This window comes from Platalea leucorodia (genome assembly GCF_965183815.1).
Source record: "Platalea leucorodia genome assembly, chromosome: 1".
NCBI lineage: Eukaryota > Metazoa > Chordata > Aves > Pelecaniformes > Threskiornithidae > Platalea > Platalea leucorodia.
In genome coordinates this window covers 42,626,785-42,751,688 of record NC_138823.1, presented here as the reverse complement: position 1 = coordinate 42,751,688, position 124,904 = coordinate 42,626,785, and the positions used below count along the sequence as shown (strand labels likewise).

Below are 124,904 nucleotides of genomic sequence, written 5' to 3'. Positions count from 1 at the left end.
TGTCAGCTTTGCCAATACAGATCCTGCCGCAGGACTTCAAAGATTGGCGGAGCCTGTTTCTCTAGCATTTACCTCTAGGCAGCACGGGCTCTGCAGGCAGTTCCTGCAGAGTTTTCCTGGTGTTTTCTGCTCCTTTTGTTTTGCTTCTTTGGATGAGTAGGATGCAGCACAGATGCACCGAGGGAGGTTTCAGAGGTGCTCAGAACATGTGCAAGCAGAACTGGAGTGTTCTCCACCTTGAGAAGGGTTCTGGTGGTCCCCTCAGCAGACAAACCTAATGTCCCAAAGACATCTTCTGACCCTATGCCAACTCTAGGTCAGCTCAGCCAGAGAGTTTCAAAGTCATGACTCTGTAGCGAATCAGCGATGGAGATCTTCCCTGGTAACGAGACTTAGGACTATCAGGAGAAATTTGCCATCGCCATTCACAGGGAAGCAAACTTGGACCAGAGATGAATGAGAATGGGGAATTTGGGTTATCACCTGCCAGTGTGAAACAGATAGGCTTGGGAAGAACCAGATAAATAGGTGCTGATATGCATTGTAGGAATTGTTAACAAGTGAGAGTGCAAAGAGTTAGGGATGCCAGAGGGCCTCTCAATGGCCCTGGGTGGGACAGTCCCTGCAGATGGGACTGCCTGACAACACAAGGCTCCTCTTTCCTTGCCCCTCCCAGAAAGGACTCCAATACTACAAGAGGGCCCTGGACTGGACTCCTCTGGTGCTATCACACCCTGCGAGCTTTCTGTTGTAAAGCAGAAGCCAGCCAGGTAACACCCCGCTGCGGCCCTATCTGGCCTGAGGCACTGCTTCACCATCCGTTATGCAGTGGCACTTTGGGGCTGGGGGGAAGACCAAAGGAGCTTTAGTGTAGTTTTAAATATGCAGTGAAGCAAGCCATGGAGACAACAGGTGTTTTACACTCCTTTTCTCAGTGGCAGTGCGATTGTATGCTTCTATGTGAAAAAGTCGTCACTTCTAAGCTTTGCAGAGAATGTTTTCTAGGCAGGCAAGTTGTAATGGAAATGAAAAGCTGCAATAAGCAGCAACTGGAGAGAGAAAGGATTTTTTTAATGCTTATTTTCTGAGAGCCATTCGGGCTCTAATTTTGGCATGGACCTCTGTGCCATTTAGTATATAAATATTGTCTATTGTATATATAAATAGCATATAAAGATTGTCTCTCTGCTGTAAATTCTCCAACAACTTCATCCTTCTCCTGGGAGAAATGCACTGCTTACAACCTGTTTTCACCAGGTGAAGGTGACAGAGAAAGTTCAAAGGGAAAGTTGGTTGAGGAGGAGGAGTAGGTAGAAGGATGCGTGGATGAAGGGTCTGAGTCAAGCTGACAACTATAGGAGCATATACTGAGATTCTGAACGCTGCAGAACACAGTAGTAAAATCTATGTTCATAAAACAGAGGGTTAGGATTAGGGCTGCTCCCAAATTTCTTTGGTTGAAGTCTTGTCCGGAAGGATATAGCAGACCTTTCATACTATTTTTTTCAAACTCCATGCCCCCTCCCCATTCCTTCCAGTTGTCCCCTTTTCAGTGATTTTCCCGTTATCCTTCTCTGCTAGAAACCTTTCTGTTTTGCCCCTGTCATGGCAGCCATATTCTGTTGTTCTTGGGGAACACACTGAATTTTTGGACAGGAAGAGAGGCACATTTTGGGATCTAAACAGCCTTAATGTAACTTACTGTCTTGTCTCAAGCTGACTGCCGAGGTCTGGAGCAGGGGACATCCAGTTCAACGGGAACACAATTAAAGCAGATTTACAAGCAAGCAGGCTTTTATTCTTAATAAACATTATTTTCCTGCAATCTGGTTGATGACACGGCCCGGTGACTTCCCACGAGACACAACTGCTGTCAGATGCCGTCGCCACACTTCACAGCCCCCCGTTTAGCCCCAGCATGACCGCAGGTCGGAGGAGGGGGCCACAGCGTGGCCTGGGCAGCCATTTTCGGAGGGGGGCAGAGCTGCTGGGGACAAGCTGCACCTTCCCTCCCGGCCACCCTTCCCCAGGAGAACCCACAGCAGCCTCCAACCACCCTGTTCCCATGTCACTGCTGTTTCCACAAGGAAGAAGGAAGCTGTTTGAGCCAGAAGTCATCAGTAAAGAATATAACAGGAACTTTTACAAGTAACAAGAGGGAAACACACAGTCTGTGTTGTTCCAGGCTCGTATGTTGTATTTCTACAAGTAAAACATGCCTGTGCATCCCATGCTGCAACAGCTGCCCAACCTCATCTGTGCTTCCAGCTGAGAAGGAACACAGAATCAGTCTCGCTCAGTTCACTCGTTTATATTTCACTTGTCTACCAAGAATATAGAAACTCTTTGTTTGCCATTACTGTTCGTTACTACTGCTGTTCGTTGAGTTGCTGGACAGAAGGCGTCAGCCCCAATACCGAGGGCCTTAAAGTGCTGTGGATGTAACCTGCCACAGGAGAGGGCACATACCAAACCCCAGCGTTTGATTCTGATCAAGGTACAGCACTGCTGTGGTTCTTAACAGCCAAAGTTTTGACTAAACCAAGAAAAGGACAGAACTGGGGACTGGAACTGACTTCAGAGAGTTTAAGATTGTATAGTGATATTCTTCTCCACAATCATTACTTATTTCTTTGTGTATTTGTTTGGTGTACCATCTAACAAAGCCTTGAAGGCCTGGCTGTTCAGTGGCTTCGAAGAACTGCTTTACAGTATAGAGGTAGCATTGCGTTTCTACTAAATTACTTTATAATCTTGCTAAAGGAGTCAAATTTATCTCTGAAGTACTTAAATTACAGCCCTGCTCTCAAAGTAACACAGTTCCTTAGCCTGTGCCTTAGTGATTTCCGAGAGGTTTTCCTCCCAGTTTTAAATCAAAGTTTTCTCTTTTCTCCATTCACTGCCAGTCCCTGTGATCTCAGTTTAGGATTTGGTGATGAACCTATATTCTTCCTGACGCATATAGTGTTTCATGGTCCAAATGCAGCTTCCAGTCACACCTCAGCGATCTCAAATGATATTCAGAGCTGCCTGAAAGCAGTTCTGATATGATCAATCACACCGGTGTAAGCAGTATCATTATTTGAAGCCAGTCCATACACAGGCTTGCTCTGAAGATAGGCCCCTGAATAACCATTTTTTCAGCACAATCACAAGCCAGAAAAGAATCCAGTTCATGTTTTCAAGTTTGATTGTTTTGGTGAGACAAAGGACACCTTGGAATAGCAAATACAAGCAAGTTTTCATTAAAGCAGTCAGAGGTAAACCCAAATTCAAAGAATACATCTGCAAGAATTGTGATGCTATTTTACAGCTGATCTTTGGAACAGAGACATAATAATAATAAACATTTAAGAAGGTTAATCCCCGATTTATAAATAATAAGATCAAGTTTCAAACACACATTGCCAAACAGCTGCTTGATGCTTTTTTTCTTCTCAGTAAGGTTACTCCATGTGTTCAAGAGCATGAAGCAAAGGCTCTCCTTACCTGAACACATGGAGGTTTTAACTGGAGGCACTAGCATGGCACACCGGCTGTTGTGGATTAACATCACAATTGCAAAAAAGCACCTTGAAACAAGCTAAGACAATCTAAACTTAGGGATAAAAATGATAAAGTGTGAAATACAGGCTCTGACCCATAGCAACACTTTCTGGCTCTGCAAAGATGGGTACCTATCCTGGCAGGTTTACTGCGGTCATATGGCAGGCACCTCATGCAGTATTTTCACGTAAATTGTCCAAGTTTGGTTTTGCAGTCTTGCCCCTGGAGCAAAGCTGACTTTGCTGGGTCACAGGGAGATGACAAAAATAATGGTGGAATTTGAGACTCATAGCTTAAGGACTAAATAACAGCCCCAATGCTTTAATGAGAAAAATTAATCACCTACAGCAAAGGGCGCAGGAGGTAACATTACTGCTATTCTACTGCTTGGTGACAGCTGCTTTCCCAGGTACAGCAGATTTAATGCTGATGCCTAGGACTGAAGTATAAAAGGGGTCAGTCTCTCCCAGCAGCTCGTACAATCCCATTAACACAGATAACGCCCAGCTCCGTCACTCTGTGTTAAATACACTGTCGTAGCAAACGTGGGGGCTCCCTGCAAACACCACACCTTCGGGGAGTTGCAAAGAGGGGAAGAGGCAAGAGGATCAGATAAATTCAATGGCTCTGAAATGATGGCCTGGACGCTCTGGTGGGCCACAGCAAATTATCAGAGGTTGCCTGAAGTTACAGAGTATTAAACCCGCCTGATTAAAATGGGTCGTACAGCTCAAGTACGTTGTTACAAGGTTTGCATCAGTGAATAAGCAGAAGCTTCTCGTAAAAATACTGCTGAAGAAAAATATGCCTAAGCTGAACAGAGCGCGTGAACTACGGGGCAATCCTTCAATACTTTATTGGCATAAGGAGCCAGACACTGACAAAATAAGAGGAGACAATTTTTAGGTGAGGACAGACTTCAGTGAGTTTGGGCGTTTACTCTGTGTTTATTTGTCATTATTGTTTGATATTTGATATTCCTGTATTAGAGCTTGGATGGCATTTATGGCATGCCCCTTAACCATGCAGAGTCTGTATTTCATTTTCATTTTCAATGTAAGTACTTGTGAGGGAACTTAAGGATTTATCCATGACCATGTGTGTAACGATTTAACACAAAGGCAATAAGCCAGCGGTGAGCTTAATTTCAAAGGCACAGCCTACAGAACTTTTCTGCTGAAATTGTATCTAATACTACACAAGTACAGCTGACAAACACCTTCCTCGCAGGAGTCTGTGCGCCCCATAGATAAATTGCTGTCTCTCATAGATTAATCAAGTATATGGAAGAAACTCTTCCCACTTGCCTGGGAAACCACATGCTGTGTTAACTTTGCAAACTGCATGATTCATTTTGGACTTGTAAAATACAAAAACTGTAGACTTAAACTTTTTGAAGTAAACCAAAACAAAATGAAACTCATTTCTCAACTTCTCCAGGTTTGATTGCCCACCCACCCCCCCCCATGCATACAGACACATACACATCTACACGTACACACACACACACATACATATGTATATATACATATACATACAAAAGTTTAAGCAATGCACTGATTTTCAGAAACTGTGACTGTTGAGGTACTCTGCATTATTTTACCCGTGTCAAGCAGAGATCGGACCGATTTATATGAAAGTGACACTAAACCGTTCTTCTTTGTAGGCTGCAGCTCACTGCAACAGTGAAAATCAGTGCCATGGGCAAACTATCAAGGATCAATTCAAATGATTTCCAAACCAGCCACAGTGTGCATCATTATAGTCCTGGTTTCAGAGTGCTCAGCTGATAGCTGATGTCTCTTCAGTCCCCTCTGAGGCAAACTAGCTTTGTAGCTGGTGATTTCGTGACACAAACATCCCCGAAGGAGACAAGGTCATGGGATGACGATGACATTGAAGGACACAACTGTTAATTGTATTTTTTTAAATACTTGTTTCTCTGAAAACGTTCATTTCTTGAAGACACACAGACCATTGGAAGAAATAAATGTAATTATGTAAAAATAAAAATACTGGGCAAGATGTTACGCCTTTATTAGGAGTAGAGAAAGTTTATACTGAATTACCCGGGATAGAGCACGCAAGCACGAACTTGAAACTTCACGCTGCTGCTGGGGTCTGTCATTTTCAACACCACTATCTCCACTGTTGTTCAAAACACAGCAATACAGCATTGCTGGTTTTTTGCTAACAGCCCCAGCTAATAATGATAAGCAGCAGTTAATCCTCTAATACAGTTCTCAAACTTCTAAGCACAGACTAAATTTTGTAAGAGAGCTTATCTTGCTGTCCTACTTGCTGCCTGTTTGTGATGGCAAACCCTTGTTGTGCCAACTACAGCAACTTCCACTTTGGAACAGTTTAATTTCTATCCGATTTAATACAATGTTTTGATTTGCAAAGCAGGGAAGCCAACAGCATGTAGCTGCTCAGCTCTTGCTAGAGCAGCAGCAGCTCGGCATCACAGCTTTGGATTTCTCTGTCAAAAAACCCCATTCTTTATCCTAGGGCATGCTTATACATGGGAAGGTAAAGGAGAGTGAAGGAAGAAACTGGAGTAGTCTTTCTCTTCCACTTCTGGAGGACAGTGAGACCAGGTATAGAGAATACCGAAGGCCCATTTTTCTGTACTTACTTACATGAGTTTTGGAAAGGGGTGCTTACAGGAGAGAAGGGAAGATGCCTGTGGCTCTGAATTTAACAAGGAAAGGCCTGGAAGGACTACACCAGGAGATCTCTGGATATAACACAGATATCACCTGTGCAACCCTATTCCACTTATTACAGAGGCTGACGGAGCTTCTAGAGGTTGTCCGTTTGGAAGGAGGACATATTCATTCAGTAACGGAGGTGAGACCAGCTACGACAGCGAGACAGTGGGGAGGTTTCCTCTCAGGGCAGGAGGTGGGAATAAACGGTTTTGCAGAGTATTTCGTATCATAGAGCATCTGTAGAGCTTTTGACTCTCAATATAACAAGGCCAACCCCCTCAAGCAAGTTAGAGACTTGTGACACAGAAGTGATAAGTCAGCTCAGAGGAAAGGGGTAGGGATCACAAGAAAGGAAAAATGTCTGCGTACAGAGAAGGCGAAAGCTGACAACTCTCTGTAACAATCGTTTCTCTCAGACTGGGTTACAGCAAAAAACCTAAAAAGTCAAGACTTGGAAAAGAGAGGAACCCAAAAGCAGGAAAACACAGACAATGCTGAAGACGTTAACAAAATATCTTCCGAAAAGCAATGAAACACGAAATGCTAGTCTTTTACTTTCCTGGCAAACAGTCTACGCTAGGGAACAACCTTGTGGAACCAGCAGAGAGGCAACTTTCCGCAGCTGTGAGCAGGCTGCTCGTCTGGCTGCGGAGCACCTCTTCCCCCTGCATCAGTGAGACTTCTTCGGCAGCGTCACAGGCAGCGCCACGGCAGGTCTGTGGGATCAACGCAACGGAGCTCCTCCTGGAAATATTTCAGAGAGACAACCCAGATACTGTGTCCAGTGCCTGCCACACCTTAACAGTTCACCCTGCGACCTATAACGGTCTATGTAAATGACTTGCATTGATCTGAAGTGATGGAGAATCACTCACCTACATCTCCCAAACGAACGGTCCCACTACAGAAACCCCAAACTCACCTTCCAGTGTCTCACAGCGTTTCAAAGTGCAATTTGATGGCAAACTCAATTGCTTCCTTCAGTTCAGGTCTGTCTTGCCACAGACACAGTAGTATCATCCAATTTGTTCCTTGGTGAAATCATGAAACGCAGATACTTATGCTTTAAGATCTTCTGAAAAACTGACATTTTACCAGTCATAAATTAGAAAGACAGTTATACCTTTACAAACTCAGAATACCTACACCCAGCAAGACTGGATGTATTCTGTAATTGCTCATTGTAATCCCAAACATGCAGATCAAGAGTATCTATTGAAATGCCAGGCATAAGTTATTCATTAACTAAAACCATTCTGTAATTTTATTGATATATTTTGTGGAGTTCACATATTTTTGTACAGCAAACATAACACTGTAGGCCACAAGAAGCTGCAGCACTATTGTTTAATAGCAGCAAGGTATATTTTATAATCAGGGTATGTGGACAATAAATAGTCTGTTTCTTTGGATGTGAATGTTTAAAATGAAGTTCTGCTGCAGCTTCATAATGTGATTGCTATTTTACAGAGCTTATACACAAAAATATATATGCAATCTTTTTGTCTATATTTTATACAAATACAACAGTAGTTTGTGAATACATTTTAAAGTACATATACATGATAAGCAACTCGATTTCCCATATCACAGGATAGCAAATTTTAAATGCAAGAAACATATACAAATTCAGTCTGGAATGCAGGGTTTTCTGTGTTCTTTTTTTTCTCTACTTTTGACTCAAAACTTTTATCATTAAAACATTTTAGCATACAAGTCCAAACAATTTTTCCACTAGCTAAAAATAAAATTTCAGCAATCTAAGTCAGGTTTGGGTGTGTCACCATTCCCCAATATACTTTTCCCAGTTTTTGTCTAAATTCAAAGGCTTTTAGTAATATATAGCATGTTCTTCACTCCACACCATATAAAAAGCCCATATTTAATTTTAACTAGCAGTCACCTATTTTTGTGAACAAGAGCTGGGCTTGTCAGCGTTTAAATTTGCATGTCCAAAATTTTACTTTTGCAAGTGCTTATGAATACATTGTGGTGTTGCACAAAGTTCATTAATGACAAATTAAGTCACAGTATAAAAATATATCATACAACTATAGGTCTAGTATAGTCCTTTTTTCTATGGGTAAAAATACATCTGCATGAGACAGGGAGGTTTGTAGCACCATGAGAGGAGTTGTATCCCAAGTTACATTAGCAGCATGATCCAATATAACAATATTGCAGGAGTGTTTCTGAGGAGATAAACATTCACTCTGGTTCAACTGTACCACTGAAGCTTATACTGAAAAGTGTTTACATATGATTAGCAATAGTTCTGTGTCACTTCCAGGGCTAGATAACTGTTATCAAAAGACACTGCCTTCCAACAAAAGTAAGACACCCTTACTGCATGAAAGCTTTGGGACTATCCAAACACATTTTGAACTACTGTGGCGTTACTTGTACGTTGAGCGTGATGCTAAGTAGGCTGTGGTTGTAACTGTACACTGGGAGGATGCAGGGTGGGCAGCTAAGCCTATATGGTTTACTACATACCAGATAAGTACATTTATTTCAGAGGCTTATCTATAGACTGAGAAGAATACAGGATGAGCTGCTAAACCAGTGTATGAGACAGACATAACGAAGGATGCAATCCTGCTCCCCTCAGCCTTTACGGATGCAGGATCAGGCCCTAAGTTAACGTCAGACAGCAGCATAGCGATGATAGGGTATGATAAAAAAAATCTGTATCAAATACTGCATGTTAAACATTTTTGCCATAGTTTACCATCCAGAACTCCAGAGGACACAGTTTGCAATTGGTGAGGACAAACTCCTAAATTTTTTTTGACTGGTATTCAAAATGGCAGTAGAAGACAGTGTAGTTTGAAACATGTAAACCTAGTAAAAAACATTGTAAAACCCTTAAGAAAGACACACTGGTTCTGTGCAATATAGCAAATTGATAAGAAAACACTGTAAAAATGTACCTGTTTAAAATTACAATGTCTACCATTTTGTACACAAAGCATTATACCAAAGGCCTACATATATGTAATCTAATGGCACTTGAAACAAATTATAATAAAAGGTTTTATAATAAAAAGCATAACCTGTAAGAAATTTTCTTAAAAGGTTTAGGTTTTCTTTTTGAAAGTGCTATATCTTGTAATATGTGTAACATAGAGGTTGACCAAGCTTTATTTTAAAAAATATTGGCCTATAATACATGTTTAGCTCACTAGGCAAATGATCCTGAAAATATGTACTCTTAACATTCATTATTAGCTTAATAAAGCAATCAGCTCTGGCTCATGTTTCAGTCAGTATATGGTTTTTAAAAACCGCTACTGCCAAATTAACAATAAATCACTCTATTCCAAAATTTACTACTAAATAAAGCACAAGCAACAAGTACACAAAAATATATATATTTAAAAAAAAAAAAAACAACCTTACTAGAAGTTTAGAAGTTGCACAAAGAGTGGTGCATGATCAGCCAGCCCTCCCCCCTCCCACTGAGAATCCATCTGAAATCAAGAAAACAGGGTTTAAAAACTGACGTTTTAGTAGTGGCCAATATCGACTCTGCTGAAGCGATATTCAAAAGCACTCCGGTGGTGGTAGTATTGCTTACAGTGTCAGTCTGCTTCCACATTACCATACATCCTAGTTCAGCGGCCAACACACTCGGCGCAGCCACCCACTGAAACCCTGACTGAATGAGGTTCAATATCTTGTCTGAGGTCCCTATTTCTCAAGTGAAATGTACGTCTAACTCCAAAATGAAATGTCAATCCCTTTTCAGGAAGCTAAGGCACGAACAAAGTAGTAAGGATTCTGGCTATGCGCTAAGAAACGGGTGTTGGCAAAGCGTCTGTTGGGTTTTGTTTTTTTAATCAAGCCTAATCGGCAACTGAGACTGATAAACAGTCGCTACGGATTGGAAATCTTTGTGCCAGAGGCTGCCCAGGACGGGCAGCGCTGCCCGACCACGCTGCTGGGCCAGCCGCAGGACACCGAGTACTCGCTACTTTCCTCTGCTGCAGGGGGAGTTGCAGACACTCGGCTCCACGCGGGACATGGCCCACAGGAGGAATTAAGTCCGTTCATCTTCATCTCAGATCGACTGAAAGGATTGAGAGTAAACCCGAGTTCTTCCTAGATGCGTTATGGTTGCTGATGTAAACTAAAGTTACATTCGGTTGCATTCACCTTGTGCTCTGTTCATCTGTGTTTTTCTTTCCTTTAGAAAGGTGACGAGAAAAAAAGCAATATTGAACAAATCATTCAACTAAAGATGTAAGTAAGCGAGCAATCTGTTTCACAGAAACCAGAGGAAGCAGTCATGAAGCAGAGCTAAAAGCCCACTTTGAGATAACATGCTCCTAAACCCAAAATCTAGGAGTAGTTTGCAGAATTTCAAAAGGTATATTCCTTATTAATACATCCTTATTTTAATGCCTTTGGAACACAAACACATTTATAAAAATGTTATCTTTCAGTAATAAAATTTAAATACACATATGTATAAAATAGTAAAACTACACCTGCATATTGCTCCTAGAATTAAAAAAAAAAAAAGTAGGAGCTACTGATAAAACATCCGGAGCATGAGCTCCTTAAATGGGAGCAACTTTTGTTTCTGTGAAGTATATTTAGTTTAACCACTTAAAACCTTGTATGAATCCTCATTATTGTTTGAGAGATATTAATGTACGTGATTTCTATTTTTTAATTCCTTGTACAAAAATGACAAGGAAAAGAATGTTATTGTTGAACTACAGCAAATCTAGTTTGCTTTCATGCATCACAGGGTTGGGGTTTTTTTTTCCCTCTTTTGGTTATTAGGGGTTGGGGAATAGAATATATTGCATTAGGTAAAAGTGGTGTAAGCAATATGCTTTTACTTCACTCCTAAGAGTCCTGTCTTTAAATCTTGGCAATGGGCAAAAAGTCCCTAACCAAGTACCCAGGTGTAGAAAGTGTGATTAACATCTAACTTGTTGCTTAGGAGGACATAACACACCATGTAACACAACTGAAAAGATCATTCCAATAAAAAAACAAAAACAAAACCAAAAACTGGTATTTGCAAATTTACATTCACTCTCTGACTGCTCACTAGTATCGAACTGAAAATAGATACACACTTTCTGGCTGGACTTGATCCACCCTTTGGCGGTGGCAGCTGGGAGAAGACTGATGCCTACAAATGTGAATACACTATTGGAAGATTCCTATGCAGTACTCTTTCTATGCTACTAAAGAGAAAAAACAGCAAGTTAAGAATTAAAACAAAAACTGCGACAAAATATTCTGCATTCCTAAATTACAACACTTTTATATTTCAAGATCAGCCATTAATTTCGCCTGTTTCCCTCTACCAGAGTCATGAAAGCACAACAACACAGTTCCAAATTCAACTTGAAACATTTGTCATCTAGGCAAGCAGAGATTCTCTGTTGAAATTCCGTTCAGCCATGATTTTAGAGAATTAAACTAATTTTTTTTCTTCCATTATCCATAACAGGCCACAAAAATTTAAGCCAGAAAATGGCAAAATTCTTAACACCTTTTATAATGACTTCAATACAAGTCAAAATGCTATATATATGTACATGTGTATATATTGACTTCTATATATACACACACAAGTTTTCAGAAAAATCTGAATTCTATATTTATTTTAAAAATTTAGATTTGTCATTATAAAACAGATCAGATGCGTCACCATTTGGGAATAGGATTTGTTTGGAAAGGGACTGGAGAATTTTTTTCCCAAATCTTCAGGAACCTTTGTGATACATATTTTAACTGGATTCTTTGCAAGTACTAAAATATATTCAAAGGTAAAAGTGGTAGTTCTACCACTGACATCAATAAAACAGAATAGCTGGTATGGTTGAAAAAGTTTTAAAAAAGCGATGAGTGTTGAGAGTTTGCTTGGGATGACTTTCTACTGAACATTTTAAATGTGTCAGTTGGCAGTGAAAATGAAAACAATACAATGAGACTGTTTTTTAAAAAAAAACAAAGTAAACACAGCTGAGAATAAACACTTTCAAAACATTTTTAAAAAGTTAATTTAAATTTCTTACTGGCTTCATGAGATTGGTACTGTACAAAAGCGGAGAATTTATAATGTCTTATAGTAGGCACTAAGTTAAAAATGGTCACCTAAGGCATTTCTACAAATAGACAGTAACAAGCCAGCTTTGTACATCCTATTGGAAAGCTTGATGAAATCGTGGTAGGGTGGTGGTTGTGCTTAGACTGCTTGTGAAAGCTGCTGACAACGAGTGCAGAGACCCAAGACCTATACTATTGCTAGGATCTTGTGGATCCTGGGTTTGTGGTGGAAGTTGAGTCATAGAAGAATGTGCCTCCTCTTGCGTATAACTCATTCCGAGGTTTCCCACTGAAACAGAAGGATTATAGGGAGGGCCATTTACAGGTATGAAGTTGAACAGCTGAGAAAAGTCCAATGATGGGGTGTTTAGAGGTTCGCTAATAGGAACAGAGCCCTTGGAAAGGGAAACCTCCCCAGACCCATCATCTAGTGGCCCTACTTGTGGATCCAGCCCTAGTTTTGATGAAGATGCTTGAGAATCCTGGGATGAAGAAGGCATAGCACTTTGCAACTCCATTAAGTAACTTTCGATTTCCCCTTTCAATGGCTGTTCTTTTTCAGGCATAGAAATTGCGTATGAGGTAGTACCGAGCGGATATTTCAACGATAGCTGGTGAGAAGGGTGGACAGACTCCATATCTATTGGACAAGGCATTCCCAATGGTAACGATGTGGCAACCATTTGGTGTGCAGACGCAGAACTCTGCATGGACTGAATCTGAGTGTTGTAGAGATTTAATTGCAAAGTGTTTGTAAATGGCTTTGATGTCAGTTCACTGGAAGGTAAAGACATCACTGGAAGCAGCTCATCCTTAATAGGCACAGAAACATTGCAGGTAAAGGGATCTAGAAGGTCCATTGGCTCTGTTTTGACCTTCAAAAGTTCTTGGTTGTGACTTTTCTTCATGTGGCGTGTGAGGTGATCCTTCCGCCCAAATCTCTGTGCACAGTACTGACAGAGGAAGTCCTTTCTTCCAGTGTGCACTACCATGTGTCTACGGACATCCTTTCGGGTGTAGAACCGACGATCACAGTGTTCACACTGGTGTTTTTTCTCCTTCACTCCACCCGATGACTTGCCTGCGTGAGTTTTTAGGTGCTCCAGCAGCACTCCTGTGCTTTCAAAAGTCTGCAAACATACCTTACAGGTGAGGTCACCGCTTGTTGCAGCATGCAAAGCCAGGTGACGTTTGAACCCAAGCTTGGTATTGTAGTTCTTTCCACATTCTTCACACTTAAAGGCCTCTTTGTTGGGATTGTGTGTATGTAGGTGATTCTTTAGGTGATCTTTTCGGTGAAACATTTTCTCACAATAATTACACTTGTGGGTTTTCTCAGGAGAATGAGTAGCCATATGCCTTTAAACACAGATATATTCTGTAAGTAATTATTTTGATCAAAAAACACACGTGCTCATTTTTTAATGGCAGCTAAATACTACACTAAGGGCTTCTTTGCAACACAACCTTTTAACTGAAAGCATGACACTACAACGACAGTTTGACAAATTTAAATATAGCAAACCGCGAGCCATTTCTCTTAAATCGACACTTTAGTTTTGGTGGGTTTTAGCTACTGTAACAGGGGTATATGGGCAAGTATGAAAGTACTCGTGTAAAAGTCCATAGCCAAAAAATTTTCAGTCCATACTCTTTTTTCTTGTGACAATTCCTTATACAAATGAAAATTCTATGCTCATTAAAAAAAAAAAAAAAAAAAAAAACAACAACAAACAAACAAACAGAAAACAAAAGCAGAAAACAAATTAAGAAACAAAATCAAAGACATTAGCTTGCAAACTTAGGTAATTTAGAATTCTAGAAACAATCCAATGGCTACTTTAATTAACACATCCTCTCTGCAATCAGCTGAAGGCGTACACAAATATATACTTTTACACGGCTTAACACGGCCAACATAAAATAGATAATATAATCTGAAAGATAAATAGAGTTTAATACCTTAGTAATTTGTACTTAGAAACAAAGGCCTTGGTGCAGTCTTGTTGTGTGCACTTGTAGGGCCTCTCTCCTGTGTGAGAGTATGAGTGAACCTTTAATTTCTCAACACTGTTAAAGGCCTTGTCACACAGTTGGCAAGGAAAGTTTTTTCTTGGTTTGGTTTCACCACGCTTACGTTTCCCTGAAGGGACTTTCTGGGTATCTCTTACTTCTGACAAATCACCAGGAATGACAGTGGCCATCGCAGCCTAAACCAGGCCTTCTTGTTGGACACTTGGGAATTGCCCAACTCCACTAAATGATTTAGCTTTAGATGGCTTCTCAAGTTTCATGTGGTCGTAAAAGAAAGCAAAAGGGGACTGGAAAAAAAAAATAAGAAACAACTAGTTTGTAACTAAACTTAGATTTTGAAGTTTACTTGCTATGTGATGCTTCTGAATAAAACTTAAAAATAAAACTAGGTTCAGCTGGTCTAATGTAATACCTGTAGGTTTCTTTACACTATTTGCTGCAACTCTTAAAATGCATTGCTCAGGATGAACAGATCCACATATGCCCTGAAATCACACCTCACAACTTTCCCCTCAAGCGCTGATGGAGAACAGCAAAGTTTCTCTCAGATTCCGGGAGGCATCAGGCAAAGAGCCTACCTACCCAGACGGCTTTTTGGCAGCTTCGGATTTCAAAGGAATTAAAGCCATGCCTGTGGTGTTTGCACGGACACACGCACACATGCACGCATACACGCACACACACAGTTATCAAAGTGAAAACCTGTAAGCCTCGAAATGTTTGACAACCTGCGTGAAAAGCAGCAATACCCGTGCTGACAGTCTGGGGGGGCAAAGCTCATGTTCCGGGGCACACCTCCTCGACGTCATTACTGCACATCTAAGCATCTACTCTAGTAAAATGTACGCGTTGCCAATGATTGCTAATGCCAGGTGAAATTCTCCTGTAAACTTACCCTCTGCTAACAGCGACTTGACGTATTAACAACAGAAATCCCATGGATTAGGGATAGATGAGAGAGATTAGGGTTTTATCAGCCCAGTGCTAGAGACCCCCACCCTTTTCAGGCCATCCTGCAAGACGTAGGAGCTGTAAGTGTTGAGATTTAGGCTAGCTCAGGACAGAGGCTCTTAGTCCTGCTGGAGCATGGCAAACCGTGCATTAAACCAGAGGCCTTCAGCTAAAGGAGGTGCATGACGCTCACGTCTGTCTTGCGGGTGAACAGCTTTAAATTCATCATCTGGTAATGTATAGTAGCAACTGGGCGCCTGCCATTACAGGGCGCTCAACAGCCCTCCTTTGTCAGGGGTAGCCGACAGCTTTTTCTCATCATTGGAGCACAATTGCTACTTTAGATACCAAAATCCAGCGCTACTCGTTGCCGCAAGGGTCGAGCGTGAGGTCTGCGGCAGCGGGGGTGAGGAGGAGGACGGCGGGAGGACGGCGCTCAACGCAAGCATTGGGCAGGGCTGGAAAGCTCCAAAATTTGGCTTTTCTCCCTCAAAAGCAGCAACACCCGCCAGGCCCGGGTGTCGCGGCTCGCAGCTGCCGTCCGCTCCGGCCTCTGCTGGGGCAGCTGCGCGAAAGGCGGCTGGGCCGGGCGGCACCGAGGCCGGGGGCAGCGGCCAGGCCGGGGGCTTGTTGGCCGGCGGCCCCCGCGGCCCCCGGCAGCGGGGCAGGGGAAGCCAGCAGCTGCTGGGACAGGTGGAGCCAGGCGGCCGGGAGCCGGGCAGGGAGCACCAGGCCGCAGCTGCTCCAAGCGAACGCCACCTCCCCGATCAACAAAAGGGACTCTTCCCCGCTGGCAGCGAGGGGAGGCTGGATAGCTTGGAGGCAGCCTGGCCCCGGTCTCAGCTGTCCTCTCTCCCCAGCTGAGGCTCAGCAGAGACGGGAGCCAACCGCTCCAGAGGGGAGCAGAGAGCAGCGCCCAGGTGCAATGGGGGCAAAACTGAACGGTCCTTGCAAGAGCCCCAGCGTGGCCCTGGAAGAAAGCGGGGAGGAAGGAGAGCCTGTGTTTTTCTGAATGCACTGCAGGACAGGAGGGCGGGAGGGCAGGGAGGGGAGAAGGGGATGCGCCTCCTCAGTGTCTGCATTTTATGAAAGCTTCGGACTAAGATTTCCGTTTGAAACGTGTACATGGAGTACCTCTTTGTCTATGCCTCTTCCTCCCTCCTCCCCAAAACTTTTCCCTTGTCTTTACAAGATGAAACACTGGCACACCAAGATGGAAATCTGCTGCCTTTCAACCCTATAGTCCTTGAATGGCAGGTTAAACTATGCTACTTTATTTAAGCAGGAAGTTTTGTAAGACCACCTTTACTCCCCCAAATTTTATATGGAACCACTAACCTCTTTAAAGATACCCAGTAACAGAAAAGGTGTTTCTTTAAGGACTCTTATAATTTCAGATTTGTCCCTGACTCATTCCCACTCATGGAACGAAGCCTGGAGACATCAATTCCATGAGTGGGAACATGGACAGGTCTTCAAAGAATCAGCTTAATTTTATTTTCTGTCTTATAAGCGGCTTTCTAGCTCGTAAGTGAAAAAATGAAACAGTTGTTTGGAGACTTGAGACCAAAGTGTTTCTGCAATAAAAGTAAATGAAGACCAGTTCCAAAGACTTCAACGGAGCCACCAATGTAATCAAAAGGAGGGTCTGATTCACATCAAAGTTGTGATAAATTTGTGGATTGATTTTTCAATATATGCTTTAACTAGAATCTCAAAATAAAATTGTGCTTTCTTGTAAATGAACACACTGGTCTACTACGCATATTGGCCTGAATATAGAATGAAATCTTGGTTTAGCCTAATCTCTCCTCACAAATGAAATCCTGGGAGAGAAAAAAAATCCAACCCACTTTACGCTTACACAGGGTGTACCTATACCACATGGGCACCTATAGGAGACCCGCTGCACAGAGCCGACAGTGCACCAGCTGTGGCCCTCGCTGCATGGCTAAGGCACCTACGGTCTCAAGGGGTAAGAAAGGGCTACGGCCCCTTTCGCCTCCCTGCCAAATCCACACCTAGCCTGAGAGGGGCAGGCAGCATCAGCGACAAAGGGCAAAGAAACTACCTCCTCTGCAGTCTGCTGCAGGGGAGTGTGGTTAATTTGACCGTGCCGGGTCCAGAGCTCAGCAGCAAGCGGCCTCCGTGCCCAGCCGGTGACAAGGGAAGCAGGCACAGCTGGTGCGATGCGGGGAGGGAGGGCGAGCTGCCGTGGGGAGGGACAACGGACAGAACTAGGACGGGGCTGTGGGGCCAGGGAGGTGCAGGGAGCACTGCATGGGGGTCGGGAACATCTCAGGACACGAAGATAGGGGTAAGCTGGTAACGCTGGGGGCAGGCGGGGAGGAACTGAACGTGCATCAGGCTGGGGAGATGCAGGGTCTTAGGCCATGCAGAAGGGTGATACACAGGGTCTGATGGGAGGCCAAAAGCAGCGTTCGTTGTGGAACAGCATATGAGGCTTAACTGTTACATTAACAACTCTGACAACTTCTCACTCCTGTTCTCAATGCGAGGATCACACCTCAGGCTGGAGGCCATCCTATATTCAGGCCAATATAACATTACCGTTATCTTCTCCAAAACTTCAGGTAACCTAGTTGCTGTACCAGATGTAACTCAGAATGTTCTCATACATTAAGAATTCAGGTTTTGTTCCTCTATGAGCAAAACTAATTAAGCTGACTCTGAACTGTGTTTAAGTGTCCTTAAAAATGCATCATTAGAACAAATATAGTGTGGATCCAACCTTTAACAATGACAGTGTTTTATTAAAAAAACATGTACGCACTATTATCTCAGTACCATTTCTCAACAGATGAGGCAATTAAGAACTTCAGTATTGATCTCTGAATAGCAAATAACCACTTTCTTTTTTTTGTGGATATATAGACTGAGCAATGGAGATAGAACTTAAAGAAACACTGATCCTCAAATATTACACTTTCCAAAGACCAGCTGAAAGAATTTTATGAGTAATATTGCCTGTTTGTGTCTCAACATATTATCACTTAAAATCCTCATTCTTATTGGTGCTTTCACAACTGCAGGATGAATGATTATATGCAGTATCAAATATAACAAACACATTACACAAAAGCTCATATATAGTACTATTTTTAAAGAAGCATATACTTAAAGCAGGATTAAAGCAGCCTCTGTTCAATGCACACCTGATGTTTGCCCACTAAAGTCCTCAGATTTTGGTCTTAACCAGTTCCGCTGACTCTTCTTGGAGGAAACCAGAATCCAGTACTTCCCATTTTTACTGGTCTGAAAAACAAAAGGAAGAATGGACTAGACTCCAGCGAAACCAGTATATTCAGAAAGGCTGGGATGTGGCAAGACCAGGGGTTGGAAAGAATCGGAAAGGAAAAGTTAAAAGGGATAGATCCAACCCATGCACAGGACATTACGTACTGTTAATTATAAACTGTAGGAATCAATCGTTCTTGCATTATCAGTAGCAATTACGCACTTCAATTTGCAGTATACTTACATCATTTCAACTAACACTACGCTGGACAGTAACACATAGATAAAATTAGACAAAAGCAAAGGAATTTTCAATAAAGTTAAAAAACAAAAAAAATCCACAGACCACAAATAATTTAGAAATAACAGTGAAACATGTAAAATGCTGGGCCCAGACTTGAGGTTCTTACTCAGAAAGGACTGAATAAGAGAAGATTTCTGGATTAGGCCCAACTTTACTAGAACCTAATGCCTTCATTCTGCTTAATTATACAGGAAATAGCAGCTTAAAAGGTGACCTGTAAAGGAAAATAAAATTAATTTAAAAAAAATAATAAAGCCTCTTAATGATGTACATGCTACAGGTAAATCCCAATAGAGGGCAAGTCTAGGTGTGCCTGAGCAAATCCAGAGGGCCTTTCTGGAATTTCCCTTCTATCTCCCTTTTCCCTGCCACCATCCTTTTTGCAAATTTGCAGCATGTCTTCCTTTTCTTGCTAGAAGGCCTCCTGGATGACACAGGTACACGCGGAAAACATGTCCAGCGCCTCATTGTAACGGGGAGGTTTATCCCCTCCAACTCTTCCAGATACGTAAGGGCGAAGCCCTATACAGTACACATACCCCATGTGGCACAGCAGGCTGAAGGTATCTGGCAGGAGCCCCAGAGTAAGGTAACATTTCCCCCCGCACAAACCATTTTCCCTTCTCCCTTCCCATTCAGTCCAGTAAAGTATTCTTCCTTTTGGTACAGAGTTCAGCTTCGCACAGCCCCAGCCTCCTCAGCTGGTAAGCATGAACATGAGCAAACCGGCGTCCTTGAACACCTATTAAAGGCAAAAGTGCTTCAGAGCAACCGACTGAAGCTCTCTGACAGCTGAGGAGCATTTATTTGGGGCTTTGTACGTACAGGCAGGAGGTGGAAACAGCTCCAGTACTCAAAGAAAAAGTGAAAGCTTTGTTTTCAGCTAATGAGCAGGAGAGGGGGCACAACCCTCACCTCCTCTTTTGGAGGTCCCCAAATCACCTTGTTTCAGGGAGAAAATGCTGATGACTCCTCACTCCCTCTCCCAGCAAGACCCTTATAAATTAGTTACCCTGCGATGCCTATCTCAGCATCTTCCACTACTGCAGCAGAAAGGAAGAGCTTCATTATCCAGGTGTTTCTACTAACGTAGCTCACAATACATAGACAATATTTAAGACTAAGTCCTCATGGACTTAGTCCCTCCACTATTGGTATTTACAGACTATTTCCTGTTTGGAATATAAAACCCAAATTCTATCTAAAATATTATAACGCCCTCTCAACAGTATTCAACATTTTCTCTTAAATGCTTACAGTGCTCAATTCTCACCACACATCTGAAGTTGCTCTAGCAAAAAGCAGATGCCCTGAGAGACAGGCCATTAGAGGCAAGGAAAGACTATTGTATCAGGGCAACGGAAGCAACTGGAACAAGTAAATAAGCAAGATAAACACCAGGTGTAGTTAAAATGCTGAAGAGAATGAAGGAGGAAGGTCAGGTACTCTTATTCATTACCTTATGAATATAGCAAAATCACAATGCCATGGATCCAGATGAGGGCAATGCTATACTTACAATTAGCTGGGATCTCAACTTCTACAAAACCATTATTAAGCAAAGAGCTTAACAACATACACACAAAAGGGGATAAGTTTGTATGAATAATGAAAACATCTGCTACATTTGACAGGATAAAGTGAAAACAGAAAATAAAAAAAAATCCTATGCTTTACGACAATAAATCAGCTATTGGATAAAAGACTTTTTCTTACGCACAGAATACAAAAGTTGTCCACGATAATGCTGAATTTTAGACCACCTTTCTCAGAAGCTTTTGGTGCTAGAAAATCTCTGAGGCAGAATACTGGACGAAGATGTACCATTCTTCTCATAACTGTGTATAGTTTTAGTGTTATTAAGCCTTTTTCTCAACTAGATGAGACTAGGAACAATTTTTAACAAATAACAAAGCCCAAATTATTCTCCACGTGAAGTAGAGAAGCATCACGCAAAAAGCACTGCCACATGCACATGCCCAAAACCCACTTGGGAACTAGTAACAAAATACGACTTCTGTAATTTGTCAGATTATACTTCTTAGAATTTATCAGACCTTCCAGTATCCATGAGGCACTAATTTTGTAACTGTCCAAACACCCAGATAATTCCAGGTTTGACAGTATTTGAATTTCTACTATCTAAGGAATCAAAGAAAAAAAAAAAAGCCCTCAAACCGTAAGATAAATAAGTTATTCCTGGTTTTAGTATTAAAAAAGAGTAACATCCTTTTTTTCACAATTCACAGTTCATCTTTAAAAATCTGAAAAAATAGCTGCACTTGAAAAAGTTTTAAAACATTATTTGATGTCTAAACAAAAAGGATAACGAATACATTATACAAATACAACCAGTAATCCTCCTCCTAACTTGCATTTCATACTTTTCTTAGAGTGTCCAAGCACAATAAAGGAAAACACCAGTTTCATGGTTATTTTCTTTCAAAATAAGAAAGCAATAATGAGAACACAGTATTGAGAACAGAGTATCTGTCATTGCACCTTGTGTACAGAACAGTGAATGTCGCTTCAATTCCTGAAATTAATCACTTTTAAACCAGAGGAGGGGTCCTAGAAACATCAGTCATAATAATGGTGGAACTGATTAATAGTATTAGAGAGTCATCCTGGGTTTTAAATATTTCTTTAAGGAAACAAAATGAAAAGCGGTTACTTACCCTATGGAAACTGTGATTCTTTAGAAGTGCTGTCCACACAGATCCCAGGTGAGCATGCACTCACATGAACAGGATCAAGGTCTCTGACGACAGTAATGTCCGTCCAGGCTGTGCCTGTGAACCCTCCCGACTGCTACCAGCAGTGGTGTAAGGCAAAGGGCTCCCGAACTGCGCCACGCACATCATCGCAACACCTAACGCGGTCTGCAGCAACGGCAGCTCCCAGCTCTGCTCTTCACTCACGCTGTGGGGCAAGAGCCATTGCATGTGCCACTGCCACCAACGCGCTGCCTTGGGAAGTGGCAACCTCCCTCTTCAGAGGCTGCTGTAGCCCTGCCGCTCCCAAATCTGTGCTCCCGTCTCAGGGTTTTAGATGCTGATGTGAGGGAGCTGGCAAAGTGTGTTGTGGCTGATGAAAGGGAGCAGGGCCATGGGAGAGAAATACGTGGGCAAGAGTTGATGTCCCAGCTGGGAGCACCGTGTGAGGATGGGAAAGCTGAAACACAGACTGGCATCCTGGTTTGGGAAGAAGGAGGATGAACATGTGCAGCCCAAAGAAGCCAGGAGCTGCTGCTGCTCAGGGCGGTAATGGAGCAAACTAAGCTGAGGATGGCCCAGTCTAACCTCTCTCAGGTTTGCCAACAGTAAAGACTTCTTCAGAGCAAAGGACAAGAGATAGCTTGTGGTGCCTCTATGGAGAACGTGCCTGGAACAGCCACAATTACTGTAGTGTAGATAACCATTTTTCTTCTTCTCTGTATCAGGTGACTAAAAAAAGTACTGACAGAGAAAACCTACTGTGTCCGAGCAGTCAGGGATAGCTGGGGGCGCTGAGTTAGAGGAAGCATCAGCAAGAGAGTCAGTATAGCCACTTACTGTGGCTCAGAAGAGCCAAAGTGACAGTCAGACAGCACCTCCACTACAGAGCAGCAGAACAAACTACAAATCTCACAACATCTGCCCCTCAGCCAGGGCTGTTAAAATTGTGCAAATGTCACCAGAGCTCCTGCAGATGAAGGAATCTACCCCCGGGTTAAGACAACCAAAGAAGGAGCACCACTTAGCCTCCTCCTGCTTTTCTTGTGCTGTGGGCTTACACGCCAGCCTCTTACTAGGCAGTTCAGTTTGTGGAGGTGCAGATTTAACCCTCCTTCCTTCAGACACCTCTGCTGGGACAGTTGTTAGAAGGGGCTGAGGGTATAAGTGCCAAAGAGCCTGCACCGCTCCAGGACAGCACGCTGGGACCTGCAGCACTGTAAGGCTCAGCCATCCTTCCTGGATCATCAAGGATCAATCTGCCTACTGCACACTTGCACTGACCTCGGGGTGAGTGGTAGGTCTGACTGACTGTGCAGAAAAATGCTAGACTTTTTACAGCAGAAGACTCATCTCAAAGTAGCTGCAAGTAGCAGAAGGTCTAGCTGCCAACCCGGGACTTCCAGCGGTCCCTCTTACAGAGTATTAGCTTTCAGTAAGGGAGGATCTCAGCTGGAGAAGTTGATCCCATCAATGGAAATAGTCAAGCAGGTAAGAAAAATCCATTGTTGTTGAAGTACTGATGACTTCTGGCATGCCTTTCTCTGTGTTGAATTAAAATCAGTCTTCACCACTGTTTGTGGCAGGCCATCTGATCCGCGTCTTATTTGAACAGCACGTCACTCTAAAGGAGACAGCCAGAGAAACCTGTTCACCTTTGCCCACGTTTAGAAGGAGAATCCTGTCTTTGGTAGGAAGATGCTGATTCTCCCCCATTTGTTCTTGGCTGGATGGAGCCGGAGGGGGAAAGGGGCAACAAAGGGAGGTGATTCTCTGTAGCCCGAGTTCTCCTACATCTGGAAGCTCAAGCTGAGGCTTTGATGCTGAAGGACAAGAAGGAGGGAAAATGGGCATTGCTGGGGTGAAACCATTAACCAGAAGGTGGGTTTGACCAGAGAGCCTGCCTAGGCCAGGAGCAGCTTGTGCCTGCACCTTCACAAAGTGATACTTCATTTAATTTTCTGCCTGTTTTATTGTGCAATTTGGAAGAGATTTGAACAGCAAGCAACATGTATGCACATGTTTCTGCCCTACGCAATGAAGACACCTGGCACGACTGTCTATAAACACGGCACTGCACAGATCTCAAACCCCGGAGCCCTGCCTCCAGCCATCGTGGCCTTTCGTACAGCAGGCACGAGAGGGAGAGCCACCAGGTACGCTACCTGACAGCAGCTGGGAATCGCCCGGGGTTTTACAGCTCCTGTTCTCTCACAAGCTGACAGAGAGATGTGAAAAGACAAAGAGGTCCACGCTGAGGCCCCTGGGGCACGAGATGGCACTGAGAGGTAAGTGAAGCCGCTTGGCCTTTTGCATTTTTGGGCAACAGTTATTGTAAATAACCGGTTCAAAGATGTAGGCACTGGCCCTACCATACAGCAGTGTTTCACATAAGGGGAGCACCTGCACATATGCAAACTAACCACAAAAGAACAGATAGAGGGGTTTTTGTTTTTTTTATACACAAGGCTGTATTTATCTTATCTTGAACTTCAGGACTTCTCCTTACAGCAGGCAGCTGAGTTCAGAGAAATCCTTCTCCATGGATTCAAGCTCTAGCCTACAGTATAGAGGAGTGGCCGAGGGAGCACGGTAGGACAGCAGCGAGAGCACGTACAGGCTGCAGGAAGACCCAACCAAATCCAAGCACGCAGCAGAACTGCCTGTGAAAGCTGCTGCAGGAAAACGGAATGATGTGGGCAAAACAGTGAAAATATCTTACCAGCGATCTTAGGTATAAACATAAGGATGACTTAGAGATAATAACACATAAGACTTTACCCCTTGGGGAAACAGCCTAACATTGAGAACATAATGAATTAACATAAGCACTGAAACTAAAACCAGGCAACCATTGTAGTTGGCTGTTAGTGACAGCACATTACTAATATCTCCTGTGTGCAGAACAATGGTTATGCTGCAAAGAGTATTATATAGAAGGTAAAAACATACAAGAATCAAGATACTTCATCACTTCAAAATTTGAACAAAGTCGTCGTCGGTTTTTTTTGGAAAACATCCACAAAACAGAGAAACTTACTGAAATTGCATAAAGTTGAACAAGGGAAAACCCTGATCCTTTCAAACTAGTGTGAAATATGGGTAGCAAGGGGAACAAATGCACTAAAATGATTAAGCCCATTTTTTTTCTTCTGGGCAGTAAATATACAGATTCCAATAGTAAACACACAGGTTCAACTAGTAAACATTTGTTAAATATACATACCTTTTATTAATTAAGGAAGCATTTGGAGGAAAAAAACACTAGGTTGCTGTGGTACAGTAACCACTATACAAAAATAGGTATTTATATAGATTTGACTATTAGATACAACATGGGTTTTTTCATGATCATAAGACTTCGCAGTTCTTGAAAGCTGTACTACAGTCATAAAATTTGGACAACCAGCTTTTTAATTTTAGAAAATAACTCATTCTTATAATATGCTACACTAGAAAGAGTATTACATAACCTTTTTCAGAATATAGAAGAAAAATTCTATCATGCCTGCCTTTTTTTTTTTTTTTTTTTCTTCTTAGGTTTCTGGAAAAGTAGAACATGAACTTACCAATATTTATTTTATCATGACCTAATAGTCTGTAATTTAAAGAAAAAAAAATCACAATACTATCCAGCATCTCTTTGTGGGCTTTCCATGTTTCAAATTACTTAGGTCCACTTTAAATCTTGAGAGCTCAGTTTTGGTTACTAAATGTTCCAAAGGATTCCTGATTTTATACTAAATTAAAGGAAACAAGAGCTGCCTAGAGTTAACCCATCTGATGATTGTGGTTTTATGGGCTTTTTAAGAATCTCTATGGCACTGCATGGATGTTTTTCTAAAAACTGGAGAGTGATACAAATAACGTTGATACTGTAATTACTGTTAGAACGCTTAAAACCTGCAAAAGTGCTTTCATGTATTTTGGAATCACCTCCCCAGCCCCCCAAGAATGATCTGCATCCATTTTTAAAGTGATGATGCTTCTGTGAAAGCAAATTTTGGTTACTACTTAATCTGCATATAGGACCATGACATTTTTATAATAAAATCAAAAGCAAATCCTGTGTATGTACAAGCAAACACACACATCCTAAAGGTGCCTATGAGATTATACACTAATATGATCAGGAATTAATTGATGTTCATAAGGAACATTATTTTTCTTTGTCCCAAGACATCTTAAAATGAGACTAGGTGTGTGAGCTAGATTAACGGTACATCTAGGTCAGTATTCTGCCTCCAGTAATAGCCAAAAGTACAGTACAGGTCACGAACGTGTGATATTTCTCACTGATACTCTTCTGATCTCCAACTACTTTGATGTCAGGCATTTCATGAACCATATGTGGTTTCTGTAAGTTTAGCAACTTGCAGCAGCACGTCACCCTTCCAAGCAATAGTCCACGCGCCCCCTGGAAACTGTATCAGTTTCTAACATCTACAGCATACTTTTGAAAAGTCATCCCACAGGTCTCTCCGATTTTATGGAGAACCTCTTCCTTTTGAAGGCTCTGAATCTGCCTTCCCTCCTAACTGTGTATGTTCTTGTTTTGAAAGGCAGTGGTTAGTCTGCCTCTTCCTTCCTCTGCAGATCTCCATGACACTGCCCTCGATTCATTCCTTTCCCAGACCAAAGTCCCAGTTTACACAAGTGTTCTTCACATGGAAGCCACCCCACGTAGCTCATCATCCTTGCTGACCTTCTCTAAGCCTCTTCCAGTTCTAATAAATCCCTTCTGAGATGAAGGCTCCAGAAGTGCACACAGCACTCAGGAGGCAACTGGACCATACACTCTTGTAATGACATTCTCAATTTTATTCTGTATTTCTCTCCCCTAACATTTGGGTTGTGCTTCGGCGACCGATGAGCTCATTATCTCACAGAATCACCAATCACAATCCCCAAATCTTACTCCTCAATGGTAATGCTCAGCTCAAACTCATAACCTTATACATAATCAGGATTGTTCTGCCTGGTGCTCCTCAGTTATCCTCGTTTATCTACACTGAATTTCATCACCCATTTTGTTGCACAGTCCTCAGCACTTTAATGCCCTTCTACTGTTCTCCACAGCTGGCTCTCTTCATAGCAAACTTGCTCACCAAATTGCTCATCCCCTTACTGATACCATTTACAAATGTGACGAACAGCACAGATCTCTCTGGAACGTAACTGGGACCCTCCTTTAATTGAGAATTGACCTTCTATTTCCACCCTTTGATCCTACCTTTTAATCTGTCATTACTTGTGCAAAGACCTTCCCTCTTACATTATGGCTCCTAAGTTTCCTTAAAAAGCCTTTTTGATAAAGTTCACTTTGATTTTTGAACCAGAACATCTTTAATTCTTGCTGATGCCTCCAAAGAACTCCAACTCCCTAAGACAGGACTCGCTTACAAATGCTGCTTTGACTTTTCCCACATAATCATACCTACCCAGGTGGCCACCAATTCTATGTTTTATTATAGCACCTACCAAAATTGCCTGGTACAGATTTCAGATTTGCCTGGTGCAGGCCTGCCTGGCCCAGACCACCCCTGAAACCATGATCTTACACACTTAACATTTCAGAAGATTTTGCTCAGCTGGAACACTTTAGGATGTACCATTTAAACAACATAATTAGGTTGCAGAGCACAACTAGATAGGATAGGAAGTTACAAGTTTTACTTTTTGAGACAGTGATCTAACTTGAATCGTAATGCAAGATGTTTTTAACAGTTTCGGTACTCGGCCAAGTAAAAGGGTTTCTGGTGCTCTGGTCTGCTAGGTGGAAATCACAATGACACCAGTGAACTCAAGATAAACTCCACTCGTATATATCACCACACAACATAACCCTGTGCAGCTAGTGACCTCTGCTCAGTCAGAGAGAGACGGTCTGAACTGGAACAGCACAGAAAAAAGCAGCCACCAGTCACTCCACTCTGCTGTGCTCCTCATTTAAGCTGAAAAAGTAAAACTTACCAAAAAGCTCAGTAATTTCACTCGAAGGTCTGCTAGGCAGACAGCACAAAGGGACCGCCAGAAGGCAGGGACAGGTTTTAAATAGCAAAGTCTGTAAAATAAGCACGGACTAGAAGTCAGAAAACATGGGACTACAATAATCCAACCAGTGATTCATCGTTTGGGCTTGGAGAAATCCTCTACCCTACCACAATTTCTGTCTGCTACTAAAAAAAAAAAAGAAAAAAAAAAAAAGGAATATACTTACCCATCTTGCTAACACAAGCTCAAATAAGAGGGGCAAGGTGGTGGGAAGAAGTCTTTGAAAACTTGCAATACCACATAGAAGCTGAAGTGACTGCAACAGGACAAGACCCTTCACAGGAGATTTAGATTTGCCTCATGAGGTTAGGTTAGATGGTTGGGAAGCACACATTTGGGACAAAATGACAACTCGTGACGGACAGGAATGAAGTGACTGAAAGAAAGGGTAGTCTCCCCAGTACATATGCTGCATCCCGGGCGTAGGTGGTAACTCTACACAGCTGTCCAAAGAACGTAGCAGGAGCCCGGTCCTGCCCTGAATCACGCTGCCTGAATAACACTGCCTGGGGGCAAAAACTGTGACAGGGTTTAGCATTGCTTCTTTCGTAACCTTAGATTTTCATATGATTTATTGAAGCCATTCCAATTAAAACACTGATCCTGGTTGCCCCGTCTCCTCTGCCTCTTATCCCAGCCCCCAAAAGAAAGGCAACAAGTAAGAAAGAGTGCCCAGTTTCCAAGCAGCCACTAATCTTCCGATACACTCTGCAGTCGTGGAACTGCTGTGCTATCTGAAAAGAAAATACTTCATAGGTTATTGTAACTTTACATTAAATAAAAAGTGTCATCTTAAGTCATGATGGCCTTTGCTACTACTGCTACAACTGTGATGCTGGATGATTGTATCAATGACCTTATGAGTTAAAACACAAAAGCCTTAGGAAAGGATAACTAAAGATGCAGAGTACTTAGGGTAATACCAAAGCAAATCCCTCTTCAAAGCTGTCATCAGCGAGCCTTCCAGAACCTGCGCAGCGCAGACACTGCACGTACTTCTGACTCTGTTCATACATACCAGCTTTGTCTATGCAATAATGTTAGCATACACCTAATCAGCTTACTCTGATTACAGTGACTTCACAGAGTGTTTGCGTGCCATTTTGCTATGAGAACATCCTTGTTAACGAGGTAAGTATGTAGCTCTGCATTTGTTCCCATCTCCCATTTGGCATGTTAAGCGGTTCATTTACAGTGCTCTGCTTCAGTTTGTCATGCAACGCATTTTGGGATGCACATCTTAAGAATTCTGAGATGTGATGCCAGATTAATGAACAATTAAAAGCAGTCATGCATGATTTAGAGCTACACGACTGAACACAGCAGAGGGAGATGAAGCCAGGCCGTTAGTATCCAGAACAGTCACCTGGAGCACAGTTTTTTGGATTCAGGTGAGTGGCAGCAATGACTAGTTTCAGGCAGCAAAGGCAGAACCTGCCAGAACTCCACACAGATTTTGCCCTGGAGTTGCACCGACAGAAAACCAGGCTCCTGGGAGCTCCTGTCAGCCTGATGAAATGTCACAATGATGCAGTCACCAAACAAATTTACCATTAAATCACAAGGTAATCAGCTTGTTATTGGCAGGGCAACCAAGTCAGAAAGGCTGACAGTAGCATGAGGAGGTTTCTCTACGTCTGTCAATGCACAGGAGGTCACAGATAGCTTTGAAGGGATAGGGTTCCCTACTTGCACAGAAGTGGTGAGACGCATACCTGTTGCCCTGCTCTACCCCAGATCCACCTCCCAGACACACAGGCTTAAGACTTTATCAACGCAGTGGCATATTCCTTCACAGTCCTGCTGGACACAGTTTATCACAGTAGGCGTTCACCAATACTAATAATGGGTGGTCTACGATGAAAGACCTGTGTCCTGCAAGGTAATTTTTGTTCTCCACAGTTCAAGACACCAGGGCATTTAAGAGCTCTCCTCCTTTTTTTAAAATAACTTAGTGGACTCTGCTTCCCTGATTTCCAAGCCTACATTAAGTGATGGGAGAAAAACACATGCAAGACTTTGCCTTGAACAGCTGCAGACTGCCAGTGGGGCAGGCTTCCAGAAAGGTGGAAGGAAGATGGAGACAAAAAAGATGGAGTAAAAACAGTCTTATGACTGTATGGTATGCATCAATGTTTTGTGCACATTATGGGAAAAAATCCTGGAGGGCAGAAGGGAACATGAAATGGAGATGCTTTTGTGAGTCCTGGAGAACGTATTCCTCTAAGTGCTCTCCAACAAGACGCTTGAGCTCCTTTCACGCTGTGGGAAAGGAGCTGTAGGCTAGCAAAAAATTTGCAATCAAAGGTATGTTTTAGTTTAATTTTATTTTTAAAAAGTTGTGAAGAGTTGAGTTTTACAATAGTCACGTGTTCAATTATTTTTCAGACAGGTGTTTAGAAAATGGATTTATTTACTGATTTAGCTGATGGTGCTTTTTCAATGAAAAAATAATGACCGTAAAAACAAAGTAGGTTGTGCAAGGAGTGCTCTTCTAGATGATGTACACAAGATCCTGAATACTGTCAGGCAACATTTCTAATTAGCTCAACTGACATAGTGGTCTCAATATGGAACATCTTCTATGTTTTACAGGGTGTTGGAGATAATGTGCTTGACCAGTGTTTTGTTACAACTGTTTATGTTTAGCACCTTTGTATTGCCTGTTTCTTGACCCCTTCCAGAACGGCATAATCCATTTCAATCTTCTGGCAGTTCTCCAGGAAACCCTCCTTTCACCACTCTGCCTTTGCAACCTCCTGCTGAGCTGAGCTGACAATTTCAAGGTTCAGATCCACCTTTCGTTTATCTTCTGAAATCTGATGGCTATCTTTTAGCTAATAATTCCCCTCTTCATATGGGCTGCAGCTTTTTTATGTGCTAAGAGAAATCAGAAAAAATAAAGATGTTACTCGTCACCCCACTTATTACAAATTCTAGTTTAATACTGCTAACTAGTTTCTTCTCTCATGATCACATTCAATTTCTTTTCCCCCAGCTTTTCTTTTCACCGTGTTCCCTTCAAAACTGCAAGATGCCTTCCAAATTACTTCCACATACTACATATGCTGTTGTAGGTTTTTCTGGGACATACGTAATGGGGTAAGTTGTTTGCTATTGTTTCAAAACTTGAAATGGTCAGACACTGTTGGATAGGCATGAGTACAAAGGGTTCTGCCTTTGGTTTTTTTTTTTAAAGAAAAAAACAGTAGGCATTACATTTGTAACAGCACACATGTGCAACTAGCTGTCCTCATGCTGAAGGATATTACTCCCTTGCAAATTCCTGGGGGACTTAAGGGCTTCGTTTATAAAGACAACAGGCAAACTGCGATAATACGCTGCAAGGCTACCTATCGACAAGTTTCATCCAGAAGTGCTGGAGGAGCATTTCCTTAAAGAAAAAAAGAAAAAAAAAAAAGAGGGGGAAAAAAAAGGAAAGAAAAAAAAAAAAAAGGAAAAATCCCAACACCTCTTTTACCTGCAATGTTTGTGTCAAACCTCCCTCCCACACACTCTTTTCATTCTTATAAATTACTGTAAAATACACTGCAAAAACAAGCAAATTCTGCCACAGTTGTTACATATACACAAGCTCACTCTACTAAATAAAAGTTTTAGAACAGCAAAGCAGTTCAAAATTCCTTGTGTACTTCACCCTCAGCAAAGATTGCGCACACTAATGAAACTCCGTGACAGCACAGCTTTATATTTGAGACTGCATTAAGATTTATAAACACTCTGAGCATGACTAAGGTCTGGAGCAGGGGGGCAGCATAACCAAAGCTGGGGAAGGCTGTGATTAGCGAGGAGGAAATGAGAGGAGATCAAATCAGCTGAGAAAGGAGGCATAAAAGTGCAACTCGTGCCTGGGACTTGGCACAGCAAAGAAATATACCGTTAAAGCTTTAAAGTGAGACTGATGAGAGGGTGCCGTTTTGGGGAGGGGAGCAAGAGTAAAAGAAATAAGAGGCAATATGAAAAATGCAAAGGCATCAAAAAGTGTGTTCAAGAGCCTCTGTGTTTGTGGAGTCAGGTACTGGAGAAAGCCCTGAGTCAGCAGCAGGGATGCAACAGATGACACTGACTGGGAGGAAGGCAAACCAACGCGTGTTAAACTGAAGGACACATCGCATGGGCAGGGGTACAGGCAGCAGCAGGAGGATACACAGGGTCCCCTATAACACCATCCTTCCTCTCCATCTGCGCATCCCCGTGAACACGCCGTTCCCTCCAGCCTTCCAGCTCTTTCCCCTTGCACCCATGTGAGGAGCTGAGCTCCAGGGAGCGTGGAGGTGAGCCGTGCCGTGGCTCCGGCTCAGCTGGGACAGGCGTGCTCCTTGCTGTGTCTAGTTGGGCTGGGCTGCTTCGTGCCTTCCCCGCAGCCCCAGGGCTCCCCAAGGCAGGCAGGGAGCGGGCAGCGTGCTCCCTAGCGACATCGGCACCGAGAGCAGGGCCACCTCTCTCCTAGAGATCCCCAGGCTTCCCAAACAGGGCAAGGTAGCTACAGGACAGAGCTGCAAAGACCTGGGCAGTAAGGATAACTTGATGCCACTCCTCATGGGATGGATCTCTTACAGAGAGGGTAGAGAGCGCAGAGAACAAGGGGAAGGAAAAGACATGGAGGTACAAGGGAGCTGACACAGTAAAGTTTCTGAGAAGTCCTTCAGTACAGCAGGACTGGTAACTAGGCAAGGGTAGCTGAGTGAAGACTGAACAGAATTTGCTGGATTTGACATGCAAAATTTCAGGGTGGCGGATACCAACAGTAAAGGTTGTTACTCTGGGTGAGACGGTAAGAGAAATTAAGAGATGTAGGGATAGTAGCTGGAGTGCAGAAGTTCAGAGGTGGCCAGCGAGTGTCAGTGCATCTGGGTGGCCGAGGAGCCCACAGCAAATAAATATAACAAGAGTCTGATCTAAGTTTGAGAACGGATAAATTAAATGGCAAGGGGAAGGCTGCTACCTGAGCCAGAGAGTTCCGCTCCAGAAAAAAGTAGTTTAAACCCTCCTGTGAAGTTATTGTGCAACTGGGCATGCAATACTTACTGGATCATCTTCCTCCTCCAGCCTCTGCAGGATCCTGTAGCTGTTTCTTGGGTATTGTTCACGTCTGATGAGTCACAGTGCTTGCAGCAGGCCCAGGCCCAGCTGGACACTACGGCATAGGTGAGGCTACTGACCTTTATTTGCTGGGTTTTTACCCGGTTACCTCGGGCCTCTGCTGTGGCACTGTGCACCATCCGGGGGGGGGGGGGGGGGGGGGAATAAATCACTCCTGGATTCGGTGGCAATGTCACTTGCGAAACCACAGCCCAGAGCACGTATGAGGGCACTGATCAAGAATCCCGTTGTGTTTCTTTGTCTTCTGCTGCATGCTTTGTGGCCTTCTGTGTTGATTCATCCCTGAGGCCAGGTCCAGGTGCGCTCTCTCGCTTTCGTTTATGTGGGCAGTGACCTGTACCTGTCCATCCCATAACGATTCGTATCTCAGTAGGGTCAGACATACATGAACCGGAGGCCACCAGAGCCTTGGCAGACTCTTCAAAACTAATCAATTGTTACAATCAACTTGCTTACAACCCTCGCCTCAAAGAGCAGTGCTCTTGGCTACCTGCCAACATGTATGGAGCATTTACCTCCAGTCAGGATGATCCTGGAGTAAAGAAGGACATGGGTAGTGAGCCAGGTGGGAAGAAATACAAACTCCAGCACATTATAAGCAATTAACCCAAACAAACCTTAGAGTGGAAGCTAACTCACTGCAACAAGCATTTACTGCACTTACTACAGTAAGCAGTCCTTTTGATATAACTTTGAGAATTAAGTTCAGCATGGACACATGATGCTGTAAGAGGAACTGAAGTGCGTTCAAGTTAACATCCGACTGTGGACTAAGCCATACTAAATTGTTTGTGTTAATTATTTGCCAGGGATCAACAGCCTAGACATTCTTTCTCACTACCTCCGTTTTAAGGTTCACAAAGGGACAATTCTACTTATTATCTGCTTGAGTGAATCCTATGTTTCCACTCTTAGAAAAGTAAAATAGAAATAGAAAAAGAAAATGCAGTAAATTTTGCATGCAGTTTCTGTTTGTAAGAGCAAAACTTTTTTCAAACATACAGGAAAAATTCCATGCAGAAGGTAAAAAAAAATCCCCACAATAGATTATTCCTTATCCTCTGCTTTCAAGTGATTAATACATAACACAAACGGGTTTGAGCACTTGTAGTAACTGTTTTCAAGCATACCTTCTCTAAGCCACTGAGATGCCAAAAGAATGGGTCAGGTGGGCATGCATTTCAGATCTGCTAAGTCCTGGTCCCATCTCTCTCACGTACCCCTCTGCAATTTTGAGCAAAAGCAGCTCATATCTACTGCATATCAGCTAGTGCATTTTTATCAACCTCGAATCCCTGTTTAAATAAAGAAACAAAACCACTTAACTAAATCCAGCCTACCTCTCTGTCAAGTACGCCCCTCTCTTGCAACCTGACCCGACCATCCCTAGTTTCTAACGTGCAGCCCTAGCCACTCCACTCTTGCAGATCCTCCACCGCCCATTAGCAATCGCAGCACCACGCTCCTCCTTCAAAGGTTTCACTGCTCTAACAGCAAAACCTGAGGAATCACTTCAGCTCCTCGCTGCAAAAGCCCGTAGGTCGCTGTGCACTGTGAATCAAGTGTTAAAGCTGTTAGGTACAGAGGCTGTTCTTTATTTACAAAGGCCTGGATGTTAAGAAGACACCACTACAAACAGGAGTAGTATTTATTTACAGATATCATCAGCAATTTACAAGAAAATGTAACAAACAGGTCACATATGAACAGCTGAAGCACCGAGTGGCTAACTGGATATTTCAGCTATCTTAATTAACTTCAGTATTGCATCAAATGCTGTAAGAGAGCGACAGATCACTAATGCCAAGTTAGTCATTTTCAGTAACAGTTCTCATGGAATTTTTTCCTTCTAAATAATCAAAACAATTGGTCATTGGGCCTTATAAGGAAAAGTGCCATACCAAACAGAATTTCATAAAATACAGCTGTTTTAACTTCAGTTCCCTCCAGCATATCTGCAGCACCTGAATTTTGGGGCTGCATTTTTATGGCTTTTTTTTAAACAAGATGACAAGATAAAACTATTAAAATCATTAGCAGTAGAGTGACTTGCTCAGATGGTCTCATCTGTTCTTACGACAGTGAGAGACATTCAATAAAACCACAGCATAGCAAATTATAAACTACTAAACACCAATACTTTATTTTTTAACAGCAAAGTATTAGCCTGTGAGATTTACTACCAGAAGGTAGCATACAGTTAGACAGACAAGACTTACATAGATAACTGGATCATCTAGAATTATAACACGATTTCAAGAGGGCTTCAGAAAAAATAATACCAACCGTCTTTTTTCAGGACAAAATCCAATCCAGCAGAGAGTTAAATAAGAGAGGACCTTCTCCTCTGTATCTTATGGTTATACCACCCCTTGAAGCATCTGATAGCAGCTAATATCAAGACAAAATACAGGACTAGACAGAACAGTAGTCAGAATTCCTGTGTCATATCAGATCTAGAGAGGATAACACTTTTGTGAACTCCAAACAGCAGCCTCCCATCTCTCCAGAGCATCTTTTGAAACATGCAGTTGCGCTTGCCTCGAGTAGAGCAAAGTATATGCTTTAAGACCTCGGGCACTGGGATACCTGCCAAGTCACAACAAATACGTATACATAATCTAATCTACTTAAATTTTGAGTGGAAACTCTGTGCCCTTTAGATATATCCCTCAAGGCTACAAATAGCATACTTGTTGGACAGGATGAAGTTTCCCTGTGTAAGTAATAACTGAGCTCCTCTGGCATCTAACCACTCCTCCCGGCTTCTTCCAAAACCAAAGATCAGGGAGGGAGGAGTGATAAGGATGACGGTGAGGAGGTTCGGAGATAGGGGCAAAAGGAGATTAAGGAAGAGGAAACCGAGACAAATGATAGGTGGATTAGGAACAAGGATTCGTCAGTAAAACAGCCATAAGAAAGCAATCTTTTCCCCCTGACCCCCTTTCTCTGGCAGGTGACAAGTTGGTAAAAAAATCCCCAAAACGGAGAATCCCGAGAAGAGGAGAAGGGGGCCTAAAAAGTGAAATGAAGCAAAGCAGAGGCAAAGCAGCAGTGTTAACAAACTGCAAGGCAACAGTCACTGTCCAACAGATTTGAATACAGAGAGGATTATTCACAGCCTTGGTATGGTCACCTTTTCTTAGGAAAAAGTGGCGAGAAAGAAAGCCAGTGAAAGCCTTGGGAGCCTGTACAGGCTTCTACAGCTAAAAAATAAAATTAACAAAACAAAAATCAAAACAGTTTCAAATACACACAAGTGTAAACAAACAGGGGCATATTCTGACAGCACAAAGCAGTAGTTAAATAATTGCATTGCCTTCTAAAATGAGGGAATATTACTATTTTTCTTTAAAAGCAGGTGACTATTGGGTTTGAAATTTCATACCGCACTTGTTTCTATGACCTATGAACCTTCTGTTAAGAAAAGCTAAACAACTGGATAAATTTTAATAAGAGATCTTTGCATTTGGACTCTAGAAGAAAAATTTCACTGGCAGCCTTACTTCCTACCGCTAAACAATCTCTTAAAATATAATATCTACTAATCCTTTAAAGTACTTGGTCTAATTGCACACAATAATGGACAGGCTTATCTGAAGCAGATCCAGTGTGGTCTACACTACTTGTTCTAGCAGGATTTTTTTTTCTTTACTTCTAACAGATAATGTTACAACTACAAATTTCAAACCGCGACTGCCCTGCTTACCCAGATCTGAGTACCAGAGGGCAGACAAGGGAGATGTGGAGGCTCGAGCCCGTGCCATCAGTGTTTGTAACTGCACAAACAAGCAGTCTTTAAGAAAAAAGAAATACTTGTGAACACGAAGTGTGGATTCATGACCAGCTAACACTGGATAATACAGTCTAACAGCACGGCATCCACCCAAGCTTTCTATCACTAAGAACCCATGAGAAAGTAACACATAGAAAATTGGCTGTAGAAATTACATTTCTTTCCTGCCTCCTATCATATCACATCACAGAAATCTGCCGGAGTAAAGAAAGGTATGCACCCCCTTCTCCTGCAGAGAGAGCTGGAAGCTCATCTTACTAACCCACACTTGTTACATATTATTGACCACACACAAAACACTTCTTTCTGACCTGTAGAGATGATAATCTTCCATCCCTCTCCCCAAACACACCACTCTCTCCCAGCCCCACCAGTTAGCACAAGCTGCCACCACGACTAGTGCTGGGGGAAACATCTGCTAAAGGGCCGGGTACAAAACGGTCAAAAAGAGCTAGGGTTATGTGAAGGAACAGCTAAGAAAAATGACACAACGCTACCAGAACAGGTACAATGGCCTCATGATTTCAACGTGGCCCTTTCTGAAATCATTTGTTTCCTTACCAAAGCAGAGGGGTGCTTTCAGAGGAGCCTGTACCCCAAATGGGAACATGAGAACGTCTCAGACATCTGTATTTCAGTCTCATTGTTACCATAGTTATCACCAAAACTTTAAGGTTTGTACCCAAAAGGCTGTACTTGCAAAGACAAGGGCTGATACTTCCCTTGAATTACAGGGCCACAGAAACCAGCATTGTGAGACATCACCTTTTTATTAAAAAACAAACAAAAAAACCCCAAACAAACAAAAACCAAACCAACCAAAAGTAAGACAAACCAAAACACTGAAGAATCACTCAGCATGGATCTAGCTATGGTACAGATAATTGCTGCCAGTTAACCTCAAGGCCTGATCCCTCATCAGATTTGATAGCTGCCTTGGCAAGCAGCTTCTGCAGTTACCTTCTCATCTCTGGACCCAATCCCAAAAGCAAAGCAGCCATCTCCAGAACTATGGAACTCCACCTAAGCAAGCGCCTTGTTTACTGGGTCGACCATAGGCAGAGATAACTGTGCCCAGCCAACACCCCAAGCTGACCGGGCACAAGCCACCTCCTCACTGGAGGCCGGGCTGTGTGGCGAAAGCAGTGCCCAGCTCAAGCGCCCATGAGCAGCTCAGAGGAAGCAGGTAACAGCTCTTGGCTAACGCTTTGGGATTGGAGATGGACACATCTGTCCAGCTGTCATGTTGAACAGAGCGCAGGACAGCACTCCGTCAGCCTGTCCAGAGCGTAGTTATTTTGAGCATGCCTCTGCACTGAAACCATTCAAGGTACGGTGCTTCTTCCTCCCTCCCTTTCCTTCTCGCACTGGTGCTTGTCTGGCCACAGAGTGTACCAGGCCAGAGAGCTACAACAGTCAAACGAACCCTAGAGAGCTAAAACGGTCAAGTGAACCCTACAGAAAAAATGCCGACCATTTCCATGCAGTCTAAGTCTTTGGAGTCGATTAGTGCCAGCACAAGAGGAGGCAGAGAAGAGCCATCTCAGGTACAGGGATGAGCAGGTTGGGATTCCCACAGCTCTAGCCCGAACTGCAAATCACCAAAAAACTGGACCCACAGATTTTCTATGGTTTCTTGGCACTAACCGGATTGAGCAGTCGCTCAGAGTCAGGAACAGCAGAAGTTTCAGCACCCTGCTAAACAAGGGGATTTGGCATCACCTCTGTCTTGCAGACCCAACCTCCAAGAAGGCGGCGAGGGGAACCAACCTGGCAGAACAGACTGAGCACAAGAGGCTAATGGGGTATCACCACACTGTGAGGTGCTCTCACCTTAGCAGGGGTGATAAGAGGTACTAAATTACTAAGTTCATATTATTGGAGGTGCGTGTATTTCTGTGAATAAACTTGGTCAGAACTAATCTGCCAAACATCTACTATCACAACAGAGAGAAGCACTGAGCAACTGTTTCAACTCACTATTCCCACTGCAGTGGCAATAAGGTAGGAGTTTACAGTCCTCTGCACCAGAGATGGCTACCAACCACGGAGACCTTCTGAAAGGTGAATTAAAAAAAAAAAAAAAATCTACTATGCTTATATAACATTACGTTTCATGTTGAAATTCTATCTTCTGATTTAAGAGGAAGCAAGGCTGCCATGTAATGAGAGGGAAGAGTCTCAGAACAGCATCAAATCCAAATAAATACTTTTTGCCTCATTTCAATATTGAGGAAGGGTGGAAAAAAGTTATCTGGACATACAATTTATGATGGTAGCATGGCCTCTTGCTTGGAGCATGTTTTCAAAGAAAAAAAAACATGAAGGTAAAGAGAAAATCAAATAAAATGTAACACGGTTTTTAAAAGTTGAACCGTGTCAAACATCCAACTTTTCTTCAACATGACAAAATAGTCTTTATATAAAGGAAACACAACAGTTCTAGTGTCATTCAGTAAGAAATCTGATATACTACCACCTGAGCAGTAGCTTGCTGAACTGAGAGGGGTTAGTTCAAGAATACTATGGCAGGAAAAGCAGCAGATCAAGAGGAGATGACAACAAGATTTCTTTCTGAAAGGTGGAAGAATGTTATTTATGGACTTCTGCCAAGACTGGTCTTCAGTCTTTTTTGATTCAACATTTTCATTTAGAATTTTTTAATGCCTTTAAGTGAGCACTACCCAAAATGTGTATAAAATACAAAACTAGGAGGTACCAGAAGTACAATGCAGACTGAAACAACACACAAGAAAAACTGCAACAGATCTTAAGGACAGCTGCAACAGAAATAGGATGAAAAGTAACAACAAAGGACAGAGTAACACAGAGACTAGTGGTTTCTGCTGAAAAGTGACAAATCATTAGTTAGAAGCATCAGAGAAGGAAAAAGTTTGTGTGTAACCATCCTATAAGGAGCTAGTGAAAGTCACTAAAGAGAGCTGGTTCCGAAGAAAGAAAATACAATGATTCAAAAAAGCAGCTGCATTTGCAGTGCAGAAAGGGACATATAGATGCCACTATAGCAGACTACCAAGATCATGCTGAGAACACCATGTATAAATCTGGTAATACATATTCACAAAAAAAATTATTTGGGATAGCACAACAAAACAGTTGACAAATTAAAAAAAAAAAAAAAAAAAAAGGTCTCAGTAAGTACACCAATGAGACAATCAGCAGGACTGGCATGAAGAATCAGTGTAAGCTTATCGTAAGTAAGTTTAAGCTGGTTAAAAGGGTTCCTAGCCAACAAAACGCTGTCATTAAGTTTACATGTCAGAAGACAGGGATGTGAAAACAGGAAAAAAATGTAACTAGGATCTTTATAGGTTCACAGACAGACGGAGATGGTTTCTGTGACAGCAAGGCATTTGGCTCAGCCAGGGTGATTTGTTCCAGTTCTGGGTGATTTATTCCAGTTCTGGGTCCCTGAATTCTCATCGGAACACAACGATGGTCCTAGCGGGTCAGAGCAGAAGCCCACCCAGCCCAGCATCCTTGCTTCAGTAACAGCAGGTCACGAGGAAGGCAAGCGTGTAGTATTTTGGGGAAGTATCACCGTTTGTGATTTAGGCACTTCCTGTGCAAGACAGATTTAATAGCCCTCTTTTCCACTAATTTGCCAGTCCCCTCTTGTGCCCATGTAAGCTTTTTTACTCAGAACATCCCACAGCAAGGAGTTCCACAGCTTAATTGCACATTTTATTCCCAACAGCTTTCTTTTAGCTTGTTCTGAACCCACCTCCCATTATTTCTCTTTCCTCTCAGTTAATAATTTTGCTCCTCCTTCATCCCACCTATACCACTCATGACTCCTTTATGATCCCCTGCCTGTGATACGAAACCTCTATTGTATTCTCCCTTTTGTAGTCTCTTACCAGGCTGAAAAGTCTAAGCCTACTTAGGCCTTCCTTGCATGAAAGCTGTTTCACTACTTTGTTCATATTCATCTCCTTGTTCTGTACATTCTCCATTCTACATGTATCTTTTGTACAGTATTCGGAAGACAAACACACCATGGATTGCTGCCTGTTTTATTTCTTTCCTAACAATTCTCAATGTCCACCGAAGTACTACAGATAGTAAGCTTGACGTCTACATCAGGCAAGTCAGCATAGACTTGAATAAGAACGGGGAGGCAGGGGGAGATGTGGGAGGGCACATGAACAAACACAACATACTGGTGAAGAGGCAACACAACTTTCGGAAAAGAAAATCAAGCTCTATGAAGCAAGTGGAGTTCTCTGAAGGAATCAATAAACATGTAGATAAGGCAGATGCAACTGAACGGCATGCAGGCACACCTGCACTAGTGGCTAGAGACTGACAGATGAACAGGCTGGTAGTTACTGCCTCTTCCAATAAAAGAGCTGGAGTTGTGAAATGAAATGACCAAGACACAGGCTGAAGAAGGAAATGTACCTGTTCTTCACACATTTCTGCTGTGGAACTCCTTGCAACAGGGTGCTTAAGACACTTAACAGTTTGCAAAGGCTCAAGAGGTCACAGGAAAAGGTTCATGGAAAGAGTCCAGTAAGGGTTAGTAAATACAAACCCACTGTGTCTGGCTCAGGAAGCCTTTGATAAGCAAATTATTGAAGATCAGGAGAACACTTTGGGAAAGCTATCCCTACACACTTGGCCTGCTCCTGTGCCCTTCACCACACCTTTGGTTTTGCCACTGTCAGAAACAGAACACGAGGCTTTGATATGCACAAGTGTAATTATTCTTACTAAATAAAATGCAAACAGAATTTGATCAGCATTTATCAGGCCGATTAAAAATAGTATTTGTCATCTCAGGCCTCGATTGGGCTGGTAAGACCTGTGATAACAGTTCTCTAACAGAAAGCAGGACAATTCCTTGGTTAATTTACACAAGAACTGACACTGCTGTCAGTAGGTACAAATGCTAACTCAAATCCAACATATTTTACTATTGGCAGAAGGAACAGGATCGCATTTCACCATGCTGCCAAATGCTTGCCATTGTAAGACAAACTCCTCTACGTAAGACAACTTACGACTTTGCCAAACTGCCATTGTTTGGGCTGAAATTTTACAAGTTAGTGTCTGCTTCAGTGTTTTGTTTCTTCACTTTTTATTCATTCAGAACAGTACAGCCATTTAAAAAAAAATAAAGGTTAATGTAAAAAAAGTTTTGTCTGTGTCAAAAGATTCTGGCAGACTTTTCCTACTTTCCCTTTTCCTAGAGTTTTGAACCCCTGTCCTTTGGGATGGAGACTTGAAATTAGACAGGGGTAGTGGTAGAGCTGTCATTCCTGTGAACTCTACCCAAATTTGGCCAATTTCTTGATTACTTATTCCACAAGCCCTTTAGTCATTCAGAAACCAATCTTTTGAGTCAGATAATTGAACGCTGTCCTAGAGAACTCAGATTCTACTAGAGATCTCTGTGTCATTTAAATTGAACATTACAGAAGAGGTCATTAATTTTCCAGGTCCTTGGCGTGGGTCTACAAGGAGTGATTTGCAGAAATACTTAGTGCCTGCAGCTGCAGTGGAAGGCAGTGAAAGCTGCGTTCTAAACAGATTATGAAGACAATGGTTTTGGAAAACTCGGCCTAGTAATCTCAAAATAGGTTCTCCCAAAAAATGCCACAGAAACTTGATTCTTAAAAAAAAAACAACCCTCAGAAAAATCACAAGAGCCATTTACTTTATTCTCACTCTGCATTTTATCCTGTAAATGCACTGCAGGCTCTCCTGCTTTGGTATCAAGGTGCTTACAGTACAAGTCTCATGCGGCAGGTTGGGCAAGTAGTGTCTCCCCATCACAAGAAACAATGTACAAGCAGCTAGGTATTTCACGAGGGTACGGACTGTGGCTGTAGGGCAGGATTTCTCAAAGTATCCAGAGCCTGAAGCAAAACATCAAACGTGCTAGAGAGCATACCAGAACTCTGTATAAATATGTTCCATTGTCAAGATCCATGTATAAGTTTCCAGCCAGCAAACTGGCTTGTGAACTCCCATCTGCGGGATACATACAGCTCTGAGAACCAGCATCCTACAGGGTGTTGCCTTCAGTGATCCAGGGCCTGAAAAGTAGGATAGCACAGGAGCACCCATGGCGATGACTGAGAGGAACGTAACTTGCCTTTGTGTAAATGAGGGACAGCTGAATTTACTATTTTATTTAAAAACAGTAGTGTCAACCACTGTTGTTAAATTAACATACAAAATTAAACAGGGTGCATATATGAAACTGCCAGTACTTTAACTGCTTTTCCCCCTTTCCTTTCCACATGTCTCAGTTCTCCTCCTTAGAGTAATGCTGTAAGCTCGTCAGGGGAAGGACAGATGCCTGCTGTTTTCCTTTTCAGCCTGTAGTACACTGAATCCTAAAAATGGATGCTACTACTTTTTTTTTTTTAAGACATGAACAAAGCAACACAACTCCGAAAGCCTCCTTTAGCTCTATTTATTCTTACCCGGTCATCAGTGCTTAGAAACAAACATTCTTCCTGTCCACTGCTCTCCTGTGAAAGACCACAGTATCTATAGTTACTGGAGAAGAGCGCTTCAGTTATCTAGGCTCCGATCATTCCCGTGCTTTACTTTTCAGCTTGCCCCAGAAGGCTTGCTTTCTCAGAGGATACCAGAACGAAGATTTCTCTCTTTCCAAAGGCAGCTACTGAAATTCTCTCTCATCACTGGGAAGCTCATCATTCCTTGAAAGAACCAAATGGCAAGATCACATGTGAAACTGAAGAGCTAGAGAGTCACTTCTGATCAACTTACAACTTCCAGCCAACTTGCCAGGCCTCCCCTGGTGCAAGGAAAGTGGTGAGACTACAACTCTAGCCCTAAGAAAAGCTGTCCGAGAGCACAGGCTGAGCTTTTTAAAAAACAGCTACCAACTTCCCCCAAACCATTTTTTCTTCCTAGTTGTAGTCTTCCTGTCAAAAGAAAGCATACTGGGCAGGTGGCACACGCCACCACAGTAACACTGCGAAACTCCCACCAGAAGGACAGAAGTAGCATCAGAAACAGCACCTCAAATTCTTCAAAATATCCATGATTTTCTAACAGTGCTAAGAAGCAAACACCATGACGATTCCCCATCCTAAGGATGGAATGGCATGAGGGAGCAGGGGGAGAAGGACTATATCAAGCAAGAATCTTTCCTATTCCTTTCTTAAACCATGCCTACTTACAAGAGGAAATCTCACACAAATAAGAGGTATTTTTGGCTGATCTTGCTGGGCTGTTCCTCCTTGGCCATTTGGAAATCAAATTTATTAAAGAAAGTATTGTATTTTTGGCTAGAGGTAGCTTAAGAGCTTTCCTCCTTAGAATCCATGAGAAGATACTTCCCCTCTTCAGTTCAGTGGAGCAGCACAAATTTGTGGCTAAGAAATTTTGGGCGTAATTCTGAAAGGAACAAACAAACAAGCCGAAGTCCAAGTTCACACAAATATCCTCTCGGGACAGTTGTTTATTTTATATAATTCTTCCAGCTGTGCAAAAGGTGCTCTAAACAAACAGAGCACGCTGCAGAAGAAAGGGAAGCAGCTCAACACAACCTCCACTACGACAGAGTTCTTCCCTGGGGGGCGAGAATTCAGAGCCCAAGAAGCTGCTGCGGCACACAACACGGGGCAGCAAGACCCAGGACCTGAAACTCTGTTGGCAGATGGACGTTTCTGATGGTTCATCTCAAGGAATGTGTTAAGAACAGCACATGAGAATTCACTGAAGCATTCAAATAGTCAGAGGATCGACATATTTTGCAGGTATATCCTTGGCCACAACCTGCTAGTGCTTTCCCTATGAACTACTTAGCAATACACAAGTATCCCTCTGTTTCCTAGTGCTCCTATGTCACAGAGCACCATCAGACTAAGCGGTGCAGGAATAAGAACACAAACATTTTTCTTTTGCAACTGATGAGTAATATGTGACTGAAAAATGATGAAAGCAGAGTAGAAAAGCAATCTGGCATGGGAGAACGGTACATTAAAAAAAGTAGTAATGAAACATTCAGGAGAGGATGAATCAAAACAAAAAACAAACTGAACATTTCCTATAAATCAAAGAATTCAAAATACCAAACAGTAAGAGACCTGATTATGAAGAAATTTAAACACATGCAAAAATAAAAGGGCCAGATCAGCGAGATGTTTTGAAGTACTATTAAAACAATGGTCCACCTTGAGAAGGTAGTTTTCAGATGCACTGACAACTCTGGACAACCTTATTTTATGCTTTTCATTTTTTCTTAAGAGATATAAATGAAAACCGTTGTTGAGGAAAACTGCACAAGCTTGGAATAAACATGAAAGAATAACAAGATGAGAAACAAGTCATTACTAGACAGGAAAAGAGAGAAAGCAGAAATCCAGAAAACCTGAAGCAGAATAACAAACAAACAGTTTAATCTTTTTGAGGGCAGTGGGATACAGTGATGATGGCTAGGAACACACACTCTTCTGCTCCTCTTTTACTGTAAGTAATTTATCATGGGCTTGACCTCTTATCTGTCTTGGCGTTTTAAATATAAAAGCTCCTCTTCGGTAAATACATTCTCATCTTTAAAACATAATTATGGTCTGAAAGTTGACACTATAAATAGCACTAAGGAACTTCATATTCATGTCTTCTTGATTTCTGTATCAATTTACTTGATTGCAACAGTCAAGCGTATGTCTTCTGGTCCTCCAGACTGAAAGGAGTTCTTAGGAGGGTTAGTCCTAAAGAGGTGTTTGACAGGGTGACAGTTTTGAGTTTACATCCATAAATAATAGTTGAAATAGCAATGTGTAAGTGTAAATACATATATATAAAGGACAAAGCATTACAAATGTTTAGCAACTTTCTTAACAAAAGCAAGTATCTGAGTAAAAAAAAAAAAATTCGATTAGCGAAACTTAAAAAACATAAAAAAATACATATTCCACTAATCCATACTGGCATGCCAGGAAAACTTAAAGACAATTTGGAACAAACTTCCCAAATTCTTACAATTAGGAAATACATGAGGAATAACATCATGAATAAGTCTTCAAATTAGCAAGTGACCAAAAAGTATATGCTTTGCCAATTTCAGTTCAAATCAAAATACTTCGTGATACAAGCATATTTTTAGTACTTTTACAAATAAATGAGTTCTTTGGAATAAGATTCTTCACTCACTAACATTCTCTTTTTTTTCCCTGCAGTGTCAGAAACAGCCATTTCAAGATGACTTTTGCAAATCTACAAACTGAAAGGGACAATTAACATGTAATCTCATATGCCGTTAGAGCGTTTGAAAAAAAAGGACAAAAATCTTTTAAACATGAATCTTGGAAAAGTTGGTTTTTTTCTTCACTTTAACAACTGTCTGAAATAACGACCGCACTAACCTGATGACACACTTATTTACTATATTTTCTTATGCCCATTATTCAGTTGTTGGCAGGACTACAACTTCATTTAGCAATAGCTTGGACCCCTCAGTAAGGGAATGTGTACATAGTAGCTCTCTAATCTTGCTGCCCAGCTGCTAAGACAGTCACATGAGTCACTTGCTGCCTTTAGAGCAACACACACCACTTGCTGAATTTAGAGGCATTCTCTGTTTCTGCACTGGCCATACATACAAATTGAGTAATACCCTATCCTAATCACACACAAAACTCCCTAGGTGTTTTGTTGTTGTTGTTGGGTTTTTTTAAATTTAAACCGGTGAATCAAAGAACATATTTTTTACTAATGCAGTTATAACAACCCAGCTCCACAAAGTGATTTATGTACCGGTTTTCAGCATTATCGCTTTCACTCCAGTTACGCTAACTTCAGGAATCAGTTCAAATGTAGGTAACTTCATCTAATTATTCAGTGAAAAGCCAGCCCTGGAAGAACGAAGAACTCTATCTGCCAGGATGATTCAGTATACAGCTTTGGAACAAAACACTTCACAACAATTCCCTCCTTATCAGGATTTTAAACTGTGACTGTTCAGAACACCACCTTATTCAACAGTCTATTTAAAAACAATTTACATGAAGACTGGCATAGTTACTTCCGTGCAGCACTTCAGTCTACTGATACATAAACCACCTTGTTGAAAATACTTCATGTATTAACATACCCCATCGGCACTACGTAGGAACTCCTATCACAAACAGTACACAGCCTTACAGCAAAACACTCTGAGGATAATCTTCTTTGGACCGTCACTGCATCCTCAGCGTAGGCCCTACGACGTTTCATTTTACTCTGTATCACATACTATCTTCTTTCCCATATTCTCCCTGCGTCTCATTATAGCACTGTTCTTTGCAGATGGTTGTATATGGAAGTGATCAACAACACACCGTATTATGCTCTGGTCATAGGTGCTGATAGACTACCAGCGTAACAAGACCTCCACAGAATCATACTTCAAGGTACAGAGCTAATTGCACCAAAACTGAGCAGTCTTTTAGATTATATGAAGCACGCTTCTCCAGTTCAAAAATATATTGGCCCAAATTGCAAAAGGTGTTTCAGCGTGCCTTAAAGAAGAAAGCAGCACGTCAAACCTTACCTAACTCTATTAGTTTCAAGTACGGCCAAGGCTGCCTTAAAATGGTCTTCCCAGACTTCTTGCCAGTAGGAGATCACAGGAGGCAATGTCCCAGCTCGCCAGTCGAGCAGCAGCACACTTTCAAGTTAAATACTCTAACCTGTCAGATAACACTAAATAGAGCTCCATAACTAGCCAGAACAGAGTATCAAGTAGTAACAACTAAACTTTTCACTCATGTTGTACCGTTCTGAATTAGCATGTGTAAAAATAAATTAAAATGGTTATTGCTAAGCTGTTTCAGCGAACTTTGCACTGTAATTCAACCAAGTACAAGCAAATTCCTCGTATTGGTATTTAATACCTAAAAATTCTAGTCCCTGATACACACAGTGGCTGTCAACCTACAGTCAAATTTCAGACCAACACACACATATCTACTGTTCTTACGAGTAACACCTAAGATTTCTGAAGTCAAAAGATAAGGCAGAACTATATTTTTCTGTTGCATTTTTTGCACTTGACGGAATTTTCTGCCAAGTCAGTATTGCTGTTTCCCACGTTTGTGTGACTCTCTACGCAGCGACAGTATACAATTACAAAAATTGAATGAGGAAAATACAATTTCAGAAAACAGAGTGCCAGAGGAACACGGGGCAAGATTAGCAATTGAAACTACTAATCCAGATGAATCTCAGAGTCTCCAATCCAGCTGGCATAAATTCTCATCCTCCTTTCTTCTATCTTTCCCATAATCAGTATAGCATTCCATTCAGGTATTTGGCTATCACAACATAATATTCTACATCAAGATTAGGAATTGCTACCCTCCACACTGAGAAAAGGATTTTGCATATGCCATTTTTAATCAACAATTTGTCTTGAATAACCAGAATGCCTTAAAGCAGGCCAAACCATGCTGACATAGAAAACAATTCTTTGGAAAAAAGGCTGCAATTTGATAATGCACATATTAGGCATTCTATTAAAGAAGCCCCTCTCCTTAAGAATTCAAGTTTATGGGTGTATTTCTGTGACAACCTGAAACCTTTCACGTGGACTCTAGTAAGAGGTAGCTGCCTGGAATAAAAACATTGCCTGCAGAATGATGCATGATGGCTTTGTGGATTAGCATGTTAAAAGCATAATCTCTTTTGACACAGCTATTTTTAAGTAGTCTTAAAAAAATTATAAAATGTTAATTCTGTTTTCCAATAAACATAACTTTTGATCTGCTGAGTCAGAGGTGTTATGCATAATAATCACAGCAGGAGTGCAATGCTATTTGTATTTATTTGGAGGAAAAAGCATGAGCACAATTCCGTGCAAATAAAAAAAAAAATCACAGAGCAGAATTCAATTAAAGGCAAATACACCAGAGGGAAACAGTAATTCTGACAAAACAAAACACTTGTTTTCCTAGGTGTAATCCACATTACCACAAAGTCAATTCCAAAGACATGTAACATGCACATTCAGGTTTTATAATACGCACTTCCAACACTGGACTAAAATACTGTGTGCTACTGAGTCAGCACCATATCACTGTTCTATAGATCACTTTTAATTCTGAATTCAAACCCACAAAACCAACAAACTCACTAACCTTAGAAAGCACTTTATCATGCACTATCTGAATGGAGTAGAAGAGCTTTGTGTTTGTACAGCTCCCAGAAATAATCATGGCAGGGTTCTGAATACCTGTGCATGTCTAGGTACCTAACCTTTTTACTTCAAAAAAAGAAGTTATGGATGTGCATTGACACAACTTTTTTTTTTTTTTTTTTTCCTTCAATCAAGTTCTGATAGCTTTGTTACTGAAAACTACATTCTTCTAAATGTACATTATATATTATTTACATAAATATATTACTATAACACACATTTCCTTACTGAGGGATCCAAGCTATTGCTAAATGAATCTCCCATGACATCTAAGTATTATTTACTTGGTTGGAAAATATCATCAGATTAGTATAGTAGTTATTTTTTTTGCTTTCAAGACAGTTAAATATTTTTCCAAGATATTTAGTAAAAGGATTTTTTTCCTTCTCAAACACTCTAACTTCATATGCGGTTACATTAATTGCCCTTTCAAGTTGACAGACTTGTAAAAATCATCCTGAAGTGCCCATTTCTGATACTGCAGGAAAAAATTAAAAAGTCAGTGAGTGAAGGATTGATCTTATTCCAAATAAGTAATTTATTTGTAAAAGCCAGAGTAAAGCAGCTCCCTGTTCACACTGTAGAAGAGACCAATCCTTCACTGCAGGTCTGCTCCTTCCACATTCAGGACATTGCAGTTCCATCATTAAGCAGCATCCCCTGCTGAGAAGCACATGACTCTACTGTTCCATGATGTACCCTCAATGACCACCAGTTTCCAAATGATGCTAAAAAAAATACTGGTTTTAACCTATAAAACCCTGAACAGCTTGATTCTTGACAACCTGAAAGATCACTCCTTTTTGTGAGTGCCACCTGAAACAATCTCAAATGCATGTTACAACAAAAAAAAAAAGATGGGGAAATACCACTTGCACCCTGAGAAGCATTTCAACTTTAACATAGATCTCTTATTCTGAGACAGGCTTAAAATGTTAGCATTACAGACTATACAGTTATTACTGTACATTTACTAATGACCTACCCAGAACTTGATAGATGGAAGTGATATTTGGAAAGCATGAAGTAGAGGCTGAGTATCTTGGAGGTCACAGTGAAGAATTGTCAGCATCCAACTGGATTTTAATAAGCTTTGCCAGAGGAACCTGGGACATGCATTTTTATTGACTGTTTGTTCAATTTAATTTATTTTGATTTATAGCAAAGCACTGTTGAAGAGGCCAAGGAAACTTTCAAATAATCTGGTCAAGATCAGACAGGAAAAAAAGTCTCCCTCTTCCATCTACAAATTTTGTAGTTCAGGTAATTTAATAACTTTGCCAGCCACTGCAAACACACTCAAAAAATATCAAGAAACAGACTTCCTAAACAACTGATGAATGCGGGGCAGGGGGCGAGAATAAATTTTTATCTCCACATAACCAGTCTAAAAACACCCGAAGCGAGAATATAGAATATTTGCTCTTCAGGCCTGAGCCTCGCCATGCATGGGGCGGGGGGCAGTATACATATTGTTGACTACATATTCTCGCAGATGTACCCCCAAACGCAAAAATCACATCATGAATTTACAAAGTTGCTAAGTAACAGTTCATTCATAAGAGGGATACAAATACATGATCTCCATCCACTAGACCTCTTAACCTTCTGACAAAGGCCTAAGTTACAAAAAGTTTGGGGGGGGGGGGGGGGGGGGAAATACATATATATATATGGGTGGATAACCTTCAGAGTACTGTTGGCAGCAAAAACGGTGGCAAATTTTTACATATATTTGGGAAGGAAGAATTAACAAATCAGTTAAGCTCCATCTTCTTCCAACTACGAGTCTTACTATCTCAATGAAACAAATGCGATTTAAGTACTACTTCACATAATAGTTACAGAGCACTTGCAACTTGACAGCAAATTTATGCCTGCCTTTAAGCTTTTTTGCTAAGCTACCTACATAAAATCTTTATGCTAAAACTACCACCAAATATCGAAACTACCTCCTTTACGATAAAAGTCAGATGCTTAGCAGAAAGGATTATTTGACTTTCAACTGCAGTTTAACAACTAAAACTATGACAGAAATAGGGGACATTTAGGGCATCCATGAAGTCTTTGAGGGTTTGCTCAGAGTTGAGAGACTTTCTACAGCTTGATTCCTGATGAAAACTGGAACAAACAGCCCAATACTCAATTACTTATTCAGACAAAACCTTTAGGGAATTCAGCCTGCCTAATGAAGAACTGTGGAGTTCATCTCAAGATAACTGAATATATTATCAGTTTTGAGGTTGCAACACTACTGCGCGACTGAAATCACAAATTCATAGGATTTAAATATTTTGAGACTGAGGGGCAGTGATCTAAGTCATCAGAGCCCCTTCCTGACCACACCTCCCTTCTCACTCAAGGCTTGAAGAAAGATGCAGCCTCCTTTTATGTTCAGTATTTTTATCAGGCAAACTACAGAAAAATAGAAAATAATAATACATATTCAACCTTCCCAAACTAAAGCACCTTTCTACTCCAATCAAATGAATGAGTAATCAATGCAGTTAAAAACTGCTTAAATGCACTCTCCTTGCAGTACAAATATTTAAGTACAATGAAGAGTAAGAAGTTTGTTTTACATGATGCATAGATAAAAACTGTACTAGAAACCAAAATGTATTACTCAGCATGGACTTAACTTGTTCTCAAATATTCTGAAGTGGTCAAGTTTTCAAAGGTAAAATACTATTATACTACAGGGGAGACCTCTAAAACCAGTTTTTTCCCCCCAAGAAACTTATTTCATAGTTTATAATTTCTGAAAGTATTATCTGTATTTCTGTTTGCCTTCTACAGCAATTGATGCCAGGACTGTGTTTGAGTATTTCTTACGAGAAATAGTGATACCACACATTTGATTAATGCTACAAGGCTGCAAAATCTGACATTTTTTCCTCATAGGCTAGTTTAACATTCATCCAGTTTGGGAGTATTCCCATCATCCAAATAGCACTATGATTAAGTTTCCCACCTTACTCTACACCCAATTTTTACACTTGTAGCATCATCAGCACAAATTAATTCCACAGCACTCCTCAGCACAACTTTTGATTACAAAAATGATAAATACCAACACTTAATGGGACACAAGTTCATTCTGAGAGAATGAAAGAGTTTTAAATAAGTGAAAGAATTGCTGGGTTCAGAAAAGAGTGTTTCCAAAAGAAAAGGATACACTTGTGCAGCTAAGACAAAAACCCTTTAAAATTACAACTGGGAAAACATTACTTTTTACAAGTAATGAGAAATTAAACGAGTTTGATATAAATATTTCATATATACTTTTAAAAGCCATTTCAACACATATTAAAAACAGCCTGAATAATTAGGATAATTAACATATTATGATTCTTGGTAACTTTTTAAGTAACAAATAATGTAACTTTGTTGTTTAGGAAAAGAGCTGATTTCATTGTACTGGTATGCTTATAACTGTACTTAAACACCATTTAAAATAGCATGTAGCAACACCATCCTTTGACAGATGCAATAATATTTTTATTACTTTTTCTGAAACTGATTAAAATATAGCCATAAGCTATATGTTTGTGCTGGGGTATAATTAGAAGTGGTTTAGTCTAAACACAATCCCAGTATTCAAAAGAATTAAAGAAAAACTGTCAAGTCACAGAGGGAAAAAAATCTACAGATTCAAATTAACTGGCATTTATTGTGATCAGCTATGTCTAAGCTACATGGTTCACAGTTTCCTAGTGCCCTAGATGAAACAAATTATGCGTGTATTGACCACAATAACTTCTAGTGAAGAAAATAAGCTTGAACAATGTCTATGGTTAGCTTTTAAACAGAGCACAAAACCCTGACAGGGTTTTACATTTTTTTTTATTTTAGTTTAATACTCACTCTTCCTAAAGTACTTGTGAGAGGATGAGCACCAGTAACTGATAACAGGTAGCTAACACCATAAATTTATGCCTTTGTAGTGTATCATCTGACGAAAACATAAGAACAGCTGTACGCAATTTCTACTTTTAAACATTTATATTGTATCTATACTTCCATGTGATAAGTACAGTATTATTATTAAGCCTTGCATGTAGGCAGCTGTAGTAAATGCACAATTAGTATAAATGAAAATTCCACACATGACAGTAAGAGTTTGAAGAAATTTAACATTTACAAACTTGTAAATCTTTTATTACTAACTATACAGGCTTGATTAAAATTTAATAGTAAACTGCCAGAATCTCTCTTTCTGCCTTTTCTTCAAAAGGGTCTCTTAAAAAAAAAAAAAAATTCCTGTATCACAACTGATTCAAAAGACATGACATTCTCCCTAAACAGCCAGATGTTTCCTTAAAATGTGCATGTGTATATCTGTCTTACTTATAAAGGTACCATTCATTATAAATACATATACCACACAATAAACAGTTTTATTAGAAGTGACAAGCACTTGGGACAGTAAAATCTGATTTGCATACACAGGGTCTTTCTGGTGTTCAAACATTTAGTGCAATGAGATCTCATTTAGAATCAGATGATTTGCAGGACTTCTCAGAGAACTCATGCACTATCAAGTATGATAACCTATAGTACCCAAATACATACTCAATAAATGAAGGGGCAAGATAAGCTTTCTGACATTGTCCTTGCTTTTTGATTACTTGGCAATTCACAGTAAATGCGCATAAGACATTATCAGCCATCTACATCTTATTTAATGAGAAATACTTCAGATTGGGCAGTCTCCAAAGTGTAATGTGACCCACAACCATAAAGAAAAGCTTTTAGGGTGAAAGTTAGTAATACACAGTGTCAGGCTACCAGGTAAATTACCTGTACAATACATAAGTCTATGTGCAATCTGCATGGTTAAATGATATAAAATAAAGTATTATTTACAACAATATGGAAGAGATTATTAGTTATCCTAACTTAAGTAAAAAAAAAAAAAACAACCTTTGACAAATAATTCCTTTTAAACACTTTCTAATCTGATTTCTAGGGATATTCTCCTTTGAGAGAGGAATTTAGCACATTAAGTGCAAAAGAAGATTATAGCGATTCAGTTTACTGTAACAGACACTTTTTGCATTTTTCCAAGTTCCTTTACATAGTTATTTCTTAATTGCATTTGATGGCAATTCTAGGTTTTACTTTCCTGATTCCCACTTGACTTCTCAAAGTTGATTTGAGCTATTTTACTTCGGAGTTTTGAGTTACTGTTCTGTGTATTACAGCCACAGTTGTCTACGTTCATTTGTTTTATCTATCTCAGTTTTTGGTTTTATACTAGGTCAGCCCTGGTTTTTTTTTCTGTTTCCTTTCCTTTAAACAAATAAAATAAAATTATGCACATCAGGCCACATTCTACTCTCTTCGTGCCCCCCTGTAAGTCTATCAAAACCGCCAGGGTTGGGCATCTGTAAAATAGCCCATCACTCTGGGCATGTATTTTACTGTATTTGACAAGGTATCTCTACATTCTGGACAGACAGTGCATTAGGAAAGGGACAGAAGTTATTACAGAGAAGGCTATAATAGAAACTGATTTATTCCTTCAACATGAGAATAACTATATAAGCTTTCCCACTCTTCACTGTCAAGTATGTACTTATGTAGTCATCTCAAAACCCCGCGATGTACAGTGGTTAATTTTAATGCCATGATCCTACAGTAACTGTTCACAATACATGCAGGGTCCATTTAAATATTAACAATTTTAATATATCCTATGAGAAGGCCCCATCCTTTATAACTGTTATCACATAACTATTTTTAAAAGCATGTTGTATCTTGTAAAAAATTTAAAAAAAACCTCTAATTCTATTCATTTCTGCTAATTCATCCTTCTAAGATGAGACAATAACAGGTGAACACTGATACCAAAGTAGACAAAAAAATACTTTAACAAGCCAATCTAAATAAAAGTAAAAATGAACTTGCAGTAATGGTGACTAGCTCTGTTGAATATGAGGTTTTCAAAACTTGAGTACAATTAGAATTTTTCACATTTGATGTTTGGTGGACAACTGTTCATTTAAAATGCATCAGTAACTGCAATCTATTCAATTTCAGATAAAGGCTCACTATATTCCTTGAAAAATTAAAAATAAAATATAGGCAGCTGTATAAGCGATTATATTGAGAGTTAATCAATGTTTTACATTCAAGTTACAAGTTCTCACAATTTAAAAATCAAAATAAATTTAAATTAAATTCTAGATGTGATTTTTTGATTAGCAGGAAAAACACACAACTCTCTATTATCTAAATGCTCATATAAATGCAAAAAAAAAAAATCCCCTACCCTTCAGAATTTTAAACATTTTACATTTGATCAATACAAAATGTTACTTTGTTCTAATATTTGAATTATTTTTAAATATTTTTTTAAGGCTGCCTAAACATTTAGTAATTGGTTAAAGATGCTTAACAGTTCAGTGGACAGATACTGCACGTTTCTTTCAAAAGTAATGCCAGCTAAATCCTCACTAGTAGCAGATATTTGTAGAATATCTCCTTGAGAGCAAGTGCTCTATCCCTTCAGTGGTGGTGGCTGCTAGCTCTTTTTAACTCTACACTGATTTGAGAATGATCTAATTGCTCTCACATATTTCACATTTTCCAGAATATCTCCCCTTGGTAAACAGATAAACTTGTTCAAGAACCCTCCCCAAAAGGTATTTGCTGACAAAAACTGGTTTTAAAGGTATAAGAGGTTACAGATACAAAATTTTAAAAAACTTATGTTTTAGACTCTGAAATAAAACATCTCTTTTAACAAAATAACCTTGAACAGTTACAAACAGTGGTTTATTTAGAACATGAGCAGTGCCCTCTTTAACCCATTAATTTTAAAACACACGCACTACCCTCGAAGGAGGAGACTTAAGGGCACCATTTTGACTGACTAGCTGCAGAGATGGACGACCATTAGGAGTGGCTGCGCTTTGTATGCAGTGCCTTTTGGAATTACACAAACTTTTAAAAAGTTTCTTAATTTAAATCTCAAAGTTCTACATTGGGAAACTCATTTTTCAGGATAACTACTAAATGAAAAGTACACACCAAGAGACACAGTTGAACCAAGCATTCGAGAAAAGGTGAATGCATGTCAATTTAGATTCCTGTATTTGCTGTACTGTTGTAGAATACTGTAGTTACTAACTTTTAAACACTATTGAATAGGATTGGTAAGTATCTAAGAAGGATTTTAATACATTTACAGCTCCCCAGTTTACCTACAAAAAGTAGGGTAACTTTACCAACAACAGCCCATAGTATTTGTTTCCACAGGTGTTTTAATTTTAGAAAATCTTGAAAAAATCACACTGAATCATGTATAGAACCAGAGCAACATATAATAGAGAAGATTATCTTAACTCTTAGAAGTAAGGAAGCTTTGAAAGTTACTTCTATTTTTATTAAACACCACATCATCTCTGTAAGAAGAATTCAGTTTTCTACAAAAAGAGATTAAGTAAGTTTGTGAAAAACAATCCTAAACAACATTTATCTTCTACTATTATTATCACCATCTGGATTATACCTTAAAATTAAACCCAGTTTAGAAGAGTATCAAATTCTGTGAGAACACCCTTTCCTCCTCCTCCTCCCTATGTCCTGAGTTTTGTACTCTGGTTGGATACACTGAATTTACTTTGTAATACATAACTGTAAGTCAAGAAAGATAATCCACAACATGCGCTTCTTTCATGTTGTTATTACCAGAGCCTATACCTATTTTCAGCATTACAATACTAATGATTTAGAAGCTCTTAATTAGGTAAAAATGTAGTAACACCTTAAACACTTCATACTGATGGTCACAGACACAGTATTTGAAGAGTTCTTAAATACTGTTCTCAGTACCATTAACTAGTTTCCTAAAGTTAGTTCTGTACATCTGCTACTATCTATCTACCCTGGTACATTAAAAACACCAACACATGGTGTACTGCTATTAATTTATCAAATTTCTATGCATTTCAGGATAATGTTACTTCAATCAATAAAAAGAAGAGATCAGTGTAAGAAATATTTGGAAAGGAACTCTGAAGTATGAATTCTTGCTACCTATAAAAGAGATCTCTAAACCATAAAAGACAGCTTTGGAAAAATGTTCAATTTCATTCCTTTATACAAACTGATTAATTTTTCTTCCTTAATGAGCCTTTTTTTCTAGCCTAAGATTAGTTAATGTGATTTAATTTTCACAACTGTGAGTCACTGGAAAACTCTGAGATTTCTTCCAAAATCTCTAACCACAAGACTACCCTAGTCAACAACCACTGTACAACAGCTTCTTTGGTCACCCTTCCAGAAAAGGTAGAGATCATTTGCAAACACGTGCTATTCAACACAGAGGGCTATAACAACTGATGCTCAACTTCCACATGTTCAAATAAAACATTTGCTGAAATAGCCTCCCTGCAAGTTCAGTACCCCATCTTCCCTCTCGAGGACCACATACTTGTGTTCAATTTTTAATCTAGAATTAAATACAAAGGCTACAAAAACAAGGCACGTGTAAAGGAGACATCATAGCTCCTCATAAAGATATCAAATTGCCACGTTAAGAGGCGATGTTAATTTTTTAAATAGGATATTTCACTGAAAATTAAAATACAAAGGAGATAATAGGGACAAAGAGAGCATTTCACATCATTACAGTTAAACATTTATAAGTTAAAAATTAAGCAAAAAACTGTATCAGCCAGAACCCATGCTAAAAAGCATGCATGCACACACACATGCACACATATACATGACACCAGACCGCAGTTAGGACGATTTTTCTTTTTTTAAACAAAGCCAGAGGCAATTCTTCCAAGTGATGTTATAATTACACAGCCAAGGTGTACTTGTAAAAAGCCCCTAGCCTGGCCAATTAAAACCTACAGTTATTTTCACTACTTTCAAAACCTTTTGGGACTGTTCAGAAGATTTAAGTATAGAACAAGCTTTACACTACTTTTCAACAAACCCAGGTGTCCCCAACAAAACTGAATTTATTCAAAGTAAAAATGATGCACTTCACAACTTTTACAAAATGTCTGTGAAATTGCCCTATGCACATAGGTCTCCTCCCAGGAAATTCATAGCTAGCAGAACAGCACTATGTTTTAATATTAAACAACCTGAGACTATTTCATTTCTGCAACACTCATTCCAAAAAACGCTCTCCAGAACACAGCATTTTAATTAACACACCGAGAAAACTCCCCTGAAGACCTGCTACACACAAAAGAATTGCTTTGATCCAAACGAATCTGCACGTTTTCCCCTATTATTCTGCCTTAATTTATCCGACCAGGGCCGATTTGATACATTTCCATTAAAAAAAAAAAAAACAACGAACCATCCCTCTGCTAGAGGCAGAGGTGCTGCAGAGGTGATGATAACCCCAGGAAAAGAGCAGCTGTCTCTTTAAAATGCCCTGCTATGTCCCTGATCCCACGTGGAACCAACATCAGCAGCACTTTCGCATTAACTTCAATGTGAGGCGAGATGAGGCATCATTATTTTATATAAATAAAACGAGGAGACTGCAGAATACATTCTTTGTAGGAGACAAACAGGTGAACTGAACGTGCCAGGGAAATCAGCAACCACCCGCAGAAGAGGTGCCCTGCCCCTGAGCCCTCTCTGCTTTCCCTATGGAGCATTACCTCAACCCCACACTACTCTGAAGAATCCAGTTTAAATAGAGGAGGGAGCCACCAGGAAAACTTGAAATTCAAAGGCAACGAAAATGCACTTTATAAACCGGAAAGGTTTACTCTTTGCCTCACACATCCTAATTAGATCAGGAAAGTGACACTACGAAGGCATTACATTCCGGTCCAAAAAAAAAAAAAAAAAAAAAAAAAAAAAAAGAAAAAAAAAAAGGAAAAAAAGAGGAAAAGAAAGGAGCCCCCATCTCCAAACCCCCCCCCAAACATACAAAAAAAGGCATTAAAAAAGGAAGTTATAAAGCAGCACATAGAGCATTTATCTTATCTAGGATCACTCCACATTACCCCCAAGTTATGCACTTTCTGCACTATCATCTCCCCCTACCTCTCTCTCCTGAAAGCGATTTTCACGTTTTCTCATTGTCGGTGGCGAGTTATAAGAGGCTTTTGCCTTTCCAAAGAATTCATCAACAAAAAAAATAATAAATATTAACTCCTTGCTCCCTGAAACCTTAAAACGGTCTCGGGAAGACATGGGTTTTATTCTGTTACCTTGAGGAAGAAAAGGGGGAGCAGCCCCGATTTTTAGGTATTTTTTGGCATTTTTTTCTGATTTTTATTTTGTTATATGCCTCAGTTCTCCCTCCATTTTGGTTGTTTATGATACTGACAACAAGCTGTCCCTGCTCTCTCTCTCTCTCTCTCCGGATCTCTCCTGCTTTCAGTTAGCAAACCCCCCTCCCCAATGCAACACGACTCAGCACTTACTTGGGTTCACACTTTTCTCTAAACACACACCGATGGGGAAGGGAAAAGCTTCTGGGCCACTCGGAGGGGGAGAGCAGGCAAATTCGTTTCTTTATTACGAAAAAAAAAACTTTTGTCCAAAAAACGACGGGGAAGGGGGGTCGAGTGCCCCAAACTCACTCCGGATCCCCCCAAAGAGGCAGCCGCCAGGTCCGGGGGACACCCCACGGGTAGCCGGGTCCACGGGGGAAATTTCTGTGCGAAATTCGGCCGGTTTGAGGCGGGGGGCGAATTTATATTAATTTTTTCCCTCATTTTTCGGCACCGCGGTCTCTAATGTCTTCCGCTCCCTCTCGCCGCTCTCGCCGCTGTCACTGCCTTCACAGCACAGGCTCCGGAGAGGCGAGGAGGGGAGGGGGCGGCCGCCCAGCTCCTGCCCCTGCCCCTGCCCCGCGCCGCCGCCGCGGCCCCGGCCCCGGCCCGCCGCGGGGGTCGGCGGCGGGCACCCCGCGCCCTCCTGCCGTCCCCCGGGCAGACCGCTGCCTCGCCCGCTCGCTCGCGAACCAACATAGCGCCGCGGGGAGGGAGGGGAGGAGTGGAGGAAACTCCTGAGAGAGGTTTTTTTCTGAAAATCATCTCTTTCTCCCTCCGAGGGAGGGGAAGGGGGGGCACCGCTCGCCTCGCCTCCCCTCCCCGGCTCTCCCCCTCCGGGGGGGTCCGACGCGGGGCGGTGGGGGGCTGCGGGAGATGGGGGGGAGAGGGATGGAAGGGAGGGATGGTTAACACAAACTTTTCCTCACTGCTCGCTGCTCCTCTCTCCTCTCCCCCCTCCTCCTCCTCCTCCCCCTTCATAATTTAAATAACCCTGATATTTCCCTGCTAAACCCCGGCGCCTGCCCCCCAAACCCGCAGCAGACTCACCGCGGGAGCCTCAGCATCCCCTCTGCGCCCCGTTTCCACCCTTTACAGTGTTCTCCGATTTTTCTGTAATTTTTTCCCCATATTTCGGGCTGGACGCGGCGGGCCTGGAAATTGTTTGCTTTCCCGTCTTTCCAGCAGCCATTGTAGTGTATGCGCTGCGGTGCAGCCCAGCCTGCCGCACACGCCGCGCCCACACCGCCCGCCGCCCACACGCACCGCGGGTTGGACGCCTCCCCCCGTCAGTCAGGGCCGCGGCCGCGCCCCGCCGCCGGCGCCTGCCGCCCGCGCCGCCCGCCCCGTTGGTGGAAGGAGGCGCCGCTCAAGGCCGGGGCGGGCCCGCCGCCGCCGCCATTGGCCGCCCGGCCCTGCCACTCAGCGCCGCCGGGGCGTGGGCGGCGGCGGCGCTGGGCCGGGGGGAGCCGCGAGGCCGGGAGCGGGGTAGGCTGCGCCCGTACTTAAGCGGGCTGCCCGAGCCGCTGACGTCTTTCGAATTGGAGACGGGCTGCCCCCTCCCGCCCCGGGCTCCCGCGGACACGGCCGGCGACGGAGGTGAGTGCCGCCGCCGGCGACCCGCGCTGCCCCTCCGCCTGCCGTCCGGCGCCGCTTCCCCTTCCCCCGCCGGCGGGAGGGAAGGCTCGCTCGTCCTTCGCCCGCGGGCTGCGGGAGCCCTGCCGCAGCCGGGAGACGGCGCGGGGGGCCCGGGCTGCGAGGCGGCGCGGCGGGGCCCGGGCTCCGCTCTCTGGCGGCAGGTGGTGCTGAGGGAAGGCTGCGCGCGCGCCGGCCGGCGGCCGTTGGGCACCGGTGGCCGTTGGGGTGACGGCCGTTACCCGCGCGAGGCGGGGGGAAGGGGGCGCGGGGCTCCTCCGGCTCCCCCTCCCCACCCCCTCACCGCCGGTCAGGGAAGGCAGGGGCTGGGCGGTGGGCGCCGGCGCCTCCCGGGCGCTGGCCGGCCCCGTGGCGGCCCGCCCGCCCCCTCTGCACCTGACTTGCCCCCAGCCCTCTTCTGGGGGCTGAGGCGGGCGAGGCAGCTCAGCCCTGCCGAGCGCCCGGACCCGCCGGCTGCCTCCGCTCCCCCCGCCCCGTTTGTCCCGCTGTAATAGCGATAAAAACCGTAGGATTTTTATACGGCCTTCACTCCAGGGTTTAAGGTTTAATAAGCTGGTCTGTATGGCGGCATAATTAGCAATGCTGTATGTATATATGCATTTAAAAAAGCCAAACGCTTTTCAATGGGAGGGAGCCCATGGAAAAATATCCTGATGGTTTATGAACTGAAAAAGCCCTAGGGTTAAAGAGTGCTAGCAACAAACGTATTTCTCTGTGGTACAGTTTACAGCTGTTAATGTGTTAAAGCGTAATTAAGACCTGCGGAATAGACAAGCCTTTGGTTGTGGTTGGGCTCAGACCTGTAATCTGAAAGCAGGAAGGGAAGGAAGCCTGTGCATGTGCAAAAGCTGAGGGGAAAGATCTCTTCCTGCTCGACTGCTCGTTCCGTCCCACAGCAGCGTTTCGGTGTGACCTGCCTGCCCTTCTAGCTGATAATGTTTCAAAGCCTGAAGTACTTCGGAGAGGGGGAGCGAGGAACACGTGCGGGAGCATCAGACCTTTTTGGTAGTGCTAAGCATGTTTAAGCATTTGCCTACTCTGAACTAAGCAGCTTCACGAGAACCTGAACTGCCTGTTCATTAAGTAGGTATTTAATGTATTGTGTGCATTGTTCCTTAACTGGGCATGGTTGCCGACTCTGGTGGTATAATCAAACTGAAAATGCTAATTGCTGTTTGTGTAATGAATGCTGATGATGACACATCCTACGACTCGGGAATACTCTTTCAGAGAATAAGGGTGAAGTCAGTCTAATACTGTACACCTTGAGATGTGTCTGCTTAGATGGTATTACACCTCTGATATCAATGAGAGAGGGAGAGTTGTAACGCAGACACAAACAAACCTCTGAAAATTATGTGTTTGACTTAGATGAGGCATTGTGATATGCTGCTTTTGTTTCCTTCTACTACTACTTCCTTCTGCTTCTGTGAAGCCTGGATGATGCTAATGTTCTACATTCTTGTGTTTCCATTTAAGTTGGAAGTGCCTGATCAAAAATCCTCCTGCACCCACAAAAAAAGCAAACAGTTGCCTGGCTTGTAAAGTTAACTTAAATGCTGGATAGTTCTCAAAGGAAAGTGGAAGGGTTTCCTGATGCTGGTTTTTAAAAGGCCCATTTGCAGAAAAAGACAATGTGGAATGCAAAAAAAATACTCAAAGCACCAGGAGAATATACTTGCACAGGATGTAAAATCTAAGGCTTATTCACCTGGAATAGCTTATTCCTACCCAAAGAAGAACCTTCCTCTAAAACATTGTTTTCTGTCTGTGAGCTACTAAGAGCAGTATTTGATTTTTTTGTTTGTTTGTTTGCTGATACCAAGCAAAACTGGCTTTTTGCTGCAGAATTGCAGTTATCAATCTCTAACGTGAACAGAAACAGATTTGAGTTTAGAATTAGCAGCAATGTCTTTAGGAAAAAAAAAAACAAACAACCAAACAAAGATCAAGCAAGGATGTTCTTTCACAGTTTCCTTAATCAGCTGTACTTTAATTTGCTGCAAAGAGCTCTCTTTTCCTCACCCCTGTGTTTCTGCTTGCGTTGGCTCAAACAGTCATCTGGTCAACATTAATTTTTTTTTTTTGGTTAGACGTAGTATTTGTTTGGAACAAATACCTGCATGGCCATATGTGTGCCAGAGGCAACGTATGGGAAGTAGTAAAGGGAATGAGGGTCTGCTGTTCCTCTTGATGTCGTCATCTTGGATCAGTGTAGGTTCTTGGCACTGAACTGTGTGTCTCTGAAGCTTACAGTTCCTAGAGTCAGTGTCAAACTACTAAACTGGTGAAAAATGTGATTCAGGCTGTCATACACAGTATGAGTGGATCTGGTCCCTCCTTGCGGTGAAACCATTTCTTTTTCTGTTAAGTATCTGATACAGCAACACAGGAGATGGTTGGGCACTTGTTATACCTGGGAAAGCTCAGTGAAGATAGAGATGTGATCCAGCTAAGGAGTAGGCACAAATCCGGAAAAGTTTACTTGTACATTGCTCTCACACACTATTAATTGAAGTGTCTACAGTGTGTTGGCTGCAAAGGGCTTCTATGGAGCTGTTACTCCTAGACATGGTCACTTCCTCAATGATCTGACAGGTTGGTATGAGAGTCACTGCAGTGGCTTCATTCTCTGCAGGAATTTATCAGGGAGTAAGTGGTCTTGGTGACAGGCTGAACTTGCCTGAACATTTTGCAAAAGTTTTGTGGTGGTGTTTTTGTGTTTTTAAGACAACCAAACTGTGTGTGTTATTGGAAGGCCTTTATTACATGCTGCAGTTCAGACTTAATCCTGAGTTGCTGTTAAAAGTAGATACTTAACCTGTCTCTTTTCTGTTTCTAGCCAAGTTACGAGTATCTGTCTAGAATGTCCAGGCATGCACAACAGCTTAGAGACCATGATGTAAATCCATGTGTAGCGGTAAGATGATCAAACTGGGATTTTTGTTTGTATGTTTCAATGTTAAATAATGCAATTTCTAGGGATTTTTTTTTATGGATAGTACTCTAGCATTGGCATTTTGCATAAAAAGTTTCTGAGTCTGAAGATGGGGAAAGCTGAAAAATCATCTGTTATAGCAAGTGTGAAGTAACAACCAGTAATTCAGCATAAATAGGAGTAATATAACTGATAGCAATCTCTTCGGTTTTCTGTCCTTAAAACTAGAGCCTGAAATCCTGGTTAGACAAGCTTGGTTGATTTTTAAATGCCTTTTGTGGGTTATACCAAGCATCCTTGTAAACAACTCTTCTGTGGACTCTATCCTTACTATTTGAAAAGTACTAATGTCTGTTATCTCTAAATGAAGTCATTGCTTGGAATTACTGATTATCCTCTGTGATAGATGTTCCTCTGCTCTCTTTGATAGTATTCTTTCATCTGAGAAGCTGCCTCCTATCTTCATAGATATTCTGGGACTTGTTAGAATTTCTAGACACTGAGTACAGTAACTTCCCTCAGCTCTGAAGTATGTTTTCCCTATTAAAGGAAACAGATGCCTCTAGAAAATGTTTGGATGACAACAACTATAAAAAGGATATGTGTACTGCTTATTTTTTGAAGTATAAAAGCTGCAGAAAATTCTGGGTAAGCGCAGTAGATCTTCTAAATGTTACTCCATGCTTTGCTTTAAGTATGTTATTTCTGACACACTGCTTTCTGAACTCTTCAGACTTAGCTAGTGCTGACTGCTGCTGTTCTTACGGTGGCTTACAGGCCTAGGTAGTCTCTGTGTGTGTTGCTGGAAGACTTAAGCAGATGCACATCAAAGTTCTTCACTTGATTCTCCTGAGTTTACCCTCTTAGTTTGTGAGTTCGTGTTCTTGCAGGACCTGGTATGTTTCCCTCTGAGTTTGAGTCAGATATTTCTAGTAATATGTTCTGTTTTAAATGGATATAATGAAAAAATTCTGAGGTAAGATAAGTTAATCTGTTTTTCCATTGGCTTGGGTCATGTTTACTTTAACCTAAGATAAAGCTTAGGAAGAGTTCATTCTTATTTGGTGGTGTCCTTATTTCCTTTTTTCTTGCAGTAGAAAAGTATCACGAGGAACTCTGTGCAGTTGAACTGTTGCCTGCTATTTTCTTTCCTTCTGCTATAGTAGTAAAGAGTCTTTTAGCTTAGCGTTTAAATAATTGTGCAAACTACCAAAAAACTATTTACAGACAATTGCATATTAGTCTTATATAGTGTAATGGGAGTACTGTCATTTTACTGTCTTTTGGAGCAGCAAGGTAAACTGTCAGATATCTTCAATTAAATACTAGTACATTTAGTTATCAGCTAATCAGACTTATATCTGGCTCCTGATATATAAAGAGTACTTCTATTAAATAACCTTACTCATTTGGAGCTCAGAGGCAGAGACTTCTGAGAAATCTGTGTTCTCACTGTCACTTTCTTCTATTTTCAGCATGACATTATGATGCAAAGGAGAAGAAATGGTGTGAGACCAGAGATGCCCTCAGCGGAAGAAAGAAAGAAAATGTTGGAATCAATGGGGAAGCCCTACTGACTAGAAACTTGCATTGACTGTTTTCACTGTACATATGAAGACTTATCAGCAGCAAGTTGCCCTTCTATGAACTGGACTTTAGAGTTGCTGTATCTTGGATTAAAATAAGCTCTTAAATTTTGAAATGTGTGAGCTTTCTAGGATAGAACTTCTTGGTTTTCTTCATATTCCCTGTCATGGGAACATGGCCCCTCACTGGAAGACACGGGTATCAACACAGCTTATGTCTAGACACTTTGGAAGTAGAAACTAATTTGCTGTGAAATATAAAATTAATGGGACTCACAGAAAGTAGGTTTGAAAAGAGGGGGCTGGTGAGTGTTGTAGCGTAGCTGTAGGGATGGAGCAGGTTGAGAGACTGGTATGTGCAATGTGTGTCTTGTATCCAGCTATTCTGCCTAATATTCTGGATTTATCATGTATGATCCTATCGCTATTTTCCCATGAGTTGTATTATGTGTCCCGGGTTTAAATAAGACTGTTCATGAACTAAAATCCCAAATCCAACAAGCTTGTCATTAGGTCTGCTGCTGCACTCAGCAGTGACAGCAGAAGCTTGCAATAAATCAGATCTGCAAGCTTTGCTTGTTACAAGGTTAGAGAGGTTGATGAAGATAGAACTGAACTCCTCAGGTCTGCACTGAATAGTACCTTCTGTGGATAGTAAATAGATACTTTGCTGGCGGGGAGGCAGGGGGACTTGTAGACATGTAAACATATACTCTGAGTGACATGGCAGGTTTAACTATAGTACGTCTATCTAAGACTCTCTGGACAGCTGAAGCCCTGGGTTTGGAAATGCTTACTCATACAAGACTACAAAGCTCAGTTTGAACAGGTACTCTAATCTTAAGTGAGATTGATTCCTTAACTAAACTGAACAACTAGTAAGTGTAAATGGGTTGCTGTCTAGTGGAAACAGAGTTTTCTTACCTTTAGTGCTTTCAGGTGTCCTGGCTTAAAAGCTCACACCCTGTGGTAAAACAGAAAAAACACTGTCATGAGCTCAAGTTCCATGTGAAGTCCTTTAGGACTTGCTGCGATCAAGTTGGCAGGACTCTGGCTGACCTCATGGAGGATGGTGTAAAAGTGTTGTCTCTCTATTTAGACTGTTTTGGAAAGATGACACGGCTTCCTGTTTCTCCTTCTGCCTGGCTTGTCTTGCTTCTTTCCACTGGAGGCCTATTTCTATGCTTAGTGGGATTTTTATGCTGTTTCCACCTTTCCCCTTGTTATTTGACCTGAGTAGTAACTAATGGAGATCTGCTTTTCTTCTTCCTCTTCTTTCTGTCTGTTCTCCTTAGACATCCGAGTTCTGAAATTGATGGATCATACCCTTTCTGTTATTGGAATGAGTGTGTAACTCTATGCCTTTTGAGCACGCGCTTCTCTGAGCAGAGCTGTGCAGCCTCCAAGCCGTGTCACAAGTTCTCTAGTCAGTTCCTGGCAAGGGAAATAGACTTTCTTCAGTGAAGATCATCAGATTCTTTAAATTACTTTCTCTGTACTTAAAATTCAAACTTTGCTGACATTTTTCTTTTTTTGGGGGGAACAGAGAAGAAACTTTCATTGTAGATTCAAAGGTTTTCTAGTCCATCACCTCCTTGCCACCTTCCAGTACCCTCCTACACACCAGTCTTCCCCCCCCCGATTTGGCACAAATACTTTTTTACCAATTTAAGCATTTTAGTCTGTTCTCATTCCAACATTTTTTTTTCCCTAGTAACTTTGTTCTGTCTCTGATCTAATGAAGTCCTGCAATGACTTTCTAATACAGCTCCTCTTGAAGGTCTTGTGTTCTCTGTTCTCCCTGTCTTGGTGAGAGGAGAACTTGTTGCTTTCATTAGTCAAACTTAAGCCATAACACTTCCTCATTGGCCATGCTTCTCTTTGATCTTCTTGTTCATCTGCAGTTTTTGGGGAGCTGATTGTCCCCTTCTTCTTGGGGCTGTCTCTCTGGACTCTTCTGGTTTTGCTGCCTTGCTTGTCTAAGGGCACCTTCTCTCCCACTTGGCACAAGTTTGTCATTTGGCACCTCTGCTGTATCTTTGGGCGTGTTCTTTGCTCCTATGCCTTTGGCTATTATTCTAGTGCTTGCTGTTTTCCCGTTGCTGTGCTCTTACGTTCTGGACTTACATTAAAATCTACTGTATGTTTTAGTTCTATGCAAGTAAAACAGCATCTCCTCTTGGTGTGATTTTGCTGATTCTTCCTTGCATAAGCTCAAGTTCCTTAAAGGTACATCATTTATCCTAGGTTTTCCTTTCAAGTTTTCTTTGAGTATAGAAGTGCCCTTTCTCTTAGGTTAATTGTTGCATTTACATTTTTTTCCTGCCAGTATTTACTCGGAAAGTTTCCACTGGTTTTGTTTTCTTGTAAAGGATGATTGACTTATCTTTTAATAGGTACCCTGTACGGCTTTGTAGAGTGTTTGTAAAGTAGTACTGGACTTCTGAAAGTCAGAAAAGGAGATGCATGCCCTACTTCCAGGTATCAAACAATGCAAGAATGGGATCGCAGGACAGGCTAAGGCGCATGTAATGCAAGAACAGCATTCTAATATTAGAGTTCCCAATCATCAGTGGGCACACATGGTAAGCTCCCTGCAGGTGTTAGGACAAAATTGAGTTTAGTGAAGAACTGGGAGCGATTTAAGCAGTGACCTTATGGATTTAATTCAGGTAGTGAGTCATCTGTTGTAAGGGATGCCTTTTATTCCTTTATTTCCATGCATGTGCCTTATAGTTACTGACAAAGAACACAAATTCATTAAAAATCTTGGAAAGCAAGAAGTTTTCTTCCTCATGTCATAATGCCTCTCTAGAGTGATCCATTAGTTAAGTCTGAGTTTTCATCGTTATTCCCCCCCCCTCACTGGAGGCTGCTGTTCTTGCTTTCAATACTGAAGCTCAAGAGTGGTAAGTTACGATAGCTAAAACATAGGCCCTTATGTATGAAATGGTTGAGTTTTTTCCATTAATTTTTGTAGTGTGATTAACTGTCTTTGGTTGTGCGCCAAAGATAATCGTCTTTTCCTCATACCTGAGAGCTTATATTCCACACTTCACTGAAACACTAATGTAAGCTGTAGCCTGCTAGTCTTACTGGGCAGAAATAAACTGGGCTGAATTCTTAGTTTTGCTGAAGTACAGTCTTGTGTACTAACCCAGAAAACATAACACAAGGGACCAATATAATTAATTCAGAAGCAGGGAAAAGACCTGTGGGTTTTGTTTTGTTTAATGGGTGTAATCACTTTGCTTGTGGAATGAGGACCAAATCTGGATAGTGGCATTAATGTTTCATTATTTTTTTGACAGCTGGATGGTGCTGTTGCACAACAGACTGTAGGAAAAACAGACTCACTCCACCCACTACTGGCTCTTTCAAGCTTTTTTTAGCCTCTTCCCACAGAGATAGCAGAACTCACACAGAAGGGGAAGGTTGGTGCTGTGTCTACACTATACAGAGGAGGAGGACAAGAGTCCAAATCACTGCTGGAAAATAGGAGGTTTCTGTGCAGCCTTGAGAAGCTTTGCAATATGGTCCTTGAAAGAGTATTTTTCACTGTGGTGGTTTGATGGCAGCTGAGCACTGAGCAGCAGCTACAGGCTCTCTGCCAGGCCCAGGTGAATGTCCAGACTCCCATCTGTGCATTTACCATCTTACCTTTCCCATTACCTTACAGCGTAAGGCCTTTGAATGTTTAGCTCTGGAAGTTTTCTGCTGCCACAGTTGGGGTGAGTTTGTGCTCTTGAAAGCGTTAGAAGAAAATCATCTAGCTCCGGAGTTCTGAAACGTCTTTGGGTTTAATAGCTGAAGCTTTGAAAGGCAGGGAGTTGCGTGTGCTGCAGCTCTGAGTCTTTTTCATGGTTGTCTTCTAATAAAGCTTTTGCACTCGTGTGAGCAAGGGCATGCATATAGGGGAGAGGTTTCCCTAAAACTTCTGCAGAACAGATACGATGAATTTAGAGGGTACAATGTTATTCTGCTCTAATGCCTTTGAAGGCAGCCCTTAACTCACGTTAAAAGTATCTGCGTCTTTAAAGTCAGTCTTCCAAAATAGCTATGAAAAAAGTAATTGTAGTATGAAAAAAGTTTGGAAAAATAGTACACTATTGCAGGCTTTTGTTCTCTTGCAAGAATTTGAGGCAAGGGGAGGAAATAGTTAAATATTAAAGTAGTTAAAAGTAAAACAAGCATACTACTTCAGAATTTTTTAAATTTTTGTTTCAGCCTATTTGATAGAAAAAAATGTAAGAGGGAAGTACTTATACTGATGAAATGAGTGGGTCAGTAAAACCTTAGTGTGTTTTTATACATATGATATCATGTATGTAGTAACTAAGACTCATCAGATTTTGAATAAGTAATTCCTCTCTGTCCTTTAGGATTCTATCTTGATGCCTCTTATCTCAAAATCCTTTTCTGAGGATTTTCAGTTTTAAGGCCTGTAACATAATGATCCTCAAATCACACATGATTACTTCCCATTTGACAATTGAGCTGCTAACTGAATGCAGCTAACTTGACATTCTTTTGCAACTTGCCTGTCTCTCTGTTCAGCATCCCTTTAAGTAAGCTCGACCTCTTGTCTTCCTCACACGGATGCTGTAATCTGCCTTGTGGACATCATTTTCCTATTGCATTACTTTTTGCATTTTTTTCCTTGGGTACAATACTGTTTCGTCTCCTGATTTCTATATTGCCTTCTTGCTTTTATCAGTTACACTGCTTCCCACCCTGTCTTGTAACTCTGTGATCACCATCCGTGCCTGAGGTTCAAAGTTCAGCTTAGAGGTTTCATTCTACAGCTTTATCCTCCCTAGTTGTCTTTTGCCTAGTCATCTCTTTGACAAGCTAATTTCCATTAGCTCTGGCTGGAATATCTTCCCTGTTCATATATGCATTATACAACTGATTTATTTTTTTCCTAAGTGTCTGTTTTTTACAACACTATCTTCCCCTTCAACCCAAAAATGCACTTCTGTAGCTAATTGGCTGTGATTAAAAAAAAAAAGCTACTCTAGCAGAAAACTCTAAGACTACATGTGTATCTATATAAAATGCTAATTAGGTAGCTAGTGAAAGCATTCCCCTTCTATTTTTTTTAAAATTCTGGTAGCCCTTTCTCCAAAAGGCTTTCCAGTCTCACTTGTGTGGTGGTACATCGTGTTTAATTCAGGCTGTCAGCTCCTTCAGCAGCAACCTGCCATTTTGTATTAGTCTGTAGAATGCTGTCCACAGCTGTGGCACTGGAAAAAAAGTAAAAATAATACTGAAGTTGGTTAGGCTTAGAGCTGTGGCAGATTTTCATGTCTTTCTGATACTGAAGTACTGTGGCAGATGGCCTAATTATTAGCAGTTCCTTCCCTAGAAAATCTCTTCTGAGGAGAGACATGAGGGCCATTTAATATGAAATGCTTTCTCCTGATGCTGTCTGTGGGAGTAATTCCTTAATTTATTATATAATATCTAACAAAATTGGAGAAGTTGGGTGGCATGGCTCTTCCATCAATAGGACAGGTTTCTTTTGATGGTGTTTTTTAAAGCTAATAAAACCTTCATTGTCAGTGAAGCTAGGTGTACAGCTATTTTTTTCAACGAACATTCTTTTTAAAATTGATTTTGAGAATTGTTTTATATATTTAGACTTCTGCTAAGTAAATTGTGATATTTGCATTAATTTCTAGGCCCTTTATAGGCCAAAGGATTATTCATATTCACAGCCTCCGTATTTCAGGGCCTGAGTGCTGGGTGGCTTTTTTTTGGTGGGTTTTTTTGGGCAACATCCAATTTGAGCAGGTTCTGTCTGGAGCCCCACCCTAATCTAGTTCAGTCTATCCGGAGCTACTCCATAACCTGCTGTTGTTGTTAGTTTTTTTTTTTTTAAACTGAATTAGGTGTTGCATTGCACTATTCTTCCGATTGTTGCTCCCTCTTAGAAGTCCCACTACCCTTGGGCTCCCCCTTTACCTATTTTATTTTGATAAACAGCTATGCACTGCAAACACTTCCTGTTATTTAAGTGACTTTGGCAGGACACAGGCTTGAAACAAAAATGAAAATTACTCAATCCCTGCTATTTTCTTTAACATTGTTTCCATTTTCAAACAGTTTCAAAAACATCTTGCCTCCTCTTTCTTTTTCGTGTTTCTTCTGGGTCACATCAGTGGATACCAGCCATAAGCCACCTTTTGAAGCTGCTATGTAACAAACACTTTCTGTTAATGCCAAACTCTTTATTTTACCTAGAAGATGTTTTTACCCTTTTATGGTAAACATTACCACAAATATCACCTCCTGTTTTAGTTTTTTCTCTGTGCTATGTATTTCCTTCTCTTCTAGCAAAGAGGTCGTCTTGTATCTAACATCCGTAGTGGAACAGAAATGCATGCATCTTTGATTACCTGTGCTTTATGTTTCTCTCTCACCACTCAGTATTTTAAATTTACACCTTCTCTGATGTACTTTGTATTTTTTTCTTAAGGGTTTTTAAATTCAGCCTTTGCTTTTGGAAAGGTGCTGTTAAATTCCTGTACTTCAGCACCTTAACTATGCTATGCTTATGGTTTTTTTTAAGACATCATGTGATGGTTTCCTGGCACAAAATCTGTCCTTTGTGCCAGGGAATATCAATGTTGTCCATTGCCCTGTAAAATAAGAATAATCACCCTCATTCATTGCAAACCACCATTTCATGTGCGCTATGGATCAGTAGATATAAAATGGAAAGTAAAAAACCAACAAAGCAATTTTTAAAAAAGCAACTTGCTTTTTAAATTTGCTGTTACTGGAAGGGATGAAAATATTCTTTAATTGCTTTTCAGTAAAAACAGTTGAATATGAATGCTGGATGATGTTAGAAAATAACTGCATACAGTTTGGGGTCAGGGGTCAGATTTTTGTTGTATATGCATCCAAGAAAATTGAATTAGTGTCTGTCAAAAATCAGCATTCTGTGTATAGATAATACTGTACTGTGTTATAGCAATGGGTTAAAAATTACACTTACACTTCAGAGTTGTTCCAAAATGGAAAACAATTGTAAGATGAATAAGAAGATGTATAATGACAAACAAGAAAGATTGTTTGAGACAGAAAAGAGGTACTTGCTAAACATGCTGAAAGCAATTCACAGCTGTAAGACAAAGTTAGACTAATAATAGAAATGGGGGGCATCAGCTCAAGCTTGCAAACACTCATAAGCCTGTGAAGAATCTAAACATTTTTCATTGGTGATGAAAGATTGTAATTCTTTCGTCAAAAAAGATTTTTGCAATTTTTTCACAGAAATAGCCTGCTGATAACATTTTTTTTTATTGTGCCACATGTGAATCTCAATCTTTCTTGCCTTGAAACGTGTGGACCCCTGAGCAGTCCTTGGCTCGAGAGTTGCATGCAGCTGTTGAAGTGATTGGCGAATGTGGCTGCGTGTGAAGAGTAGGGTCACCCGAGTTTCGGGGTAGTTTCTCCTAAGGGCCTGTTCACCTGTTGGCTGTCTCTGTGTTCAGGCATCTAGAGCCTGTGGGTGCCAAACGCTTTGGTACCAGAAGCCCCTGGTGCTTCATGTTCCGCTTTGCGCTTTGGTGCTGGCAGTGCTGATGGACTGACTAGGTGTCTCTCCCCACCTCGGCACTGCTGGGTTTACGGAATAAATGTTTCACTCGGTCAACCCTGGGGAGTGATTGTGAAATCTGCTAGTGTATGGGTGAGCAGAAGGAAATTTATTTTTCTGCAGGGTGTTACTTGGTGGTCGTGTTTTCAGTGATTCCCTTCGGCTACTGCTGTTCCAAGTCCCTTGTTCCTCCCCTTCAGCTGGTGCCTCTGCGTGATCCCCACTGTCAATGCTGGTGCAGGGCTCTAGCCTGGGGAACGGATCCAGCTGCAAAATAGCGAAGGAAAAATGGGGAGAAAGGGAGGACCAGTGCTTTTCAGCCCAGCTGGCCCCCCGGGCACCTCACTGTGCAGCTGCAGCCAGGCTTGTGCCCCTGGGTTGGAAGGGACAGCATAGGGTGTCCGAGTCAGCAGCCGGGGGCAAGCGCTGAAGCCACAGCTGCTATCACAGGTCAAGCAAGGCTCTGTGCTTGCAAACGGGGCTTAGGTATTCAAAGCTGTGAGTACACAAGGGCTGTGACTCTCGAAGTGGCAGGCAGCTAAAAGCAGATAAAACCTAGATGGAGCCGTGATTTCCTAGCATCTCCAGCTGGGCAGTTTAAATAGTCTGCTTGAGAGTGTGCCAGTCTGCTTAGTCCTAGATGTGATCACGTTGCAATTAAGTGCTGCAAGCACATGTGTATGAGGAGTAGGAAAGCACCGAAAAGGCCCGCTGGTAGGTTTTACCTACCTGTGCGTTAAAAGCAGTTTTCAGGTTTCTGCCCTTTAAATTTTAATGTTCAAAACCCTGAGAATCAATTATGTTAATAAATACTTTAACACCTCAGCTCTTTTAGGGTTGCTGTGGGACAAGAAGAGTTCACGAAATGCTTTGGTTTTCTGCGGTGTAGAAAAATTGCCAGCCAGGAGTTGGCAAAGAGCATCGGTATCTCTGTCTCCTCCAGTTGGCAGCTGCAGGAGATCGGCCTGCCGGAAAAGCCGCTGTAAAGTTGGATGTTTGCAAACAGCCAGCTGCTCCTTGTGTCGGAGAAATCTCATTCTCAGTTTGACCCGAATGGGCACAGATCTGCCCGGTTTTGTCCTGGTCTGGAAATGCAGGGTGGTTATTTTTGAATGGGCTAGTGAGGTCATTTGGTGCTGATTATCGCTACCAGTTAGCCTCTGTAAAGCAGCAAGAAGCTGACACTTTCTAAAATCAGAGCGATTTGCTAATTTAAAATGTTAATGGATTAATTTATGGTCTGGTTTGCATCCTCTATCAGGTCTAGAATTGCTATTCACTTATAAAGAATGATTTTATGTGCAAGTTTTTCCTCATGATTTATTTCCAGTGCAGCTTTCACATTGCTAGATTCTGCAGCAACCCCAGAGAAAGAACATTTTCTGTTCAGTAAGGGACTAATACTTTTGATGAGATGTTTTTGACACAGGAGGTTCACAGATGTTCTTGCACAAGCCTTTAAAAGGACATTCAACATGAGATGTTGCAAGAACGTATTCAGCAAATTTTAGGTAAGCAAATTGACTTAACTTAATAAACCGCTTTTCATCGAACTAGATGGAGCCAAATCAAGTCCTTTGCCAAGAAATTTATTTTTATTAGTGCAGTATAATTTGGTGCTTACTGGTTGACGCAGTGTTTAGGAGGGGAAGGAGCGGAGCTGGTGGTGTTGGGAGGTTTCCCGCCGAAAGAGGGCGGCTCCGCCCGGAGCGCAGCGGTGGCGAAGGCTGCAGAGCTGCTCCTCCTCCGGGTTTTGAAAGAAGGGATCGATACTGTGCTACATAACCCATCCCCAAGCTCGAAAAAAAAAAAAAAAAAAAAATCATAATTTGAAACGAAAGCTAAAGAAAGGTGGCTTATTTCGTATGCCCGGTTCACTGCTTTCCATTTCATCAGTGATAAAAAGCTGAGGGGGGCTGGAGCAGGAAACCGTCGCAACATCAGAAAGCATCCTAGGACTGCTTCCAGTCTCACGGTAATTTCTGGGGTTTCTAACAAGGGGAACCATTCACTGTGTTAAATTCACACGCGTAAACCCTTTTGTGCATAGTGAATGCTTTGGCATACACAGAGTTCTTCTTTCAAAAGCCCATATTCAATACAGATTTCAACATTTCTGGACAGCAAGTCATCTCTCTGTATCCTCAAAGACCGAGAACCACAAAAGTTGGGTGCTTTTTATAATTAAGTATGACTTCTCCAAAGAGAGATGATTGCATGATGAGAAAGGAATTTTCTTTTTGCCAGAAATTGCCTCCTTGTATCACTTTCTCTACTGAAGGATGTATCTTCACAGTGGGTCTTGGATGAGACATTACGGATCATGTGCTTTGGATTTTGTCCGACACAAAGCCTGTCAGGCAGCTCACAGATAACGTTGACTCCCATGGTATTTATCCAAATGACCTTAAAATGACTTAGTCAAAGGAAAAAAAAAAAATATAGCCTTCCCTTCCCCACCTCAAACCCTTGAAGAGTTGCATAAAGATCAGATTTCTTTAAGAGATATAGGAAAAGGACTTTGTTTATATTCCCCTTATTTACCTTACAGCATTTTTTTAATATGTCCTGCTGTTCCTGGGTAGGTAGCACTCTCCGAGTGTGAAACACAGCTTACTAGACTGCCAGAATGACAATTTCAGGCTGTATTATGAAGGCAGGTCCTTAGCATGGCTTTTCTTAAAGTAAGGCATCCACAAGTCCTTTGCTTCACTGCCCGTGATCCCACTTTAACCTATTGCTTCTACCTTCATTACCCAGCATATGCTGACTACTCAGTTTTGTTAGGTAGGGTTTAGTAAGTCTTTCTTGATGTGAAATAGTCAGGCAAACCAATTATAGATGTCACTACTTCAGCCACTGGAATAAGAGTTTTGTCAGCGAAGTGAGATAGAAATTAATTTTATTTTGAAATATTAGCATTTGGTTGTGAGGGTATCTGCTTGCCAAGTTAATTTAATGTTTCTTAATATACATATTCCTTAGACTCTGCCATCATTTTCTGGTTTCTGATGCTGCAACAATATTGTTTTTCTTCCTAGTCATGTGTGTGGTGTTAAAAAGGAGTTTTGATTTGGTTTTCTTAGAATTAGAAGTATATTTTGATTCAGTTTGATTATTTTTGAAGTTTAGAAAAAACTTCTAAAAGCAATTTCTTAAAAAAAATCTGGACTCTTCAAAATAAATGAAACAACACTAACAGTTGTCCTTCAATAACCTCATTGTATTTTCATTTCTCTCTATTTCTTTTAACAGTATTGTCCACTAATATAACCCAATAAAGACATTTCAGTCATTGTGTCCATAAACTAGTCTTGATTTATTGAGAAACATCCACAGTCACATGATCTGTCTGAAAGATCTGAGCCAGCAACTTACATGCATGTGAATGCTCATTAATTTCACTGATGGATCTGAGAGAAGCTAATTAGCAGACTGTAAGGACTGAGCTGCGGTGTTGAACCCTTCTGGGCGACTGGTAGGAGTAAGTTTACTTCTGTGAGATGGATGAGAAACACTTAAAACTATCAAATACGAGTTACATGTAAGAAAATGCACTGCTTGTGTCAGGGAGTTTAGGCATTTTTCTTCCAAATGAACCTCAGAATGTCACAAGTTGCTGTAAATGAGGATAGCCTTTTGAAATGTTCCCTCTCTGCTAAACAAAATCAAAGCTGTTTGAGAGGGACACAAGTGTGATGTCCTCCTTATTAGCAGCTGTGTCATCGGCTCCTAACAACTTACCTGGGGGTGCAGCAAGCAACATCGCTGAAGGTTAGCTTCACCTATAGACACTGAAAGAAAGCGTCCACAGCCTCTGGCCACCCAGCAGGGATAAAAGTGTATTTTGAGTCAGTAAAGACAGCAGTAGGAAACCAAAGTAATTTTTTCTGTTCCTAAGAAGCCAGATCATGTAACTAGTACTTTTCTTCTTCAGGTACTACAAAAACCTAACTCTTCAGAGAAAAAAAATTACATCTGGCAGTAGCTCTGTGCTCCTTATATCTACCCTGACTTTTGCTCTGCTATCAAGGACAGCTAAGATTTTATTAATTAAGAGCAGAAAAAAAACTTTTAAGTTTCTCACACAGGCCACGTTCTACCAGCTGTGCTGAAAAAAACAGTGCAAGGAATGGTGGCTAATGGCACCTCTGAAGAGGCCATCTCTAACCCTATTATGAAGACAGGCAGTTTCCCAGGTAAACCTATACCAATGGTTTCATTGTTCAAACTTCTAGGCCTCATTCCCCTAAAAAATAACGAAACAAAAAGCCCACAGCAAAACCAGAGAGGAAGCCGGCACACCTCAAAGTAGACATTTACGTGCCAGTGTTCACTGCATATGTATGATCATGTGTGTGTTTTCCCTCTGGCGAAGCAATCACATTTTAGCTCTATAAACTAGAAGCCTATTTTTCCCCCCTTCTTTGAGACCTGTTTAAACTATTTCGATGTTATTAAGCTAAGTATCATTTGTGGGGATAATTCAAGCAAGGGGAAACAGAATGGAAAAAAGAATATTTGAGAGTATTTGCAGACTTGTTTTGGTATTTAATAACAGAACTATGTTTTTACCAAAAAAAAAAAAAATTCCTCTAGAAGAGGGGTTTTATTGCCAATGTAAAATCTGTCTCTTTTTAAAAAAATGCATACCTAGGCCATAGATACTTTACTCTTTCTAATAACTTTTAGAAGTTCATATGCACCTGTAGTATCAAAGTTTCCAAGTCAGCAAATGGCAAAGTCCGGGGCCTCAATCGCTGATGATATGTTCCGTTAGAGGACACGGATGGGGAACGCTGCAGTCTGTGCCCTATTCATTGTAGACCTGTGGCATCCCCCCCCAGGACTCTTGTATTCATAGACCCAGGCCCAAACATTGAGTTTCAGATGAGGTTTTCAGAATGGAACGTTGTGATTTTAGGCAGTGTTTCTTCCCTGTGACACTTGGCCCTCTGAATATGCCTCAGGCTATACTCATAGTGTGGAAAAGCCCAACCACTTGATACATCTCAAATCCTGACCTTTAACTGTTCATATCACACTCCTGACGTTTTTACACCTTCATTTAAGTTCCTCAAGAACCTGCACCGCATGCTAAATTCCCGACTCCTCCTCCTGTCTGGGGAAGTGGGGGCAAAAAGGGAGAGAAGATACGGGAATATTTTGCCTCCACTCATGCTCCCTTACAGAAACTGAGCTGATTTGGGAACCTGGAGCCTACTTCTAGTCCAGTTTTCTTGTCCTGAGGTAAAGCCAAAGTTTGCCTTTCCTTTGAGAAGACAAGTGTGTCCACTCCATTCATCCTCACCCTTGATGGCAGAAACTCTGTTTTCAGCCCAGGCTGCAAGGTCACAGGGGAAGCGCAGTGGATGCTCCTTCTCTGCCGAAACTACAGATCAAAGTGAATTTGCTTTTCCTGCACTGTGAGTTAATGAATAATCCACTGTGTACCTTTATCTTGCAAAGTTTGGTGTTTAATTGTTGGTTGCAGCAGATGGAAAGCAACCAATTATTATTGCTTTTTCTTTTTTTTTTTAAAGCGGTATCTGAGATCAGTAAACAAGATGTTGTAAGGTGAGTTAAATTACAGGGCTGAGCTATCTAACAGCTCACCGTTGTCAAGTGGAGAGACCCTGCTCCCTTTACCCCATCCCCTTGCCTCATCTTCAACCTTCCGCCAGCTCTCACACTTGCTGGATCCTTCACTGAGCTGATTAAATTTGCTAACGCAGCAGGTTAAAGGGAACAGCTTCTGTGGGGTTAATGACTGGTCTTATGTAATTTCACACTCAAGCAAAGTGATTGCGCAAGCACTGGGACACGTGAGCTACAGGCACCGCACAGCATCTGCTCACAGATAACCATTTGTGATTGCTGCCTTTCTGTTCGGTTATGAACATTTAGGCCAACAGACCTCTCATGTAAGCCTGGGTTACCACCAACCAAAGTGATGAGTCAAGGCTCTGCAACAGCTCATATCCTCTGTGGCTCACCAGAGAGACCTCTAACACCAAAAGACTCCAACTGCATGACAGTGGGTTCAATTCCAATTTTCCCATCTAATTGTTTGACTTCTTAACAAAAAAAATCTGCAAAAAAAGCCTGACAAACCAATCTTATGAGTATTCCTTCCTGTTTTCTGAAGCTGAATCCAGAACAACAGTTTGTGTAATGATGATGACCTGTTAAATAAAATTAAGCCTTTTTCCCTATGGACTTTGTAATAAGAACTGTAAACAATATTTTGCAAATAAAGCTGTAGGCCTATGGGCTGTCACTCCCAGATGGCATGAATTAGTGGAGGAAGGTTTGTTGTGCTTCCTTTCCCCAGCCGTCCACCCCTCCCTGGGTTTTGGATGTGCTAGCCTTGGACAGGGATGACTCAGCTGTTGGTGAATCACCTGCTGTAGTGCTAAAAGTGATAGCTTGGCTCCATTTCCTCAAGCAACAGTGAGCTGTCAAGGCAGACCAGCAAGAAAATTGTCTTCTGCAGCTGGGAGAATTTTCCTGCTTGCATATCTAGAGTCACTGCAGTTAGAGGTGGTTGCACAGATTTTACTGTGACTTCAACAATCCTTGCTGAGACCTTGCTTAATAAAAGCAACTGCTCCTTCACGATACGGTTTTTCACAGGCATTGCTGCAGAGCTTTCTTTAGCAGAAAAAATAATCGGTGAATAGCTCGTGTACAGCATAACTGGAGAAACACTGCTTAGGGATGTTTCACTGTTTTCCAGTTGGCGACATGGAAAGTAATGGAATATTTCCAACCAGAGAGATTGTTCCCCAAAAGAGATGAGATGATACAGAAAAGTCTTCGGAAATTTTGCTATTTCGAATTACTGTTTTCTGGATTGATGATGGTGGAGAAAGACAGGAGGAAAACTAAAAACCACATGGAAAACTTTGCCAGGCTCTACATTCCCACAGGTCTGCACATGTCCAACCAGCTGCTAGGGAGAAAAACATGGAGAACCTATTGTCAGTATGTGGCGCGTCTAAATGTCCTTTACTAACAGAGGCTATTTGAGAGATACAAAACAATGCTAGTTCACCACAATAATTTTTAACTAATGCGATCAACGGGACTTTTTGACTATTTCTTTCGGTGTTGGTACCTTCTTCCCCTTAATAGTCAAAGAAAGCTAGTGTATAAGCCAGCTGACTGTTCTCAGCGACAGTAGCACCAACCACTCCTGCTGACAAGCAAGCAGACATTGTGAGAAGATCATCTCCAAGCCTCTGTTGTGAAAGTCATCAAGAACGAGCATGCATTTTATTCTCCACCTGCTGTGCTACAAATTTGTACTACTTAATCTAACCAGTAATAGTTTCTTGAGTTGCTGAAGTTTGAAGAAAATATAGTCACAGCTAATTACTTTGGCTGCCCACCATCAAGAGGATAGAATTTAGCAAGTGCAAAGGAAAAAAATAAGCTTTATCTACAATGGCAATTATTTTGCTGGGTGTTGTTTACTTTGGCCTCTTTGTTGTATGGCTTAATATATTTTGGGGGATTGGCTCCATCCTCAAGAAAAGCACATATTCAGCTCTCTTCCCTCCCCTGTGGAGAGCAAGCAGTATCATGGCCCCTGTTCAGCTGGTTGGCCGGATCACCACAGATATTTCCTATCATCGTCTTTGTCAGGGTCCTCTGAGCCAAAATCCTCCTGCAAACCAATGGTTACACAATGATGGTGTCGTGGTTCAACCCCAGCCAGCAATGAAGCACCACAGAGCCGCTCGCTCACTCCGCCCCGGTGCGATGGGGGAGAGAATCGGAATGGTAAAAGTGAGAAAACTCATGGGCTGAGATGAAGACAGTTTTATAGGTAAAGCAAAAGCCGTGCACACAAGCAAAGTGAAACAAGGAATTCATTCACTACTTCCCATCAGCAGGCAGGTGTTCAGCCGTCTCCAGGAAAGCAGGGCTCCATCACGCGTAACGGTTACTTGAGAAGACAAAACGCCATAACTCCGAACGTCCCCCCCTTCCTTCTTCCCCCAGCTTTCTATGCTGAGCATGACATCATATGGTATGGGATAGCCCTTTGGTCTGTTGGGGTCAGCTGTCCCAGCTGTGTCTCCTCCCGACTTCTTGTGTACGCCCAGCCAGCTCACTGGTGGGGTGGGGTGAGAAGCAGAAAAGGCCTTGACTCTGTGTAAGCACTGATCAGCAATAACGAAAACATCCCTGTATTATCAACACTGTTTTCAGCACAAATCCAAAACATAGCCCCATACTAGCTGCTATGAAGAAAATTAACTCTATCCCAGCCAAAGCCAGCACATTCTCCACCCCTTATTCCATACCATTTACGTCATGCTCAGATCCCACACTATCCAATACATTCTCATTACCCACCACCTCCCTTCCCATCCTTTGATACAATACACAGATATCATTCCCTGAGTCTACGGACCACCCCTGTAAAATGTCTGTAAAATGTCCACAAATCGCCCACTGAGTTCATTTAGTCCATGACTTTGGGCTCCATCTGTGATGGTGGTCTCTCAGGACAGGAGAGGTGGTGTGTTGTGTGGAGTTACTGGGCACCAAAGCCAGCTCAGGTCAGGTCGCTGCTGCGCTTGCAGTGTTTCTTGTAAGGCTTCTCCTCCATTGGTTCAGGTGGTTCCTGCTGTAGCAATTCCCATAACACACAACTCAGATCCCAGGTTACAACAATTTAAAGGTATTTCCATTCCAATCTCCACCCCGGTCCCTTTGGGCCTGGTTACAGGGCTTAACATTGCAATGAACTCCTCCGCTTGCCCCTGCTCCAGCTTGGATTTATCCACAGACTGCAACCTATCACCAGGGTTGTACCTGCTCCAAGGGGAGCCTTATCTGTGAGCCACAGTCTCTCCAGGGGTATACCTGCTGCGGCATAGACTTATCCACAGCCACAGTCGCTTTGAGGTGCACCTGTTCCAGCGTGGCCTTCTCCGTGGGCCACAAGGTCTTCAGAGGTATACCTGCTCCAGCGTGGCCTTAGAATAGAATCACAAATTTGGTTAGGTTGGAGAAGAAAGACCTTTAAGGCCATCAAGTCCAACTGTTAACCTAGCACTGCCATGTCCACCACTAAACCATGTCCCTAAGCACCACATATATCCGTCTTTTAAATACATCCAGGGATGAGGACTCAACCACTTCCCTGGGCAGCCCGTTCCAATGCTTGACCACTGTCTCAGTGAAGAAATTTTTCATAATATCCAAACTAAACCTCCCCTGGAGCAGCTTCAGGCCATTTCCTCACTTCCCTAGTCCTGTTGGCTGCATTGTTTCTGATAGAAGCCAGGATGCCGTTGGCCCTCTTGGCCACCTGAGCACACTGCTGGCTCATGTTCAGCCAGCTGTCAACCAGCACCCCCAGGTCCTTTTCCACCAGGCAGCTCTCCAACCACTCCTCCCCAAGCCTGTAGCATTGCCTGCGGTTGTTGTGACCCAAGTGCAGGACCCGGCACTGAGCCTTGTTGAACCTCATACAGTTGGCCTCGGCCCATCGATCCCTCTGTAGAGTCTTCTTACCCTCAAGCAGATCAACATAACCCCCAATTAACTCTATCCCAGCCAAAACCAGCACAGATGGTTAAATTCTCACTCATGCAGGGTAGAGAAAACAGTGCCAAAAAGGATTATTCAAAGTTATGTATCTATCTGTGTAACTCCCCATTACAAGGACCAAGCTAAATGAACAAGTGTAATTCTATCAATTCTTGGTTTTGCAACAAGTCTGATTGATTGATTGTTGTTAACATTTTTGTGGGGGAAGGTCCAAGGACATGGCAGAATCCCATTATGAGACAGGTTACTGTCTCTCAATAAGGCTTCAAATTAGTCTTATGATAAGCATGTTGTTTGAGAAACAGAGATGAAATTTTACTCAAAGGCATTCCTTCACATATTTTTCCATGAACATCCCACATCTTTAATATTAAACAATATTGCATTGTCCGGAATAGCAGATATTGGACTTTGTGCTATTTGAGGTTCTTACACACAGAGGTAATGTTCCAAAACATCCCCACATGCAGAATGCAAATATCCAAATACCTGCAGAAAAACAAATGCAAGGGCCCACATACATCTCTAAAAGTGGCATGTAATACCGTGTACTCCAACACCATTCCAACCTCAGTGGAAAGCCACTGCTAAGCTGTGTGCTTAGTTGCATGACAGCACACACAAATTTTAGAGCCAAACAAGTATCAGTATTGAACTGACTGTGAGTTGCCTTTTTTTGTCTTTCTACCTCATTTTCAAACCATTGGCCATGCTAGTGTTGGAAGTCTCCAGACTAGCGAAGCTAACTATTTACCATTCTATTAACTTTATTCTAAAGTTAAGCATAATGTATGTGTATGTAAGTTTACAGGTATTATTTTTTTCTCATAATTGCTTTTGTTAAAAAGGATCTTATTTCTTAACAGATTATACTCCATTTACAATCAATCCATTTTGCTAGTCGTCTTTAAAAAGCTCTAAGATAACTGCAGTCAATTTATAGCAGTCTTTCCTCTACGCAGACAAAATACAAAGGTTCTTAGTATTTTCCATCCAAGTTTCCTTACAGTCCAACTTGGGAGTGGTAATAGGACGAGTGCCAAGGAATTTCCAGAAATCTTGAAGTGCTAGTAAGTCATTAGTGACGCAGTGCCATGAATATGTCGTTGATGAAAGTTAGATGCAGGACCATTCTGCCCCTGATTAGCAGATATTATCAATGTATCCCAACAAACGCCAAAGCTTCTTGCTTGCTTACACAGTGGGGAAAGAAGAAGAAGGGTAGTTACTTCCCCAATTAGGAATAAACACAACGTTTCAGCACTCTCTGGCCTCAGATAGTCTCTGCAAGAGACTATTTTAGCTACCACCTTTTCTGAGCCCCTTCCTCACCTCATGTCATTCTTTGTTTAGGTTATATTTGTTTTACACTTTAAAGATTATAGATCTATTGTTGTGAAAATGTTCTTTAAAAATATTTGCAGGTGTATAAAATCTGGAGACCAGTCCTGTGGCAAAGCGTGTCTTATAAAAAAGATTTCATGGAATACATGGGCGTGAAGCCCTAAAAAATGCAGAACTTCATTAGTCACCACAGAAGCTCTAATGGTTTACATGTAGGAATGTAAGAACAGACATTGTACATTTTTTCAGAGTAATTTCCTGGATTTCAAAGTGGCTAGATCAGGTGCTTCAAAATAGTTAAGGGAATTCATATTTGGTTTGCAAAGGTATAATTTGTTGTTCTATTATATCTCCTCCAAAATCCTTAGCCAAGGAACGGCGTGACCCCTGAACATCTCGCCTAGCTTGTTCCATTGATCTACATGTACTTTTAGTGCTCCTTTTTAGATATTAAGAGAACACTACTAAAAGGAAAAAACCAAACCAAAACAAACCAACCAACCTATAACTCAGGTGGAGAACATGGATAGATATTCATGGTATCTCTTTGTGGCTTCGTCTGCTGTAATACAATAGGACAAAAAGCATATCTATACAAGAGAACACAGGACAGGCCTCCACAGTGGAAATAATGCAACAGCTCTTCCTTTGGATATGAAAAATACATTATTTCTGTGTCATGTTCTAAAAAAAATAACGGCAAAAAGGCTAGCCTTGTGGCTGGGTGAATTAAAAAAAAGATGTGAACATGCTAGTGTCTCCTTAGTGTGGGTTCTTAGCAGTCAGGGTGCTACCCCATAAAATGCCTGCCATTTTTAAAGAGATTATTTAATCCAAGAGGTAAAGCATTGCACAGGCAAGTCACTACATGGCCTCAGATGTAATCTCGAGCCTGATAATGGCACACCAAATTGCAAAATCTAGTTAAAAAGACTTTGAAGAGAGGGTGGATTTGAAGGCCTTCCTGCCTGCCTCAGGAAGGGGGCGTGTTGCTCCTTCACTCACAACAGCTCTGATCTACCTCTTTTTACCTCTGTACAGGCAGAGTCCAAACGAAACTTAAAAATTATACTTCATATATGTGTACTTGAAGTATATATATGTATGTATGTGTATATATATACAGACACCCCCCACCCCCATCCTTATATTCTGCTTTTCTGAAATGTCCAACCCTCTGCTTATCCTCTTTACAAAACACCTTGTTTGAGACTTTAGGACACAATGCTAACCTACCCCTTTTTTAGCTCCGGAAATTCTCTAGAAGAGTAGAAACAGGTCCAGCCTTCAAGAATCCTGTGGATCAGAAGGATGTCTTCTGGTACTTCCCACAAGGAGACCATGTACCAACTAATTACTCATCAACAATATCACCAGTATCACCCTTCCCTCTTTTCTTGCATCCCTCCACATATTTAGGGGACACCCATTTGAACTGGTGAAATAAGCTTCCTCACTACTTTTTCATCCATTCTCCAGCCTTCTTCTCTGAGGTGCTTTTCACTTTGGTAACTGTAGCTCTCTCCTATCAAACCTAGCTGCCTCTCTCCAAATCTAGGAAGAAGCAGATGACGGGACATTATTCCTTGAACGTGAATGTTCAAGTGCTCTGTGAAGGGAATCTGAAAACCTGACCCATTTTAGATGGGCAGAGTTACAATCACACACAAATTAAAAGCAAAGATACTTTGTTTTTTTTTAATTATCTTAATGCTAAGGACCAATCCATAATCTTTAAAGTGATAATATAAATATTATTGCAGATAAAATTATCTGTATCTAAAAGCATGAGTGAAGGCAGTCAGCCATTTCATTGGCAATGTAAAAAAAAAAAAAAGCTGAAGAAACTAGCTGCATAGCTGTTTTCCAAGTCCTTGGCTCAGAAGCAAGCTCGGAAACAGATTTCTGCCTGTTGCTGCAGGTGGAGATAATTTCTACAAGTAAGCTCTACCTGCTTCAAGTATTTAATTTTTTTTATGAAATTAACTTGGTATTCATTCTTTAGGGAGTTGTAACACAGAAGATTTCAACTAGACACCTTGTCATTTTACCTCTATCCTCTGTTACAGACAGACTCAACAGCAGCGCGTGGAAATGACGTATTTCCTGAAGGAAACACTTCAAACAGGCCCCTCACCTGGCCATTCTGGTGAGATTTGTTCCTTCTGGATACACATCCTTTACAGATGTGTAACTGGAACTGACAGCTCGCTCTTAAATTAAGTTGATAGAAGCTTCCCAAAACACAGGTATGCTATTTTGCAATAACTGTAGCATGACTCAAATCAGTTTTGGAATTTAATTAACTGTGCATGGTGCATTGTATGAGCGTACTTCAGGGTCCAACATTATCATGCCAGAAATACGCAGACAGACCAATAAGTAATGCAAAGTGTATTTTCTAGAATTAATATAGGTAAGACCCTTCATGTTAGCCCTCCACCAAGAACTCCCACTTCTGGACAATAATCATTGAGGATTGCACACTCGACAGATTCCTCAGCTATCACATCTCACTCTGCATTAGTCTCTGAGCAAGCTGTTTTTACAGTGATGCACTTGATACAGATGATACAGGTTCCTCCCCAGTGGGACTGCCCCATCACCTAGGTTTCATAGCTTAGGTCATGGCACCTTCACAGCACGGTGTCAACAGACAAAACTTTTTTGGCAAGAACCTCTTTTTTTGCTGTCGGCTGCATCTGCTGACAGCGCTGTTGCTGCTGCTCGTGTTCCGGCTGTGTTGATTCTTCTTTCTGTGCCACAGCCAGGGATGGGATGCTGCCTCTGGACCTCAAGACATGGAGAGGAGGAAGGGTCAATATGCCAGACTCTGCCTTAGGGCTCCGCCTCTCCTGGGTCTTTTCTCTAGTTCTTCCCTCTTGGGCAGGAAGGCTGGAAGACTATCCCAGTACAAGTCTTGCAGAACCAAGTTTCCTTAGATAGATGCAGTTATTCACCACCATTCAACACAGCTATACCAATAATCAAGGTCTGTTTTGATCACGCAGTAACTACCCAGCAGACCCAACACTGCAAGGCACCTTGGCATATAGCCTATGACTTTGTCAAACCCTTTTCCTGTATATCTGGGCCTAGATTATGAGGACACTCTTATCCCTGGTGAGAATATTGCTGAGGACAAGGGAAGAAGGTGTGAAGGTTTTTTTTTCACCCCTCTTTCCTAGACAAAGCTATGTTTTCCTCAGATATATGCTATCTGCACAACTTCAGGCTGTGAGCTTGGTGGCTTTGGCAAGCAGAGAAAAGATCTGTCAAGCTGAAGACACCTAGGACTACAGAGGAAGTATGTTATACACAGAGTTATACACAGAGCGGACAAAAGCCACTGCCTGCAATGCACACACACCCCCCCCCCCCATTGAAGCACCAATGACCCCACTAAATCTCACCAGGGAGACAGCAGTTCTGCATTCTCCTGAGATATATGATAGCTGTGGATCCAAATATCTCTCTCCTGACCATCACAGCAAAGAAAAACTCAGTCAGAGAAGGTAAGTTATTTTGTTAAAAGATTTATTTTACAAAGCATATGGTTTTGGACAGCTGCTTAGCAAAGCATGCAGTCCACATCGCTGTCTACGGAAGATCAGCTGCCCCTATGAAAGTTACCAGAAAAGAGGTATCTGCTTGGTTCCTTCCTGAAATGAGATCAGACCACCACGAACATCAGCTTCCAAGCAGCTGCATATTGCTCTTCAGTATGATTTCCAAATTCATAAAATAAATAATAATAGAGCCTGTATCTCAGCTGCTGTTTTTTTTGTTGTTTTCCACCTCAGTCTTAGAACAGATTATGCACACTCAACCTACTAGAGAACTTGGGTCTCTAAATGATATGAACATACGGGAGGGAGTCCAGTGAAGGGCCGCAAAGACAATTAAGATATTGGAGCACCTGTCATACAAGGAGAGGTTGAGAGAGCTGGGACTGCTCAGTCTAGAGAAAAAAAAAAAAGGCTCAGGCTCAATCTGCATAAGCACCTGATGGGAAGGTGTAAAACAGAGCCAGACTCTTAGTGGTATTCACTGAAAGGACAAGAGGCAATAGACACAAATTGGAAAAAAGTACATTCAATTTAAACAAAATTTTCATTTATTTGGTTTTAAACTGAGTGTGAACAAACACTGGAACAGGTTGCTTGGAGAGGCTGTAGAGTCTCAGCCTTAGAGATATTCAGAACTTGACTGGACACAGTACTGGGCAACCTGCTCTAACTGACCTTGCTCTGAGTAGAGGTCCTCTCCGAGCTCAATGATTCTGTGAAGTAGTAAAATCCCAACTGGAGAAGTACTCCTCTGGCACAGATTATCAGGTAAGATCCTTCTAGTGGTGTGACAAACCTGAACTTGCTGCAAATCCACAAATCCCACAGCCTGACTCATTGCTTTCAATTTCCCTCAGCAGAACATGTTTGCAGAGACACTAAGAATGAAAAGCTACTTGCTCTCACAAGAGCTGGAGTTTGATACATACTGTTCATATGTATGTGCAATGTACATATGGGCATTTAGGCAATATCTGTTTTTCAATCAGTAACTTTCATTTCCTGAAGTGTACTGTGAAATGAGCAGAATTTCTGAGGTAGACAAGCTGCAGATCTGAAAGGACAGTAAGACAAATCTTTTCTTCATCAGTCTGAATTCTATCTCTCATCAATCCATCATAAAGGTAAGGATATTTTTGACATGCTTTTTTTAGTCAGTTTTTCTTGCTCATCAGTAGTAAAGTAGTTCTATGTAAACCTTTCTCCACTGGTAAACCTCACTAATTGTATAGACAAGGGTAGTTTCTAGGCCATCATGGGAAAAAAAAAATGCATTAAAAAAAAAATCGCCCTTTTCTCCATACTGTCCTTCAATTAATTGCATGCTAAATCATTTTAGTCTTAGTTTGCAGGTGTTACCAATTACCAGTAGAGCACTGTGACATGAGGTGAGCTTAGCCAGCACGTGCATAAATGACATACGTTTAAGGTATAATCTTCCTTTTTCTTGTTTTGGATTTACAAGCAAAGGAGGCTTTCAGTTTTCTAAGCAGCCACTGTCAAAGAGGGCAAGGCCTCCTCAGCATGTGTCCAAAATAAATGGATAGCCCTAAGAGGCAAAACAAGTCTCTGTAGGCACAAGGCAACCTGCTGCCCAATTCAGAGAAGCAGAACAGTGCTGTTACTCAAGCTATAGTTGCAATGACCCCATTCACTCTGGTTCTATCAGCATCATTCCTTTCTGACATAATCCCAAGAGAAACCCTGGTTATACAATGTAATACCTTTGCTTTTAGCATCTCATTGTCTTACTTAGCAAGATGTTTGATAGCCCACCTAGACTGGCAGTCTTACACTTTATAACTACAAGTTTATTCTGCTTAGGAGATGAAAATTTAACATCGTTCTTAAAATATTGCACTTAGAAGATACAAGACTTCTACTACATAGTTGTAGTCATAGTATTAGCTTTTAAAATAGACAAAAAGTAGATTAGCAGCACAAATACATAATTTACATCCTTCCACCTCCCCACCCTAACACTCAGTCATCTGCGAGTCCTGAGATCACCACCTCCAAAAATTAATATATTTCATTGATTTTCCACCAACACAGCACATTTTTTTCATTTCACAAAACTTCCCTTTGTATAAATTCAAATCTGTTGTTTCAGGAAACTCTTGAATTCCTCAGCTTACCAGGGAATGGTAATGGCACCAGCAGTACAGCCCCTCCTCATGGTTCAGTGAATGGCAGCAAGAAGTCAGGTGCACTAGAGGCTTTCCTGGCTCCCTGACAAATACATGTGGTTTCTTGATCCTTTCTCCCCCAAAAGCTGCCAATTATTAGTTTGTAATGCAGGACCATATTTAAGGCATTCTAACAGACATAATCAAAGGAACTAATTTCAATTAATGTATTTCCATAATGAGTTGAAAAGAAAACAGTTCACTGGAATAAAAAAAAAAAACAGTTTGAGTGAAAGCTCTTAATTAAGAGCCAATTAAAAAGCAATTTCCTTAAAAATTGTTACTAACGAGAAGTGAGGCACCTTAAGTTCACAGCTGCTAGAGAAGCAGACCTTTCCCACCACCACCTTTAACAAGGTCCACTTTAGAGTTACTGGTCTCTGAATTTTGCACTTTTTCAGTCCTTCTTTGCTCGACCTTTGAAGGTATCCATCACATGGGGGGTTCCAAAATAGTCCGCAAGGAGAACAGCTACTTTCACTGGCAGGATACTGTAAGGCAGGGGAGTTGAAGAAGAGAAAAAAAAAAACAAAACAGACATCAGAAGAGTTGTGCAGTTTTATCACATTTACCTGGCTAATAATGGCAAAGACAGTATACTCTCTAGAATATAGTACCACTGATCCTCTCCATTACACTCATTTGGCAGCCTGAGTTATTAGACAGATCGACTTCCCAACCTGGCTTGCAACAGTCAGAAGTGCCTTAATGCTGGGGCAAGACACCAGATTTGCAGTTACTGAGGAGCAGCCACAGTAAAACTGCACCCCAATGAGTCAGCAAGTCACAGTACGACATTTCTGTCATTGTTCTGTGGTCCAAGGGTAAACTAAACTCCTAGAAACAAAAAAACCCACAACTCCAGAATGTGCAGAACAATGAAAAATTCACACCAACAAGTAGAAGCCTGATTTGCACTTTTAGTCAAAAACATAGCTGAAACATCCCTGACCAGAAAAGAGAGAGAGGAAGAAAAGGAAAGGTAGAACTTACCTCTTCACAGCGAAAAAAAAGTAAAGACTGCGTGGTATCAGCAATATTTCTTGGTCCTGCCGAATAGCAGTCATTATCTTCTCAGCCACATACTCTGGCTCCAGAGCAGGAAGCAGTCTTGGCCATCTGGAGAAGACATTTCTCACTATAATACAAATTGCTTTGCAATCGCATTTTACTCAAAGTAAGTCTCCATTTTGCAGTTATTCAACTAAAAGAAGAAATAAATACCACAGATCCTGTGAACAATAGAACCTTCATTATGTTAGAGAGTGAGTGGCCATTGTTATTTTCCCTTTGTATGATCTCTCATAAGACAAATCCACATAGCCCTCATATTGAGACACACTAGGCTTTTATTCAGCTCCTAAATTTGTCATTATATAAGCATACTGAGCAAAGCTAAGCTACTGATTTCAGGAGGTGAATGGTGGTTTAGAAACCAGAGAGGACAACCAGAGCATTTGGCTTCTGCAAAGGAAAGGACACCAATTACATTTCATGTTTCAGCTTAAATGAATAGTAAAGTCCCGAGGGCTTTGCCATATGGGTCGCACAGTCACTGGATAGCACTGTTAACACCCATCTGAGGTCCTAAAAATAACACAAGCAGAGAAAAGCCTAGCGTATTATTTTCATAAAGGAAATAGGAGCATGTAACATGCAAATTGCACATTTAGCATAAAAACCCCACAGGAGTTTACTCACTTGGTTCTACAGCCATCAAACATCCCTGTGTTTATGAAGTAAGGACACACAGTTGTGGTTTTAATACCAGTCTTTCCCAGATCTCTCATCTCTAAATCAATGGACTCTGCAAAACCAACTGCTGCAAATTTACTTGCACAGTAATCTGTAAAATAAATAAAACATTCATTGCAGTTAAACATTTTAATTTACTTATTGAACTTTACTAAACAGGTTCAGTGAGTCCTACCACTGAACATGTACACTGGAGTGGTAACAGTTTTTGACAGAGAACAGGGACAAAACTATGGTCTAGTAAGTAAACTAACTAGCCACAGTTGTTTGGGTTTTTTTGTGTTTTGTTTTTTGTTGTTTTTTTTGTTTGTTTGTTTTGTTCTGTTTGTTTGTTTTGGGGGGGTGGTTTTTTTTTTTTTACAGTATACAACAGCAGCACTATAGTATAGAAATGATATATACGTAGTACCTGCAGGAAATTACTGTCTGATAATAAAATACTTTACAACAGAGTAGGAACTGTTTTCAGAATTGCATTACTAATAAAATTTGCCTTTGATGTGATTCACTCCTTTACATTCCCTCTCCTAACTGTTATTCTAGACAAGCAGACAGAGGGTTTCTCATCACATCCCTGCTGTCACCTTTCCACCCTCTACTAAACAATAGCAAATTAAGTTATCTTTTCACACCAGACCTTACCTTTGAATCCATGCCCTGGCTTCTGATGCATAAAACTCAAGCTTTCAAGACTCTCTAATGTGGTTTCAACTTGAAACTCAATTTGTCTTTATTATCATTGCCTTGCAGCTAGATTTCTTTCACTGCTATGTCACCTTATTTCATTTTCCTCCCCCTTTGCATACGTTTTCCAGAAATGTCTTCTGAGTTTGCCCTAATCTCAACACTTTCTTTCCATTACTGCATGGGTCCTCTCGAATGAATGTCTGAGACAGATAATGCAAAAGGAGATATCGCACCTCTGCCTCTGTACCACATCTGGATTTTAGTAGTAGTTTGAGTTAGGGAAACCTGTACAGGACTCTGCTTAGCTTGAGAACATGCTTGGGCAAAACAAACAAACAAAAAACAAACAAGTGGCCTCTTCCCCACCAAATACCTGCAGGTTAACTTTAATAACATTGAAGTTCTCAGTTTCCAAAGTTCTATATGGCTCCTAGATCCTAACTGCCTTGGCAGAAAAACCTGTTTCACAGCACTGCTGAGCATCTGGAAAACTCTTTTGAAAGGAATGGTCTATTTACGGTCAGCTGCTTTGAAAGTATGACCATTTGTTTTACCTATAAGCAAAGACGTGGAAACTCAAAATTAGGATTTTTTTCATGAGTATTGATTGCAGAGTTTAAATCAAACTAATTGTCTAAATGAACATTAGCTTTAATACACTACCTGAAAGACGATTGACTCCCATCAGTCCTGCTGCGCTTGCAATACTAACCACGTGCCCATGGTTAGAGGCAATCATTGCTGGGAGAAAGGCTTTGTAAGTCTGCAATGTAAGTCAGAGTTGCAATGAAACATTTTACTAAGTAAGCTACATGCTATAATATTTTGAAGGTGGTGTTTTCAAAGAAATTCTCCCTACAGTTTAAATAAACTTCCCCTCCTTCCACTATGGAAGGGGTAGTGGTGATGGGGAAAGAGGTTGTTGTTTGAACTCTAGCCTTCAGCTACGAAGCTGGGACATTCCAGGCCCCACCAGCACCACTTTCTCCTCAACACCAAAGGCAGATGGTAACTTGCTGAAAGCTAAAGATACAGCTTCAGGTCGTTAAGCTTCTTTCAGCCTAAAGCTCAGCACTGCAATGTTTCAAATGAGAATTAAGTGTTCACTGCAAATTTTGTATAATGGCAAAAATTTGAATTTCATATCTTCCTTCTATTAAATTAATTTAATCTTTGTGATTAAATTTATTTATGAAGAAACTGAAGCATGTTTTAATATCCCCTTTGCAAGTCTTTATGATAGGAACACCATATAGATCTTTCTTACTGAAACTATCATAACCACAAAGCATCTAGAACACTAGCAGAACTGAACAATTCTCTGTTACTAGAGCAGCAACTTTTAGGCTGGGCCTGCTTCATGTCAATTAATATTCAGGGATTATAAATATAGGTCTAGCTTCAGAATTTAGCAGATGGTAAACTCCAGTTCTTAAGAGCATTTCTAAACACGAAGCAGTTTTGCTTCCACCTACCTACCCCAGAAGCTCCTAAAGGATCCATTCTTGCACCCTTTTTTTTATTTTACAGACTCCCAGGCATAGAAAGTAATTTCTTGTATCATTTCTGACTGAACTTACAAGGAATTATATCCTTGCATATTTTCCTTAATTCCAAAAGGCAAAAATTAACACTGAAAACATGTTTAAAGGATGTTTTAGTATGTATATGCAAAGTACAGGTATTACCCAGAAGTGTGCCATTATGTTCACTTCCATGGTTTTTTCCACAAGTGAATCTGGAGAATCAATAAACCTCTTCCCAGTTACAATACCAGCATTGTTGACTAGGATGTTAACGTCACCAACTTCTTTTTTAACCTAAAACAAAAAGCCTCAAGATATTATGCAATAAATACAAAACATGCTTCCCAAGTTTTATATATGAAAACATAAGAAATAGAAATATCGCACATTTCAACTAAGTCGAAGTTGTTATGGATCCAAACACCTCAGCTTCTTGCACGTTCTCACCCGATGCCTTTTTAGAGCCGAGTTTACAACTGGACTTTCTTTGGAGGTGTGGAGCCCAACAGCTCCACACAGGCTTCTGCTTTCAGCACCTCTGGTTCTTGCTGCAACTGTTCCAAACAAGTCTCTATTGCAGAGAGCTTAACTAAAGCAACAAGTATTTTTGCTACAGTAAAAACATCTTAAAACTAACGAGCCATTCTGTTTGTAGGGCCATTTCTATGCCATGTGGTGAGGCACAGTACATCAATCCTCAGGCAAGTTCACCAGAATCAGGTACATCAAATCTGCGTGAAGGCCGCAATATCCAAAAACTTTCACTTGTGAGGTTCCTTGCATTATCTTCAAATCCTCCTGTGTTTTCCACAGAGCAACTTGAGCACAGAAGCAGTGCTGCCATACGACTTGAAGGCTGAAGCCAGCTTGCACAGTACTTGAGTCTTTTGATGAGCAGAAGGAAAATTGAATACCCTGTTGGTAGTGTTAATTGCCTGCATCCCAACAGTCCAAGGACTCATCTCTCCCACTACGCAGGGCATCAGTTACTTAGTAGCGTCTTAATATTTCAGATATTTCAAGATCCTTCATGCTGTTTTCCACCTTCCACTTCTCCTGACTGCGACTGTTAAACAGTGACATGTATTACGTAGTAGTTTTTCGCTAGCCCTACAGCTTTCTAGGGGAGCAGATGGAGTTTTCTACGCTCAGCGTGTTGGAATTAGAAGGGGCAAATGGTCACTTTTGATAAGAAGTATTCCTCATATGCACAGGCCATGAGAAAGACCACCTGTAAAACTAATTTTCTGCTTACAACCTTTTTATTTATTCAGGTATCTTGACTACTTCAAGCAACTTTACAGGCCAGGAACTTAAGAGCTGATCTTACCAAACAAAAAGGCGTTTGTTTTTTTTTTTTACAAGTTTATTTCTCATGAAGACAGCCTGAAAGAACACCGTGTCTCCACCGATATTAGCTCTCAGGACAACACAAGAAATGAGAAAACTGTAGGAAGCATAGTATTTTGTTATGAAAATTAAACAAAAGCTGTAGGGTTCTGAATAGAGGAAGATTTTAGGAGATGTGCATTCACAGAAGGCCTTATGAGCTTCTGGGGCTCATGGTGCATAAGCCTGTTTCCAGTGTATTTGCTTCAATTCTAACACTTTACCAGGATCCTTATAAGATGGTTCCCAGAACAGTAAGTTGGCTAAAGAATAATATCTACACATTTAGTTCAGTAAGAGGAAGTATAGTTCCCATTTAGCTCCAGACTGAGAACTTTTATGAACAGACTCACTTGAGAGAACAACTATAGGCCAGCTGATATCAAGATATGGTGCCAGCTCTCAAAAGGAGAATGAAAATATTTAATGCAGTATTTGAAACACAGTTCATTAATCTGAGCTATCTGGGAAAAAGGAAATGAGTACTCTACATGTTGTTTAACTTGTGATTTCCAGATCAAGTACTAAATATGTGCTGATCAGTAGCTTTGGGAAACCATGTTGTTTTTATGTCATCTTGCCATACAGTTGCAGATCACAGAACCTCATTTCTTAACGGCGTTTCCTTTGCTAGGTGCCTACAGTGACTGAAGAAAGCACAAGCAGACCAGGTAGGCTAGCCTGTATAACAGTGAAGAATCAAAGGATAATTTACCACCTATCCTTTATTCTAGCTTAAGTTCATCTTCCTTAAACTTGTTCCAATCTTGTCCATGTTTGTCAACTAAGTAAGGGTTTAAAAAAGCAGAAAGCAGCCTTGGTAGGATTATACAGAACAGCTTTTAGAATAAATTCATCAGCCAGAGCCCCTTTCCACCTCAGTCATCACTCACACATTCTTGTTTGTCTGTTCCCCTCTCAAAAAGTTGTCATGTAACAATTTAAATATTTCTGAAACAGCACCACATGATCTCCACAGGCAGCCTTAGACAAGTTGTTCTAGTCACCAACCTGAGTATGTACCCCTCATCATAAGTTAAAAATAGTATGCATTCAGAAACATCAATGTAATCACTAGTAAATGATGCTTTAATACTGCCTCATGGCAGATGATCTAGCAATTCTGGAAGCCTGGCCCAGTACCCCGAATCTACCCTTTGGGGCAAATAACACATACCTGAATAAGCGGTCATGCTTCTTTTGTGCAAACAAAAGATGGACGGGGTGGGGGATGTGGTACATACAGTTTATAACTTGGTGACTGGGGCATTCAGGTTAGATGGGAGAAGGGAAATAAGAACAGAACCTTGATCATCCTATTTCTAACTAGTGGCGAAAACCTGGACACCCTCTTCCTTAACCACCTGTCTCTACTCAGTCTTCCAAAATATTTTCACACTTTAGATGGAATTCAAAGCAGATTCAAGTGCCTTCTTGCAACCCAGACAAATAATTCCAGCTTTACAACACCTCTGTTCATGCTGCTTCCCTACTAACTAGATGTGGCAGCTCTTTCCTCAGTAAATTGGCTGTTTTAATTCCCTTCTCCTCTCAGCTCTACGCTGTGCATGACAAGGCCAAGACACTCAGCCCAGGCTTCCACACTCTGCTTTGAGGCCAAGTACAGAAGACCTTTACTGAGCCTTTTCCCTAGCTATTAGGGGAGGGGGGAAATAACGTCAACTTTCCAGAGCTCTAAACCTCTCCATTTGTGCAGTGCAGGAAAGTATGTTCCAGGTGTTTGGTTTAGGCCTAAGTAAGGCAAGCATTATGCAAACAGCTGATCTGGTTAAGCATCTTTTTCAGGTATGTGTATTCCAAACTATTTCCTGTTTGTTTCTGCATTATATTTATGCTTTTATATTGAAGTTCAATAGCGAGCAATTCCCACGATTCCCAAACAGCATCTCAAAGCGTCTACTCTCTAAGAACCACAAACCCCTCCATAACTGCCTACAAGAGGTGGAAGAAAACACTGAATGTTTTATAGGCAGCATGAAATACCATCAGTGCTTCTACCGTTGGTCCTCTGCACAGGAAAAAGGATTCTCAGAGAAGTGGAACACTGGCTGCAAACTGTCACCTTGACTAACAAGCAAGAAAAAACAGTGGATAAGTAAAAAAAGTACCATGCCAGAGATCCTGGAAGTAAATGTGAGCCCAGATGCAACTTTGCAACATGATAATGAGGAAAAGGCTTCTGTTTCCTCACATGTACGAGGTTCAAAAAACACACAGTTACTTCCCGCTTTCAAAGCCCTAGACTTAAAGTTTAGCTGAACTCAGGGTAGGTTGGAGAAGGCCACATTCCTTTTGGGGTTGGGTACTTCTGGAACAGGGACATTAGAAATAAATTTTAAGCTATAACTCTTAATAGCCAAAAGCTGTCCTTCATCCTGTTGGTACTGGAAAGGAACAAGGACACCACACGCGCAGAGCTTTTTAGTCTTCTTCCTACTGAAGGGACTTTTCCCTGGTCTCTCTGTGTGGCTGATGAAGTACCAGAAGCCTTAAGCCATCTTATTTGTCACTAATAAGATGGGAAAGTTGTCAGCATGGTTCTACATCAGCTGTCAGCAGGACATGACATTTCTGAAATAACAGTAGTGAGGTATTTTCTTCTACGTGGATCAGCAGGAGAATTATTAGTGGATCAGCTGTTAGTTAACTGCTGACAGAAGATAAGCGAGGAATCATGCACCAAGACCCTCTTACCACTTCTTTGCTCCTGTCTACCTCTGTTTTTATCATCCCTAACCTGTGCCACACACATATCTACACCCTCTTCTCCTTTTTATATTTGGCCAGAAAGGCTCTGCTACTGCTTTTCGCCATGGGACTGAAGTGCCAGCCCTTGAGTCCTCAAAACTGAAGGTTAGTTTCCATCTTCTTCATTCCAAGTGTCCTTCACACTACGATATGCCCTCCTCCTCCACTCCTCCCCGTTCAGCGGGAAGCACAGTTACAGGCCTGCAGTGAGATACGTGCAACTGCTCTGTCGGTACGACAGATGTGCAACTCAGCTGGCGTAACAGAGCTGCAAGGGTGACCAAGGGTGATCAGCATCACCAGAATACAAAACCAATAGTACCAGCCTCTAACAAGCTGCAACTCATGCACAAGCTTCACTTATCAGAAAGTTTGTTCTAGTCATTTTTGCACAGAGAGAAAAATGCAGAAGCCTACAGCTTCTTAAACAGCACCCAAAGAGGAACATTATTTCAGCCAACAGATGTTCCTGAAGACAGATGATTTTTTTTTTTTTTTTTTTTTTTTTTTTAAGAATTCACCCTCAGGCAAACACTCACTGTGGAAACTTTCTAGTCCAACAGTTAAGTCTAGCAACATTTTAAGCAAATGAGAACAGGTTGTTATAATGGAAACTGTTAAGCAATTTTAGCTTTTGGCAATTCTACTAGTCTGCCCAAAATATCTAACCACATGCTATATCTACAAAGCTCTTCAGAAAGGAAAGTAAGAAATATGTAAGACTTCAAGATGCAGTTATTAATTCTGATAAAGCAAGTCTGCAAAAATCTATTCACAGCCATGGAATTATTTGAAAGTTTCCTAAGCAGTTAATCCTTTTTACAATGTATGGTCTTTAAGGTTTACTTTTGGTAAAAGGCTGCCAGAACTTGAAATACTGCTTTAGCTTCAATAAATTGATTTTCTGCACTTCACCAGTAAGTGCTTGCTTAGTAACTGAATGAAAGAGAAGCCATCCAGTTGAAATTAGCTACTGAAAAAGAGAAACAACTCTTTATTTTTAAAGGAACAGAGGTAAACAAGTCAACTCTAAAAAAACCCCAGTATTCTTAAAATAGGCAGCATGTGCAATACATTCTGAATGAATTAACTTTAATCTCTTGCTTTAAAGTCACTAAAACCTATCATATATCACACACACGTGCATGCATTCATCTCAGAATAGTGTCAAAGCCACAAATACGATACTTTACCTGATCAGCTACTCTGTAGACGTCCTGCCTTTTGCTACAGTCACAGATGTAACAGTGCACTCTCATTGCTCCATTTTCTTTGGCCAGCCTACCCGTCTCCTGGAGCCCCTCTTGATTAATGTCCCAGAGAACTATTGTGGCTCCAAGGCTGGCAAACTTTAAAGATAAGAGTCTTCCAATGCCACTTCCCGCTCCTGTTATTAATACTATTTCACCACTAACATTCTTCTTCCGTCTAGGCACAACCAAGAACACTAGCGACTCCAGCAAGTAATAAACAAGAAGTCCGATGACTTTGAATGTTTCCAGGAAGAAGTTCATCTTGAGGCTCTTTCTTCAGATACCTGATAAAAGAAAATGTTTTCCAGATAGAACAAACCATAGAGAGAAAATGCAAGCATCGATATTTCAAGACTGAAAAGTATTTTCAGATCCATTCTAAATATTTTCTCTAGCCTGCTTCTGAGTGTTGTTTGAAAAAAAATATATAGGCTTACATCTGCACACCTGACCCATTTGTCCCATTTCTGTAACATCTCCAACTTGCTCCTACTTTTCTGCAGAACACAGCACACAACTGTGAGCATTTGGCAGAGACAGGAAAACACCTGCCCTCAGCTGCTTTAGAAATTCCTCACGTCAGGGGTTTCCATCTCTGCTCTGACAGAACGGGGACTCAAAAACTACAATCAAAAAAGCAATGGCTGCCCCTAGAGCATCTTAGGCAGAAATGCATGGCAATTACAAATCAGAACTTATGGCTTGATCAAACAACTTTAGTGCTCACAAGCTAGTACTTCAGGTCAGGAAAAACTCTCCTTTCAGGACTACGACTTTTTTTGCTTTGTAGGCACTCCTTGTCATCAAGAAATCATGTGCAGACCAAGTCACAGTCTCAACCCTGCTGAAAAACTGCCAGCATAGGGAGCTTCAGAATACAATATGCTTATAAATCTCCAAAACACACCAGGTAAATTACTGGCTGTCACTACTAGCTTTTCAACTACCAGTACTACCGTTATTGAGGAGAGCCTGCTTTTGCAGTTGAACAGAGTGTTTTGTTTAGGAACGCATTGCAAAGCTGTTGACTTTCTTCTCTTCACCTCCCTGCATTAAGCAAATGTCATGAGCTTGAGTCCTACCATCTCAGGTATGCATTTAACTTCACAGCTGCTTTCATCTCCATTCAAAGCTTACACTTCAACCTTTAGCACTACCTGCCCAGTTTGATCACATCTCTTAGTTAACATTGCTATCTATGTGTAGAGGTAATAGTGTTTGACAAGTGCCAAAAGATAAGTTACTTAGATCTCTGCTACTCTGAGCAAAGTTCGTGAAATTCAGCATGCGGACATACACGTGTTATCATGAGTCTCCGGTTTTGTACATGGGAAACAAGGCCCGTCCTGAAAAGGGAGAGGCCACTGCTAGACCAGAGCAAGTTATTTCAGAAAGTTCTCTGGCAGAAACATTAGGACATCTTAAAACTATTCCGATAACAGAAAAACATTTGTCAAAAACATAGCAGGTAGGGAAACAAGTTCTTCTTTCTGAAGAAGAGTCATAGGGTGAATGTTTGCTGTTCTTTGTTCCCTTTAAAATGGGACAAAAGGAATGCAGAGGTTTAGCACAGATGAAAGGCAGCAACACCAGTAAGAAATGGAGGTAATATCAAAACAGCACAGGAACATTCTTCTAGAGCCAATATTGATATCCCCTGTAGCAGGCTCTCATAGCTATAAAGCTACTACAGATATAAGCAAAACCAGAGTTATACAGGAAAGTGTTATTAGATTTCATGTACATCAAAAAAACCAGCAGGTTTTTGGAAACACAAGCTCTTTGCTGGGTCTAAACCAGAAGCAACAAATATTTAGAATAAATGCAGTTGCTGAATTCAACTTGATTACACTAACATAATGCACTTAATGCAACATTGTCCATTTGCATGAAAGGAGATCGGTGTCTCTGGAGGAGATAAGGATGTTACAGTTAATCCCTCTGGAAAAAATCAAGTGAGGCAATTGGCTTCTAAGTATAATATACAATTTATCTTAAAGCCAGTTTAGAACTTGGGTCAGTAATTTATTAAGTAATCATGTATTCGGCCTGCATAGGGCAGAGGCACGTTACATCTTAGAGAAGCACTGACTTTCTCTTAGAGAAGTAGCACTATTTTAGGCATACAGACCACAGGAGACTCTCTGTTAGAACACCAGCTCCGCATCCTTCACTGGGACGCTTAATTTCCACCGGCACATCTCTCGCCTCACCCAGCTCCGACCGGGCCAAGAGCCCTCCATTCTCACTGGCTCTCTGCATTAGTACTGCTAATTACACCAGCTACCGTAACCAAGCATACCCATACTGACAATTAAATTAGCCAACACACTTGGCCGATTTTGGCTCCTCAACTAAAGCGAGCAGGGATCTATTCACAGGTGAATTAGCCTGTGAATTAACCTTTGGCACAGACAAGATCTCAGATCCCTTCTGATGCCACGCATTGTTTTTTAATATGCCTGCATCCACACGGACGTAAGTCTGGGGGGCTTTTATATTGTCGTGAAGTATCAAAGGCTTCACAACGGCTTATCAGACAGATTTCTTTTCAAGTGCACCCAACTTTCCCAGCACAGGCTTGGTACGTGCGCTAACGCTGGCCACCGAGCGGCTCTTGCAGACTGTCAGCGCCCACGAAACACAAGGACACAACGGAGGCTGGCATCTGAGCTGCAGAACACCTCTGCTAGCCAAAGGAATCAAAGGCTGATCACGCCATCACCCGAGCAGAGGCTGGCAAGCACGAATTTGCTCGCTGCATCTGGAAGGCTGCGACTCCCGAAAAAACACTGTGGTCCTGCAGCCGAGCCAGTCCAAGGTCCAGGCACAGCAGCACCTTCCTCACCGCCGGGCAGGCGCCGGGCTGCCTCACTCTCACGTGAAGCCCCCCGCCCGCCAACCCCCTTAGCGTCATTAACAAACACCCAAACCAACCCACGAGCAGCTTTCAGCGGCGGTGACCCGCTCACCGCCCCCGCTCAGGCCCGCCGCAGCCCCCCGGGGCCCGCCGCAGCCCCCCGAAGCGGGACCTGCCCTCGCCGGGGCCGCGCAGCCGCCCAGCCCCGTCCCCCAGCGCCCGCCCAGCCCGCCGCCGCCCCCCCCCCCCCCCCCGCGGCCCCGGGTACCTCCGCCCGCCGGGCTGAAGGACAGAGAGGCCACCTCCGCCTGCCCGGCACGGCGGCTCCCGGGGCCGAGGGGAGCGGGCAGCGCGGCAGGCTAGCGCGGCGCGGCGCGGCCCGGCCCGGCCTTTATGCCGGCAGCCCGCCCCGCCGCGGGGCTGACCGGATGCCCGGGGGCGGGGCGGAAGGGCTCGGCGCTCCGCGGCGGCAGGAAGCTGGGCCGGGGCCCCCGCGCTCCGCCCGGGGCTGCCGCTCGGCGGGATGAGCTCCGGCCGGGCGGGCGGGCTGAGGGGCGGCTGCCCTCCGCGCCCGGCCCGGCCCGGCCCGGCCTCGCCCCGCCCGGGCAGGCGGCAGGGAGCTGCGGGGCCGCCCCCGGGAAGGAGAGCTGCGGCCCGGGGGGCCGGTGGGGGCCTCGCCCCGCTTAGGGCCTCGCTGAGGCCGGGGGTGGGCTGACGGGTGCTAAGGAGGGAGCAGCTCGTGGGGCGGGGGCTGCCGGGGCGGCTCCCCCCGCGCCCCCGCCTAGCGTGCTTTTCAAAAAAAAAAGTAAAAAAGCAGTATTTATTACGTGCTTTTGATTTTTGTGAGGGGAGAAATAACTTCTGTTGGAGAGGCGATGGACTGCGTGCGGCTGGTCTGGATCTGTGCTGTAGGGCTGATGCAGGAGTCAGCCCAGGTGGGCTGCGGGGGCAGCAGGGAAGGGGTGTGGGTGCCGGAGGCCCTGGGGGAGAGCGGGCGCCGATTCTGGCTCCCGAGGAAGTTTGGGGATGCCCACTGGGCTTCGGGACGCGTAGGGTTTGGGGAAGCCCCTGTGAAGAAGGCGCTACATTTGGGGTGGTTGTCGCTCCGTGTAAAGAGACCTGCGCCTGAGGGTACGTTGGATGTGAAGGGATGGCCTGGCCTGTAGGGCCAAACCCCGCCTGAAGCCACGCCGCACCGAAGGGGTTTCACCGGGGTGAACACGGCCCTTCCAGGGTGGTGGCCATTCAAGGGAATGAACAAGACTTGAGCCTGTGAAATGTGTTATAGCAGTAGTCAGGTTACAGGACAGAAATGAAAATGTAAGAATAGAGTGAAGTGCTCTGTATTTACTGCTATAGATACTTTCTTCCCTTAAATCAGCATTGCTTTGGAGGGTGTTTTTTACCTTATGTTCATCCCTGGGCAGCAGAACTCTGATATTGAAAAGTGCTAAATATTCACAACTTCAAAGAATGCCCACATGAGGAGAGGATGCTTAGTACCACCAGAAAAAATGTGACTGAAGGTATTTCCTTGGTATTGAGATCCTTAATATGCTTCCTTTCCAGATTGGTATGTTTGTGTTGCTGTTACACTTCTGTAGAAGGGAGAGAACCCAACTTTCTGAATGTTATTTTCATCTGATGAATTAAGCAAACACTCGCTTATGAAACACTAGATTTAATATACTGCATAATAAAGAATATGAAACAGCAATTCATAATGTAAGCTTCTTTAGGTAGCTTTAAAAATCTGCTGTTTGATCCAGTAGTCTCTAAAGAAATTTCGAGAACTCCCTGTGCACAAACACTTTGAAGGAGAAAGGCTGGAGAGAATGCTTGCGATACATACCGCTGAGGGCGCAGGTTGCCTCGCTTGCCTTGGAACAAATGGCTCCCCATTGTCAAAAAGGCATTCGAAAGGTGCTGTGCTGTTTAAATAACTAACTTCTCTTGCTTCCCCTGCACGTTCTATTTAAAGTGCTGTTGAAAGATGTCAAAAGGTCTTTTCTTTCAGGTAAGCAGTTTTGGGTCAGAGTCTAGGCTCTTGACTGCTGCGCCCTCAAGAGCTACTCCCAGAAGAGAAATTAACTGCTGTATTAGAATATTTTAGTGGGAGTTAGTGTATTATTGTTTTAATACAGTAAATCCTGGAGGCTGATGATTGCCAAACAGTGACACTGATGAAATTTGGGTTTGGCTGCTGCTTTCGTTTTGTGGATTGTATTGTTTGCACTGTCTCGCTTAAAACAAGGAAGTGTAAAAAACACCCATTCATTTAATTTTCAAAAAGGTTTAAATAAAATATGTGCTTTGTAGTAATACTTGGAAATTAGTAGCGTTTAACATTGAGATTGACCTTATGATCGGAGTTGGAGGCTGGAAGGTGGGAGACCTGGCTCCTTTCCCCACCTTGTACAAAGATTTCCTGCAAGTAATAAACTCACTGAATAAAACCTGATGAAATAAAATTCACTAAATGTCTTGAGTTTACTTGTCTGTATGATGAAAGGCTAAAATTAGCCTCCAAGTAGCTATATAGTAGAGAGTAAAGGTTGGTCTAAGCTGGATAAGTGCAACTGCATGGTGACCAGGATACTCATCCGCACTTTAGAATAATAAAAAACAACAACAGCCTGGCTTGCTGTTGAAGCCATATTCTCGTAAGAGCGCTCTCATTTTTTTTTTGTTTAATTTCTATTAGAGCACTCCAAATATGATAAATATTTTGATATTAAAGCATTAATGACTCCCCACCTACTCCAGCTGCTGAAGCGGAATAGTGTAATATGCTTGTAAACAGTTTGATCTTTCTGCTTTCTTTTAGCTGGCAAGAGGTAGGAAAGGAAGGCCAGGCGATACCACTGGTGCCTGTATACTGTGATTCAGTCTATATGGCTGCTGTGAAACTTGTAGAATCTGAATCAGTTTCCAGTGGCAACGTCAACTGCTTTAGGAATTGCAGGTACATCACTGCAATTGCAACATACACAAACTTGTCTTTAGTCACATGTTGCAACTACCCGGGGAGGAGTGGGTCTTAGTTTGAAAAATAGTGCCGTACTTATAGAAGTCAAATGTCTCCCACGTTGCCTATGAAGGAAGTAGGGCAAACACCACTTAGCCAGAATTCTTCAAAATTGAATTTTTCTTCTTATTTCAGCAGAAGAAAAACAGCTGGGGCAAAGGAGATTCCAGTCAAAAGGAAGGATCATCATCCTGAACGCGGAAGACTTGATTTGCATTCTGAATTTTCATTTACAACATGTGTTTCCTTGGAGTCAGATTTACCCTCTAACAAGAGTTTATTGAATTCTAGATCTCTCTGTCAGGAGACTGAAAATACGGGAATCGTAGAAGTGACAAACTGTTACCCACTGGTGCCCCATTCACTACACCTGGGAAGAATGCAAAGTCCCCTTTAGTGAGGGTGAGGAGGGGAGATGTGCTGCACTAACATCTTCTGTTCAAAGTATTTACTACCTACACAGTAAATATAACCAGCAGCTCGGTGCACTGAATAGCGTGCTTCTATCCCTTGCAAATCAAATCAAGAAAGGGACAAATCCTCATCGGAAGAGGAACATGCCAGCACTAAGTATCATCGTGATTTAGCCACTGGATGCCCAGATCCCAGAGTTCACAGCCTGTTAAGCTACTGGGTTTCCAGTACGATGGTCGGTGTCAGGACCTGACACTTTGTCTTTCATACCCTGAGCATTTGACTGCAATGTGGTGAACCTGGTCACAACTGATGAGAAAAACCCTGCAAGAAAACATTTGGGGTTTGCTTTTTCATCTGGGCCAGCTCTGTGATCAAATTTACTGTCTGGCCACACAGCGCAGAGGATTGTGTGGGAGCAGGACCGAAAGCCTGCAAAAAAAGACTAACTTAATTGGAGCTCCCACAGGACGTGAAAGTGTGGCGTGGGCAGAAGCCTCTAACCTTGGCAACAGGCAGCATTATAGACAAGGATGTGTCTGAAACGATGTTCTTTACCCAGACAGGAACGCCTGTCGTATTAGGCCTCTAATGCCAATTATTCCTTGTGGATGTAAGTGGCTACATCAGCTCTTAGGAGTAACTGGTGTTTGCTGATGGTAGAAGTGGTGTACACCCTTCAGTCATGGAAACGTGTGCCAGGCTCTGTTACAGTAGCATTATGACGATGATGGTGTGAAGGACTTAAAACCAGATTTTCCACCTCCCAGGATGACATGTCAAATACCTGGTTATAACTTTATTGAGAGCCTTTAGTCGTGCTGGACAAGAGGGTACAGCATAGGTATCTGGGCTTGCCGATACCTCCCCTCACCTTGCAGTATAAAAGCAGATGACAGCAGCAGCATCACCTCTTTGAAGTGACATTTGCCAAGGGTGCTGAACTTGACTGAACTCCCTGCAGTGGGGATGGAATTGGCACACCCCGATCCCCTCTGGGTGCTCAGGTTCAGGCTGTTGATCCCAAACATGCTTTGGCACGAACTTGCTGGGAGTGGGAGCTGAGGGCTCGCTCAGGTAAGCAAGCAGCATTGGCTGAGCTCTTGCCTGCCCCCAGAGCTGACCCACTTTATTCAGAACAGCGAGATGAATGAAAGAAAAGGTGCAAGTAATTCTAGTGTGATACAGAAGTGTTCAAGCATGTGCTCATTGAGTATGTGTCCAAGTGGTGTTATAAATCAGGGCCTCGCCTAGCAGCATCGTGTTTTCTGGTCCCTCTGCTAGGATTTTATTTGCAAATGCACAAGCACAACAAACACGGATAATCAGTAGCCTGCCATAGTCAGCTGCAAAGAGATTGCGGCTATGTAGCTCTTTTTGCTCACTGTTTCTGCACGTTCCCCTATGCGCCTGTGGTATATATTCCTCATAGTATCTCTGCTTCTAGAGAACCTGCCTGTACTGCAGGAGGAAGTCGCCCACAAGGGATTTATCTCCTTCCTCTAGGAAAAAAATATATTTGTGAGTGGTTACTTGGGGAGTTTGGTCTAAAATATCATTTAGAATACAGATGTGTACAGGCTGTCAGGATGGATTTAAAGGGAGAAGTTGGGGAAAAAAAAAAGGTAATTCATAATAATATGATCCTCACTGAATAGTAAACAGTGAGCCAGCTTCCTACCATTTAGGACTTGGAAAAATTTCTCCCTAATAAGAGTAATTCCAGGTTTCTGACATGGAAAAATTAGAGACACAGCAGGGAAGCAAAACTAGCAAAAGAGACCTGAGGTCTGTAGTGATGTTTGGGAAATGAGGCAGCAAGGCTGATGGCCAGCTAACAGAAAGAAAAGTTAGCAAGGTTTTAATTAATTGAGTGTATATGAAAGCAGTGGGTGGGAGAGTGTGTTCCAATACGGGAATAAGCAGGGACTGGAGGAGAACATGGGATGGAAACAGCAGGGTATAACACACGAAAGAACTAATTAAACCTCCATGTGCTGGATGGAAGACTCCAGGTGAGGCCGTGATGAATACCTCATCTGGGCTTGCAGATCTGTGCCCTGATGGAAAGTCGGGGCAGCCTTGCAGGTAGGTGGGGGCTGCATGTGGAGATAAATGATAGGGGGAGAAGAAAACAAAGAAATAATGATTCTGTGCCAGACCTAATTTAATTTCTCTGCTTTTCCTTCTTTTCAAAAAGTTTGTTGCTTTTTGTCTTCTTTTGGATGGTAAATAGCCTGGAGGCAGTGAGGTGCAGAACTTTAAACGTACTCTAATGCACTCTTTAATATGTGGCCACTAATTCTCTAAGTGTTCAGCCTCATTCTACACTTGTATCACTGTAAGCTACTGTAAAAAAAGGAAACTTCTTATTGTGGTTTTACCCCAGATGGCAACAAAGCAGCACACAGCCGCTCACTCACTCCGCCCCCGTGCGATGGGGGAAAGAATCGGAAGGGTAAAAGTGAGAAAACTCATGGGCTGAGATAAAGACAGTTCAATAGGTAAAGTAAAGCTTTCTATGCTGAGCATGACATCATATGGTATGGGATAGCCCTTTGGTCTGTTGGGGTCAGCTGTCCCAGCTGTGTCTCCTCCCGACTTCTTGTGTACGCCCAGCCAGCTCACTGGTGGGGTGGGGTGAGAAGCAGAAAAGGCCTTGACTCTGTGTAAGCACTGATCAGCAATAACGAAAACATCCCTGTATTATCAACACTGTTTTCAGCACAAATCCAAAACATAGCCCCATACTAGCTGCTATGAAGAAAATTAACTCTATCCCAGCCAAAGCCAGCACATTCTCCACCCCTTATTCCATACCATTTACGTCATGCTCAGATCCCACACTATCCAATACATTCTCATTACCCACCACCTCCCTTCCCATCCTTTGATACAATACACAGATATCATTCCCTGAGTCTACAGACCACCCCTGTAAAATGTCTGTAAAATGTCCACAAATCGCCCACTGAGTTCATTTAGTCCATGACTTTGGGCTCCACCTGTGATGGTGGTCTCTCAGGACAGGAGAGGTGGTGTGTTGTGTGGAGTTACTGGGCACCAAAGCCAGCTCAGGTCAGGTCGCTGCTGCGCTTGCAGTGTTTCTTGTAAGGCTTCTCCTCCATTGGTTCAGGTGGTTCCTGCTGTAGTAATTCCCATAACACACAACTCAGATCCCAGGTTACAACAATTTAAAGGTATTTCCATTCCAATCTCCACCCCAGTCCCTTTGGGCCTGGTTACAGGGTTTAACATTGCAATGAACTCCTCTGCTTGCCCCTGCTCCAGCTTGGATTTATCCACAGACTGCAACCTATCACCAGGGTTGTACCTGCTCCAAGGGGAGCCTTATCTGTGAGCCACAGTCTCTCCAGGGGTATACCTGCTGCGGCATAGACTTATCCACAGCCACAGTTGCTTTGAGGTGCACCTGTTCCAGCGTGGCCTTCTCCGTGGGCCACAAGGCCTTCAGAGGTATACCTGCTCCAGCGTGGCCTTACCCATAGCCACAGTCACTTCAGAAGTAAACCTGCTCCAACACGGCCTTACCCATGGCTGCAGTCCCTCCAGGGGTGTGCCTGCTCTGTCGTGGGCCTATCCATGGCCACACGCTTTGAGTGCTCCAGCATGACCTCATCCACAGCCACAGGTGCTTCAAGGTGTACCTGCTGCAGCGTGGACTTATCCTTGGGCCACAATCCCTTCAGAGGTATACCTGCCGCAGCACAGACATAACCACGGCCACAGACAAAACCACGGCCACAGACACAACCGCGGCCAGACACTTCAAGATGTACCTGCTCTGGTGTGGACTTATTCACGGTCACAGATGCTTCGGGGTGTCCCGCTGCTGCGTGGACTCATCCACAGGTCACAGTCCCTTCAACTCAAGTTCACACTGGAGTTCCAGCCTGTCCAGTACAGCAGCACAGGAACAGCAGCGATGCCCTGGCCATCTGCCAGCCCAGGATCATGGCCATTGCTGTTATCAAACTGTTCCCAGGCACAGCAGAGGAAGATGATGAGCAGTACAGCAGCACAGCAAGCAGCAAAAGCAAAAAGCAGCCACTAACGAGCACTAGACTCTAACATACAGTAAGGCAAGCAAACCCCATGGCAGGCACAGGAGCCTGCCAGTTAATAGCTAAACAGCAATAACAGCTATAAATTCGATCTAGCACATTCCAATCAAACCTGTCATTATCTCAGACCCTTCGAGAGCCACGTTGGGTGCCTATTACCTCAAACCCTTTGCTCCCTCATTATTACTTTGTGTTTTATAGGCCTCAAGGAGATGGGAGCTTCCAGCTCTGCACCGTGCTTTCTAGGATACTAGTTGATGTGATTATAAAGGATCAGGTTTTTTGGCTATTCTGAAGTAAGTGCCTCTCAACAAGAAGAAAAATACCCTCTGTCCCTCAATGAAACTTTGTGAAAGCCAGAACATACTTGCGCATCTTGTGATGGTCAGTTTTGGCTTGTGTATTTCTCAGAAGTTGAGATAATGTTGCAAATGGCTGTGAGGGGAGTAAAGGCTGCTACATTTCTCTGCATTAACTGTTGGTCTGTAAATTGAAGAAAAATGCTATGAAGGGAAAAACTGCTGATACTTTTACATTAACTTTTATGTCCATGATATCATACTTAGTCACCAGCTGCAATGACATTCACCCTGGAGTCTCTGCTATTTGCAGAATCCCAGCATTGGTGCTTTTGGATTTTAACTTGCCTTTCTCTCTATCATTTCTAAATTATTAGGGTCTTTGGCTGCACAGAAAATCCACACATTAAAATTTTGGTGAAACCATTTTGTCAGAGAACATGTAAATTCATGAACATTGATCAAGAAGTACTTACAGAAGTGTACTGGCTTGGACAGTTTCACTGCGTTCCCCTGGTTACTTCAGAAGAGCTCCAAACCTGCTACTTTCTGAGTGATCCAGCTGGTATCTGAGGAACCAGAGACTAAATCCCCTTTGCTTTGCCAGGTTTGGTTCAAACTTAAATTGTGGTTTAACCCCAGTTGGCAATTGAGCACCACACAGCCACTCGCTCACCCTCCCCGCCCAGTGGGATGGGGGAGAGAATTGGGAAAAAAAAGTAAAACCTGTGGGCTGAGATAAAGACGGTTTAATAGGACAGCAGAGGAAGAGAAAATAATAATAACAATAATAATAACAACAACAACAATGATAAAAGAATATACAAAACAAGTGATGCACAATGCAATTGCTCACCGCCTGCTGACTGATGCCCAGCCCGTCCCCGAGCAGCAATTGCTGCCCCTCGGCCAACTGCCCCCAGTTTACATACTGGGCATGACGCCATACGGTATGGCATAGCCCCTTGGCCAGTCTGGGGCAGCTGTCCTGGCTGTGCCCCCTCCCAGCTTCTTGTGTACCTGGCAGAGCATGGGAAGCTGAAAAGTCCTTGACTGGTGTAGGCACTACTTAGCAACAACTAAAACATCAATGTGTTATCAACATTATTCTCATCTTCATTCTCATACACACAAATCTCATTCCATTAGTCCATAGGCCATCCCTCTAAAATGTCTGTTGAGTTCCTTTAGTCCATGACTTTTGGCTCTATCTGTCACAACAGTCCTTCAGGGCGGGAGAGATGGTGTGTGGTGTTGGATTGTTGCATGCTGAAGCCAGTTCTGGTTCCATTATCGCTGCACTTTGCTCGGGTTCATCAAAGTTCATTCTTCATTAATCTGGGTGATTCTTACTGTAATACCATTGATATGGCATATAGCCACCATAGAAGTGAGAACATACAGTATTATGTAGCAATTAGCATCACACAATTCAAATCATTGGCTATTTTCACCCAAAATCTAATCCCCTTGAGGTACACATTGGACTTCCCCGTCCTCCTGCATCACCCACCAAGTGCACCCAGGTCCTTGAGCAAAAGCAGTCCCACAGATGGGTTTGCCTTTGCCCAAGGCAGAAATAACCCAGACTGTCTTTCCCAGCATATTTTTTATGTGCACTACAGGGACTTTATCCCCCTCTACCATACGTAAAAGTTTTGATTGGGCAGGGCCAGCTCGATTGGCAGATCCCCTAGTGTTGACTAACCAGCTGGCTTTTGCTAAATGTGTGTCCCAGTGTTTGAACGTCCCAGCACCCGTTGCTCTCAGTGTAGTCTTTAACAGTCCATTGTATCATTCGGTTTTCCCAGAGGCTGGTGCATGATAAGGGATGTGATACACCCACTCAATGCCATGCTCTTTGGCCCAGGTGACTATGAGCTTGTTTTGGAAATGAGTCCCGTTGTCTGACTCAATTTGTTCTGTGGTGCCATGTAGCCATAGGACTTGCTTTTCAAGGCCCAGGATAGCGTTCCAGGCAGTGGCATGGGGCACGGGATATGTTCCCAGCCATCCGGTGGTTACCTCCACCATGGTGACCACCTGGTGCTTGCCTTGGTGGGTTTGTGGGCGTGTGATACAATCAATTTGCCAGGCCTCCCCATATTTATATTTCAGCTATTGTCCTCCATACCAGAGAGGCTTTAACCGCTTGGCTTGCTTGATTGCAGTGCATGTTTCACATTCATGGATAACCTGTGCAATAGTGTCCATGGTCAAGTCCACCCCTCGATCATGAGCCCATCTATATGTCGCATCTCTTCCTTGATGGCCTGAGGTGTCATGGGCCCACTGAGCTAGAAATAATTCACCCTTATGTTGCCAGTCCAGATCCACCTGAGCCACTTCAATCTTAGCAGCCTGATCCACCTGCTGGTTGTTTTGATGTTCTTCATGGCCCGACTCTTGGGTACGTGAGCATCTACATGTACTTCTACAACCAGGCAGCAATACCTTGCCACAATGCGGCAGCCCAGATGGGTTTGCCTCTGCGCTGCCAGTTACTCTGCTTCCATTGCTGCAACGACCCCCATGGGGCATTTGCCACCATCTGTGAGTCAGTATAGAGATAGAGCATTGGCCACTTTTCTCGTTCAGCAATATCCAAAGCCAGCTGGATGGCTTTCACCTCCACCAACTGACTCCATTCACTTCATTCATACAGTCAGCAGTTTCTGTGACTTGTCATATAGGACTCCATACAGCAGTGTTCCACCTCCGATGCTTTCCCTCAAGGCGACAGGACCCATCAGTGAACAGGGCACATTGCTTCTCATTTTCTGGTGGTTTATTATACAGTGGGGCCTCTTCAGCATGCATCACCTCCTCCTCTATCAATATTCCAAAATCTTTGCCTTCTGGCCAGTCCATGATCACTTCCAAGATTCCTGAGTGACTGGGGTCTCCTATTCAAGCCCATTGTGTGATTGGTGCGAGCCACTAGCTCCACGTAGCATCAGTTGCATGATGTGTAGAGGGGACCCTCCCTTTGAACATCCAGCCCAGCACTGCCAGTCGGGGTGCCAGGAGGAGCCGTGCTTCAGTACCAACCACTTACAAAGCAGCTCGAATCCCTTCACATGCTGCCAATATCTCTTTTTCAGTTGGAGTAAAGCGGGCCTCGGATCCTCTGTATCCCCGACTCCAAAACCCTAGGGGTCGACCTCGAGTCTCCCCTGGTGCTTTCTGCCAGAGGAGGCTCCAGGTAGGGCCGTTCTCCCAGACTGCGGTGTAGAGCACATTTTTTACATCTTGTCCTGCCCAGACTGGCCCAAGGGCGACTGCATGAACCATCTCCCGTTTAGTTTGTCCAAAGGCTCGTCGTTGCTCAGGGCCCCATTTGAAATTGTTCTTCTTCTGGGTCACTTGATAGCGAGGGCTTACAATCAGACTGTAGTTTGGAATATGCATTCTCCAAAAACCCACAACGCCTAAGTTTGTGTTTCCTTTTTGTGAGTTGGTGGGGACATGGCTCTTATTTTGTTGCTCACACCCATTGGGATCTGATGACATCCATCTTGCCATTTTATTCCTAAAAACTGGATCTCCTGTGCAGGCCCCTTGACCTTACTTTGTTTTATGGCAAAACCAGCTTTCAGAAGGATTTGGACTATTTTCTTCTTTCTCAAAAACCTCTTCTGCTTTGTTGCCCCACACGATGATGTCATCAATGTATTGCAGGTGTTCTGGAGCCCCACTCTGTCCCAGTGCAGTCTGGATCAGTCCATGGCAAATGGTAGGGCTGTGTTTCCACCCCTGGGGCAGTCGGTTCCAGGTGTACTGGACACCCCTCCAAGTGAAAGCAAACTGTGGCCTGCACTCTGCTGCCAAAGGGATTGAGAAAAACGCATTAGCAATATCAGTTGTGGCATACCACTTGGCTGCCTTTGACTCCATTTGTATTGAAGTTCTAGCATGTCCGGCACAGCAGCACTCAGTGGTAGTCTGATATTGGTAGCTGCAATAGTCTACTGTTGGTCTCCACTCTCCATTAGACTTTCACACTGGCTATATGGGACTGTTCAAGGGTGAGCGAGTCTTGCTGATCACTCCTCGGCTCTCCAGTCGATGAATCAGCTTATGGGTGGGAATCAGGGAGTCTCAGTTGGTGCGATATTGCCACCGGTGCACCGCTGTGGTAGCAATTGGCACCTCTTGTCCTTCGACCCTCAGCAGCCCCACAACAGAAGGGTCCTTTGAGAGACTGAGCAAGGTGGACAGCTGTTTAATTTCCTCCATCTCCAAGGCAGCTATACCAAAAGCCCACCGGTACCCTTTTGGGTCCTTGAAATACCCTCTCCTGAGGTAGCCTGTGCCAAGGATGCACGGAGCCTCTGGGCCAGTCAGAATGGGGTGCTTTTGCCACTCATCCCCAGTTAGGCTCACTTCGGCCTCCAATACAGTCAGCTGTTGGGATCCCCCTGTCACTCCAGAAATACAGATGGGTTCTGCCCCTTTATAGCTTGATGGCATTTAAGGTACACTGTGCACTGGTGCCTACTAAAGCCCAATACTCCTGTGGGTCTGATGTGCCAGGCCATTGAATCCACACAGTCCAGGAAACCCGGTTGTCCCTTTCCTCCACCTGGCTGGAGGCAGGGCCCCTCTAGTCCTGGTCATAGTGTTCGTTGCTCACTTCTTGTAAATGTGAATCAGAAGTCCCTTCATTAAGATTAGAAGTAAGATCAGTCCTTCTACTCTGTCTGGGGAACTGCCCACTGGAAACCGGAGCAGCGATTTTCCTGGAAGAGCCGCCTTGTGTGATTGTTTTTCCTTGCAACTCACATACCCCTGCCTCTAAGGTCAAGGTATTTTTTCCATCCCACTTCCTCATGTCCTCTCCATGGTCATGCAGGTAAAACCACAGGGTGCCCCATGGTGCGTACCCACTATATCCTCTCTCTCGAGCAGAGGAATGCTCACTCCTAATGGATGAGATACTGGTCTGTACAGGTGAAGGGTAGGACCTATCCTCCTTGAGTTGCTGGACCAGTTTCTCCACAGCCAAGATGAGGGAGGAAGAGAGACTTTCTTCGTATTGTCAGAGTTGGCCAGCCAATTCATCCACAGTTTGTTCCTCTCTGTCTTTCCAGGTCATTACTGCCAGCGAGCTTGCATACGACGAAGGTGCACTCCGTAACAACTTCCACCACATGGGTCATGTGCACCTGACTTCAGCTGGATCTTTGGATAACTGCTTGTTGTCCAGGTCATCATAAATCACCTCCAGCATGGCTAATTCTCTCAGGTACTGGATACGTCTCTCCATGGTGGTCCATTTGCCTGCGTGACCTATAACATCTTCCTTGAAGGGATACCTTTCCTTCACACCTGACAGGAGTCGCCTCCAGAGGCTGAGGGCTTGTGCCCCTTTTCCAATCGCTTTGTCAATGCCCCCTTCCCTACAAAGGGATCCCAGCTGCTTGGCTTCCCTACCTTCTAATTCCAGGCTACTGGCCCTGTTATCCCAGCATTGGAGCAGCCAGGTGACAATGTGCTCGCCTGGATGATGGCTGAAATCCTTTCGCATACCTCACAGCTCACTCAGGGACAGAGATCGAGTGGCTACTGTCTCGCTTATGAGTTCTTCTTCTTTCTCCTGTTCTCGTGATGGCCCTGCTTTAGAGTAGTCTGCCTCCTCGCTGTTGAGACAGTTTGCTTCTTCCTCCTGCTCCCTCTTAGGAGGAGCTTCCTCATCGCTTTCTAAATGAGCTGACTTCCACTTCCAAGATTTCTTCTTGTGTATAGGGACGACTGATACCAGCACAGGTTGGTTCCTTGGTTTATCTGCAGTTCCTGCCGCAGGGGTTGGAGTAACTGCAGTGCCCACTGTGGGGCTTTGAGTAGCCGCAATGCCTGTCACCGGGGTTTGAGTAGCTGCAGTGCATGTGGCGGGGGTTGGAGTAGCTGCAGTGCCTGTCGCTGATGTTTGAGTAGCCGCAGTGCCCGTCACAGGGGTAGATCTCTGGATGCTATTCTTAAATAGTTGTTTAACCCTAAACAAGACCTGAACCACATTCAGGAGACATAGCAATAGGAACATGCTGGTTTGAACATCTCAAGGATATTCAAAATTCTCGAGAGGTGTTGTAACTAGCCTGAAGGAGAAAGGGAAGGTGAAGGAGCGGGGGAAGGTGTCCCCTCTGCCTCCCCCATAGATTGGTTCTCCAAGGAGAAGAGGTAAATAGTATAATTAATAGTTTCTAAGAGATGGCTCCTGAAGTATGGGAATGACGGCAGCTCTGAGTACAACCTCATGACCAGTAATTTTATCATGCCATAAGCCAGTGTTATACAGTACAGCAAAGCAATGTCTTTAATCCAACTCCCAGAGGTGACAAAAAGCACCACAGGCAGTGCATGTGGCAAGTAAGGTGCTACATAACACAACTCTGAGAGCAAATAAATCAACGTTGCGACCAGCGACTATTAAACTAATATAATGAATGCTTATCACAAATTTGTTTTATCATGCTCTGGTCAGATCTGTCATTATCTCAACCCTTTGAGCCACGTTGGGCGCCAAAAAGGACTGTTGTGGTTTAACCCGTTGGCAACTGAGCACCACACAGCCACTCGCTCACCCTCCCCGCCCAGTTGGATGGGGGAGAGAACTGGGGAAAAAAAAGTAAAATCTGTGGTTTGAGATAAAGACAGTTTAATAGGACAGCAGAGGAAGAAAGTAATAACAATAACAATAATGATAAAAGTATGTACAGAACAAGTGATGCACAATGCAATTGATCACTGTCCGCTGACCAATGCCCAGCCCGTCCCCGAGCAGCGATCGCTGCCCCCTGGCCAACTCCCCCCAGTTTCTATACTGGGCATGACCCCATACGGTATGGAATAGCCCCTTGGCCAGTCTGGGGCAGCTGTCCTGGCTGTGCCCCCTCCCAGCTTCTTGTGCCCCTGGCAGAGCATGGGAAGCTGAAAAGTCCTTGACCAGTGTAAGCACTACTTAGCACCAACTAAAGCATCGGTGCGTTATCAAGGTTATTCTCATCCTAAATCCAAAGCATGGCACTATACCAGCTACTAGGAAGAAAATTAACTCTATCCCAGCCGAAACCAGGACAGTCACTCTCCCACATCTACAGATTTGGATTTCTATGGTGCACTTAATAGTTTATTTAAGTTGAACAGCTCTCCAAAAGAAGATAAGGGTGTACAGGCCTGATGTCCACCAGGTAATTCTGGATGTGCCTCGGTGGTACATCCTTATAGAATCATAGAATCACAGAATTGTTAAGGTTGGAAAAGACCTTTAAGACCATCAAGTCCAACCGTTAACCTAGCACTGCCAAGTCCACCACGAAACCATGTCCTCAAGCACCACATCTACCCTTCTTTTAAATGCCTCCACGGATGGAGACTCAACCACTTCCCTGGGCAGCCTGTTCCGGTGCCTGACTGCCCTTTCGGTGAAGAAGTTTTTCCTAATATCCAACCTAAACTTCCCCTGGCGCAGCTTGAGGCCGTCTCCTCTTGTCCTATCCCTTGTTACTTGGGAGTATGCTGCATGGTACACACAATACTACATGCAGTGCAAGTGACTGTTTTCATGATGTAAAATTCTGATCTAAACCAGGGAGATGATTTGTGTTCAGGACTTTGAGGTCTTGAGTACTAACAATGCTATTGGCCTGTGTAGTGCTCTGTGGGTTAGAAACAGAGTATAAGGAAGAAGATATTTCAAATATAAAAGCAGGGAAAAAAGTCCTGTCCAGCTTTTTTAGACACATTTCCCAACCCTTTTGTAAGTTGTACTACATTTTGGTGTACATTAATTACTCCATTTACACTTTGATGATTTTGCTACATCAATTTGCCTACATTTGTTTGAAATGCATCCACTGCATTTGTTAATATGTTTTTCTACAATAAACTGTTGTATCTTTGTGTATTATACATAAGACTCATATTTTAAAAATTCACTGTTGCCACACTTCAGCTCTGGTTTTAATGCCTATACCTGGCTTTTGATGCGTTAAACCGAGCAGCATGTTGTTAGATGACAAAAGGGCTGATGCACACGATATGACAGCAACACAAAGTGGTATGATAAAAAAATCTCACTTTCTAAAATACATCTACACCAACGAAGTTTGTGAAGAAAGGAAACCTGTCCAGCAGATCTTTACTCTCAGCTAACCCTAAGGAAAAAAGTTATTGCTGCTTTTGTAGCCCTTTATCTTTCGTTGTATTTTATAATAGAAAACCTAGAAAAATGGTGCTCAATTAAAACTTTTTTCCACAGCTGACTTTCAATAGCCACAGCAGATTTTGACATTTGTGATATATTTTTTTTCCAGACATCACCCAGCTAAGTGTGAAACATGACCCACAGAGAATCTTATGAAATCAGTTCAATATTACAGAGGCAGATTTTTTTTTGCCCTTTTCTTTTGGTTACTTTTGAATGCAGGATATGATCTTAGCACTCACTGTGGCATTTCTCATTTATCTGAATCTGAAGTAGGTTCCTTATATTTTCTAAAATGTCTGTATTTCATAGTGCTCATTTAATTTCTGAAATATTTTTCTGTACTAGACTTGAAATCTATAATGTGTTAATTCCATAGCTCAAAGCCAAATAAAACCATTCTTAAAAAGCTTCACTGTTGCCCATTTAACTTCCTGTAGTTGAAGGATAGTTTCATTAACGTTATTTTCCTCAGCCTCCTTCCCATCATTGCCTGAAAATTATGCTTGGACCAAACATGACCACTGAACCTGGTTTTAGACTGGGCTTTGTTTCAAAATCTGTCTGGCTGACAATTGCTTGCTTTTTAAACCCAAAACTATTGTCTCTGAATTAGGGAAAGAGCTCTGGGAGCATTGGGAAGAATGTCAGAGTAACATGTGAAGCAAAGTAATAGTTTTTCAGGAAGAAATGGGTAAGAAAATAGAAAGCAATAATCATGCCATGATTTAATCCATAGTACACCCACATCTTCAACGCTGAATGAAGACTAATTCCCCTGCATCTTCCCCCCATGTAGGATCTAGTAGAATTTGGAAGGTATGGAGATGACTGATAAGGCTGGTTACAGTATGTAACAGGTTTTGCTTAAGAGACATTTCAGCAGCTTGGAAGAGAGTTGAGAGGGGAGGGGTGCGATAGAGGAATATAAAATCTCTAATGGAGTGGGTGAAATGAATGATTATTCAGTTTCTCACAATAAATAAGTAGGTGATAACAAGTAAACGTCATCCTCAAGTTATAAATGGAAGAAAAGAAATTCCTCTTTCCCTCAGCACCCTTAGTCCTGGAAATCAGACCGATTTTCCTGCTGCAAATTGTAACTCTTTTATGCAGGTTGTTTATAAAACAACTACATACCCATAAAAGTGCACTTATTAACCAGTGTTTCTAGTAATTGCCTACTAGAAGCCCCTTTTCAGAGATTCAGCAGTCAGCTAAGTTATGTATGAGTATTGGACACTTTATAAAGTGATTGTGCAGAATGTTCTTATTGTTCAGAGAAACAGTTTGAAGAAAGAAGCGTTTCATTTCAGAAAGCTAAATTACATAGCTAATCTGACATGACTGATTCATGTACTTATACAGAACTGGCTGTAAAATAGTTCTTTACAGGAGAACAGCCATACCGTGTTGGACAAAACATCTATTTAACCTAGTATTTTACTTCTCAGGTAACCAGCAGCACGTACTTAGGAAAACAGCGTAAGAACAGGGAAAGCATACAAGTGCTATTTCCCCAGTGTGTACAGACAGATTCAGTTCAGGGACTTCTGAAGCCACAGAAAATAGTTTTGTGTTTAACGATCCCGATGGGTAAATGGAGCAAATGCAGTTGATGTGCTTGCACATTACAGCAGCTTCTGAATAACTATGGAAGTGTTGCTTTTCCGCCTTTTGAGCTCGGGATAATCTGTGTTGATTTCCCCCAGAAAAGACCTTTTGGATGTAAAGTGCAAGTTTTCAGTTTGTCCATATTAGTATGTCACCCATGTACAGTTAGAGTCTCAGGGTTTTATCTGATTTACCTGCTTTCCTAGGCATAAGAGTATAGGTGCATAATATTTATACTGTGCAATGAGGGGAAGTGATTAATTATTGAAGGGACCACTGAATTGGAAAACAATGTGGATTAGCCAATCTGTTGCATTTCAAACTGTGGTCCATGGATTGTGTCATCTGTGGATCATGCATAACATGATGACAAAGGTAACTAAAAAGTAAAAGTAAACCTCTTCTCATTGGGCTTAAATTTGCCATATTGGGACATACAGCTCCATTGGAAATTTTCTAGGCATCTGGAAACTGAGATGGAAAACTATATTAAGAAGGGAAGATCAGCAAGGAAGGTGGGAAAAAGCTTCCCATCATGTTCAACAGCGACCTCCATCCTTTTTTTGTCTTTTTTTTTTTTTTTTTTTTTAATTTACAGGCCACTCAAACTTCTTGAAGAACAACAGTGATCTACTAACTTTCTGAGCAAAGAAAATCCACAGGCTGGCTTGTGTGGTGTTGTCCCAAAGGTTTTCAGCTAGAAGCGACCAAAACCAAACCTCACCTTCGAAGATTCAGTACTTATTTTCATGTTGTCCTCATTTGTTTATTTGCGCTTCCGAATACTTGTGGGTACAGTTTTGTTTCGCTTGTTTACAGTGAGTTGTTAGACTGACTTTTCGTGTTTGGCATACCACTGGGTGAGAAAACAGCAGTCAGGAAGGTATTGCCAAAGAGATGGCCCAGCTACCAACCTCATGTTCCTGGTCTTTCCTAGAAAAGCCCCAAAAGCCATGAGAAACAAAAAGATGTGCGATGCATCTGCTTAACCTCAGGTCACGTCAGAAGCAGGCAAGGGTCTGCAGCAAGTCCCTGTGGAGTGGTGCACAGCCATACTGTCCGCCTCCCAGGGCCTGAGCGTTGTTTTTGGAAACAACTGCCCGTAACGCAGTGACAGCCCGTAAGCGCAGCAGTCCCCTAAGAGCCGTTCCTCTCCAGGATGTCTGTCAGGTGATTACAGAGACTGTAAATTTAATAAATGAATTTTTAAAATCCATCTCTGAAGTGCCACAGCCCTCAAAAGGAAGGCGCCGCTTCCCCCACGTAACCACCTGGGAGCCAGCTGAAAGCCTCCTCTGTACTGACTGGTGCTACCGTTACCGGTCCCAGCAGGACCGGGGACTGAGGAAGCGGACTGGCTTTCTGGGGGCTGCGGGGCTTTCCCCTTCAGGTTTGCACCCACAACAGAAACCACCCTCCCCTTCCTTTCCTCCTCCCTATGGTGCATCACGCCGTTGATGCTCCGGAAAACCAGCAGGCGGAGGAAGGGGGCTGAACCCCGTCGCGTCCTGCTCTCGCGCACCGGCCCCTCTCGACCCGCACGTAATCGCTGACGCAACGAGCGTTTACGTTATCTGCCAGCAGCCGCGTTTTATCGCCAGCTGCAGGTGCCGACTGGCACCGGGGAAGGCGAACCGCGCCCTGCCTCCCGCGCCGCGTCACGGGCGGCCGTTGGGGCACGCCCCGCTAACGGCTCTCCCAGCAGCCCCCTCGCCGGCCACGGCGCCTCTCCCCCGCCGGGGGCTGCTGGGAAATGTAGTGCCGGCGGGGGCCGTGGGCCGGCGGGACGCGGCCCGTGGGGAGCGAGGCGCGGGTGGTTCCCTGGGGTGTCTGCGGCCGCCGCCGCCGTTCCCCGCTCGCAGCCGCCTCGGTGGCCGGCCTGAGCGCCGGGAGGCTCGGCAGCGCCCGGGGCGCCTCTGCGAAGGCTGGGTGCGGTGGTCGGGCCTCTTGTGCCACAAAATGGCACCTGCGCCGGAGCGGACGGGCAGCCCTGGCGCCGGCGGCTCGGCCTCGGCGCGAAGCCCAGTCACGTACCTGAGGGCAGATGAACTTCCACGCGTCAATGATGGCAGTTGAGCAATGGCACCTGGTAAAGCAATAGGCGTCTGATAGAGTAACATGGGTCCTGAAACGTTTTTTCTGAGCTTAGAGATGAGGTGTGCCACTATGATGACATTTCCATGAGTGGGAAAAGCACCTGGATGCTTACATGTGAGCAGGTATCCGTCCCCCAATTTCACTATGCCGGAGTTGAATGTTACAGGCCGTATTACAACCAGACCTGCTTCTCTGTGTTGCGAGGGCCGGTATCTATTTTTCCACATGTGTGATGTTTAGAGCTTAAATCATCCCCAATTCCTGGCTAGCCTTATGCTCTTGTATTGGGTTTGCATGGCAAGGTTTTTGTAGTGGGGGGCCTACAGGGGTGGCTTCTGTGAGAAGCTGCTAGAAGCTTCCCCTGTGTCCAATAGACCCAATGCCAGCCAGCTCCAAGACGGACCCACTGCTGGCCAAGGCCGAGCCCATCAGCGACCGTGGTAGCACCTCTGCGATAACAGATTTAAGAAGGGGAAAAAAAAACCTGGGCAACTGCAATTGCAGACGGAGAGAGAGGAGTGAGAGTATGTGAGAGGAACAACCCTGCAGACCCCAAGGCCAGTGAAGAAGGAGGGGGAGGAGGTGCTCCAGGTGCCAGAGCAGAGATTCCCCTGCAGCCCGTGGCGAAGACCACGGTGAGGCAGGCTGTCCCCCTGCAGGCCATAGAGGTCCATGGTGGAGCAGATAGCCACCCACAGCCCATGGAGGACCCCATGCCAGAGCAGGGGGATGCCTGAAGGAGGCTGTGACCCCGTAGGAAGCCCACGCTGGAGCAGGTTTGCTGGCAGGACTTGTGACCCTGTGGGACACTGACGCTGGAGCAGTCTGGTCCTGAAGGACTGCGCCCTGTGGAAGGGACCCACGCTGGAACAGTTCGTGAAGAACTGCAGCCCGTGGGAAGGACTCATGCTGGAGAAGTTCATGGAGGACTGTCTCCCATGGGAGGGACCCCATGCTGGAGCAGGGGAAGGGTGTGAGGAGTCCTCCCCTGAGGAGGAAGGAGCAGCAGAAACAACGTGTGATGAACTGACTGCAACCCTCATTCCCCATCCCTGTGCCCTGCTGGAGGGGAGGAGGTAGAGAAAATTTGGAGTAAAGATAAGCCTGGGAAGAAGGGAGGGGTGGGGGGAAGGTGTTTTTAAGATTTGATTTTATTTCTTATTATCCTACTCTAATTTGATTGGTAATAAATGAAACTAGTTTCCTTAAGTCGAGTCTGTTTTGCCCATGACGTTAATTGGTGAATGGTCTCTCCCTGCCCTTATCTTGACCCACGAGCTTTTCATTATGTTTTCTCTCCCCTGTCCAGATGAGGAAGGGAGTGGTAGAGCGGCTTTGGTGGGCACCTGGTGTCCAGCTAGGGTCAACCCACCACAGTTCCCCGCAGCCTTTCCTTTGGTGGTGGTGTGCTTTCCCTAACTCTTTTGGTATCAGAAACAGATCACAGTCCCTCCTCCTTTAGGAGAATCCTATCTACTTCTAGTGAAACAGTTGGGAGTTCCTTAGGCAATCCATATTTACTACATGTTGTAATTCTAGCAGTCTCCCAAGCATCACCTCTTTGACATTTGGCTGTATCTCATACACACCTTTTTAAGGACAGATTCTCAGCTCTTCTCACCACTCTCTTTTTCTTCATAACTACCTTCAGCAGTCCCCAAACTCAACAGTCCTTCCTACTCAGCGAGCTGACCACTGTTTTATTCTTTTCCCCCTTACTATCCTCTTCAACTTTTTTTGTTTCACCTCTTTAAATCTTAAAAATCAATCCTTTATTTGCCAGTCGCATTGCTAAAATGGGGGTGTCAGTCATTCCCCATTGATCTCAGAAATCTATGGAAAGAATTTCCACAGAGGAGGTTGCCCAGACGCTTGGATATCAGGACAATGAAATGCGTAGGAGATTATGAGAGGCTGGTGGCAGATCAGTTCCCAGTCCAGCAAAGCCAGAGAACGTCGTAAGCATCAGGAACGTAAGAATGGAGAATGCATTGTTAATGGCCCACAGGATCTGCTGCTTTCTCCATTCCTTCTGTTACGCCTGGAAAACAGGGACAGGAGGACCTCTGATGCACACGCCTGCTGCCCCCGCAGGGAAGCCTCTGCGAGGTGGGGAGACAACAGTAGTCAAAGCTGGGATAATGCAGCGTATAAGAACATGCTGGGATAATAAAAAGCGCATAGGAACATGCTTTGCCAGCCTGACTTACACAGGCCAGGACTGCAGTATAAGAAAGCCTTCTGCCGCATGGGCCTGACCAGGAGCTAGTGGGGAGAAAAGGGGTAGAAGCAACATTTTACTGGCACCAGTGCTTCTTGACTTCTTTTCCTTGGCACTTGGAGGGTGCTGGCCTGAATGATGCCAACCATTAAGTTACCCACTGTGATTTACTAAAAGGTTATTGTAAAGTACAGAGCTCCTCTAACAAGAAATTATTGGAGCACCTTGGCCACAGGCAGAATTCTTTCCAAAGCCATACAAATAATGGCTGACTTATCTACTCTTCCTACATCTTGCTGACCATTCAAGCATTTGCTAATGTTTGTTGTCCACCTCTTCATCAGTTCTGTTTCTATTGTATCTCACTTCCATATGACTGTTTCTGTGTGTAATGAAACGTGAATGAAATTTGGGTAGGAGGCAAAGTGCTCAAGAACAATTCACCCAGCACTTGCTTGCTTTGTTTGTTGTTGTTGTTTTTTTGTTTTTTTTTTTTTTGAGAAACAGACCTGTGTTTCTTCATCTGCCAGATATTTATCCTACCATCACAGCGTTCAGATGTGAGAGGAAATGAAACCCACCGGGTTTTATTTGATGTACTTCCCTGCAAACTTCCTTCATGTTTGGCAAACTTGCTTTGCCATGTGGAAAATTGAACTGTAAACACTTTGAAACTAGCTTGTCTTTTTAACTTTTTCTCTGAAGCATTTGACACGTTCCCTAGCCAAGTTTATAATGCTGAACATTATTTCCTGATGGTCCTATAATAAAAAAAAAAAAAAAAAAGCTTTCTGAGTGCCGTAAGTCAGATATAGAGCTGTTTGAAGAGGTGATGGTCATTAGGTGTTGCTGGAAATTACATATGCCTATCTTTTAACAGCATACACTGGGTGGAGCCACAGAAAGCCACAAATGAATCACATTTCATGCAAAAGAACAACATTTCAATGTTTCACCACCGAGATGGTGGTCAAGCACTAGAACAGGCTTCCTAGAGAGGTGGTCGATGCCCCAAGCCTGCCAGTGTTTAAGAGGCATTTGGAGAATGCCCTTAAAAATTTGCTTTAACTTTTGGTCAGCCCTGAAGTGGTCAGGCCGTTGGACTAGATGATCTATTCTATTTTATTCTATTCTATTCTATTCTATTCTATTCTATTCTATTCTATTCTATTCTATTCTATTCTATGTTGAAAGTCAGGGAATGAAGAATTACATTGGAAA

At 42.6% G+C, this 124,904-nt stretch overlaps 3 protein-coding genes across 10 annotated transcripts; 1 reads left to right on the top strand and 2 right to left on the bottom strand.

Moving 5' to 3' along the window:
• Positions 1-5,038: 5,038 nt before the first annotated feature.
• Positions 5,039-60,291, bottom strand: PLAG1 (PLAG1 zinc finger). Of its 5 annotated transcripts, none has more exons than XR_014229647.1 (5): positions 60,070-60,291; positions 18,497-18,596; positions 14,298-14,656; positions 12,305-13,694; positions 5,039-10,449 (listed from the first exon to the last, which is right to left on the bottom strand). XR_014229647.1 is itself a non-coding variant. In XM_082325767.1 (5 exons), exons 4-5 carry the CDS (start codon positions 14,537-14,539, stop codon positions 12,431-12,433), a joined length of 1,506 nt encoding a protein of 501 aa, XP_082181893.1. In that variant the 5' UTR covers positions 14,540-14,656; positions 18,497-18,596; positions 27,570-27,660; positions 60,070-60,291; the 3' UTR covers positions 5,039-12,430. The 5 variants fall into 5 exon arrangements, 4 of the variants coding, with proteins under 4 accessions (XP_082181893.1, XP_082181892.1, XP_082181894.1 ...); XM_082325767.1 differs by adding an exon at positions 27,570-27,660 and having other exon boundaries at positions 5,039-13,694; XM_082325766.1 differs by having other exon boundaries at positions 5,039-13,694.
• Positions 60,292-60,406: 115 nt separating this feature from the next.
• CHCHD7 (coiled-coil-helix-coiled-coil-helix domain containing 7) lies at positions 60,407-68,325 on the top strand. Of its 3 annotated transcripts, none has more exons than XM_082320548.1 (5): positions 60,407-60,618; positions 61,493-61,758; positions 63,518-63,595; positions 64,163-64,261; positions 65,089-68,325. In XM_082320548.1, exons 3-5 carry the CDS (start codon positions 63,542-63,544, stop codon positions 65,188-65,190), a joined length of 255 nt encoding a protein of 84 aa, XP_082176674.1. In that variant the 5' UTR covers positions 60,407-60,618; positions 61,493-61,758; positions 63,518-63,541; the 3' UTR covers positions 65,191-68,325. The 3 variants fall into 3 exon arrangements, with proteins under 3 accessions (XP_082176674.1, XP_082176673.1, XP_082176672.1); XM_082320547.1 differs by having other exon boundaries at positions 61,399-61,758; XM_082320546.1 differs by lacking the exon at positions 61,493-61,758 and having other exon boundaries at positions 60,409-60,618.
• An 18,992-nt stretch (positions 68,326-87,317) lies between these two features.
• Positions 87,318-102,124, bottom strand: LOC309591552 (epidermal retinol dehydrogenase 2-like). 2 transcript variants are annotated; one of them, XR_014228378.1, is made up of 8 exons: positions 101,988-102,124; positions 98,800-99,143; positions 93,611-93,742; positions 92,586-92,685; positions 91,182-91,326; positions 90,474-90,599; positions 89,783-89,971; positions 87,318-89,682 (listed from the first exon to the last, which is right to left on the bottom strand). XR_014228378.1 is itself a non-coding variant. In XM_082314063.1 (7 exons), exons 2-7 carry the CDS (start codon positions 99,118-99,120, stop codon positions 89,878-89,880), a joined length of 918 nt encoding a protein of 305 aa, XP_082170189.1. In that variant the 5' UTR covers positions 99,121-99,143; positions 101,988-102,124; the 3' UTR covers positions 87,318-89,877. The 2 variants fall into 2 exon arrangements, 1 of the variants encoding a protein (XP_082170189.1); XM_082314063.1 differs by having other exon boundaries at positions 87,318-89,971.
• Positions 102,125-124,904: the final 22,780 nt, after the last annotated feature.

Bases quoted from the DNA above. Each gene is read 5' to 3' on its own strand.
- PLAG1 (XM_082325767.1), bottom strand. From the start codon at position 14,539: ATGGCCACTGTCATTCCTGGTGATTTGTCAGAAGTAAGAGATACCCAG. The intron at 13,695-14,297 runs GTATTAAACTCT...CTGTGTTTAAAG, and splicing joins TCTAAGTACAAATTACTAAG to GCATATGGCTACTCATTCTC.
- CHCHD7 (XM_082320548.1), top strand. From the start codon at position 63,542: ATGTCCAGGCATGCACAACAGCTTAGAGACCATGATGTAAATCCATGT. The intron at 63,596-64,162 runs GTAAGATGATCA...TCCCTATTAAAG, and splicing joins ATGTAAATCCATGTGTAGCG to GAAACAGATGCCTCTAGAAA. The intron at 64,262-65,088 runs GTAAGCGCAGTA...TTCTATTTTCAG, and splicing joins AAAGCTGCAGAAAATTCTGG to CATGACATTATGATGCAAAG.
- LOC309591552 (XM_082314063.1), bottom strand. From the start codon at position 99,120: ATGAACTTCTTCCTGGAAACATTCAAAGTCATCGGACTTCTTGTTTAT. The intron at 93,743-98,799 runs GTAAAGTATCGT...TTTTTGTTTTAG, and splicing joins TCTACAGAGTAGCTGATCAG to GTTAAAAAAGAAGTTGGTGA. The intron at 89,972-90,473 runs GTAAGTTCTACC...CCTGCCTTACAG, and splicing joins TTTTTTTTCGCTGTGAAGAG to TATCCTGCCAGTGAAAGTAG.